The 140,281-nt window shown below is 37.0% G+C and overlaps 4 protein-coding genes across 4 annotated transcripts in view; 1 reads left to right on the plus strand and 3 right to left on the minus strand.

Annotated features, from left to right (window-relative positions):
- The first annotated feature begins 7,319 nt into the window (after positions 1–7,319).
- On the plus strand, positions 7,320–17,177 carry LOC100893879. Its single transcript, XM_030999870.1, has 3 exons — positions 7,320–8,608; positions 8,977–9,287; positions 13,840–17,177. The coding sequence occupies exons 1-3, from the start codon at positions 7,393–7,395 to the stop codon at positions 15,760–15,762; spliced, it is 3,450 nt and encodes a 1,149-aa protein (XP_030855730.1). The 5' UTR covers positions 7,320–7,392; the 3' UTR covers positions 15,763–17,177.
- A 2,022-nt stretch (positions 17,178–19,199) lies between these two features.
- LOC105441005 lies at positions 19,200–31,615 on the minus strand. Its single transcript, XM_030999165.1, has 10 exons — positions 31,444–31,615; positions 27,438–27,705; positions 26,099–26,239; positions 24,291–24,479; positions 23,342–23,375; positions 22,738–22,882; positions 21,598–21,770; positions 20,982–21,125; positions 20,265–20,375; positions 19,200–19,562 (listed from the first exon to the last, which is right to left on the minus strand). The coding sequence occupies exons 2-8, from the start codon at positions 27,589–27,591 to the stop codon at positions 21,113–21,115; spliced, it is 849 nt and encodes a 282-aa protein (XP_030855025.1). The 5' UTR covers positions 27,592–27,705; positions 31,444–31,615; the 3' UTR covers positions 19,200–19,562; positions 20,265–20,375; positions 20,982–21,112.
- A 2,523-nt stretch (positions 31,616–34,138) lies between these two features.
- Positions 34,139–83,597, minus strand: LOC115929615 (neurogenic locus notch homolog protein 2-like). Its single transcript, XM_030999173.1, has 49 exons — positions 83,110–83,597; positions 74,693–74,818; positions 74,045–74,172; positions 73,009–73,240; positions 72,354–72,431; positions 71,404–71,517; positions 70,669–70,782; positions 69,932–70,045; positions 69,245–69,358; positions 68,515–68,628; positions 67,933–68,046; positions 67,066–67,176; positions 66,198–66,323; positions 65,556–65,669; positions 65,016–65,129; positions 64,138–64,251; positions 63,535–63,648; positions 62,742–62,855; positions 62,137–62,253; positions 61,737–61,850; positions 60,837–60,950; positions 60,142–60,255; positions 59,538–59,651; positions 58,893–59,006; positions 58,277–58,504; positions 57,681–57,794; positions 57,104–57,217; positions 56,019–56,132; positions 55,303–55,416; positions 54,415–54,528; positions 53,798–53,911; positions 53,349–53,459; positions 50,028–50,141; positions 49,102–49,215; positions 48,430–48,543; positions 47,679–47,789; positions 46,901–47,014; positions 46,099–46,458; positions 45,169–45,291; positions 44,588–44,704; positions 43,245–43,367; positions 42,439–42,552; positions 41,828–41,956; positions 39,969–40,082; positions 39,366–39,482; positions 38,408–38,533; positions 37,710–37,829; positions 36,981–37,094; positions 34,139–36,301 (listed from the first exon to the last, which is right to left on the minus strand). The coding sequence occupies exons 1-49, from the start codon at positions 83,183–83,185 to the stop codon at positions 36,147–36,149; spliced, it is 6,120 nt and encodes a 2,039-aa protein (XP_030855033.1). The 5' UTR covers positions 83,186–83,597; the 3' UTR covers positions 34,139–36,146.
- Positions 83,598–88,251: 4,654 nt separating this feature from the next.
- The window catches only part of LOC105436743 (neurogenic locus notch homolog protein 1-like), a 52,454-nt gene continuing 424 nt past the window's right edge, over positions 88,252–140,281 (minus strand). Inside the window, exons 1-50 of the mRNA XM_030999180.1 lie at positions 140,178–140,281; positions 133,442–133,567; positions 132,518–132,729; positions 131,947–132,103; positions 130,769–130,852; positions 129,659–129,772; positions 128,363–128,482; positions 127,805–127,918; positions 126,760–126,873; positions 125,874–125,987; positions 125,042–125,155; positions 123,987–124,097; positions 123,517–123,627; positions 120,404–120,517; positions 119,807–119,920; positions 119,160–119,273; positions 117,879–117,992; positions 116,976–117,089; positions 116,196–116,309; positions 115,256–115,369; positions 113,571–113,684; positions 112,576–112,689; positions 111,771–111,884; positions 111,069–111,182; positions 110,065–110,178; positions 109,621–109,734; positions 108,803–108,916; positions 107,904–108,017; positions 106,458–106,571; positions 105,655–105,774; positions 104,252–104,365; positions 103,453–103,566; positions 102,399–102,518; positions 101,395–101,508; positions 100,141–100,257; positions 99,614–99,730; positions 98,908–99,021; positions 98,262–98,375; positions 97,421–97,801; positions 96,739–96,870; positions 96,148–96,264; positions 95,139–95,261; positions 94,572–94,688; positions 93,845–93,976; positions 92,884–92,994; positions 92,212–92,325; positions 91,434–91,559; positions 89,900–90,004; positions 89,248–89,361; positions 88,252–88,736 (exon numbers count right to left, since the gene is read on the minus strand). The exon at positions 140,178–140,281 is cut by the window's right edge and continues 424 nt beyond it. Coding sequence (XP_030855040.1) covers positions 88,585–88,736; positions 89,248–89,361; positions 89,900–90,004; positions 91,434–91,559; positions 92,212–92,325; positions 92,884–92,994; positions 93,845–93,976; positions 94,572–94,688; positions 95,139–95,261; positions 96,148–96,264; positions 96,739–96,870; positions 97,421–97,801; positions 98,262–98,375; positions 98,908–99,021; positions 99,614–99,730; positions 100,141–100,257; positions 101,395–101,508; positions 102,399–102,518; positions 103,453–103,566; positions 104,252–104,365; positions 105,655–105,774; positions 106,458–106,571; positions 107,904–108,017; positions 108,803–108,916; positions 109,621–109,734; positions 110,065–110,178; positions 111,069–111,182; positions 111,771–111,884; positions 112,576–112,689; positions 113,571–113,684; positions 115,256–115,369; positions 116,196–116,309; positions 116,976–117,089; positions 117,879–117,992; positions 119,160–119,273; positions 119,807–119,920; positions 120,404–120,517; positions 123,517–123,627; positions 123,987–124,097; positions 125,042–125,155; positions 125,874–125,987; positions 126,760–126,873; positions 127,805–127,918; positions 128,363–128,482; positions 129,659–129,772; positions 130,769–130,852; positions 131,947–132,103; positions 132,518–132,729; positions 133,442–133,567; positions 140,178–140,241 — 6,147 coding nt within the window. The 5' untranslated portion in view covers positions 140,242–140,281 and the 3' untranslated portion in view covers positions 88,252–88,584. The remainder of the gene's footprint in view (positions 88,737–89,247; positions 89,362–89,899; positions 90,005–91,433; positions 91,560–92,211; positions 92,326–92,883; positions 92,995–93,844; positions 93,977–94,571; positions 94,689–95,138; positions 95,262–96,147; positions 96,265–96,738; positions 96,871–97,420; positions 97,802–98,261; positions 98,376–98,907; positions 99,022–99,613; positions 99,731–100,140; positions 100,258–101,394; positions 101,509–102,398; positions 102,519–103,452; positions 103,567–104,251; positions 104,366–105,654; positions 105,775–106,457; positions 106,572–107,903; positions 108,018–108,802; positions 108,917–109,620; positions 109,735–110,064; positions 110,179–111,068; positions 111,183–111,770; positions 111,885–112,575; positions 112,690–113,570; positions 113,685–115,255; positions 115,370–116,195; positions 116,310–116,975; positions 117,090–117,878; positions 117,993–119,159; positions 119,274–119,806; positions 119,921–120,403; positions 120,518–123,516; positions 123,628–123,986; positions 124,098–125,041; positions 125,156–125,873; positions 125,988–126,759; positions 126,874–127,804; positions 127,919–128,362; positions 128,483–129,658; positions 129,773–130,768; positions 130,853–131,946; positions 132,104–132,517; positions 132,730–133,441; positions 133,568–140,177) is intronic.

The following is a 140,281-nucleotide window of genomic DNA, read 5'->3' on the forward strand; positions in this document are numbered from 1 at the left end:
TATCAAATGATTTGAACGATCATTTTATCTTAAACCATATACCTATAGCAGTTGTGGCGTATTCACAAATTGTTAACAGAGAGGGCCGGGCGGCATAATATTACATCCGCCCAAGACAGGGGTTCAGTAAATGTATCTTGGTAACCCCTTTCTGTTACCCCATAGCAAGTTTCACTGTCTTTCATGGCCCTCCAAGAAGGAGCTATACTTTAGCTTCACAAAATGCTTGATACGCCACTGCCAAATCACCCGACCCCCTCACTACCATCATCAGGCGCGACTCCAGGATTTCTTAGGGGGGGGGGGGGGGTAAGAGGACATATTTTTAAGGTCATCTATAAGGATTTTTTATTTTATTTTTCTTTAAAAAAAAAAAAAAAAAAGGGGGGGGTTTCCCCAAAACATGCACAAAACATACACATAACAAAACTCAAGGGGGGGGGGTTACCCCTCCCCCCACCCCCCATGCGTACGCGCCTGTGCGAGCCAAATATTGGTACGTAATGGTGACCAGTATTGACGTAATGGGGAGAAGGGGTGCAGGAAGGGGCGATTTTCCCCCTCCCTCCTCCGCAAAGCGCCGAAGCTCTGACGTTCCATTAAATTGATAGAGAAAGAAGACGTTTCATTGTACCGTTCTCGAAAATAATCCTCGTCTGAATACAGTTCCCTTCTCGCGCGAAGCGCGGAAGCTTTTACGTTTCATTAAATCATTAGAGAAAGAAGACGATTTGTTGTACCGTTCTCGGCTCTTATTCCTCGTCTGAATTCAGTTTTCCCCTCCCCCCCCTCCCACGCGAAGCGCGGAAGCTTTTACGTTTCATTAAATCATTGGAGAAAGAAGACGATTCGTTGTACCGTTTTCGACTCTTATTCCTCGTCTGAATTCAGTTTCCCCCCCCCCCCTCCCGCGCGAAGCGCCGAAGCTTTTACGTTTCATTAAAATCATTAGAGAAAGAAAACGATTCGTCGTACCGTTCTCGACTCTTAATCTTTTGAATTCAGTCCCCCCCCCCCCCTTCAGCGCGCGCGAAGCGCTGAAGCTTTTACGTTTAATTAAATCATAAGAGAAAAATGATGATTCGTTGTACCGTTCTCGACTCTTAATCCTTGTCTAAATTTAGTTCCCCCACCTCCTGCGCGAAGCGCGGAAGCTTTGACATTTTATTTAAATATTAGAGAAATAAGACGATTCGTTGTACCGTTCTCGAAAATAATCCTCGTCTTAATCCAGTTTACCCCCCTCCCCCTCTCCCGCGCGAAGCGCGGAAGCTATTACGTTTCATTAAATCATTAGAGAAAGAAGACGATTCGTTGTATACCGTTCTCGGCTCTTATTCCTCGTCTGAATTCAGTTTCCCCCTCTCGCGCAAAGCGCGGAAGCTTTTACGTTTCATTAAATCATTAGAGAAAGAAGACGATTCGATGTATACCGTTCTCGGCTCTTATTCCTCGTCTGAATTCAGTTTCCCCCCTCTCGCGCGAAGCGCGGAAGCTTTTACGTTTCATTAAATTATTAGAGAAAGAAGACGATTCGTATTACCATTCTCGACTCTTAACCCTTGTCTCAATTCAGTTCCCCCCCCCCTCCCGCGCGAAGCGCTAAAGCTTTGACGTTTCATTAAAATTATTTAAGAAAGAAGACGATTCGCTGTAATGTTCTCGTCTCTTAATCCTTGTCTCAGTTCAGTCCCCCCCCCCCTCCTGCGCGAAGGCTTTGATATTTCATTAAATTATTAGAGAAAGAAGACAATCGTTGTAGCGTTTTCGACTCTTAATTCTTGTCTGAATTTCAAAAATGTTTTTTGTCTGCTCCTTTTTCTTCCTACGTCCTCTTCCTTTTCTATCCTCTTTTTTTGGGGGGCCGGCTTTTTTGGGGGGCCGCCCCCACCGCCCCCTGGCTACGTGCCTGCGGTCAGATGAACTTATTTTGATACCTTGTCCGCCCCCGGAAACTCAGGGGTTTAAGGCAATAAACTACGGTCAGATAAGCATTCAGGTCCCGCTTTAGGGCCCCTGGTGGGGTCGAGGGTGCGGAAACCCCGGAATCTCAGGGGTTTTAGGCATTTGATTACGGTCAGATGAACATATTTTTATACCTTATTTGTGACACTGGCAGGACACTGATTTGCGTGAGGTCCAGCGGGCGGAGCCCCCAGAAGCTCAAGGGTTTTAGGCACTAAATTACGGTCAGATGAGTATCAAGGGGCCCGCCTTAGGGCCCTTAGTTGGGTCCCGGGGGCAGAGCCCCCGTAAGCTCAGGGGTTTTAGGCGTTTAATTACGGTCAGATGAGCATTTTTGATACCTTACATTGTTGTAACACTGGCAGTTAACTATTCTTTCTTTCTATTTCTCTTTAATATTCTTTTTCAATAAATTCGGGGGGGGGGGAGAGCTGGAAGCTCCCGATCCCCGCCGTTCCGCGGGCCCTGACATGTAGGCATCCCAAGAGGCATATTTCTTGCCTGGCTGTAAATTTAGGGATTTGTCATTTTACAACAAACGCATAAAAAAATAATTTACTAAAAAAATGAGAACAAATTTCGGAAAATTATTTCATTTCAGCATTATGTGTTAACCACCGTTATGGAATTAGAAATAAACCACGATTAAATTTATTTCCCCCGAGCCCCCACCCCCCCCCCCTCCCCCCGATCTATACTTTGTTGGCGGAAAAATCGCAACTGATCTCCCCTACCTTTCTTCGTTCTCTTGTCTTTCTCTCCTCTTTCCCTTTCCCTTCCTTCTCTCTCTTTTTAGGTTTGCTGGGGGAGGGGGGGGGGGGGGGGGGGGGGGGAGGCAAGATCCTTTCGGCCCCCCACCCTTTTACACATGTTGTTGGCTGGATTAACCGCAAATGATCTATTTCCCCTTCTTTTCACCCTTTTTTTTTTCTCTTCCTCTTTTTCGGTCCCTTTTAGCTCTCCTTTTTCCCTTTTCCTTCCTTCTCTCTTGTTTTTAGCGGGGGCGGGAGGAGGCAAGGGCCTTTTGCCCCACCCTATCCCGATCCACAACTTGTTGGCGGGAAAATTGCAACTAATACCCCCTTCTTTTCTTTTCTTCTTCCCCAATTTCCTTCCCTTTATCCCCTCTTTTTTCCTTTTTCCTTTCTTTCCATTTCCTTCCTTCTTTCTTATTTTTTTTTATTGGGGGGGGGGGGGGGGGGGGGAGGCGAGCCCCCCCCTCGATCTCGATCTCCTTCTTACCCCTTTTCTTTTCTTCTTCCTCTTCTTTCTTTCACTTTCTCTCCTCTTTCCCTTTTTTCTTCTCTCTCTCTCTCTCTCTCTCTCTCTCTTTTTCCCCTTTTTTTCCTGCTTTTTTTTTCCCTTTTTTTTCCTTCTTTTGTTTTCCTTCTTTGTTTTCCTTCTTTGTTTTCCTTCTTTTTCCCCCTTTTTTTCCCAGGGGGGCGGGCCCCCCCGGGCCCCAGGGCCTCCCCCCCCCCCCCCCCCTACACACACTGGATCCGCCACTGACCATCATTGCAGATGGGTTTTTTAAATTTTTATTCATGCGCATATTGATCGAGTTTCGAATTGAGAAGTGTTGCATCGAGCTCAAGAAAAGTGGATGCTGATTCAAACGATCAGAGAGAGACAGAAGAAATGGCTTGGACACATAATGCGGCCTGATGATGATTAGAGTCGTAGAAGAGGGGACGACCTCGTAAAGGCTTTCTACTGAGATGATTTAATCGCAGAATGTGGAGCAACAGGGTATGAAATGCTGAAACGGATGGCTCAAGACCGACTTACTTTGAGAGACACTGTCTTGATTTAGAATTCTGTTTGGGTCACTAAACCTGTAATACTGTGACAGATCTCTATAATTGATGGTATTGATCAGTGGCCACTTTTGTCTCGATATGATTGATGCAGGGAGAGAAAAATATCCTATCAGTTACCCATTTCTTCTTTAATTCTATAATTCTTCCTAAAAGTCACAAAACAAAAAATATAAGAATGGTGAATTGGACATTTAGGAACAGATGAAACCTATTTATCGACAATGTTATGAATGCTTTCTTTTCTTCGATTAAACATGGATGTGGCTTATCTTCATGCCTCAGACCAGCGTTTTTTTACGCCACCACCCTTTTTCAGAAATAAAAGTCACCGTAATCCCAAATTCATAACAAATATTACTTGTGCATCACTCTTAACTCGAAAGTGCCATATGTACACACCTACGGGCATAATTTTTCCCGAGCTAGAGACATCTTTAAATATTCAGGCGCGGATCCAGGATTTCTTAGGGGGGAGGCCCACATTTGAAATTATGCGAGCCAAATATTGGTACCTAATGGTGACCAGCATTGACGTAATGCGGGGAGGGGGTGTGTGCAGGGAGGGGCGAGTTCCCCCTCCCTCTTGACGTTTCATTTGAATTATTAGAGAAAAAAGACGATTCGTCGTACAGTTCTCGACTCTAAATCCTCGTCTGAATTCAGGCTCCCCCCTCCCGCGCGAAGCGCTGAAGCTTTTAAGTTTTATTAAAATCATTAGAGAAAGAAGACGATTCGTAATTGTACCTTTCTCGAAAATAATCCTCGTCTGAATTTATTTCACCCCCCTCCCGCGCGAAGCGCGGAAGCTTTTACGTTTCATAAAATTATTAGAGAAACAAGACGATTCGTATTACCTTTCTCGACTCTGAATCCTAGTCTGAATTCAATTTTTCCCGTACCGCGCGAAGCGCGGAAGCTTTTACGTTTCATTAAATCATTAGAGAAACAAGACGATTCGTTGTAGAGTTCTCGACTCTTAATCCTCGTCTGAATTCAGGCTCCCTACTCCCGCGCGAAGCGCGGAAGCTTTTACGTTTCATTAAATCATTAGAGAAACAAGACGATTCGTTGTAGAGTTCTCGACTCTTAATCCTCGTCTGAATTCAGGCTCCCTACTCCCGCGCGAAGCGCGGAAGCTTTCAAGTTTCATTAAATCACCAGAGAAAGAAGACGATTCGTTGTACCGTTCTCGACTCTTATTCCTTGTCTCAATTCGCCCCCCCCCCCTCCCGCGCGAAGCGCGGAAGCTTTTAAGTTTCATTAAAACCATCATAGAAAGAAGACAATTCGTCGTACAGTTCTCGAAAATAATCCTCGTCTGAATTTAGTTTCCCCCCTCCCGCGCGAAGCGCGGAAGCTTTTACGTTTCATAAAATCATTAGAGAAACAAGACGATTCGTATTACCTTTCTCGACTCTGAATCCTAGTCTGAATTCAGTTTTTCCCCAACCGTGCGAAGCGCGGAATTCTTGACGTTTCATAAGACTATGAGAGAAAGAAGATGATTCGCTGTACCGTTCTCGACTCTTAATCCTTGTCTGAATTTAGTTCCCCCCCTCCCCTCCTGCGCGAAGCGCGGAAGCTTTTACGTTTCATTAAATTATTAGAGAAAGAAGACGATTCGATGTACCGTTCTCGAAAATAATTCTCGTCTGAATTCAGTTTTTCCCCTACCGCGCAAAGCGCGGATTTTTGACGTTTCATAAGAGTGTGAGAGAAAGAAGACGATTCGCTGTACCATTCTCGACTCTTAATCCTTGTCTGAATTCAGTTCTGCCCCTCCCTCCTGCGCGAAGCGTGGAAGCTTTGATGTTTTATTAAATCATTAGAGAAAGAAGACGATGCGTTGTACCGTTCTCTACTCTTAATCCTTGTCTGAATTTCAAAGATGTTCTTTGCCTGCTCTTTTTTATTCCTACGTCCACTTTTTTTTTTCTCTCCTCTCTTTTTTATTTTGACGGCGATTTTCGGGGACCGCCCCAGCTCCCCCCCCCCACCCCTGGCTACGCGCCTGCGGTCAGCTAAACACATTTTGATAACTCGTCAGAGATTAAAGGCAATAATTACGGTCAGATAAGCATTCAGGGGCCCGCCTTAGGGCCCCTGGTGGGTCGAGGCGGTGGAGCCCCCGGAGGCTCAGGGGTTTAGACATTAAATTACCGTCAGATGAGCATCTAAGGGCCCGCCTTAGGGCCCTATGTGGAATCCAGGGGCCAGCAGAGCCCCCGGAAGCTTGGGGGCTTTAGGCATTTAATCACGGTCAGATGAACATAATTAATTTGATGCCTCATTATTTTTTGACACTGGCAGTTAACTAGTTTTTCTTTCTTGCTCTCTTTCTTTTTATTTTTCTTTAATATATCTTTTTTTTTTAATGGCGGGGGGGGGGCTCGAGGCTCTCGATCCCCGTCGTTCCTCGGGCCCTGACATGTAGGAATCTCAAGAATCACATTTCTTGCCTGGCTGTAAATTTAGGAATTTGTCGCATAAAACGTATAATTACTAAAAAGTGAGGAAAATGTTGGAAATTATGTCATTTCAGCATTATTTGTTATCCACCGTTATGGAATTAGAAATAAACCACGTTTAAATTTGATTTCCCCAAGCCCCCTACCCCCCTATCAGTTCACCAGTATCTCCCCTTTTCCCCTTTCCTTTCCCTTACCTTCCTTCTCTCTTATTTTTTTGATTGGGGGGGGGGGGGGGCAACAGCCTGGAAGGCAAGGCCCTTTCGCCCCCCCCCCCGATCTCCTTCTTCCCTTTTCTTTTCTTCTTCTCTTCTCTCTTTCCCTTTCTCTCCTCTTTCCCTTTCCCTTCTTTTCCTCTCTTTATTTCCCTTTTTTTTTGGCGGGGGGGGGGGGGGGGCAAGGCCCACTCGCCCCCCCCCCTTGGATCCGCGCCTGAATATTGATGGTTCAAATGAATTGTTGTTAACTGTAATTATTATTGATGTCTGGCATGCATTTTGCTTCAATTCAAGAATGAACATAGTTTGCGCAAACCATTATTTCGCAAGTTTTTTCGACATTGACCACTGTTCTCTCAAGCGTAAACTATTAGTCAACAGTTTTAGTGTAATCCGGTTGAATAGACCCTCACCCGTAATTCCTAAGAAATAATAATAAAAGCTAGCTATCGTGAAATCAAATTGTTAAAGTTATTCAAAATGTGTGTATTTTTTTGGTACACACTGTACATATTATAGCGATTCCACTCACGTCATTGCATACATTGTCTGTATTTTCAATACGCGTCTGCGCCATACCTTTGTATATTAATGTACATGCATTCTTTTTAATGCATAAGGATATCTGTATAGGCCTGCGTTTGAATTGCCATTGAGAGTACACAAGCATCAAGATATTTCAAGAAAAAAACCAAGATCCGTATAGTGTGACATTAAACTGTGCACAAGTTTGACATCCATTTGAAATCAAAACTTTGATTCAGCAGTTTGGACAATTTTCCTCGTTCATTATTGATATGGGCGGATCCATTCAATAACACACACTAGCTGTCGACTGTGCAGATGAAGTACTAGTTGCAAGTTTTGAATCTGACCGAACTATTAGACCTACGTTAGTGGGAATATTGATGAATCTGCGTCATGGCGGAAAAGGCAGAAGAGGCAGCTTCTCAAAATATATTGTGTCCTCTGTGCCTGGACGTGTTTGATAATGCTTCCATGTTGATATGTGGACATACGTTCTGCAAGCAGTGTTTAGAGAGGTATGATGCCGCCCATCGAGACCTAGATCACATGGTGTGTCCTCTCTGCAGGAAAGTCACTAAGTTGGATGAAAGTCGAGTCACTGGTCTACCCACAAACTTCACCGTCAAAGGCTTGGTAGACGAGTACCACGGCTCACATGGTGGGATAAATGCTGTTCTGGAGGGTCAACCGAAGTGCACTGCTTGCGATCTCCAGGGAGATGCTGTATCCTTCTGCTACGAGTGTGGCAATTACATGTGCACCAAGTGTGACCATTGTCACAGTCATCTGACATCGCTCTTCAAGGAACATCAGGTTGTGTCCATGAAAGACGTAGTGGAAGGAACTGCCAGTATCGGGCAAGTCACAGACAAGTGTTCGGTGCACAAGCCCGGCAAAAAGGAACTTTTTTGCGAAGATTGCAAAGTATATATATGTCTGATGTGCACGGTCCTTAATCATCGTGATCACAAAATCAAACATCAGGCCGACCTCGAGAAGGAGATACGGGAGAAAGTGGATGATGTCATCAAGCGCAGTAACGACAAAAAATCCGAGTTCGAGAAACATATCCAGGACATTGAATCCAAACGCAAAGAAATCGACACCGCTATCCAAAAGCTGGAAGGTAACATAAAAGAGGCGTTTACGGAAAAACTAGACAAACTGAAAGAGAATGAACGGTTGCTTATCACAGAAACACAGCTACTGCGAGAGAATTGTGACAAAGAACTGGATGCCCTGAAATCTGGTCATCGACAGAAGATCAAGGCTATTTCAAGCTCTGTGAGCCTCGTGGCCAAAGGAAGGTTGAGACATTTAGAGAAAGACAGTCTGACGGCGCACTCATTAATCTCCAACGACCTGGAAGGTCTCTTGGAGGAAGCTATTGATGAGGCACCTGTAACCGACTTAATGACACATATTACCTCGACACTGTTCATACCGGCAGGAGATACGCTACTTGATCTTGGTCGTGTGTCAATTGTTTCATTGGCAATAGGAAAAGTGGTTGACCTACCATATCCAATGAGTGGCTTAACACGATTATCTGAGGATTCGATGCTTGTTGGATATCAAAATGGCAGGTACGGCGCGCAGATAAAGTGGTAATCGATGGAAGCGTGCACTTTAGATATGTGAACCCAAATAGGTTTTTATACGACATCGCTCATCAAAGCAATTCGGAGATTGTAGTGTCAATAGGTCTTAAACAAATACAGTTTTACAGTGCTAAAAGCCTTTTGTTGGCATCAGACAAAACAATCTCAAATGAAACAGGATCTTCATTCCCATATTTAACTGTTAGCTCTGAGAATGAAATCATAGCGGCGAACAGAAATGATCGGATTCATATCTTTGATCCTACTGGAAGCACGAGAAAGCACTCAATTGCAACAGTGGAAAAACCATTCCAAGCCCTTGCAACCAAGACAGGTGTGATCGTCTCAAGTTCTTGCTCCATTACTCCCAGCACAGTACGAGTCTATGACAGAGATGGGAAATATGGTGATCCTATAGCAGCCAAAGAGGGGGAATACCTCTACCCAGCAGTAGATGGGGAAGACAGGGTGTTCATTGCGAGTGTCAATCAGCCAGCTGGTAGAATACATATCTCCCTTTACCGTCCCGAAGGTTTGAATCTCAGGAAAGCGATAGAGTTCGAGAAGCTTGAACTAGCACTGAGTAATACATGGTGTTACCTAATTTCTCTATCCCGCAATACACTTGCATTCGCTTGTGGTAAAAAGGTGTATTTCCTTACCATTCCATGGCTTGGAGCAGCCCCTGTGGCTGCAGAATAATCAGAAACCAAAAGCCAGAGTTGTCTTTAAGTTTGTCCCCCCCCCCCCATGGTAACATGGCGTCTGATAGTATTATTTTTCGTCTAGATGCTTGGTATAATAGACACGTGTAACACATTAGTACAAAATATTAAATTTGCGACCATTATGTTGACGTGTATTAGATTAGTTCTCCTAAGTACAAGAAAATACTTGATATCCCCTTTTAACGATTTAAAGGTCATTGCAATTTCAAGAAGTTTACATCTCTTTTGGACCCCCCCCCCTTAAATGGCCAAATTGAAAATATATTACAGCAGTTGTAGCAATATCAGTAAAATACCCTGCCTTCATATTGATGTCCCTGAAATGGGCATTAAACAAGTTAAAACCTGTTCGTCATCAAAAATAATATTAATCAATTATCTATGACATCTTAAGTCAGTGTCAGATCTTATGAATGTTATGACAGTTAATGGGTATACTCCATATTATCAGTATACCACACAATTCTGTGCCTGTCATTACTTGGAAATCATTTGGTGTTGTACTAGTTTGAGTTATATAATTATTTCTTGCATATTTTTGATAAGTTGTTTTACGTTAGTACAATCCAAACATATTACCTTTCTCTCTATGCACATTCTCCACTCCCTGAGGAGCATTCCGACCAGTCACCATTTTACAAGCGCACACTTGTCTAGTTGTTACGGAGAATAGAACTTTTTTTGAAAATGTTATAGGTCAATTAAAATAATGAATGAATGAAAATAGCATATACCATACACACAGACTGCAACTCGTGTTAAATACGTACGCTTCCACATTATGAGTGAATTTAAACGCTACTTGTTATTTGATTGTAAATAAAATTTCATTCCGTACAATATGAGATTTGAAAGCTACCAATGTTCAGATCTAAAGATAAAATGTCTATTGAATTATTAGAGTTGAGTAACTTGAGTTGTATTTCTTTAAACATCATGAAAAGTATTAATTCAGTTTTTAAATGTATGACTGCATCATAAAGAAAACACACGAATAGGATACTTTGCACATCTGAGCGTTGGCAAGCAATCACATTCATATTTTTTCTTTGCTTCAGTTAATTTTGTCGTACTTTCAGAGTTTTCAGAAAACATGTTTATAATGTACATTGTATGATTCAAGAGTATACTAACCAAAATAGAACAGAAAAGGGAGTTGAATGCTATTCAACAAGTAATTTGTGATGAGAATGATGCCTTAAATAGCAGCTGTGTTGTGTAAATCCATTATGTCATAGTTATTATTTTGCAGTCTTCCGAATTCCATTCTGCAGTGGTATTTCTAATTTGGTTTCTTTATCATTGATGGCTGTGTACATTGCATTTTAAAAGACTGAAATTGACTGTAGTCAATTTGAACTTAATGTGAAGCTCCAATTTACTGCTTTGAGAAGCTCACTTAAAAAAATAAAACTCTCATAATTATTATACTGTTTGGAACCAAGTAAAGATAACCAAAGATAAGTTCTAATCATAATTCTGTAGAGCTATAATTATTTTGAAATATTATGCATAAACTTGTTTTGTTTTCTTCAAAAAATGATGTCGACATGATTGAAGAGCTTTATAAAGCCATTGTTGGGTTGAACTTATGGTAATGACGAGCCAAATGTTTAAAGGTCATTTGCAGATTCGCAGATAAGATTACACATGGTCTGTTACAGGTGGTTTGAGTTGATGTTATGATATGTAATAAAGTAATAAATAAGAGGACATGAAGGGAGAACCGGTGCGAATCTGTTCAATAAGGATCAAAGTTTGTTATTCAAAGATCAACAAGTTTACATTATGATTACTTTTTTTGTGCCCACTTGTGTAAATGTTTGTCCATTTTCTTGACTTAAAAATAGTCAATGTTAGAAGATTCGTTGGTATGTTCATATACCCCCCCCCCCGGAAAACAAACAAACCCAAAAGCAGATATGGATGAAAGAGAAATTAAGGTAGAAGAAGCGATGGGAAAGGATTGCGGGGCAACGATAAGAAGGCAATTGAGGAGAGGGAGAGAGAGAGAGAGAGAGAGAGAGAGAGAGAGCGATAGAGCGATAGAGAGGGGTGGAGAGTGATTGGAAATAGTTTGAAAGGCAGATTATGAGAGAGAATGATGAGAACACTGGCGAAAGCGTCAGAGAGAACGAGAGAGAGAGAGAGGGGGGGGGGGGGGGGGGGGAGTGAGTGAAAGGAAATAGGTCTACTAGAGGAAGTTCACGTGTGTGAGAAAGAGAGGTAGAGAGATGGAGGTGGGTGGGGGGGGGGGGGGATAAGTGACTCTTTATATTCAAAGAGCGAGAGAGAAATAATCCATAGGGAAACTATCTTAATAATTTCTCATGAAAAGTAGATTTTTCAAACACACAAGAACACCGACTAATTGCTAGCTCATTATCTCTCATTGCTCCAAATTAGTAATGTCAACAGAAAAAAAAGTCCAGTCGGACTACAGTATATTTTCTTGCCTAATAAAATGAGAACCTATCATATATAAACTTTGCTGAAATTTAGTTTTGAAGGGCCTCTTTTATTGTTCTTAATCTATTCAGAATTGAAAACACTAAACACATCTGGAAGTGTTTTAAGAAGGCATACATGCATGTAAGCTTACCGTGAAAGAATTTTCGTCTTTGATCAGAATCTACTTTTGAATACTTTTTGATACACCGTACAATAATGTAAAAACTTAAGCATATACAAGCCCAGCTGCACCATGGTGCCAAGAAGCAGGCTGGAAATACTGATATACCTTAGGATTTGTTCACATTTCTGTAGTCAAAGAGTGTTTATTCTGAACAGGCGCGTACACAAGGGGGGGGGGGGGGGTTGGGGGGGGGGGGGGGGGGGGGGGGGTTAAACTGCCCCCCTTTGGTAATTTTTTGTGTGTAAACCCCCCCTAAATTTTTCTAAACCCCCCCCCCCCCTTTTGGATTTTTTATTTTTTTTATTTTTATATATATAAAAAAAAAGATAATAAAAAAAAAAAATATTCCCATGGTTGACCTAAAAAGCTGACCTTAACCCCCCCCCAACGGAGCAAAATGTCAAATTGTCAAATTTCGAGACCAAAAAAAAAAAGTGTCCCCCCACCCCCCCCCCCCCCCCCCCCCCCCCCCCCCCCCCCCCCCCCCCCCCCCCCCTTACACGGCTGGCTGAGTCGTTGCGAAATTTTCGGCCCGATTTATAACTTGAAAAAAATCCTGCGTACGCGCCTGATTCTGAATATATACTGCTATCCAGAGATGCATGCTTGTAAAAAAGATTCCTGGACCACATCACTGATAGTCACATCAAAATTAATGTGGATGAGCATTAATTATGATAATAATAATTATTATAATAATGATGATAATAATAATGATATAATAGTACTACTACTACTACTACTACTACTACTACTAATAATAATAATAATAACTTTTCTATGCGCTTCCAAAGGATTTTAGATATAATACCTAGGCGTTAGTTAGCTTAAGTATTATCAATAAAACTTATCACTTAACCCTATAACAACTTTGCTCTAGATCAGCCAATCAAGTGCAAGAATTTCAGTAGCTTATAACAGTTATTGTAACTTCCCATAATCTCATTGATAGGCGAGTTTTATGAAAAGCGACCCAGGTATACCTGGATCAAGCGTGGTAAATGTAGATTACTTTCTTGCCAAAGGACGTTAGTACTGTGGCATGGATTCGAACCTCATACCTTGTCGTTCACAGTCGGACAGTCCTGAGACCTTTCCTATTTCCTATTTTTTTTAAATTTATTTATTTATTTATTATTATTATTATTATTTTTTTTTTTTTTTTTTTTTTTTGGGGGGGGGGGGGGGGGGGGGGTTCCAAAATTTGAGAAATTGCCGTATCGACCTTTCGGTCGGTGGGGGGGGGGGGGGGGTAAGGTCACCTTTTGGTCACCCATTAGCATAACTTTTTAATTTTTCTATTAGATCTTTAATTTCAAAATGATGTCGGTCATTATTTAGTTAGACTGTCATACGATAGTTTAAAGAGCCTTTTAAAGACGAAAACGTATTTTAGCCAAATATTTTCTGCATTGTGCTGATAAGCCTTCCGATATGCCGGTTTAAGCCCTAAATTGAGTCTAACAATAAGACACAGACAAGTTGCAATAAGACACAGACAAGTTGCTTATCCCTTACAAAAATGTACCATGGTAACCATGGTACTTTTGTCCAAATTACCATCCACCATAGGCATGTGACATACATTATGAGGAAAAAAAAGTAAGATTTCACCTTTAAAATGGTGACGGACATTATTTAGTTTAGATTTAAAAATAGTTAAAAAAAAACATTCAAATCTAATCTCTCACTCTGACTGCGGCAGCCGTTATCGTCAGCCGAGACGCGCACACATTTCTTTTTCCTTTTCGATTGTACGATTTGGAGACGCTATAGCCTCAATTATTGGTGACTATCCTCCTCCGTTGGTCGCGCGCGGAGCTACAGTATAATTATATTCATTCACCATCATTAGCCTAGACCTAATGCAAGTTAGAGTGCACACGTACCCTCCGTCATGGCGGAAAAGGCAGAAGAAGCAGCTTCTCAAAATATATTGTGTCCTTTGTGCCTGGATGTGTTTGATAATGCTTCCATTTTGATATGTGGACATACGTTCTGCAAGCAGTGTTTAGAGAGGTATGATGACGCCCATCGAGACCTAGATCACATGGTGTGTCCTCTTTGCAGGAAAGTCACCAAGTTGGATGAAAGTCGAGTCACTGGTCTACCCGCAAACTTCACCGTTAAAGCCTTGGTAGACGAGTACCACGGCTCACATGGTGGGATAAATGCTGTTCTGGAGGATCAACCGAAGTGCACTGCTTGTGAGCTCAAGGGAGATGCTGTATCATTCTGCTATGAGTGTGGCACTTACATGTGCGCCAATTGTGACTATGGCCATAGTCATCTGACATTGTTCTTCAAGGGACATCAGGTTGTGTCCATGAAAGACGTCGTGGAAGGAACTGCACATATCGGGCAAGTCAGAAACAAGTGTTTGGTGCACAAGCACGAAAACAAGGATCTTTTCTGCGAAGATTGCAAAGTATATCTATGTCTGAAGTGCATGATTGTTAATCATCGTGATCACAATATAAAAAATCAGGCCGACTTCGAGAGGGAGATTCAGCAGAAAGTGGATGACATCGCCAAGCGCAGTAGCGACAGAAAAAAGGAGTTTGAGAAGCATATCCAGGACATTGAATCCAAACGCCAAGAGATCTACACCACTATCCAAAAGTTGCAAGGTAACATAAAAGAGGCATTCATGAGAAAACTTGACAAACTGAAAGAAAATGAGCGGTTGCTTATCGCTGAAACACAGCTACTGCAAGAGAATTGTGACAAAGAATTGGATGCCTTGAAGTCCGGTCATCGACATAAGATCAAGGCTATTTCAAGCTCTGTGAGCCTCGTGGCCAATGGAAGGTTAAGACATTTAGAGAAAGACAGTTTGACAGCGCACTCATTAATCTCCAATGAACTAGAAGGTCTCTTGGAGGAAGTTATTGATGAGAAACCTGTAGCCGACGTAATGACACATATTACCTCGACACTGTTCATACCGGCAGGAGATACGCTTCTTGATCTTGGTCGTATGTCGTATCCTCGTATGGCAATAGGAAAAGTGGTGGACCTACCATACCCAATGAGTGGCATAACACAACTATCTGAGGATTCGATTCTTGTTGGATATGGTAGTAGCAGGACCGATGCAGATAAAGTGGAAATCAATGGAAGCGTGCAAAAATGTACAAAAACAGGTTTTTATGTCTATGACATCGCCCATCAAAGCAATTCAACGATTGTGGTGTCAAGAGAGCAAAGAAAAATAAGATTTTCTAGTGCTAAAGACTGGTCCTCGACATCAGAAAGAACAATCTCAAATGATACAGGAAATTCATCCCCATATTTAACTGTTAGCTCTGAGAATGAAATCATAGCGGCGAACAGAAATGATCGGATTCATATCTTTGATCCTACTGGAAGCACAAGAAAGCACTCAATTGCTACATTGGAAAAACCATGCCAAGCCCTTGCAACCAAGACAGACGTTATCATCTCAAGTTCTTGCAACAATACTCCCAGCAGAGTACGAGTCTATGACAGAGATGGGAAATCGGGTGATCCTATATCAGCCAAAGAGGGGGAACATCTCTACCCAGCAGTAGATGGGGAAGACAGGGTGTTCATTGCGAGTGTCAATAAGCCAGCTGGTAGAATACAAATCACTCTCTACCGTCCCGAAGGTTTGAAGCTCAAGAGAGTGGTAGAGTTCGAGGAGCTTGAACTAACACTGAGTAATACATGGTGTTACCTAGTTTCTGTATCCTGCGATACACTTGCATTCGCTTGTGGTAAAAAGGTGTATTTCCTTTCTATTCCACCTGGAATAGTTCCTGTGGCTGCAGAATAACCAGAAACCAAAAGCCAGAGTTGTCTTTAATTTTTGTGTTCACATGATAACAGTTCTCATGGCGTCTGATAGTGTTATATCCCCTAAATGCTAGTTATAATATGGACAAGTGCTACATAATAACGTACATGTAACTAAGTACAAAATACTATATTCGTAAGCATTAAGTTTGAGTGTATTGGATTTGTTCTTGTAAGTACAAGAAAAATATATGTCAAAGGTCATTGTGATTTCAAGTAGTTTACATCTGTTATGTATCCCCCTAAGATGGCGCAATTGAAAATACATTACCGTAGTGGTAGCATTGTGCATAAATTCCCCTGACTTCAAACATTTTATATACCTGAAATGGACACTCAACAAGTTAAAGCTGTTCGATATCGAAAATAATCATGTCAAATCTTATGAATGTAATAATAGTCAATGGGTTCATGTGTACATGTGCTCCATACAATGTACTACCAGTATACTACACAATTATGTGCATGTCATTACTTGGAAACCATTTGTTGTTTGTGTAAGTTTGAGTAATTGAGTTATATGATTATTTCCTGTATATTTTTGATAAATACACAATCGTTCAACGTTAAAACAAACCAATTTGTTTCCCCTCTATTCAATGATTGTTATTAATGATTGATTTGTCATAGATTACCTTGGAAATTGAACGAGGTCGACCTTGGCTAGCTTTTACTATTTGTTGGCTCTATCTATTGACCCAAATGTCTTTAGTAGTTGTTAGTTGTTACAGAGAAATTCAACAAGTAGTTTGTGATGCGTGTGATGCCTTGATGTTTTGTTCAGCAGCTGCGTTTTGTAAATCCATGTACTATTATACACTGCAGCTATTGTTTTGCAGTTGTCCAAATTCTATTCTGTGTATTTTTCATTGATGGTTGTGTACATTGCATTTTAAAAGAATGGAATGGACTGTAGTCAATTTGAACTTATTTTGTAACCTCAATTTACTGCTTTGGGAAGCTCACTTTTAAAAACAGACCAAGGAAAGATAATCATGCACTCCCAATCATAATTTTGTAGAGCTGCAATTATTTGTAAATAATATGCATAAACCTACTCTGGTCTCTTCAAAAGATGATGTTGACATGATTGAACACCTTTACATGTATTAGCCAGTGTTGGGTTGAACTTGAGTGGTAATGAGGGGCCAAGTGTTTAAAGGTTAATTGGAGATTCGCAGATAGGATAAAACTGTCGGTTTGAGTTGATTTCAGATCATAGGATAGGAAGGGAGAATCCGTTCCTGTATGTTCAATTGCAATCAAAGTATGTTATTAAATGATCAACAAGTATACACTATAATAAGTAAATGTTGTGGCCGCTTGTGTAAATGTTAGTCCATTTTCTTCACTTACAAATAGTTAATGTTAGAAGATTCGTTTGTATACAAGTGTTCATATACCCCCCCCCCATCCAAAACAAATAGATAGAGAGAGAGAGGGGGGGGGGGGGGGGGGGGTGGTGAGAGAAATAGTTTCATAGTAAGATAATGAGAGAGAATGATGAGTTCACAGACAAGAGCGTCACAGAGAGAACGACAGAGAGAGTGAGAAAGAGAGAGGGGGGGGGGGGGGGGGGGGGGAGGGGGGGGAGTGAAAGGGTAATAGTAGGCCTACCGGTGGAAGATGATAATACGTGTGTGTGAGAGTAAAACAAAAAGGGGGGGGGGGGATGAGTTACAGGAATTACTAGAGGAGGATGATGTGTTTGAGAAAGAGAGATGACTGAAGACGATGATGAGAGAGAGGTGGGGAGGGGAGGAGGGGTGGGGAGGGGAGGAGGATAGGAAACGCGTGAGGGCCGACGCGACGTGGCCTCTCGCCCGAAAATATGCTATCCCGATCCGAAATGTCGTGAGCGAGCGAAACAATAGTATGGATGAATTAAGTCATCAATATACACTAGATTATAACAAAAATTATATTCGGTCATCTCGTTGCCAAAAATCATCCAGATGTATCAATTTTGCAAGAAGTGAAGCGAACGATAAGAAAGGTCTCTTTGTTGTGGTATAAATTTCATTTCGATAAAAAAAATTAAAAAAGGTAAGGATTTGGGCGCCATGCTCCGAATCATGACGACAACCGGTCAGCCAGGTGCCCGAATATCGTCATATCATCTATTCATGGACTGAAACTATCCCGTTTTTTAAATTTTCGAGCATCGAAGCGAGTGAAGAAAAAGACATAGGCCTATACAAAGTATTTATAAAATGTTATTTCTTCAGCAAAATAGCCAAAGTGATATATTTTGAGGCACTGTCGGTTTCTTTAAATGTCCGAGGTTTACAGACCTTTAAATTGCTCTTTTTAAACGTTTGACCTCGTATCTCAGCCCAGTAAAACGTGAGGTCAATTTCTGCAGTCTGGACCCCGTCTTATAAAGAGGCGGTTGATCCAAATCAATCGCAAGTTTGCAATCTCCTATATATTTGCGATTGATATCAACTCAGGGCCCTGGATGCGTCTTATTTGTGGTTGGCAACAGATGGCGCTATTACCAAAGTAGTCATATGAGCAGTTGAGTTGGCAGAAAGGGGCGGAACTAACTTTCTGAACACGATATAATCTCTAATCACCTCTTCTTCCAGTCATAGACAATCGACCACCCTGTCAAAATTCCACCATCCACCCCTCACCTTGACGTCATAATGTACTGTACTTAGGAGCACTCTTATCCCTCACCCCATCTCTCTCTCTCCCCTTCTCTTTCTCTTTCTCCTCTCTTTCTCTCTTCTCTCTGTTTCTTCCTGGAGAGTCTAAAAGTGAAAATTAAAATAATTTACGCATCACGTGTACGCAACATAAAAAGCAATTGCACAAAATGTTATTTGATAAGATTTATTTAATAAAATAGTTGTCTTCATCATATTTTCATTGCTGGACATTACTCTCTAAAAAACAAAAAAATAAAATAAAAGATGGAGTAAAAGAAAAAGAATGGGCAGTCACTTTCTTTTCCAGAAACCAGGCAGAAGAAAACGAAAACTAAAACAACTAATTTTAACGAAGAACCTTTATTTTACTTTCAAACATGAACAATTATTTGGCATATCGTATATGTAAGCCAAAACTTTTTAGATATTAAAAAAAGTGAATACCAAATGCCTCGATTACATTTGAAGCAAAAGAAGGGTCGCACATGTGAATTATCGTTAAGAATTTTAAAGGAATAGGCTTAATAATGATAATAATGCGGAAAATAAAATCCCCTGCAGAAACTAGTCTTATATCGGAGGAGATGAGATAATCACGAAACACTCCTTTAAAGGGCCACTGCACTACTTGTAGCTACTTGCGCCCTCTATATAACAACCAATGCCTAATCGGTGACCATTGGTCCCCCATGATCCTCTTTTTCTTATGTTAACTGAGAGCTGAGTTGATGAGATAACCACCTGTCCAGTGACCTTGCAGAGCGCTCTAATCCCTCCTGTAAACTATGGCAGATAAGCTTTAATATTTTGGCTTTGAGTTCGTTGCCATTCTTCTAGGGATATTTAAAAGTTACAGGTAATTGTTGACTGAATAGAGCAAGCTATTAAACGAATAATTTACATAATAGCTACGGAAAAAAGGTCGACATAAAGTCTACAGTTTTTGTTATAAAGTCTGTCTTGATCGAGCACTGGGGGTAGAGGGTGAAAGTTTCTTGCTGGGCGTGGCAGTGGAGAGGGATGTGGTACTTGGTGTATGGATGCAATTCGAATCTTGACCCTGCTCCTGGTGGTAGAAATACTCGGCTTTGCCAACCAGATGCCACAATGTACTCAGATTGACCTGGTTGATGGAGATGGTGAGAGGGAGAGAGACATACACAGAGAGATAAATAAAGAGAAAAAAGGGATAACAAATAGAAAAAAAGATGAGATGAGGAGAGAAGAGAGAGAGAGAGAGAGAGAGAGAAAGAAAGAAAGAAAGGGGAGGCAGAGGGTTAAGAACGATATGATATGCAAAAAAAAGAAAACAATGAAATAAAGAATTCAAATTTATGTCTTTATCTTAATATATTTGGAAAGTATTTTTTTCTTGTTCGTTATGGATATGGGAAACAAATACCACGAGTAAAATGTTTTGTGCTGAATCTATCAATTTTTTAATGTGATGTCGATTATTAGGAATATGAGTGGGCGTTGATAAGGATTGTGGTGGGGGGGGGGGGGGGAGCTGTAGGGGTGAAATACCCAATTTGCACAGAAAATTCAAATGAAAGATGTAATGACACTTTCCCTATTAAATGCCCATCCCTTGTTCAAAATTAAGTAACGACGCGCAGAAGAATCGCTCACTTTGGCGTCAAGCCTTAATTTATGTAGTAGGCTGTTTCACGACCGAGGTGAAATAGATACCCTCCCCCCCCCCCCAAAAAAAGGAAACAAAATGAGAAAAAAAAGAAGAAAGGAAAACATATAAGATTGAATTACAAATAGAAGTGTTGGTCCCCCCCCCCCCTTTTTTTTTCTTTCGAATGGTTCAACTCACCCTGAAGTAGCCGCTGAATGGATGATCAAGATCACCAATGACGTAACAAAGCAAACTAATTGAGAATACTGTTATGATACACATCATGAGGTCCATTTGACTTGACTCCGTCTATAAAATAAAATATTGAACGGGGGGAGTTGAAGATAGTAATCATAACTTACAAATAGTGATCTACAGAGCATGGATCTTAACATTATCATGATTTTAGGTGGTGGACATTCAACACATAGGGATGGTATTGCGAAGTCGACATGCGTCTGTCCCGTTTGAAGGCCTCCAAAAATGGTGGGAAACAATAATGAAAATCACCAAATTCTGAGCATGGGCTGAATTATTGCAGTGGCGTATCCCGCATAGGGTCAAATCGTGAGAGAGAGAGAGAGAGAGAGAGAGAGAGAGAGAGAGAGAGAGAGAGAGAGAGAGAGAGAGAGACAGAGAGAGAGAGAGGGTGGGTGAGGGATAAGAGTGCTCCTAAATATGACGTCAAGGCGAGGGGTGGATTGACTGGAAGAAGAGGTGATAAGAGATATATCGTGTTCAGAAGGTTCGTTCCGCCCCTCTCCGCCAATACAAATCAACTGCTCATATGACTACTTTAGTAATAGCGCCATCTGTTGCCAACCAAATGTACATGTACTGCATGTATACTAATTCATCCAGAGCTCTGAATTACAAAGAGTATAGTATAGTATTTATTTTCCGCATTTATCTTACCACAATAAGCATGACACCGAAGTAAGAGAAGAATCCCAGCACCTCTAAGAACGTCCACAGCAGAGGGTGTACCGTATAGTGCAGGGCCATGTTACGCTGTGTTGAACAGGTCGCCAACTCCTGAAGATTACTTATAATTTTCTCCTGCGAAAGGAAATATGACAATTTAACCCAATTAGATACAACACTGAATATTTTCATTTTTATTTATGTAAATGTGTGCAGGCTATAATTATTTTGCTTTTCATTTTAATGACATTATACCTTGCCTACTTTCATCAACCATGAACAAGATAACCAGTCGCATTTTTTTTAAAGTCTTGCTTAGGTGATGTAGTCATTATTCGCAAAGAAAACAAGTTAACGAGATAATATTTCTAACCTACGTTATTCTCAACATTACAACAGTTAATGAAAAATCGGTTGGATACCGGTATTACAAAATGTATAGGAGAAGCTAATTTGTGAAGTTCATGTTTTCATGCGAACAACTTTTTTTTTCTTAATGAACGAATGAAAGAGAGAGAGAGAGAGAGAGAGAGAGGGAGAGAGAATAGAGGGAGAGGGGTAAATGGGTGGGTCGGCTGGTAATGGGTGAACATGGGTAGAGACTTACGACGATGGTAGTATCACAGTGGTCTCTATCTGTGTCATCTTTCTGCAAGACATGGACGACGTCCCAGATCTGACCTGCAGAGTAGTCATGGTGGTAGTCCTTGAGCTCACACCCCGTCGACCAGTAATCTGCTGCATGATAGAAATGATCTCTGTCTTCACCAACCTGTAGATCTGGGAAGACGAGCAATTTGAATCGAGAAACAAAAATATGAATGATATCCAAGAAATCGAATTATATCATTTCATTGCTTCCTTTCATTTATTTTCATATTTCTCATGTTACATATACATTTCAAAATAAAGTACAAGTTGTTTTTTGCGTGGTAAGATAACAATCAATAATACATAATAAATAACATAAGGATAAGTGGTCAATATAGAGTACTGATTTAAATGAGAGAAATATAAAGGGACCTACATGAAAGCAAGCTTGTAAAGCTGAAGGCCCCGGTGAAATAGCTTGTGGTAAGGGATGGAGGACGGATATAAATAGTGACCAATCCAAATAAATAACAAAATAAAAAAGGGAGAGAATAAAGAAACATGCTGGGGTGGTGCTGTTTATATTGTCACTCCCTTTCTTAAAATGTAGACATAAGTATATGCCATTCTGCTACTCTGAGTTCCCGGTAGCTTTTATGATGTGGCCCGGTTACTCAGGTCAAACTGGGACCTGCACTCTATTAATTTAAATGCAAAATCACCAATTAAAATGGCCGAGGAGTGATCACTTTTTCACGTCTCCAGATTGATGTTTTTAACATGCTAGAATATACCTTTATAGCTTTGAATCCAGCAGGTCGAAAGTTTTCATCTACCATTTCGAAGGGGGAAAAGGTGATCAACATTTGTGTTGCCTTACGGTTAGTGTTCTTAACAAATCAAGGGCTATTCATTGTATCTTCTTTAAGTGCACGAAAAAAATCACATAACATTTTTGTGATAACATCACCGACCTGACACATTATGTTAGCTTTTGATTAATATTCCTTTTATAAACTAAATATAAATAGGTACGTGGCAGATTACGAAAGTGCTTTGCTGGGTTAATGTAAAATGACCAACTGCCAGTCTTTGGGAAATATTAGTATCCAGAACAAAAATGTTAAAGAAAAAAAAATAGATTAACTTTGCTTACTTTGAGTCTATCTTCTGTTGTCAGTGACGTCATCCTTGACGTCATTGCGAGAATCTGATCGAGGAATCCTACTTCGGTGGAGACTGTGGTTGTGATACCGCGTTGCTTGTCCAATACGGATTGAAAAGTAAAACCGAATGTGACTCTTTATTTAAAGAGCGAGAAAGAAAAGAAAATAAATAAATATATAACAATCCATAGGAATACTATAGTAATAATTTCTCATGAAAACTCGATTTCCAAACACACAAGAACACCGACTAATTGCCAGCTCATTATATCTCATTCCTCTAAATTATAATTTTCAATAGGAACAACAAAACAAAACAAAATCAGTCGGACGATATTATATTTCTTGCCTAAGAAGGTTTAGGTGAAATGAGAACCTATCAAATATAAACTTTGCTCACATCTGGTTTTGAAGGGAGCTCTTTTATTATTCTCAATCCATTCAGAATTTAAAAAAACAATAAACATATCTGGAAAGGTTTTAAGATTCTACATCGGACATGTAGGCTTACTGTGAAAGAATGTTCGTCTTTGATCAGACACATCTACTTTAAATACTTTATGATACACTTTATATAATAATGTAAAAACTTACGCATATACAAGCCCAGCTGGTGCCATGAAGCAGGCTGGAAAATAAGAAAGGTGAGTCATCAGCCATCATATTTAATTTCATTTCGGATGTTAGTACCTCGGCTTAATTAAGCTTACGTATTATCATTATCAATAACGCTTGTCAGAAATCTATAACAATTTTGTTCTCAGCCAATCAAATACAAGGATTTTTGTAGCTTATAACAGTTTTTGTAACGTTTCATTGTTAATATTAAGTTTTATGAAACATGACCAAGGTATACATTGTATACCTGGCTCAAGCGTGGCAAAAGTAGATTTATGTCTTGTCAAAGGACGTTAGTGCTGCGATATGGATCCGAACCCGATTCACAGTACTTTTACCAACTGGCGCTGATTTAAACAAGTTGTAACCAATATTTTTTTTGGCCAGACCTCTCTGATATCAATTTCACTTCAGCACTTGCGGATTTAGGGGATGGGATTAGAGATGGGGTACAGCCGACATGTATCCACACCCTTCTAATACCTACGTGGCATACCTTTAGTACACAAGCCCTTCCCAAATTATTGACCGACAATGGGATAAGTTTGTTTTTCTTGCTAGCTTGCTTGTTAGAATATTTTGAATTTTGGAATTGTACCGCACTTCAGGCGCGTACACAGGATTTTTTCAAGGGGGGGGGGGGGGGGGGGGTTTAACATTTATAAATCGGGCCGAAAATTTCGCAACGACTCAGCCAGCCGCTGAATAAGCGAGGGGGGGGGGGGAGGGTAAGGTCAGCTTTTTTAGGTCAGCCATGGGAATATTTTTTACTTAAAATCCAAGGGGGGGGGGTTTAGGGGGTTATGGGGGGGGGGGGGGGTTTAACCCCCCAAACACCCCCCCCCCCCCCCCCCCCCCCCCCCCCTGTGTACGCGCCTGCCGCACTTTATAACAAAAGAAATTCCTGGATCCGTCTCTGACTTACCCACACCATCATTGATATTGGGTAGACCATTGGGCCAGAAGGCGGCTATCAGAGGGGCTCTAAGTAGGAGTAGACATGGGCCGATAGATAGAGAGATGATGGCTGGCAAGGTGATGAGAAACAAAGACAGGGGTCTGTTGTAGTGTCGTCTTAGTGCCTCCATCGATTTGATTTCTCCGGAGGTTAAAACTGTCAGGAGAAAAAGCGAGTGTTTCGATAACGAATATAAGTATCAAAATCGAATAACCTTACAAGATTTTCTTTTTTACAGAAAGAGAAAGGGAAGAAGAAGAGAATGATGATGATGATGATGATAATGATGATGATGATGATGATGACAAGAATATTGCTTCTACTGATACTGCTACTACTGGTAATGATATTAGTAATAAAAATAAGAAGAATATTTTGATGATCAAGAAGAAGAAGAAGCAGCAAAAGAAGAAAGACAAAACTAAGGAGATGATGACGGTGGAGGTGATGATGAGGATGAAAAAGAAGAAGGAGAAGCAAAATAGAAGAAGGAGATGGTGTAGAAAGAAGAAGAAAAGAAGTTGAAAAAAAGGAAAAAGAAAATTAATTTAAAAAAATGGAAGAAGACAATGTATACAAAAAATGTCGGACACTGGTGGCATAGTTTTTCCTATTCATACATGTATTTGTGTTTTCACACCAATTACGATTATTACAATTCATTATCAAAGTTAATATGGATGAATATGCAACGTAGAGACTTTAATGGGCACACAATTTCTGCCAACCTAATATCTATATGCACATCTCTTCAATGTGATATCGGATTTACAGGTGTAGAAATTCGTCCTTTGTGTATTGCGTGGGATGCCATGGTTGCGACATACTTCTTTTAGTTATATAGTTTACAAACATCCTAGGCATATGAATTAAAGTGTTTACAGGCTTTGTTGATTCTCCAGTTACTACATATATTTAAATGTTTAATATAAGCTAATCAAGAAGCTTTACTCTTCAGACTGTTACAATCGTCCACAAATTGTTTGAATGTATAGCAGAATACATATGACGGACCTTACATGCCATTATTTGTACAACTTAACAACTATAAAGCCATCGAATGGATGTATAGTTGTTAAGTGTTACGAGTAATGGCCTGTAAGGCCCGTCATTAATTCCTGGCGAATACAATATATCGTTGAAAAAGAGGTCATTCATGCTGGGCAGCCATTTTTAATCGTGAGGTCATCATGGATATTATAACGTTGGTAAATTCTGCCCCAAGAAATGAAGAACAGCATGAATATTCTGCCATATTATGTCTTAGTACAAATTTAACGTGAAATATAGATAATATTAAAATGAAATAAGATTAAACCGCATGTTAAGTACAATAATATAATTATACTGATTATCGAAAGCTTATACTTTCACATGTTTCATGTCTTGCACAACTGATTTTGTTTCCTACGTTCTGTATAGCTACCACTGCACTGAATATTTGGCATCGGAACAAAGTCGCAGACACGGGATCGATAAGAACATGAAACTTAACAATTTCTGGTATCAATCTCCATGTTCTCGATGAAGATCATTATTGTTATTATTATTCATTATTATAATTATCATTATTATTATCATCATCATTATTATTATCATTTTTATTCTGATAATTATTTGTTGTAATAATTACTATTATTGTTATTGTTATTCTTCTTCTTCGTCTTCCAATTCTTCTTCTTCTTCTCCTTATCAATATTATTGTTATTATAATTATCATAATCATATTATTATTATAACTTTCATTATTATCTTATAATGATCAATATACTCACATTCCTCTGATTGCTCGCCGCATTGAGATTCGGTCATAGACCCAAGTAGAATAACCTCAACTTTGTCAGCAGTTTTGCTTCGGAATTGTGGCCTTTTTGCTCTCCTCTTCCAACACGTTGTAAACATGAGTATCATCATCCCTTAAACACGATTAACAGAATAAAGTAGTGCGTTACATTTCTTTGATGGAAGAAATCTCAGGATGATGCATTACAATGAGGCGTAGGGATATTGATCATTGTGCAATTTCAAAATGAATATATACAAACAATTGAAGTAACGAATGAATAATGAATATAACATTCAAAAGGTCGGAACTGGTTTCAAAGTTTAGCATGACTACCCCATCCTCGGGTTAAATTGCAGTGCAATTCTACCTCTCTTTACCAGGTTACGGAGACTAATTGTTTATCAAATCATCACGAAGAATTAATGTTAGGAAGTGTCAAGAATACAGTCAAGAGTACAATCAATACAGCTGTCATGAAACTAAATTTAATTTTCTCCAACCATGCAGGTCCTGCTCCTTCACCCCGCCCATTCTCCTTTACGTTATCCTGGTACCATCATTACCACCACTGTACTTCTACCACTACTACCAGTACTACTACTACTACTACTACTACTACAACTACAACTACAACAACTACTACTACTACAACAACTACTTTTACTACTACTACTACTACTACTAATTCATTTTCACTCTTATTCTTTACTTATTTTCTGTTAATATGTCGATGATGTTTATATTTCTCGAGTAGTTTGTATCTTCATATATATATATATATATATATATATATATATATATATATATATAACTATATATATATATATATATATGTTGCATTTGTTTACAGGGCTCCCTGGAACACAGTTCTTTGATTACTGACGGGGCTACCCTGTTTAAATAAAACGGAATAAATATACAAATAAACTACTACTACTACTACACATAATAACAGTTAAGGTGATGATAATAATAATTATAAATTAATGAAGATGATAATAATGATAATGATAATAACAACAACTACAACAATAATAATCATTATAACAATAATACAAACACAAATAAAAATAATAACAATAACATGACCATGATGATGATGATAATGATAATGATGATGATCATGATGGTTGTTATTTTTATTATGATTGTTATCATTATTATTATTATTGACAGTAGTAGTAGTAGTAGTAGTAGTAGTAGTAGTAGTAGAATAGTAGTGTGTCATTGTTGTTATTATTATTTTGTAATCATCATCATTATCAATATTATAATAATTATAATAATGCCCCCATAATTAATATTAAGCTTCTGAAGAAAATATTTACCAAATAATAACAAGCCGATCAATGCGAAGGGAGGAACCATCATTTCAGTGAGAGTCACACCATCCTGAGATGACATCCCTGGTGAAAGTTCGGGCTCCGACTCCGGCTCTGGCTCGGCCTCGGGCGTGGTTTCTGGTTCGGGCTCCGGTCCCATGTTTTAAAATATGGTAGAAAATTTCTCTCAAAACGAAATTGCAGCGGCTCAGTGAAGATATTTTTCCTGTAATGGAACTCGTGATTTATTCTGTTGAAGTCGTTGAAAGGATTCCTATCGGGAAAAATCACATTCAGAATCTAATTAAATATTTAATTAAACATGTATAACCTCTAAAAAAAAACAATGGCTTAAAGGTACTATGTCCCTTTTGCAGCCAACCTCAAAGTCTGTAGAACTTTGCAGGAATTATAAATATGTCATGTATGTCCTATCTGTGAAATTTAAATGTTAGCAGTGTCATCATATTCAAATTATGCAAGGAAACCCGTTTACTTGCTAGACTTCACTGTCAGACACTACTGAGTGACTGACTGGCTTTTTCCTTCTTTGGTAATAACATACATGAACAGAGTTGTAAAGGATACATGAGCATTTGTCTACATCAATAACCCACTTCTTGTGATGGCCAAGATTAAACTGATTGAATCTTTGCGCAGCATAAAACGTATGACCATTCGGTACAATTGTCTGAAAATCAAGACTATTACTTTTGGGCTCTATAGCCCTAAAGTCGATTTGACAACTAATAGTCGTAATTTTCCCACTTGTACAGTACTGAATAGTAAGACAGCTTAGTGTGCTTTTAAAAGAAAATAGAAAGGCGTGAAGAAGGGGAAGAAGAAGAAGAGAGAGAGGGGGTAACTATTAGTATTACGAGGGGAAAATAGAGAGGGGAAAGAGAGAGAAAGAAATAGAGAAAGATTAGATAGATTGTATTAGGAGAGAGAGAGAGAGAGAGAGAGAGAGAGAGGGGGGGGGGGGTAGGGGGTAGGCTATACATCGCCGAGGAGAGAGGGGGATGTAAGGAAGAAGGAAAAGCAGAAACCTGCAGTATTATGTACGAATGCATGCTATATGTCCTAACAAGCAACCCTCTTTTCAAATGAAGAAAAAGAAACCACACACACAGAGGAACGCAATACCATTCAAAGTTTTAAATTCAAAATGAATGCATTAATTAGAGATAATCACTGGTCATAGTCTACATAGCAATGTTCAATATTCAATCTATGGACATACAATATTTGCTAAATTCGATGTCGGACCCCATGGAAGAACAGGCGTATTTTGTTAATACGCCTGAAATGGGCTATCCGCCGTATATCTCATTTATGTATGTATTTGTATGTTGTGATGATTTTATACGGAAATAAAAACAAACAAACAAACAAACATGTTGGGATGGAAGATTCTTTGAGGACAATTAGACCTGTGGAAGAAGAACAAGAAATCAGAGCAGTCTATACAAACGTATCTAAAATTCAAATGTGATAGCGCCTTCCAACAGTAGTATCATGACCGAATAATATTGTTCATTCTAACATTATAACCCGCAGGCCTAATCTGAAATATATCTGGTATACAGAAGAGAATTACCAAAACGGATACAAGCGATTATGAGTCAATTATTAAAGCCTATTAAAATGACCTACATAATAATGAACTCTAATTGTCCAATCAATCGTCAAGACGATTCTGTACATCAGGCAGAGTGAGTGACCTATATTACTCCGTGATTGGTTGTTAAAACTGTCAAAATAAGCAAGGGCGGATCCAGGATTTTGTAAAAGAATCCAAACGCCACTCCAGCGTTGAGATAATGTGTAAACAGCAAACTTCCTTGAATATGGTTGCTTGTCAACGTTAATAGGAGGTGCCACAAAAGAGCAACAGAGGAGTCTGAGCCAAAAACTGACAGTCATAATTAGTGAATTGATGATGATAAAGTGAGCAAGAGGCCCAGCTGTCACCGTCATTATTGTCGAGTGAAAGTTGATATTGAAAAGTGGTTAGCGTGAAGTATGAGTTCTGTATTCACACATCGCTAGGCAACGAAAAAACGCAAAAAAATATTCCTAGAAAAATATTTTGTCATGCAGTGTGTGTAGCCTGAATCACTGTTCTATATGCCATATTTGTTTTGATAATACAAATAATAAATTATATTTCTAAATAATAGAAGCGTTTTAAATCAATTTGCCAAAACAATCAAATGTATCTTAAAGTATAAAGGATATTAACGACTTATAAATCAAATTTAAACAGGAAAAAGTAAGCAATGTCAGGAACAAAACAAATTAGTAATATGCAATGAGAAAGAAAATGAATTGTAATACATACTAAAACTATAATATAAAGACAAAAACGTAATGAAAGAAATCGATGAGGCATAGATAAGTTAACAATATAATATGAATCACATAATATGAAGTTGTCTTCAAGGTAATTACACAGAACAATTTATCAGAGAACAGTGTAGTTCTCATTTCATCGAATTCAGGAAATAATAATTTTGTTTCATGTATTTTTAGTTTTTAGTAAATTACAGTAAATTGAATCAAGGTCACATCAGGCTTACTTTTTTCCGACATGATCGTAACATTAAATACTCCAACAATATCCACCATGGGAGATGGGAGAGTGGGGGGAAAATGTCCTGCCCCCTTTTGGCAAAGATATGTTCAGGAAAACCTCATAAACAAAACAACCTTGTCCCTGTTGCATTTAACTTTTTATCAATAACAAGTTACAATAACTGTTATTAGCTACTGAAATCGTGACATTTGATTGGCTGAGAGCAAATTTGTCATAGAAATGTAGTATTTCTCTCCCCTTTCCTTTTCTTCTCTGCAAGTCACTCTTTTTTTAATTATTATTTGTATTGTTGTATCTAAGTTGAGGGCTGCGGGCAGGTCAAGCTACTATGCTTATTTCTGTAGCCCTCCTGCATCTAATGTATGTTAATTATGCATTCAATACATTTGTTTAAATTCAATTTAATTGTTTAATATCGTTTATTATCTGTATAAAATTATATACACTTGAAATATTGTATCAAGCCATATTATGTTCATGAAAATGTATGATGAAAAAAAGGAAAAAAGATGCAGAAACCAATAAATCAAATCAAATCAAATCAAATCAAATCAAATCAAATCAATTTGTCACTGATAACAAGTTTATGAAACAGGGCCCAGTGATTGTTTAAAATAGTCGTTATGTGAAGGGAAAATTCATTGGCGATGCGCTCAAAGACATCGTTGACGAAGCTGTTCATGATGGACATGGCAAGGGACACCGCAAGTTGGTCAACGAAAGTAAACGTTTCCTTTACCGGGGGTAATAATCCAGGGGTGATTTTCAGGGGATACGGCCCTTCCTCTGTGGCCCCTGTCTCGGGGACGCTGTAGAGGCCTATAATTCGTAGGGGCCGGCTTAGTATGTCTCGGCCTGTAAATATTACACGAGCTTCTTTATCATAATACTATTTAACCCTTGTATCACCTCTTGAGTTCGGCGCAAATATAGACCTTACGGGTGAATAGTTAAACTTTAGCTTCTTGAATATAACAACAAATATTTGTAAAGCACTTCCAGATCTATTTAAGCATAGCTGATACTGACATTATCAAATCTCCAGTGATTTTATAAAAATCTCCATTGAATCATTTCTGATCAATGGATTTGGAGAGGAAAACGGATTACTCTGACCTACTGTACATTATCCTTTCAGAAGTTCATCAATGTAGTAAAACACCAATTTGATATAGTAACAAAGAAAATCTTTTTTCGACAAAATCTATATAAGCTTGATTGACCAAAACTTACCGATTTTTAAAGAATATTAACAGTATTCCTTTCCCGATTGTTCTTGAAAACAGACAAAACATATAAAAATTGCGAACATACTGTATACAAAACCACAAAGCACCCAAAGATCTTGCGTTGTGGATCATGAAAACATGCTCTGTATCTAGATGGTTTAGCATAGCACTTATAACAGCTTACCCAGTATAATAAGTCAGCTATCACGAACAAAATCAGATCCTTGTAGTTGCGAGCTTCAACCGTTTCTATTTAAAAGGGAAATTTCAGTAAATGTTTGTAATCCTAGCTGTAATATGAGACACTCTCGTGTACTGTACGTCACCGCTACTGTATTGTACTGACTTTGGAATAACCACTCTGTGGAATAAGTAAGGGTGGTCTAGCTCGGTCGGCGCAGTCATGGCTCACGCGGATGTATAGAACGGTTGCGTGCAATTAATGTTGATGATAAATAATTCTCTAATAAAGGGCGCCTATTTTGTCCTATACACGAGACAACTTTTCCTGATATTACGTCATGTATCATTTTGAAACAAAAGAACACTTTATGAAAGAAAGAATCATACACTACCGGGTCTTTTATAATTAGATGTTTCAAACTTTCTTTTATGACTTCCAAATCTTCTTTTTTATTCCGTTCTTTTTTACTGAAACGTTTGCGCATTATTTTCTTCTTGCAATGTTCATCATTTTATCTTGTTCTGCATTAGATTGCTTTACCCCCTTCTTAATTAATGCGAATGTAAGAATACCAAGAACTATATGAAGAGGAGGAGGAGAGAGAGAGAGAGAGCGAGGTAGAGTGGGCGGGGGTAGTCTATAAATGGCCGAGGAGTGACTATTTCTTTTCTCAAAATGCCAAATTATTACTTTCAACATGCTACAAAGGTTCGAAATGTTTATAAAAATTGACAACAAATAGTAAATCCTCAGCTTTTTTTCTCCCTATAGGACAGAGGAACTGCATAGCTTTCTTGGGTTTTTGTGACGTCGATGAAACCATGATGAAACCAGTAAAAAAAAAAGTGTCAAATGCTACTGATTAATGCAAAGATTGACGTTACGAGGGAAGTACAGGGGCTGTGATTCAGTGTATGCTTACTCCTAAATACTGCTTATATAATAGCGTCGATTCCTCTGTTTTAGAGTACTCGCGGGCACTATAGATTACGTTCTGGCATGACACATTACTATTAGGCCAAGGTCTACGCCCCGTGGTTAACAACCACGTCAGCTTCTATCCCACGTAAGGATGTCCCTAATCATGGTTCACAATAAACAGACAAATTAACTAAACAGTAGTTCAACATGCGAATATGGATGAAGGAAACGTAAGATGACAAGGCACGCAACTGACATCGATTGCAGTAATTCAAGATATTGTTTTCCAAGGCAGAAAGTTTTAGGCTGAGCCAACATCTTACCAGAGATAGAAAGCATACAAATATAGTGTATTATAACAGACTAGAATATATATAATAATGAAAACACGGGCCCTGGCTACAATAACAAGTAAAACTAAATAAGAAATGCTCACTAAAACTATAAATGGGCTTTAAAATAACTCTTTCTGATTATTCATATTGGCTGCATATTATGTAATACATAAACGAACTGTTAATGGAATTGATCTTTTCTCGTAAAACTATATGTACGTTTTAGAAAAGAAATAAATGAACTAAACTGAATCAAAATCGGTAATGTTTAGAACATGGGAGAAGGGAACGAAGACCCAAACCATTGTGTTTCTATCATCGGAAAACAAACAAGCAAACAAAATGATGGAGGAAGCGTCAGTTTTTTTGTTGTTGAAAAAAAAACAAATGTTTATTCTTAACACATTACAAAAGACGTGAGGAGATTATTACTTTGTTAGGTAATGAAATTGAAAGACAATGGAGCAACGTTTCAAAAGGTGCAAATCACATGACTAATATCTTAAGCTGTAAACTCTGTATTGAACATTAATATCATATGCATCTTAAAACTAAGGCGCCTCAAAAGATAATACAGTAAATTTTCATTCTTGAAGGCATTCAAACAGTCCAGTCCGAGTAACAAAATACTAGTATAAACATGAAGAAAATCATTTGGACGTACCATTGCCATTCTTGTAATTTAGCGTTTACTCTTTAACCTGCGTCAAAAAGTGCATTGGACAAATTTCCCCTTTCTTTGAAAAATCATTGCATGATTACTCACGTAAAAAAGCTAATATAAATAGTTATGGTTTCCGCTAATTTTCATTTATTTCATTTGATTTCGACGAACGAACTTTTCAGAAATATTACCACGACACTTGCATAAATAAACTCACAACGAACACATAACTAGAAAGTATTCTAAATACCATGGTCCGTATTATAGTCAATTTAAACAAGGTCTAGTATAGTGCAAGTTTACTTTCCATTCTCTTCAACATGCTTTTATCCCTCATGATGGTTTTCACAGAAATTTGAAGAATACGGCACTTTGGGGGTAAATTATTTCAAATATACATATAAATAATGTTAATGCCTATGTCATGATGATTTCATGAGCTACAAGACAGCAATACAAGACATTCATACAAATGCGTTTGTGGATGTGTAGGTGTGGGTGAGTTGAACCTCCTATAGCACCGTGGGAACTGCATCTTTATAAAACAATAAATGTGATGTGACGGTGAGAGACAAACCAAATCAATTAACGTCAATACAAAAATATTGGCACGTGAATAAATACCGTTCTTGTGGGCCAATACTTTGAACTCGGGTTAAAATTGACAAAGTAAGAAAAGGAGAGTAAAAGCGGATATAATTTAATAAATGAATACAATTAGAAGATAAGTAGAAATCAACATGAATAAATAAATAAGATAAAATCATCCAAATTACCGATGAACATTTTTTATTTCCATACAAATGGAAAACATTAAAAAATTGTCTTAATTCATTTAAACTGATAGCAATTCCAATCATTCATCTACGACTTAGGATATTTCAGAAAGTATTCTATGAATATACTTCAAAATCAAACGTCCAGTACTATTTCTTTAATTTGTTAGTTACATTTGTCAAATAATCTTAACATTTCAAAATTGTTTCAAATCTCTCGTGTAGATTAAAGATGCAGACATTAAATCTAACAAAGGTGTTAGATACATGATCTACAGATCTAACCCTCCTTTCATATTCAACCCGAGTTCCGAATACGGCTATCGTGCAAATTTTGTTATTAACCAAACCTCCGTGTGATTTTGTGTGTTTGTGTAATTTGTGAACTCTTCAATATCGTGATAATGTGTGGTGGTCAAACAAATGAAATATGCAAAACACAAAATAATACATGGAACAGAGATACGAAATAAAACCGGGTTACGTTATAGATATTGAAAATTACACATGTCCTGAGAGAAAAAAAATGACATAATTATAGCTCTGTCGTAACTGTTCAAAATGTGCTGTCCGATTCCTGAATAATGTCTAGGACTCTGGGCCCCATCACACTTCTTAATCTTGATGTAATAGTTCCTGACCTCTCATGGAAGCATTCAATTAACTCATAACATTCCATTTCGTAGTGACCCTTACACATTATCGGAATGAGTGTCCTGGAGAATATATATGTATGCATTAGTCAGCTATGACAATTCCTAGCCGGACAGCTAACATCTGGGTGATTGTCCCACCCTGGCAATTGCCTAACTTGGGTAGTAAAATTTCCGGACAACAACAAATTTGACACAATCGTCGAGAGAGAGAGAATCATTATATAGACGACTAATACCAGGACAATGGTTGTCCTTTTATGACAATACCTCATAGACATATTGTCTTTAGTCATAAACATCCTTTAAAATATAAACTAGACGATACCCCACGGAGAGACGATTACTACACGAATACCCCGGAAGATTGCAGTTACTACAAGACACTTATCTTTCCGGAACTATCACCCTTCTAGTACGATATTTCTTTAAACAAAAAATTATCACTGTGATTGGTGATTGCCCTATGATTTAATTGTACGATGTATTTGCCAAGGCTGCACATGTCCGGGAAGATAACTTCTGGGATCAGTCGACCTAAAATCTCATTCCACTTTTCACAATGACTCTTGCAATATGATGAGATTATATTAAGTATATCTACCTTCTACGTTTAAAAAAGCATCACATGCATACAAATAGATCTTTGAACTGAAGCAGACGATATCTTATGTGAAAATATTTCAATATAGCCTTAACATAAAAAAACACAAAATCATTGTATTCAGTTGCAATATCAAAATCGTAAAAGAAAAAGGCAAACATTAATATATGAGATATATAACTAAATAACTGATTGCTATCGACAGACAAAAAAAAATATTTATACATGTTGATAATCAGTTTGCAGATCTAAACATTGTAGGAAAAAAACCTTTAAACTTCAAACTACTTGCACAGTGGTAGAAACACATTAAATGGAAGCTCATTGATTCGCAATTACGTCAACGATTATGGAATTGTCCACATTACGTAATTTTTAAAAGTGAAAAATAAAACCGGACAATCAGTGCGTGTGTGGGATAAACTTTGTTTTCTTCTCCAGTCTTGATCAATCAGATCTGACAATTTCAAATGGGAGCAACCTATGGCGTCTCTATCCAAAAATTATCATATTGGATTAGCACCTACCCATGTCGTTTATGCACGTTATGTGAAGACTCGAGAGCAGATCACTAGACCAACGCACATCTCTTCAAACTAGTGATTTAATCACTATAATGATGTTAATAATATGAACCCTTCCCATTCATCTGCTTCATTTGATGGTGGTGATATATTTTTTGTAGCATTGTAGCAATATAGCATTGGTACATTCCAATACATCAATGTATTAATATTAATGTTAAATTATCTATTCTGGTTTCTTCTCTCGCCGCCCACAGAAATGGCAGGCTGCTATTAAGAGTACGACGATGAGAATAAATGCTAATGATCCTAGGATAGCAATGATAATTATCCAGTTTTGCTCCAGGCTTGTCTGAGGTAATGCTGACGGCGCAACGATTTCTGCAAAGGAATATGCACACAAATTAACGGTTAATATCAGTGAAACTTAACTTTCCAAAATGAAATTCCCAATCCCACATTTGCATTTTTCAAAATACACTGTACTTTATTATTATGCAGGATTTTCGTACATGGTGAGAGCAAAAATAGTCCTAACCAAATGATCAACAAAACATTCAATCCTTGAGATTATAAAGTATATTGAATGCACTTTATTACTGCGTTTCTTTCAATATAAAGTTATCGTCTCCGATATTGTCTCGAGGGCATACTCCTAGATCACTTTCTATGAGTAAAAGAAAAGATTAAACACAACATCAACCCTTTCTGTACTTAATAAATAGATTGACCATTCACAGAGGCAAAGCCTTGGTCTATACATTGAGGGTGTATAGCACTTGGGAAAGGAAGATGAGGGCACTGATTTACTTCAACAGGGCCACAAAGGGGAAGTATTATCTTCTGTCAATGTTCCCTTTCCATCTTCCATTGAAAATCCCCCTTTTTCTCAATTCTATTTCGTTAACCTCTTTTCTTCCTTCAATTGGTGGTACGTGCTCCCATGTAGCCTTAAATCTACTCCAAAAGACCTGGTTCTAGAACATGTTCTTTCTTGTGGGGGGGGGGGGACGTGTCAAGTGAGGTTGTCTTCCTAGTTATTCTCAAAATGTTAACTTACTTGTTTCGCAGTAAAGATCAATCGTATCTGACGGACACGCACACACAAAGATTGATCGTAGATTCATACATGTTCCTCCATTCTGGCAAGGGTTGGAACGACAGTGGTCGATTTCTGTCAAATTGTGAGAAGATTAAAAACATATATTTAAAATAACGAAAAAAAAACCATTCAATTGGACTGAGTTACAATGTTAATTAAGAAATGAGAAGCCATGATAATTGCAATCAGAAGATTCTCGAGTAAAGTGCTAGAAGTGCCAATAATTCCATTTTGTTACTCGTAGACAGAAAGCATACAGTGTGTGTCTAACCTTGTTTTGCATAATTATGCAGTAAATATACATATCCTTTATGACAAACAATTATAATACTTCCGGTTTATTTTGGAATCAGACGGCTTTGGCATGGGATTACCAAGAACGTAATAGCATACAAAGTCAATAATGACTAGGAATAATAACAAATTGTAAGTGATCTGACTTATTTGATGGTCGTATGCCCACAATTATACAATTTCCACACAACTGCGCCAGCAGTGTCATTTTGACAGACATGGCGCATTATAAATGTGCACTATTATTATCATTGTTTTATTTAAAAAAACATTAAAAATAGCAGTCATATTGTTAAAGCGAACTGAATAACAAATTATTCAAAAGTAAGAACGTCCATGAAAGTAAAATTTTAAATTTTGATTGGAGGTATCATGTAATGCAATCGTAACTACCTTTCTCACAGTAGAGTCCTTCATATGAAGTGGGGTCACATTGACATTCATAAGCCTCGCTTGAAATGGCAACACACGTTCCATTGTTCATGCATTGGTGACCTTGGCATACGGTATCAGCTGTATCAAGAAAGTAATGTTTTTGTAAAATAAATGAACTTGAGTTGAAAGGGAGTTTGTACCCAATATGGAATCGTAGATAATTGAATAATGATATTGTACAACGGTAATCACGTCAAATATTAATTTTGTATAACGTTTATAATTTCCTCCAAACCAACATATAAACAGAATCTCTGTACACCAAGTATTTTTACCCGTTTACATGGCTTATAAACAAATAATTTAGATGCAATACATTGTTTCCTTAACACTAATCTTCAATGTGTTCACCATTCTCTTTCTTCGAACTGCAAACTGAGTAACATGCTCATTGACAAAAAAATGTTCGTTTGTGTTAAACGGTTAAATGCTATTAGTGCTTAGATTATTCAGATTATTTATTTTATAATTGAAAAAAGGGAGCTAAATTTGAGATTATCATTCTCCTTCCTCTTTCAAACTAATGTTTATCTCTTTATCGAAGTGATTAGATTTTGTTTCGTTTGTGTACCTTGTATGAAAAACCGTTTTTACTTTTTGAAAGATGTAATTCTTACAATTTTTCAGAAAATATGAAATCAAATTGAAGTACTTACATATAGAGCATATAGACCCCGAGAATCCTTTGGGACAGACACATTCCGCGATGCCGTTCTGTTTGATACATATACCATCATTCTGACAGATTGTAGTATCAGTACATACTATAGCTGTAGGATCAGCTGTATGGGAGAAATAAACACAATTCAGAGAGGCACATTAAATGATAAGTATTTTTCAGTGACAAATTTTATTTATGAAATCAAACTCAATACAAGCAACTCTATTGATTAAAAAATGACCTAGTGATAAAAGCAAACATGGTTAAAGAAGGTGTTCTTGTGTCGAATTATTTCCGAATGAAACTGACTTCAAAGAACAAGCTCAACCATATAAAAATACTTCAGAAAATCATTGAAAAGTCTAAAGATAAATTTGTAAATTCATTTGCTTATGAGAACATTGATGATAAGTTGGAGTAGACCAACTTGCATGAATTTCTATCATAATTTTAATGTTAATATTCTGAATTAAACAGCGATTTAGTATATATGCAGTTAATGATTACATAACAGCCTGGTCACTCCATTCAATTGCTATTCCATGCATAAAGTGTACTCCCCACCCATTAGGAGGCATTCCAGCCATGTAGGCAAGGCACTTTATACAGACACACACATGCTATGAAAACATAGATAATGTTCTCATCCTACTAGATCCCCATTTCTACTCCTGTGTATAGAGAAGCAAAATAGAGAAGAAACTATGAGAGGCTCGAACCCATGACCTTTGCAAGTCCAGTTAAGTGTTTCAACCACTCGACTGTGACACCTCTCCCATTTCCCATCATTGCTCAGATTTTGAGAGGCATATCTCAATCTTTTTATCAAGAGAAAGTTTAGCTAAAATTACAAGGAAGTATAGAAGAACAAAAGTATATTTTTATGATTGCATTTCATCACATTCCATTCCATTCCATTGCGAAATATGTCACTATAGTATTTTCTTCTATACCCGTTTTGCATTCGGCGCCAATCCAGCCCTCGGGGCAATTACAGATGAAGGTTCCCCGGGATGGTTCAATACAGGTACCACCATTCTGGCATGGGAAACTACGGCAGCCTTGGCGAGCTTGAAACAGGAAGATAATTGAAAATTAAACTCTAAACATTTTAAAATAAATCGTAACATAAGTAGGTAAGAGAAAAACGCTTGAAAAAGAAAATCTTAATTGCCCTCCTTTCAAACTGGACAATATGACACTTACTTTCTCTGAGATATTAAGACGATAGGGGTCAGCATTTACCTACAGATAGACCTTAAAGTGTGTTGAGATGTTATTTATGTATTAGAAAATGCCACCTGTTTAAGATTTCAGTTTTGTTTATATTGATATTTATTTGACACTATCGTCTGACGATGATCATGATAAACTATAAATACTGGTTTTAGAATCTACGCCAAAAAACACTCGAAAAGAGGACCTTGTGAATTTGTTGTGTTGCTTGTTTTGTTATTATCCCTGATGGTGATATAAACATACATTAATGTTGTGCTACATTTTTATGCTAAGCAGAAAAGAAAAAATGTTAATAACTTTAATCTTGTGGTACTTACTCCCCCGGCAGTTGGGTCCCATGGCAATTGTATCACAGTTACATTCATAGCCATTCACCTCATCTATGCAGTCATAGCCGTTCAGACAAGGGCTGCTAGCACATTCGTCGATTTCTGTAGATGATATTGAAATTGATAAGCAGCTACTGATTAGAACAGATGGTACAGAAACTTCTTAGAAAATGACATGACCACTTGCCTAATATCTTCACTGTGAACGTAAGCGACATTATATTATACGATCGGCGTCGCATAGGTTTAGACATTTTTGGGACACAGGTGTTGTTTGGGGGACATAGATCTAACAAGGTGGAAGAAATGCGAACGTACCAGGAGAGTCGGTAAAAGAAGAGGATGCATTATCTTGTGTTTACATTACCTTACAATTTCCCTTCCTGCTCATAATTTTCCATTACTATATGACATTCTTAGGAGGGATACAAGCAATTCGTTCCCGTAGCTATACAACTGACTGATAAAGGACAACTACTCCCTACATTACCACTCTCTGAACAACTGAGCCCGAACTATTATAGTAGAGATAGCTTGACTAGACAAGTAGCCCCTAGTAGGATAATATTAACACGAGGTTCGCAGAGAATGGGGGGGGGGGGGGGGGGGAGGGGTCATAAGCATACTTTAATAGTTTTTCATACTATACCTGTATTGATATTATTAAGTATTTAGCGTCACCTGTGCCTGGGAGGGGAAAAGAAAACTCGGGGTCTTTCTTCCAGTGTAACGTATTGAGGGTGTGCAAGTGGACCACGACACCAGGGTCCCCCTTAACCCTTACTGTATTGGGCTATTTCGAGCACTCTCTGACTGGGGGGGGGGGGGGGCCTGGGAGGCCCCCCCCCCTATGATCTCGGCCGTCGAAAGTCCGATGAACGCGAAAATTTGCATGATTGTAGATATTTACGTAAGGAACAAGATGGTATCATTAGTTTTTTCTGAATATGCAAATTTTTGTCGTTATAGCCTAATTAATTATGGAAAATGCTAATTTTATGCATTTTACAGGAAACTCTTCATATTTGTTTGTAGACTTGTGAAGAATGTTGAAAATGTATTGAATAAATGTTTCCTTCATCTCAAATTCATGAGGTTACATTATTTTTTTATATTTGAAAACTCATAGGTTAATTTGCATAAATTATGAATACGCATTCATGAATATCAAATCTAGAAATATACAGGGAACTAGAATCATTACAAAATCATTACTCCACTTTTTGAATGTTAATTGAAACCCATTATTCATATAAAACTTCTTTTCTAAAACAAAATAGTTATTTTGGTGTAATTAATAATGATAATTTATGCAAATTTGATTCGATTTTCAAACATTTATTTTCTTTTGTATTTTATTGTTTTTTATTTCTTATTATATCTATTGTTTTATTTCTAATGTATTTTTTTGTTCTGGAATACATTACTTTGAGAAACATATAAAAGCAATTTGATATCAATTCATAGTATTCACATTTCTGCTTGTACATGAATATATGCAATTATAGCATATTTTTGATGACATGCGCATACTAATTGTTACGTAACACCTTACAGGTATATCCGATTTCGACGAAAATGGTATCAAAATGTGCGTAAGACTTGAGGAAAAAAAAGTCATGAAACGACAATTCAAAATTCCAAGCGGTTGCGGCGCAATCTCCGAAAATTTCGAGGGGGGGCCTACCAGGCCCCCCCCCCCCAGTACAGTTAGGGTTAATTGTATACGGTTGGTGCAATGGGTTCTTAATATGAAAAGGTATTGAATCTTCTGTCATTATACTTTTGTACCTTCGCGGGACTGTATTTTATGTTTTATAGGGCAATGATAATTGAGAAATACTCACCTAATTCACAGTCTGCTCCGATGTAACCATCGGGACACACACATGTATACTGTATGTCATTAGCCTGAGGTGGAACACAGAGGGCGCCGTTCTGACATGGGTTGGGGTCGCAGATAGTGTCACCCACACCTGATTGATAAGAAACACAGTAGAGTAAAATAACATACTGTTTGAATAGCTTTGATAAATTTAAGTTGCAATTGCCTGATCACGATGTATTTTGGGAACACAAGGTCCATTTTTGTCCTGAGAAGATTAATCGTTGTTTATTGTTGTCTTTGTCATCGTGTTATATGTAATACTTTTTTTGAATCCATGCAAAGGTCAAAATGTAGAAACTTAATAATATTTCATCAGCATTGATTTTGATGCGAAGTCACAGCAAAGTTATGGTTATACGTTGAACCTGCAATACCATATGCATATCATAAACACGCACATGCATTTCGTTTCTTAGCAAGTAATTATGAAATGACATTATCATTGTTAAATTACAACATATGTATTTTTCAATTGTTATCTTATCAAATATCATCAGTGTCCGAATAAAAAAAGAAGTTCCGTTTACATGTGATAAATTTCTCTCAATCTTGATGGCAAGAACAACTCACTTATTTCACAGCGGTCACCTCTGAATATATCACAGCACAGGCAAGTAAACATGCCTAACCCATTGATGCAGGTTCCACCGTTCGCACATGGCTGACTGCTACATTCGTTGATATCTGACGATAGAATAAACGAAAGCGAGTCACATATAGGGAGATAGAGAAAGATAATAGACCAGAAATAAAAAAAAAAGGAGTGTAAGGGAAAATAATCGGATAGAGAGACAGAAAAGGAGAATGATAAATAAAGATAGAGATAGAGAGAAAATGAGAGAGAGAGAGAGAGAGAGAGAGAAGGGGAAAGGAAGGGAAAGGATGAAATAGAGAGGGTGAGAAGAATGGAGGGAGAGAGAGAGGGGGTAAGGGTAGAGAGAGAGAGAGAGAGAGAGAGAGTAGACACACAGAGAGAGACATACACACACACAGACAGAGGGGTAGCAAAGAGAGAGAGAGAGAGAGAGAGAGAGAGAGAGAGCAATAGAGAGAACAGGATGAACAACCTTAAAGAAATGCATAGATATATACTTGGCAAATGTTGCAATAAGCATTAATGCTTTAAATTACGATTATTACTGTGGCTTTGAGGGTTAAACAGCATTTTCCTATAAAAGGGGTTCACAAATATCACAATCAATGTCCTCGTAAACGTTTCCTCAAACCTCATGGACTACAAGCTTATTTTACATTCTAACACTGAATTGAGAAAAAGATGTTTGAAATAGGCATGATGGCAAAATGATGCTATCCTGTGACCAAGTTCAGTGGCTTTACTTCCCATGTTCTCAAGAGCAAAAGGTTTGTCAACATACCCATATTACAGCGTTCCCCAGTCCATCCAGTGATGCATATGCATTGAAACCCGTCACCATTCACCATGCACGTTGCACCATTAGCACAGGGATCCTCATCACATGGTCCCTGTTCAGTCATAGCTGCATACAAAGCACATAGTCAATAATGGAAGTCAAGTAATTGCAAACTGGATTCACTGTACTCGAAAACAAACTTGTGTGGCTAATACAAGTTTAAGATTGCATTTATACGTACGACTGATAATAGTTCTTGTGCATTGTAATCTTTCTATTTCAGCGTTTAACAACCGGTGTGCCGCAGGGCATGTCTTTGGGTACCGCGAGTGAAATTAGTTAAAGATCTATTTTTGATCCATCACAAAATTAACGTTAAAAACCGCTTGGATTTTCATAAAGACATAACATTTTAAAGAGAAGGTTGAGTTCTGGGAAGAGGTGAAAAATAATTTGTGAGCGTTATCATTCTTATTATGCAAATGTGGAAGAACATCACATGAGACATGTTCCCTGAAAAGCATGGCTCTTCAAATGCCTTCATTTTCTAAATATGTAATGTACATCGTAAAACTCGGGGGTGGGTTTTTACGCCACGTGTTCGTGTAGTCCCATATACATCTTTCTGTGTACAGTGTTTGTAACTTTACCAAGATTTGGCCAATTTCTTATAATTTTGACGGTTCCAGAACCTTGCAATTCACAAAAATTCTTATTTGCTAGATGATCAACCTTTTCTGGTCGATTCCTCAACGTTTCTTTCACAATGCAATCGCATGACCAGAACTCAACTTCATCTTTAAAGACAAATAGGAGACTTTCTTTCCTCGCTCGCAATATTAACATCAGTATAACAACGGCAGTGAAGGGCATGGATACCCACATAGGTAGTCAACAAGGTGCCAGCATATCTTCACATTTGTATATTTTTATAGTTTTATATCGAAATGACATGTTTAACCACGTTCGTTCGATTTACTCGCTCAAAACATTTAGAAGCATGATTCTGAACAACGAGATGCTTGAATATCAATATATGTGTGCATCGGGGTGACCGAATATATGACTTCTGTAGTTCATGAGCTAGGCAGCGAGGTGCCAGAATACAAAGTGTTAATATTAGCCTGACTTTAGCAAAGTTATATGCCCTAAGGCGGGAAATTTCAAAGCAAACCATTACAGAGTAATGTCTTTCAAACGAGAGAGAAAGATGAATATCGGGATAAACACTCGATCTGCTTTGATCATCTATTCCACCAAAATCACAATTTATTTAATATGATGCAAGTCCAGCTCTACCACTTGGCTCTTATTTTATTTCTCCATTTAGCAAATTGAATACTCACGTGCAATGAGGCAAGCATCATCTTCGAAATCACGGGGGCATAGACAGGAGTAGCCATCGACATCACTGTAACACTGGGTTCCTTCTGGACAGGGATCGCTTGCACATGCATTCACATCTGGACGAGGATGATAAATATATGATCCGACCGATTAATTATCTTTATCACTTCCCAATGACATGTCAGTGATTGATAGCAAGGCCCTGAAAGGGCAACCCCCTCCCCCGTAACGGTAACATGGGGAACTGGCAACTATCAATGCAAGTGTTGTCGTTTTATATAGCACTACAAAACATAAGAAGAGCATTAAATAGCCATGTTACAAGATGGCACTCTGGAAACGTCGTTAGTATGCTCAGCACGTCATTATCCAAAAACCATTCATTGTTCAATTATGAATATCTGCCAGAAATGAAATAGATGAATCAAATACTTGATACTTCAATACATGTTATACAGAGTATTAACTGCAGCACTCAGTAATAAAAAAAAAAATCAGACAAAGAAACGAGAACAGAAAAACAAGTTTGAGTTGATTAAGGAGTGGTTTCCAACTTGAAACTGGTTTGCACCAATCTTACCGATGTAGGTTCCACACAGAGTTCCAGTGTAGTAACGATCACAAATGCAGTCGAATCGGTTCTGGCCATTAACACATGAACCTCCATTTAGACATGGGCTACTTGTACATTCGTCGATCAGATCTAAACACAAAAGTAATGTTAAAAGTAGAAGGCTTACAACGTCACAATAGAAATATCGTCTTCAGAATAGCAGCAAAAACTTCTTTCGTTATAAAGTTTTATCTGCTAAATACGTTCTCTACATAATTTTCCTCTCTCCCTCGTGCACCCGCACCCTCTCAATACCTTTCTTATTTTCAGAGCAAATGTTTCTTTAATAATTTCATTGCCGCTCCGTCTTTCACTCTTTATTTCAACTATTTTAGGATATAATTTTTACCTCATTCTTCTCTTTGTCACTCTTTCATTCAGGGACTTCCTCCCACATAGGTAATGTTGTTTCCATTCATTAACCCAACCTTCCCCCACATCAATTATCCTGTTTCCGTTATATTTTGCAATAGCACATTATCAGTGACATGGAAATATCTTTTCACTTTTATAAGTCAAATCTCTAGCTGTAGGTAATATTTGTCAGCTGTACGAATCCTCTTAACAACAATCTCTCAATGTCTCAAAAAAGCATCTTCAAACTCAACTATTATGTTGATAATACCATTGTAAAATGGATTCGGACATGCCAATTAATACTTTTTTTCTTTCTTTTTTCAATGAAATGAATTTTAATTACTTAATCAAAATCAAAATAGCAATTCAATTATTTCAAACAAATATGTCATAGTGTTAAAAGTAAACATAACTACAGCAGTTGAACATGTGTCAAATTATCTACTGATAAAACATTACTAATTCTAATACCCTAATTATTTACTTTCTTTAAAATAGATATAGCTTTTTATTCATGATTTAAAATGTTCACAATCTTACCAGCATTGTTCACGGTGACATACGACACTCTGAACCCGCTCTCCGTCTTGCTCCCGTCCGAGGTGAATAGGGTCCAAACCAGATTATCCGTCGTCAAGAAAGATGGTGGAACATCCAAACCGGAAGCGAAGATGACACGGGAACCGAGGTCAGTGATGTCCTCGCCGTTGCCGATGGACACGGCATCGTAGTTGAGTTCGGTGGTCATGGCCATGAAGGAGACACGGATGTGAGTGCCGGGTGGTGTTTGGATTAGCCATAGGCAGTACTGGTTGTTCTCGTAGTTTGCAGGATAGCCAGGGGAGCTCAGGGTTAGGTCCCCGTCAGAGGGGATGGTGTAGTTCCGGTTGCAATCTCCCTCTGGATGATGATTAAATGACAATCACCGTCAATGACACTATATATTCGGGATGCTACACTATTCGGAGAGTTGGGGTTTATTTATGTATATTTCAACACACCCGATAGTGAAGTAAGACTTATAAAAAAAAGGCGAAAGAAAGAAAGAAAAAATAAAAAGAAGACAATTGCATGTCTTGCTCATTTTAGTGCCTGGATTACGGAAGATCTATAATAGGAACAGCTTTACTCATGATCTAACAGAGAATAAAGTGTCTATTTCGAAAACTATTTGTTAAAATGTGTATTAAAAGCATATTCATACTCATCAAAGTTAATTTTCCCAAGCACATCTGTGAACAGTAATCATCACTTCAGAGGAACTGAAAATTACACCCATTAACAAATCAAACGTCCTGAATGCATTGGATAGTCTACCATGTGTTCTTACACAAATACTTACTCAGTTCACATCTGTCGCCACCCCATTCGATAGGACACTGGCAGATAAAACCATTAACTTCATCGATACAGGATCCTCCATTCAGACAGGGACTACTCGCACACTCATCCACATCTGTAGAGAGTTGCAAAAAAACAAAACAAGCACCATTTTATACGTTAAAGGTACTGAACTGACGGTTGTATGGAATTGAAGAACAAAACATCACCATACTTTACATAATTTACAACATGATTTCCACCAATAATTGTCTTAAGTATGGATCCTTAGAAAAGTATTCGACACAAAGAGGCAATGAATTAAGACTTGTATTCAATACTACTGTTCTACCTTCAAGGGATGAAGTTCTCCAAATCAATCATAAATCATTAAAACAACTATAATCATAAACAGTAATTTCATGATAAGTAACAGTGCTACATTCTATATCGGAAAATCTGTCAATTCATGCACCTGACATACCTGTCAATTCTTGGTCCGCTCAAACTTTGTATATCTAAGAATTGCATGCATTCTGTATCCTTCATTTTAACCCTAACATTTGTCACTAAAATGTCGAATGCATTAACCTCTTCATTTTCTGTGTATGTTGGATAACTAGAATTTCCCATAAACAGAGTTGCCTACCCATATCTCTCATCCAAAATAATCATTCGAGTAATATTCCCATTAAGGGGAGATATTTCAATCTTTTAGAAAAGTGTAGAAGAGAATATTGAGTGGACAATCTTGAAAACATTCTGATATTTAAAATAAAATAGGCTTGTTAGTCACTTACTCTCATCGCATATAACGCCTCTGAAGCCTGGGTAGCACACACATGTATAAGCATTGACCATGTCAACGCACTGTCCATTCAGGCATGGACTGCTGGCACATTCATCAATATCTGAAATAAACAAGACACACATATAATCAAAACTATACCGTCCTTATCTTGCAAATGATATCAGGCCCCTTGTATCTTTCAAATAATGGAAACTACATCATGGTTCTATGTTGAGTGATGAGGTGACGATTCTTCAGTGCAGTCTTAGTGATTTGGTGGCTTTAAATAATATTTTGTTAGCATGATTTAACAATTGATTTAAAAAACCTCCGTAAAATAAATTCAAAGGCAATTTCAATACCCTATGGTACATTTTGTAGAAATCACGTTTGGATTACGTAATTTATTATTGTGATGTTCTCGCTTTTCGAAAGGTGAATGTACTTTGCTATTTAAATGGCCTTAGGTTGATTTTTCAGACGTATTTGCGATGGTGTTGATAAATAACTGTTAGACGTTGTAAAATAATCACAAATGACAATGTTCTGTTAGGCCTATACATTATGGTTCATGCCATTTTATTCAAAATGGACTTTGTATAAACCAGTTACAGGTCAAAAGACCTCTTTACACGTATATTATGTACAGTATTAAATATGACAGCGATTTCACAGTGCTTACGATAAAACATGAAAAGTACTTTCGTTGTAGTGGCACTTTTACACAGTATTACGGTGCTCAAATGATGATTCCAACTTACTACTATCGCAGATAGTTCCTGTCCATCCTGATATACATATGCATTCGAAAGCATTGACTTGATCCACACAAATTCCACCGTTCTGACAAGGATTTGTTTCACAGTCATTAATATCTAAGGTAAAGAGATGCAATATTAATAAAGACACTTTAAAATGATTTATGGAAATAATGTTCATATGATATCTATCCTCGGGAACCTACAAGAACAAGCTTTGCTTTCCAGTAGCTTCCTGTTTCATTTCATAATTTTGAACTTACTTTGTAAACTTTGTTCTTTATTGTGCAAACAACGAATCAATCAATCAATCAATATTCGATTAATTATTCATTTATTAGTCTTCTATTTACCAGGGTGGTTTCATCGGTGTTTTGCAACAAAAAAAAAACACTGTAAACTATCACAATATGAATAATACAGCGGAAAAAATAAATCTTTGTTTTGACCTTATTTTTTCCTGTCAGGAAAGAGGTTGCATTAAACTTTCTATAAACACAAAAACAAAAGGCGTCGTATCTTTTTTTACCAATTATATTTTTTATAAATCACATGCCGAACAATGACAACAAATTGATGTATCGATCGATGTAATCATACTTTACAACACTTTTGAGAGAATATTACAACTGCATTTTATCTATTCTCATTACACAAGAGTAAACTATGACTTACTTGTTTCACATCGCGTCCCTGTGAATCCCAACACACACTGGCATGTGAAAGTGTTATCACCATCAAAACACAAACCTCCGTTCAGACAAGGAACCCCAGAACAGTCATCACCCTCTGAAAGAATAGAAAGGATATTTGTTATCGCTATTACGCGTCCCTTCCAAGACCTTGAGGCGTATCAGGTATACACTATGATACATAGTATAACAAATGTTGGAAGATCTCTTCAAAGAAAATAGTCTAAATTCGCTATCAAAATCTATTATAACCATTTAATATTAACAGGTCTGAACATAATAAGCGAGTTCGAAATTAGGATTTGCGCATGGGCAGATAAAGGTCATTCGTACCCAAATTGTAAAACCATTGAGACGAATACTCGGATCGTGCTCATGAAAGTTATGTAATCAGTATTCATTCATGCAACAACAGTACATTTATCTGATACACAGGTGGAAGTATTCTTCTCATGAGGCAAAAAAAAGGTATTCATGAAGCACATTTAGGACTTTGGCAGTTATTATTCTAAGATGCTCAAAGTGGAACTTCTCCATGTGTAAAAGATCTGTGGATATTTGGGGTCATTCAGAAGACATTTAACATGGCCTCTTGTATTTCTGATGGCGTGGAAATGAGCGGACAATTACCCATGTAATAATGCCCTATGGATGATTATGGACAATCCGTGCGGACCGTCCGTTATGTCCTGTTGGAATATTACAGGGAAAAAGAAAGTGATACTGCATTGATTCTGCACACCTTGGTGAATTCCGATGGTTTAACAATTCAAGAGTTATAACAGAGATATATCTAAGAGGTTGTAAATCATATTTGCAAAAGTAAAGGGCACTAAACGAGTAGAAATTGCATTAAAACATCATCATGATACATTGTCTTTGAGGCTTACTGAATATCTCTACACTTACCGTTTTGACAGTTCTGTCCAGAGAATCCTGGAAGACATCTGCATTGGTATCTGTTCTCAAGGTTGTCACATGTCCCTCCATTCACACAGGGCTGACTGAAACATTCATCAATATCTGAAAAACAAAGGGTTCGTTTATACATTCTGGTGAAATGTTTAAGAGCCCATGATAGCGATGGATTAAAACTGATTAACTGACGCATACGCCAGAATAGGTAGGGACATTATTTGTATATATTTGTTTATTCATTTATTCAAGTTTTATTCAAAGTAGAGGGTAGGTACATTCAGTAAAATACTACTTCCCAAGGACACCCTCCTAGGAAGACATAACAAACATGTGATATACAAAAGTACAAGAAATACATGCAAATATAACATTCATAAAAAACCAACCATTGACATGTCTGGCAAATATATTATTATTAAGGACTCCGTCACAAATTGATTAATTTGAAAGATTTTTCCTGTTTTTCGGACTGCTTTTTACTGATTTCATCCTGGAACAGTTCCTCATCATGCCGAGCAATAAAGCCACAGAGCCTAATCTGACCAACAAGAAGTCAATGAGGATCCAAGAAAATAGTGTGTCGAGCCCAGCCTCTCTGACTTACGACAACGTGGCCACGATACCAGAATCACCTCTTCTATCTTCCGGAGATTGCAGCAGGGAAAATGGAAAAGAAGTAGAAATAGAGAGAGCACAAGATAGTCCGGCGGGAAGACTAGCGTAAGCCCAGAGAGGAACGACCCAAAGGAGCTGATACCAGTCAAGAAACATTATTAATCAACAATTTGAATAATCATAATAATTGTGTTGCATCCAAACCCTGTTTTGATAAATGCGTGCATGTTAAAAGTATAAACATACTTATACAATAAGGATGGGTTAATAATTCCATGTGATATATGGCTTGAAAGAGGAGTTACCCCGAATTTGTTATTGCTACGGAGGAGCATTGCTTATATCATACCTATAGTTTGGAAACAGAAACTTAGACAATGTTTTGATGGGAAGAAGTGTGTATCCAAGGTTTTTACCGTTATTGAAAACGACTCAGAAGTACCGCTAGAAAACCTAAAATCCAAGAAATTGTTACCGTACACTCTAAGAAAAAATGGTGCAAAGTGAACCCTATTGAAGGAAAAGGGGTTCAAAAAAGGGTGCAATGTAAGATTTTGCACCCTTCCAAAAAAATTAACCATATCGACTAAAAAAGGGTGCAAAATAAAAGTTTGCATATTGCATGCATATTTATGATTACTTTTTACGTGTTCACATACAAATACATTTATCATGATTTGTTAAGCAAATTATGACAATGCACATCAATTTTGTGATTTGTATTTTCCTTCGGTAATCATTAACCAATAGTTTATTTTGTCTGATCATGTTACAATTACATTCACGTTTTAGCAATAGATATATTGATTATATGATTACTCACCAAGAAACAACATGAATGTTTAATATGCATTTGTGTACGAGCAAATTTCACGAGTATTCCTCGAGTATGGGTACAGGATTGCACCTTTTAAAGGGTGCAGGATTGAACCCCTAAAGGTGCTGTTATTGCATTGGTTTTCACCCCTAATGGAGCAGGTGCTGATAGTGTTGCATCAGTTTGCACCCCTAGAGGTGCAGGATTGAACCATTAAGGGTACTAACATGTCCCCTAAAGGGTTCAATCTGGCACCTTTTTAAAGGGTGCAGGATTGCCAGTGTTGCATCGGTTTGCACCCCTATAGGTAAATACTTGCACCATTTGTTCTAAGTGTGTATTCCAATTAAAAGGATTGTTATACATCCTGCTTCTCAAAAGAAATTTACGAGAGAAATGGATATAACAGAGGAAGTTTGGAAATATATTTATATCTTACCTGTTCGACCAATTACTGAAGTTAAAACAAGATTTTTTCGATGCAAAATTAATACAAACTGTCTTCTAACTAATCATAAATTACATGAAATGAAATTGGTTGACTCAGAACTATGTACTTTTTTGTGGAAATTTCCCTGAGAAAATGGAGCATATTTCGGGAGTGTGAATATGTAAAGCCGCTATATTCTGAGTTTCAAACCTGATATAGAAATATTACTAGTACTTAAATAAGTTTCAATTTGACTCTGTATTATTTGGAAATAAAAGAAATAACCCGATGTTTGTTTACCCTTTGTTTAAAAAATGATACAGTGAAACCTGCTTTAGGTTATTATACTATAACGGAAACAGGAAATATAGACCATTGTTTATATGCTTCAAACATTTTATTAAATTTAATGTTTCCCTTGAAAAGCAAGCGGCTTTCAAAAATAATACACCGAGCAAATTCTTTACTAAATGGCATGCGTTAAATATTATTGCTTTAGAAAATTAATATACAATGTAACTGTTATGATATTTTTATATAATAATAATAATGATAATAATATATTACATTTATAAAGCACTTAATACAATGTTTCTGTGAGATTGTACAACTGTATGTTTCGTTTCTGTTTTGTTCAAAAAATGTATTAAATTTAATATACTCCGAAGTGAGGGGATAAATAAAGAACCTCCTATTTGTGACGATAAAATACAAAAACAAAACGATAATCTAGGTCTTCGAGAAGGTTGTAAATATTTAAAACTCAGCGAGAAGATAGAACAGTTCTAAATATGCGAATCTGTTGTAAAGAAAATTATTGAATAGTTTTAATTTTTGTATTCAAAGCTAAATATTTTGTACGTAAAAACTGATATGGTAAAGGTACTTAAAGTGTGTTTTCCATGAAGAAAAACGCATAACGATTAAAATGCCTATGTCGTCATAAAATGCTACAGGATGAGATTGTTATGAAAAAAGGCGACCTTTCACAGAGATGCACCGAACATTTTATTACAAATCGTATCGACAATTAAATATATATCATTTTCATATCCTTCCATCCATTTCAAACTATTAATCTAGATTACTACAGATTAAGGTATTCTTACTATAGCATAGATAGATAGATAGTTTATTGGTTTCCACAATATCTCACTTTACAAAGAGTGTAACGACATATTGAAAAATGATTAAAAAATACATGTACAATACCGGTACACACTTTTCAGAATATTGTCCATTAAGTTGAACTTAAGAAATATCATATATATAACAAAAAATGTTACAATATGGTTAAAAATTCGATTCATTTCAATTCAAAAGAACGTTTATTTTTTTCTATTCACTTTCACAACATATTTGACATCTGTTCAAACAATACAATTTATATGTAGGAACATAAATATAATTAAAGAACTTGTATTATAAGGAAAAAGGCGCGAATCATTACCTTCATCACAGAGTACACCAGTCCATCCGGGTCTGCAGAAACAGGTGTATCCGTCTATACCATCCACGCATTCTCCATTCACACAGGGACTGCTAGCACATTCGTCAATATCTAAATGGTTTACATAGAAAGATAGGTAAATAGTAAAACAATTGTAGAATAACGAAAACGGCAAACTGCCCTGAGTAGTACGAGTAATGCACCGCAAATGATGGGGAGTGGGTCATTGTTCGATCGTGTTTATTTTATAACTATCTTTATAGTGTTATCATTGGTTCAAGGAGGGTCCACATGCTGATCATGTGATTAAAAAATTGCACCTGCAATAATATTTTCTTCTTCAAGTCGACCTATCATTTCGTGCAGCAAAGCTTTGATAGTTATCCCATTTTATACATTGGTGAATGAAAACATGTTTGTTTTCTTTCTTCATTGAATGTGTTACTTACTGATTTGACAGAGAGTTCCCATAAACCCCGGTGTACAAATGCACCGATACATGTTGACTTGATCGTCACAAGTAGCTCCATTCATACAGGGGTTGCTGGCACACTCGTCAACATCTAGAGGGGAAACAAGAATATTTATTCCTTATGAAATATTCAAAAGAGATAACATAACAAGCAGACAGGATTATCATTATCATCATCATCACAATTAACGTCATCATCATCGTCGCCACCATCCTCAGTTATCCTCACCTGTAGTCGACATTGCCGTGTTCAATAGGTACAGCAACATCATCATCATCGCCATCAATACTGTCCTACGTATTATCGTCATCATCATAATTAAGATTGTCATCATCATTATCATCATAATCATCATTATCACCATAAATATCATGATTATTGATTATTTATCACTAAATATCACTAATTATCATGATTAATCATTATTACCAGCATCTTCATGTCCAATGCCACGACCATCATCATCGTCACCAATATCATTTCATCTTACCCACCACCGCCATTTATCATTATCCTCAACATCAACGCTATTATCAGTGTTATCATCATTGTTATCATCGTTGTTATCATCGTTGTCATCACAATCATCTTACCGATTTGACATTGAGATCCAGTCCATCCAGATGCACAGAAACAGGTGTATCCTCCTATAACGTCTTGACATGTTCCACCATTCTGACAAGGATCACTTTCACATTCATTGACCGCTGGAAGTTAAAATAAACAAAAAATGGCTTTTAATTTTTCTTGAAACATGACTTAGCAAATAAATAGACAACAAGTACATATTACATTACAAAGCATTTCGACAAACAAAATGTGCGATAAAGAGTTGGTATGGAATTTCTATTTTCTTAAGTAAGTGAACTTAGCAGATTGTACTCATTTACTTTCCTCACATTCTAGATGTCACAAAAGTCCTTGGCTCGAATCTTGATCATATTTAAGTTTAATTTAAAAGCGATGATGATAAACTCAGTCAAAATTAAATTGAACAAAACGAAAGACCGAGGTAAACGTTTTATCTCTGTAAAATTAGATAAACAGGATTAGCATGGGGTTTACCTGGATTTAGAACAAATAATGGTTTTTGCATTTACCATCAAGAAATGCGTAATATAATATGAACAATACGAAATTAGAATTCTGACGCCTACAGTTAAAAAAGGCATGAAAGGTTTCAATCATACCTTAGAATAAACTTAATGAATTATGCATCAGGAGCTTAAAGTCTGTCTGCACTACCTGTAGCTACTTGCGCCCTATTTATAGCAAACAATGCCTAAGCGGTATCCGTTGGTCCCAAATGATTCTTTTTTTCTTATGTTAATTGAGAGCTGATTTGGTGAGATAACCACCTGTCAGTGACTATGCAGGGAGGTCTAATCCCTCCTGACCAAACAGATGCAGCCAGGTTTTGAATATCTTATAATTACCAATGTTTTATGAAACATTGCTAATGATGCTGCTCCAAAACTTACACATTTCGCATCTGAGACCAGTCCAGATCGCGGTACAGTCGCAGGTGTATTCATTTTGTCCGTTGATGCATGTTGCACCGTTCTGGCATGGAGAACTGTGACACTCGTTGAAATCTGTACATTTCAAAGATTAAGAGCAATCATTACACCCATAAGTAAAACATGTACTTAATATATCTAAAAATGAAATAAAGATTGCCAAAATAAAAAGTACGAACAACTGATAACTAGTATTTTTGATATGGTAGCGTAAGTTATAGTATGTTCTTTAGGTTACACTGTTATTATCATAATCATATTTAAAACTAAGCGCTGTCTCAATGCCGATTGCATTAGATTAATCCTATTTTTATAAAAAATAAATGTGGTTCAGCTATTAAACTGGTGGAAGGAAGAAGTGACATTATATTTCACAGGAATACAACACAAGAATATCAAACATATTGTATAGTTTGCTACCATTATTATTTATAACAACGTGCTATTGGTACAGTGGATAGAGCGAAGAGCTAAGAACGGTATAATCTGGTTTCAAGCCAAAGTCAAGTTCCTTTACCCTTTGTGTATCATAAAGGCATTAACTCTCAAAATGCTGGTCCTACCGGTGTTACACATTACGGAAGTCCATCAAGGATGACCATTAATCATTTGGCTTTATATACAGTATAATGAATGATAAAACAAATAGGCAATTTAGAAGTTGTTGGTGCTTTTACCGATTTCACACGTTGCTCCCTCCCATCCGGGTCCACAGAGGCAGGAGAAGGCATTATCTCCCTCAATGCACGTGCCTCCATTCTCACACGGGTCACTAGCACATTCGCTCAAACCTTCGAGAAAAGGGATTTGATATAACATATTAAAGGTTAATCGCAGTACATTCAGTTCTTATTCGACAAAATCACATTGCAATCATATATCCCTAATCTAGTATGGACATCACGCTGAGAATAGAAACAAATAAATGATATTGTTTATGACTAAGGACCGTGGTATCAAATCAACACAGATCAAATCAAGAGATATTACAGTTGACAAGTTATGCCCAGTTTCAATTTTTTCGAGCGACTGAAGTATAATTGAGAAGACTAGTAGTTTGAAAAAATATTCATCTACACAGACCAAATAGAATATGAAATAAATCACTACAGATATAGATGTCACAAGCCAAAAAAGAACACATTGGGAAAAATAAGCACGGTGAGAGGGAGTGTATACTTTATAATTATTAAGGGCTTCTGTGTTTCATGGATATAAAAAGATATCATTATTGCCTTCGTTTGTCTGTATTGTATTGCATGAGCCAGGAAGCGTGGGGATTCATATATATATATATATATATATATATACACTCTTATTTCCACAGCGTCAAATTTCACTCTAAATGGCGTCAGCTGGGAGTCAACTCTATTCCTAGTTAAAGTGACACGGAAAAGGAGTCATCTTGACTCTGAATTGAGTCAATTCTCAGCTGATGCCACACAATCAGAGTCAAATTGATTCGGAATCCGTGTCACTTTAACTAGGAATAGAGTTGACTCCCAGCTGACGCCATTTAGAGTGAAATTTGACGCCGTGGAAATAAGAATGTATATATATATATATATATATATATATATAAGTGCGAGAATTCTCAACTCTGACATGACAGCGGGTGTTCCAGAATATGTAGGCGTACAGCTACGTCTCACGTTCCACCATTTTCTTCACGCCTATATATATATATAATATATATATATATATTTCTAGATAGGGCAGGGTATGCATGAAGTCAAATATCACAACCCCCATGGGAACTTACTTGTCTCACAGAGTGGTCCGGTCCAGTCAACAGTACATGTGCATTCAAACCCGTTGACCTCGTCATTGCATGTTCCGCCATTGAGGCACGGATCGCTGGCACACTCGTCGATTTCTGTAAATCGAAGTTAGACAAATCACACATCCAGATATCAAACAACATTAGCAACAAAATAAAACAAGATAAAACAAAAACAATCATAATCGTAAGCCTTTTTGTATACAACGTGGATGCTAAAAAGAACAAGTTGTTTTTGTTATTTGGTATCGATAGTACTGAACACGACTGTATATAGAATTTTAGACGAGGATTATCCATTTCGTTCTTGAATAGTTAAACATTAATTTTAGCATACTTCGCAATCACAATTTATTATTAACACGTTGACGGATACAATTGTGGTAAAAAGAATAATTGTTTTAAAGGAAGGCCACCACACAGTGGCAAAACAGTTTTGTAGTGTTACCATGTACCAAATAGGTGTGCATTCTGTCTCAAACTCATTTTTTTAACAAAATTATTTCTCCAGCTTCAGCTCAAAATTAAAATAAAAGTATAGAGGATTCACTTGACGTACCAGTTTGACAATGGTCTCCAATGAAACCTGGGAGGCACTGACATTGGTAACCGTTGACTTGGTCGAAACATCGTGCGTTGTTCTGACAAGGGTTGCTAAGGCACTCGTTGATATCTGAAAATCACAACCACGTGAAATGGAATAAAAAAATATGGTTTAACCATCATTATAATTCAGTATTTTTTAGCTTGTCGGACAACTTTGTACTCACTTTTAATAAACTTTAACTTGCTAATTTCTGTCGGCAAAGAAGCAACACGTAATAATATAATAGACATTGTGTTGCAAAATCATCATCTGAAAATATGTCCTTCCTCCAATATTTTAATTACTAAGAAAACATGGATAATGAAAACGCTCCGTAGCAAAACTTTAAAACAAACAAAAAGATTACCTATTCCGGAAAATTAATCCTTTGATACTTTTTTAAGCATACTCACATTCATGGTAATATAAAATACAAACAGAGGCATCGTTAGCTAGCATTTTTAAATATATATATCAGGTACATGAAAATTAGAAGGAGAATCTTGGGAAATAGGAATTTGCTGGTACCCTCTATTTGGCCCCCGTTTTTGTTTCCATTTATAGCTTACCTCCACTACATGTCTTTCCAGTGTATCCCGGTGTACAGATGCAGGTGAAGTTGGCCACGAGATCAATGCAGTTCCCACCATTCCGACACGGGGTATCTTTGCACTCGTCGATCTCTACACTGCAGTCAAACTCCGTATAACCAGGGGCACAGTCGCAGTTGAAGTATGTTGATCTGTTGATACAGTTCCCGCTGTTAACACACGGCTGCGGTGAGCATTGATCAATCACTGAAGAAGAACAACAAATCTGACTTTTAAAATTGAATTGATATTTTGTGAAGCCAATTAAATTTCAAATGTTACTATGTGAAAAGAGTTGTGAGCATAGGAACTGATCAAAAAGGGATTTAAAACATGAAATAAATGCAAGTTAGTTAAATGAGACCGACGAGATTTAATTCAAATTTTTAAAGGTTCGTTTTGACTTATACCCATGTGTGTGGCTTTTAAACTGCACAAGAATATGCAAACCGCATCAGATAAGTTCATGATATAAACAAAGGGATATATTGCCAAGCGAAAGAGTAAATAAAAAGGTGTTTTATGAATATGTCCCAAGGAACATTTTGCTACAGACATACGCAATACTTCTATCATCACTTGAAGATATACTCACATTGTTCGCAATTGACACCGGTGAAACCAGAGGGACATATGCATTCATATCGATTAACTCCATCAACACAGAATCCATTATTCTGACAAGGGAACGATGCACATTCGTTGATACCTAGGACGTAAAATATAAAATGCATGATTCCTTGACCACAAAAGAATATAGCCAACACAAAACAGCAGACCTATATAGGCTTTGAATATAAGTAGCATTTTAGCTAAATGAATACGCGCATTAGATTGAATCATTGGATTCTGCATTACAATTTTTCATGAGCAAAGTAAGACAAACTAAATTCTGCAAATATGAAAGAGGATAATTGATATTATGTTTTGGTGATTGATCATTTTCGAGGAAGTATACGACAGACAAGACTGAAATTGTCATAAATATTCAATTAATGGAGAATAAACCTGGGAATGCATACAGGAGTAAACCAATGTCTGACGGACATGAATATCATGATATTGTTGAAAATATGAAACATTTCTTCACTATGCAGTTCATCAAGGTCATTCTAGTACGAGGTTCTTTCATATATCTAAAAGACTTCCAAACATAGATATACATCAGACAAGTACAAAGGACTGGTCAATGATTATCATTTACACCTGAAATCCTTTGGTAAGAAACGGTAGTACTTACTGATATCGCATCGTTGCCCCGTCCATCCATCTGTACATGTACATGTGAATCCATTGACCTGATCGAAACAGGTTCCTCCATTGTTACACGGGCTTCCCAGACAGTCATTGGTGTCTGAAAATGGAAACAATCCAAGGTAAATAAATATACGTATGTTACAGGGGTCAAAACCTACCTTTTACTTCATCAAAGCTTCTAGCTTAATGATGTAAACATGTTTAATATAATTGTGCTACTATTTTTCGTTTCATGACTCAATACGTTAAGAGAAGTAGTATTGCCCTTATATTTAAATATTTACAAGGTATGCATTTCACATTGCTGGGAATACCATGCTAATGAGAAAACTTCTGAGGAAATGGAAACAAGATTAATTAGCATGTTGAACCTCTGCTTATATAATGATTCAGATCTACTTTTAAATGTTCGTGCAATCAAAGTCATGTAAAGGAACCAAGGAGCAAGGTCTAAAGAGCAATAAGTACACGAGGAATCAAGGGAGGAAGCCCTTCTGGTCACCCTAGCACATCAAAGGAAATGTAGTTTATAAACATTTATCATTATATCAAAGAACAAAACATACCCGGATGCGATGTATACTTACTAATATCACAGTTTTCTCCTTCCCAACCCACTACACACGTACATGTGTAGTACGTGAGGAAATTGTTGCAGATTCCAGAGTTTTGGCAGGGGTTGGGTGCGCATTTGTCCACCTCTGTAAAATGAAATGTTCCAGGTTTTTATTACGACAGTGATCAAGATCTTCTGAACAACATCCATGGTCTATTAATGAAACTGAATTAGATTAAAACATACTTAGGCCCACATGGTTTAATGTCGTTTGCTTGCAGGTTACCTTGTCTATCATTGTAGAAACGAAACTATGTTTATGCTAAGTATTGTGTATATTCTATTTTTAACAACTTTGCAACTGTGTTGTTGATATCTTTGGTGGTCTGTACAATGTTATTACCCTCTTTTCCACCAATCAAAAAATGGCATTTACCCATATGACCAAAATCCCATGTGACATATTCTATTCGACAAATGCAAAGCTACCGTTGTTAATTAATATGGTCGAACGAAAACAATAGCAGACTCCCGAAAGTCAACTTGAGTAAATCTAAATAGTCTTGTTTATCACCTTCCTGAAATGTGCGAACAGTCATTACAATAACTTACATGCATTTAGTAATTCAAACAGGATTTCATTGAGATAAACAATTAAAGAGCATTGAAATTTCCCGAGAGCTGGTTTTCGAAAGTAGCCGAGTACATTTCAAATTGGAACCTTACCATTTTCGCACTCCCTTCCTTCATATCCAGCTTCGCATGTACATGAGAAGTCATCTACCAGGTTGTTACAACGACCACGCCCACTGCATAATTGAGTGTTACATTCGTTGATGTCTGGAAGAAGAACAATGATATGAACATTCAATCAATAGAGTGAAAATCCCTGGGAAATAGCCCTTGACAGGCCTTTGGCCTTTACTATTTCCCTTAAATATACTCAATTACAAGATTAAGTATCTATCGTTATTACATGTGTTTGTGTTTATTGTAATATTTCGAATTGTGTCTGCATTGTTGTAAACATTTTACTGTTTCTATGAGTTTTGTGAAAAAAACGAATTGAATTAACAATTTCTTTTAATTCAAATCTCTAGTGACTCTGCGTCCGTAGGCAAGAATTTTGTCTCAAGATGTTTCTCCCGACCAAGGTGAGGTAAAGTGTTTCAACAAGTGATTTATTCCATAATGCATTTACTGCTTCCTGAAAGTGTCAAGTGCTTATGATGTAGGAACTAAATCATCTGTAATCATCGTAATATTCTTTCAAGCACATTTGAAGTACATACCGACTATATTTAAAATGTGATAAACCTGTACAACTATCTTCAAACACCGTAAATTATGATATGACATGAGACTGACAGGTTTTAGTAGATGTCACGTATGGTTTAGTGGTTTAGTATAGGTGTTAAAAACTTATTGTACATGTAGTCTGTGCCGTTCTCCTGTGATCAGTTGATCTACAGCTCCTTCTTCCTTCCATATTCCTATAAATGCAGATATTGGCGGCGATAGGCGCTATGAAAATCCCTAAAAATACAGTTCACCATTATCATTGTAAATGCAAATTATAGAATTAAATGAAACATGATAATTGTTTTAAAGACCTCACATACATACCCTCTGCACAGTTAGTCCCGGTGTATCCAGGAGCACATATACAGGCGTACATGTTAGCACCGTTAATACATGTACCATTATGCAAGCATGGCATCGATTGACACTCGTTCTCATCTGTTTTGAAAAGAAAAGAAAAAATAAAATCACGATAATTAAAATAAACCACCAGGGGCAATATTATGAAAACGATGTTAATTGTTATATATATATATATATATATATATATATATATATATAAGAAACCAAAACTGCTCGGAAATAACTCTTAAACCTACCATTAGTGATTTAGCCGATGTTCTATTTTAACATTATGCTAAAAATGTAGATGTAAAGCAACATATAAGGCAACAAACCTATCGACCAATAAATGAGAAATAGAGTGGGACCTCATTATTCTCACCAAGTTCGCAGAAGGTGCCGGCCCACCCAGGTTGGCAGAAACAATCGAAAGCAAAGTTAGGCCTGTCGATACATATTCCTCCATTCTGACACGGTGAGCTCGCACATTCGTCGAGATCTAGAAGGGATAAGAGAAAAACGTTTTCACTTTGTATCAGGGTTTATCTTTGTATGTTATGACATATTTAATGTTCAAACATGATCCATGAGAACACAGTATAAAAACAGAAATCGGTGCTTAGTATTGTATGTAGAATCAAACATCTTCATCACTTCTTATCCGCCAAAAAGAATTACTCAAGAGTACTGGCTGCTTCCAAGTACAATATTGTATTGGGAAGCAACCCATTTTCCTCCTCAAAATGTTGACATTAAAATCAATAAAGAATAAAGGCATTCATTATTCGACAACCTAACCGGCATCGAAAATACCCCATTTCTTTTTGTGTGTGTTACCTACAAAGTAGGATTCTAGTAAACACGAAAGGAAAACATATATCAATAAGGAGACAATACATTTATTGAAACTGTTACAAAGTGTAACGAATTATAACCTAAGAATGAAAATCTCCATTTAACTATATGTAAATGAATTTGTCGTCTTACCGACTTCACAAATGTCTCCAGCCCATCCTGGCATACAGTTACATGTAAACATGTTGATACCATCTACGCATGCGCCACCATTTAGACAAGGATCACTCTGGCATTCATTGATTTCTGTAAGGAATCAAGAAAAATATTATATATCAGTCATAGTCGTGTGGATAAACCGAATTGAAAAAAAGATGATACAGAACATACAATGAATGGGAGAGGTATTGGTAGAGAGAGAGAGAGAGAGAGAGAAAGAGAGATAGATAGAGAGACATAACAACACAAGGAAAAGAAGAGGATAGAGCAGTTAAGAAGGAGAAGAAGAAGAAGAAGAAGAAGAAAAAGAAGAAGAAGAGTGGTTAGACATACTGAAAACGGTCACGAGACAGAGATATTAGGGGGGGGGGGCAATCAATATAAAGTAAAACAGATACATAATATTGGAAAATAGAGAGAGAATTGACAGATTTAGAAGACAGAAATATTACATATTGAAATATAATTTTATGGTGAGTTAAAAGTGCCTCACGATCAATTTTCCATCAATTATGACAACGGTTCCTTTTTTGGAAAATAAGCCTCTTTATGCATGAAACTTTCCAAATTTTAATTTATAATGAAAAAAACGAGGCTGTAACTCTGTTTACTCATTTTTTTAATTTTTTGTTGATGAATAATTTTGTTTTTGTTGAAAAAATCTTTATTTAGATACAAAATCACGGATAACATCATACATAAATATTTATAAAAAGCACGTATTCACATGTTTAAATGAAATCTAATTATATATGTTCCCACATACCTTGTTCGCAGTTAGTGCCGATGTATCCCGCGCTACAGGCACAGAGATAACCTAGGTGTTGGTCCAGGCAAGATCCACCATTTTGGCAAGGACTCGACGCGCACTCATCGACCGCTAAAAGATCATGAATAGAAAAAAGCTATCAGTCAGTCACCTTTACCACATCATTCACTCCTTAGTTTTTCATATATGATACTATCAAAATATATGATGAAATCTCGGTAACGATTAACAAAGAGCTCAGCATGATTTCGGGTCCATATTTGGGGGAAGCTATCAAAGAAAACGTTATGACTTTTCCTATTTTCGTAGAAATCATCAAAGTATTAGATATCAGAGATACTATTTTTAATGGTGAAAGACTGTAGTTATAAAAAATCACAAAAGAAACATTTGGTAGCATAGGGCCATGTCCTCATTTTCGAGTTTATAATACAACCATGGATAGTAAAAGCAAAGTTATGTTTTGTTCGTAGTTAGGATGAAAGCACTTTCAAATATATGTCGAATTTGATGTGGATCTGAAAAGCTGATCGTACAGAATGATTTGATAGAGATGAAAAACACTTTATAGAGATTCTACATATACAAATTTAGACTTACATATCTCGCATCTTGTTCCAGTCCAACCAGGCAGGCAGATGCACTGGAATGCATTGGTGAGATCCTGACACACTCCATTATTTAAGCACGTATTTGGCTGGCAGTCAGGCGTATCTGAAATAAAGGATCACAGAGCCATAGTAAAACATTGATGCACACAACATATCTATACAACTATTCGGCCCGTATTCTACTAAGAGCTGAAGCTGAAGCTGGGCTTAAGTTTTTGTTAAAAATCTGGTTCAACAAAGTAGTTAGTCTGATCTTTAAGTATTTTCTCATTTAAAAATTATCTTATTAGACCAAGGTTTGAATTAGGAGAAATATGGATATCTTCACCTTGATTTTAAGGATAGTTTTAATGCTAGAATTATCAAGGCTCTAAATAACTTGAATCCTGCTGGAGCGGTGACAACCATAATCTAACCGAAAGCCCCATACTAAAAAAGACATCACATGGGCTTCCAATATTTGATTAAGACGTAAGCTAATTTAAATAGTAAAGAGGGGTCCAGGAACATGTTCACCCCCATTGGTAAAACACTTTTCACTGACATGTTTCACTGATTCTGAAAATGTACACTCCGCTGTATAAACAACGCATTTGGCAAGTATGCAGTTGCATCTGAAATAGAGTACCACACAGCCTAGAAGGCGAGGTGGCTAAGTGGAAGAGTAGAGGTCCCATAATCGGGATGTCCCGGGTTCAAAACCTATTCGATACACTAGAGCCATTTGGTTGGGCACTATACTCATTAACAAGTCCCTCAGAGAGGACGAAGTTACGTAAAATTCAACCCACCAACCAATCTCTCGCCATGTATCAATACATCTTATCTATCAGAACTGTACATAGGATATAATTATTGCTGACTTACCACTTTCGCACCTATCTCCTTGATACCCGACGGGGCACGTACATCTGAAACTATTCACTTCATCTGTGCAGATGCCTCCATTGAAGCAGGGGTTTGAAGCGCATTCGTTGATATCTACATAATTAGAACGAAAGAACATTCAAAATATTGTCAATGATGCTGTCAATCAGGGGATAACGTCAGACAAATCATGGTCTTCGTTTGACAACTTGGTAAATTTCTTGGATTGTTGGATTTTAAAACACAAAACCTGTTTTGGCATTCTCCAGAGAATATTCAACGTTCTCCCGATCAAAACATAGCACTGCGGTATCATGGATACTGTCATTAAATTTTAAAAAGTTGTAATTTAGGATCCCTAGGAAAAAATCTTTATGGTGAAATTCACTTCAAACAAAGAAAAGCTCAAACTCAATGGACAGTATGAAGACTTCGAGTAACTTTGTAGACGTGATTTCCTTACGACTTTAAATCGTAATTTGTTACTTTTTTAAAAATATGAATAGCACACCAGAGTAAAATATAAAACACATAATTTACCCGTTCCGCAGTTTGTTCCTTCGAATCCGGGCTGACAGTTACACGTGTAGAAGTTGACCCCATCGATACAGGTTCCGAGGTTGAAACAAGGATTGGAGGCACACTCGTTGATATCTACATTGTTGAAGACATAAAATATTCCGAAGTGACCATATTTTTAAAATTTGACACCGAAATATAAAGTACCTATAATATTTCATGTGTGCTTCAGTCTCGTAAAGGATATTAAAGTATAAAGTTTATTAAAGTATTAATTTCTTACACAGTAAGTTGTCTCTGTTCTTTAGGAAAAATTCAGGCGAGCTTTGTTTTGTCTAAGATGTATAATTTAAGGCGTACGTTACGACATATCTATGTTTGGATATAGGGCGAGGTATAGTGTCGAATTTCGACTAATTATAAATTTTCCACGGATCAATAATCATTTTGGTGCCCAAAGTCTGGACATTCACCTTCAACATGAATATTTTATTCCCTTATGCATACTTTTTAATTCTAAATCACTGCCATTAGTCTATGTTTATGGTTTTCATCATTCCCATAGTTTTATGGTGCTTAATGAAGTTTACAACCCAATGAGTGAACGAGTAAAGTGTTTTTATCACTTATGGATTAGAAGAAGTAAATACAAAAATCTCTTACCGACTTCACAGTTCACTCCTGTGTATCCTGGTCGACACATACACGTGTACGTATTCTGACCATTGATACAAGTTCCGCCATTTCGACATGGATTGGCGCCGCCATTTAGCAAACATTCGTTGATATCTGTACATGCGAAACAAATGAGAGATAAACAAGATATGTTACCAGTAGACGTATAATACAACAACGGATTAATGCAAGGAACGTAGAGGGGTCGAGTCATTGCCATAGAATCCGAGATATTTATGAAAGCAAACTGCACGTTATTTAGAGAAAACCAGAGAACAGCTTAACTTTTACCCAGGTAGCTTTTAAGTGTATCTAGACGTTTTATGAGATTGTAACGTGATAGCATGAAAGAGTGGGTCACAAGTTTATGCTAACCCCTCCTCATCGTGAATTGGGTTTTGGGTTTGGGATAATCTTGAGACTTCGTTTAGCAAAAAACTGATTTTTTTTGTTATGACTGCAGGGGATTCATTATTCAATTTTCTTTGATAATATTTGATATTTATATAGCGCATATATCGACCATGCATGGTGCTCAAGGTTTTCCAACTATCACCCCGGCTCTGCTAGGTAGCCGATTTCGGCGCTCACAGCATTCAGGAAATTCCTTCCTACCGGTAGCCATTTAACACCTACGTGGAGAGTGGCAAATGTAGATTAATATCTTGCCAAAGAACATTAGTGCCGTGACGGGACTCGAACCACGGACCCTGTGATCCACAGTCCAACGACTTATCCACTAGACCACAACACCTCTACAAATATTTTAATATAAATAAATATAAATAAATTTATAAATGATATCCAAAAGATTGAGACATTAATCTAGAGAGATTTAAATTCGATATCCTCATACCAATGTCACAGTTGATGCCAGTCCATCCTGGGGTACACACACATGAGTAACTATTGACTTCATCTAAACAGAGTCCGTTGAGACACGGGTCTGATGCACACTCGTTGATTTCTGCGATAAATGGTGACAAAAAGAAGACGAAAATGAAGCAGGTATTTTCCCACTGATGGTACTTTGAAACATCTTTACTTAAAAGTGAGTCAAAAAGCCTGTTCTCTTTGTGAAGAAAAACTAGAATGTTATCAAGGAAATTTATTTCTTTACTTTACCGTAATCAGCTTTTCAACTTTTCAATTCAATTCAAGTCATTTATTTGTTCAACCATCAAAATATATATACAATCAAAATAAGTTACATCAAGAATTTAGAAGAACACAATGTTGGTTTGGTGACCCCGGAGAAAGCAGGGCTTATAAAAAGGGGCCACCAAATTTAAATACATAACAGATCAACAATACTAATACAAAACAAATCACCATCGAACATTCATATTAACAACATTTTCTTAATCATGGGTAAGATGATAAGTGACGAATGTCTGAATCTTAAAAACACATGACGTTGCTGAGAAATTCCCGACATTTTGCATTTGAGTGTTGATATCAAAAGTAGAGAACACGACTTAAATAGTCAGGGCAGTATATTACAAACTACATTAAGGCGAGGATACGGATAATTCTCTACTCCTTTTTAATACAAAATGTCTTTAAATCATTTTTTTTTGTTACCAGCTCTTCAATGAAAAATCAACTGAAAAGAGAATTGTCAATTTCCGCATTAGATGTCTGCCGGCTTTAAAGGCTGACGAATACATCACATTTCCGCGTAAATTCATCCTTAAGGTAACATCATTGAGTAGCTACTTACCAGTACTGCAGATAGAATCGGTATACCCCGGTGGGCATGTGCAGACAAAATTGTTGATGCTATCAGTACATGTACCACTATTGAGACAAGGATTACTAGCACACTCGTCAATATCTGGAGAGAAAAATATCAAGAGAAATTTATTAAAACCATAAGCTAAATATAAGTGTAAGATCATATTATAATACCACACAGTGATGCTTTAAACATGAAATAATGGATTATTTTATCACAACTGAAAAGACTGTGACTCCTGTAGGAAATAATGTTTTGAATTACTTTCTTTGAAAAATTACTTCCTCAGTCATACTTCTATTATAACCACAAAACCTATTAACAACATTTCTCAGTATACCTAGACAAATACATTAACTCCGAATATATAGTGGATGTATAACGAGGCGAAACATGAGAACAATATTTGCATATAGATAGAATATGCACTTCCTATTTGTATTGCTTTAAACCTAAAAAGTGAGTATGATTAATGACAATAAACCATTTGACTTCAACGATTAAGAGATGCAGCAGTCAAACCATTGTTACGTCAGAGAAACAGTTTATCTAAGGTATCGGTCTTACTCTCTTCGCAGTGAACGCCTTGGTAGCCGGGAAGACAGGAGCAAATATACCGGTTGACATCATCAATACATCCACCACCATTCATACATGGTATGCTTGCACATTCATCGATATCTGGGTTGTGGAGAACCAAAACGAAAATCACAATCTCCAATCAACATAAATTATAGACAATGCATGTATATAGTTATTAAAATTGAAATATTTCATTTCTAGTTTTCTTTTGTGTAGTCCATTCCCCTAATCCCTGCCCTATAGAGAAGAAATCGATGGTTGATACGATATGAAGCTTAACAAATTTGATAATTAAACATTTAAATGACTCCGGCCCTCCCCCCCCCCCCCCCAACAAAAAAAAAGCCTGACCCAGAGCACTCCACTTTCAAATTTTGAGAAAGATGAATATAGAGAAAGTGAAGGGGATAAAGAAGGGGACATAGGTATAATATATGAGGAGAGATAGAGAGATAGACACAGAGAGAGAGAGGGAGAGAGGGGGAGGGGGGGGGGTGAGAGGAAAGGGTTGTACGGAGACAGAGACAGAGACAGATAGTGACAGCCAGACAGACAGGAAGAGGAAGGCACGCATCAATGGAAACGCATCCAGGGCTAGCTATCTATTTTTTTTTAGATTTCAGACTTTGCTTGGAATTACACAGTACTAGTTTGTAAAGTCCAAATGAAAGGACAATTTAAAGACGAAATATTAAGTTGGCATATGTTTACTTACTCATCTCACAGTTTACGCCTGTAAACCCAGGAACACAAAAACAGGCATACGCGTTGGTACCCTCGAAACACTGAGCACCATTCAGGCATGGGCCAGAAGAACATTCGAGAGTTTCTGTCAAAGGGAAAGATATTTGCAAATATATATTATACTTTGCCATCCAGCGTCATATAGGGGGAAAATTTATGTTACGAAAAATGCACAATTTCGAAATGTACAGTATCTAATGTTTCTAACTCGTTTTCCCCTAATTACATTTGTCTAAAATGCCCCACATCTCTTTCCCCTGTCTTTTCTCTCGATCGATGCTACTGATTGTTTCCCCTGTATCCCTTTCTCTCTTTTACATATAATTTATTTCCCTCCCTTCCTCCCTCTCTCTTTCTTTTATCTCCCCGATCTCTCTCCCTCTCTCTCTCTCTCTCTGTCCTCATACTTACACTAAGTCTATCTCTTTCTCATTCTCACACTTTTCTCACTTCTCCTCCCTCTCTATCTCTCTTTCTTCCCGTTTCATGATGTGGACCTACTAATACTGTGCGATCTATTTTAGACGTGGACTTATACTTGATTGGTGTAATAGAAAGCAGTTACCGTATTGACACAATAATATTGAATGATAAATAAATTAGGCACAGTCAAAATCAAAGATTCTAAGAAATAAGAGTATACAGTAGTCAGTCTTACCGGTATCACAGTCGGTCCCAGTCCACCCTGGTGCGCATGTGCACGTGTACATGTTACGACCATTGTTACAAGTGCCACCATTTTGACACGGGGCGCTCAGGCATTCATTCAAGTCTGAAAACATAGTCAATGAAAAGAAAGTTTAGTGAGAAACAAACAAATGACCGGTAATGGGCCAGGGCTCATATTCATTAAAAAAACTTACTAATCCTACTTGTCTACTATGTAACCTTTTAAATTATTTGACAAATAGCTTTAGTAATGTTTGATGAATATGGGCCTAGGAGAATAAGATGAATAAAATCTGAAGGGATACATGCAAAATGTCCCCGAATGCGATCAACACATTTTTGGGGGACATGCTAGTAGTGTAGCACTAATGTTTGGTCCAAATTTTTGACCTTTTCCTCGTCATATTTTACCATGAGGGCACCTATAAAGCAAACCTTTTGAGGGGACATTAGCATACAATAGACTGATAAACCTCAACAGCTATGCTAACCTTTATCATAATTTAGCCTTCTCTTGAATAACTAGAAAACATCTCCGGTAGTCTAAAAGAAAAATATGTCCCTTTCTGCCTCATTTATCTGTTCATGTTGATTTTTAGATGATGATTAAAAGACTGACAAAATGATTTTTTTCTGCAACAATTTTTCTCCCTCTATTTGGTTAGGTTTACCAATTAATTTCGCTAATAAACCTTTAATTACATATAATTGGGTTATGATCATTACCTTCTTCACACGTCGGTCCTGTCCATCCATTGATGCATGTACAAGTGAAGTCAAGGCGGGTTGACTGACATATTCCACCGTTGGAGCAGGGCAAAGTAAGGCACGGGTCAATGACTGGATACGAGTAGAAGGCAAACACGGGGACAAAGTCATATTTACATTCCATGCGAATTATATTTGCATACTGTCTGATGGGAATGCACACACTGTATTCCTTTGTTCTTGTTGTTGCCGTGAAACATAAGAACATATATCAACAGGAATGGCATGGGCAACTCTCTCTGAAACGAGGAGTGTGTGCGTGTTTTTGCGTGTGTACGGAGGCGGATAAGGCATCCGTGGGACATTTTTCAGTGCCGATAAATTTCCAGATCATGATGTAAAGTTGACAAATCATATGTTCTGTGTTGTCCAATTCCTTGATTTAGTAGGATAATGGTGAAATAATCTAAAATATACCATTAACATGCATTTAAATTCTGCTCCACCTGCCGTTGTTCTGAGGATTTTGTACACATCTGTTCTCTCCTTCTCTAAAATGCAGTTATGTAATGGTCATATTTAAAACGTCCATAATGAATCTTAGATTTTAGCCATCACAATTAATGTTGGCTATATCTCTGAATGAAATACCAATCGGTGAAAAAGCCTCTCATGAATTCATTCAATGTACTCTTTGTAAATAAAAAGTAAAATTATTGAGACTAAGGAAAGAAGAAGTATGACTTGACTTACTTTCTTCGCATCTGACACCCCTAAATCCTATGGGACAGAGGCAACTGAAGGAGTTATCACCATTCACACATGTACCACCATTCAAACAAGGATCGCTCGCACATTCGTTGATATCTGGAATAAAAAAAAAAAATGATGCGAAAATAGACACATATTAATTTATAGGGATAATCATAACATGTAGTTATTTTTCAAAAGGAACAATCGTTCTGTGAATAGGGACTCTGGTTTTTCAATATCACCAATCTTCCCTCCAGTGATCTCGAGGCAGCAGGTAGTAATAGTGATTGTGTGAAGAATCACGTGGCTCGAGAAAGTCTACAGGAGTGGATGGAAGCTTGCCTACTAGATTTTAAGTTTGGTAGAAGCCTAAACTACAGGTAATAATGAACAGCACGTACAACACGGACTACGAACAAATCAACCAGCACAACATGAGAATAGCTAAGTAATTATTCTGTCAATTTATCCACCGTTTTCCTAGGCAAGTGACTGATTGTCCAATCATCGAAAGGAAAACTAATCATGCTTATTACCCGGTCACTCAACCGGGACCGACAATATAAAGAAGAAGCAATTACATTACTCCAAATCGGTCGGTTAGGAAATCGTTGTGAAGTCGGTTCGGAGGTGTGATTGTGGGTTTACATTATTAATCGTAATATCAACCAAATTGGAATGTAACATGCATATAACAATCGCTCCGACAACGAAGTGATGGTACAAATCAAAAAGAAGTGGAGGGGGAGAGTGTCATCTTGGCACGAAATAAGTAGCACCACGTAAGAGGGAAATACTTGATGATGATGATGGTGATGATGATAATGAGCATTACGAAGAAGATGATGATGATGAGGAGGATGTCGAACATGTGTATGAGTTTTAATGTAGACAGGTTAAGTGGAGTAAATTGCATTTTCTTTCTTTTTAATAATGCATAATGTACTAACCAACGCAGGTAAAGCTAAATTCCAAATCGATGCAGGCTTGCCCCGGGTTGCATGGGTCACCAATACACTCATCCCCGTCTGTAAACAAACAAACAAACACACGTTACAAACAAGTGAATAAACAAATGAAGATCACAACAAATTACATTTCTGTAAACAAAAGTTTAGACATTATACAATCATTAAAATGGTTAAATGTTAATAATTGAAACAATTATACTAATTACGCTTAACATTCGTGGTATTCGGAACTAATCATATTTTATAGATTAATCTCTACATATTGCAAAACACAGACCTTAATAATAATAATAATAATAATAATAATAACGTTTTATTTACCCAGGGTAGCCACTTCAGTTATGAAACTGCTCTTCCAGCGGGCCCTGCATAACATAATTTGTTATTACTATCCTTCTCCAATATAATATGCTGAACGCCTAGCTAGAAGGCAGAAGGTCCCATTGTTATAAGTATTTGGTATGACTCGGCCGGGGTTCGAACCCATGACCTGCCGTTCATGAGGCGGGCGCTCTAACCATGCCCGGTGATACCTTAATGATGGCAAAAATAGCGAAATACACTAAAATAACCTCTGAAAATTGATCTGATGATTAAAAGTAAATTTGGAAAGATGACGGGAAGGGGACTTTACCAAAGAGCCAGGAAAAACTAAAGCCACTCCTCTCAATATTCCTGTCTGTGAAGAAGTTCACCCAGATGATGTCGGAGGTGAAATTTAGATCGGGCGGCGAGTCGATCCGGTCATTGCTGAATAGAACACTGAGAGAAGGGTCGATGTCGATGTTAATCAAAGGCCCTGGTGCGATCAGGAGCTCATCCTTGTTTGCCTCGATGTCCAAGTGCCCGTTGAAAGCGATTCGAACCTGGGCAGTTTGAAGAGTAAAGATGGTTTTAGATCTGAACCACGGATTAAATCCGCACTATGGGCGGCCAGAAGGGGTAACATTAAGATCAAGACTTGTTCTGACAATGATCAAAACAATGGTCTTAACCAGAAGGGGTAACATTAAGATCAAGACTTGTTCTGACAATGATCAAAACAATGGTCTCAACCCTTTCCTGGCTGCCCTTTTTTTAACCAATAAATATGTTAGTTTTAGCCCTTTTACTTAGATGTGCCCTGTCCTTTTTTTTCACAGACACCTAGATTGACCCCTGCACTGGATTTCAAGCCAGTACAACTTATATTTACCCTATCCATGAGTAGTCGATGGAAAGTATTCTAAGGAAGTGCATTTTGCTTGCTTGTATTTGCTTGCTTGTACCAATAACCGCGTGGCATAGGTGAAGTAGCAATAAGAATTGCCTTTTGTATTCCTAGAAAATAGTACCCTCTTCGATGCAATACATGTTAGATGGTTGTCATTCGTAGGGCTATGACGTATTGTTTGGGGTTTTTTGTAAGGGGGAGGGGGAGGGGGGAGGGGGGAAGGGGAGGGGGAGGTGGGGCACCTGTTTATTGAGCTCTGATCAATTGAGAAACCTTTAATATTTTGAGTACTCTATTCTTCAACTCAAGCTGCATTTATCACAAACAAATTTCGAAATACTGGAATGGGTTTGTTTAAACCAAGAAAGTACGACATCTGATTTGAAATTTTTCAAATATAGCGTGTATGATAAATTGCAAAGCTATATATAATGAGAACAAACCATGCAGTACTTACCTTCTTCCCTCCAGGATAACCAATAAGATGATTGCATTCCGTGCTGGACAAGTACAAACCCGGATAATTTGGGGATGTCAATGTTCCTGATTTCGTATAAAAGTGCTGTGAGCATCCATCGCCATTCCCTGTTAATGAGAGCAAGCAAAACATACATGTGATTCATCTAATACTATTATAAATAAGGAGAAGAAGAAGAAGAAGGAAGAAGAAGAAGAAGAAGAAGAAGAAGAACGAAGGAAGGAAGGAGAAGAAGAAAACGAAGAAAAAGATGGAAAAGTACTAACACTATTGTCATCATTATCATTATTATTACATGTATTAACGATGATAACACGCATTTCCATACGAATGTTCAAATGCGCTTTCTTTCGGAAAGTATTATCATTCAAGATATTTTACGCCGGTGAATTTCTTTGTAACTTAAGGGACACTGATTTATCGATTGTTTTAGATTGTGTAATAATGCCCCCCCCCCCTTTTTCTTGTTGTTGCAGTCTTAGGCATAATTATTATGTCATGGCATGAGCGAGAATATTCGATCATATGGACATGAAATTATATCGTGTTCCCTCTGTAGTTCAAACGCTGGGAACCCCTCCCTCCTTCCCTCCCTCCCAGAGGAGACGCCCCTGTGTGTATTCTTACCTAATCTTTCCTGGCAAAATTCACCATGGAACACATCGTTAGGCCCGTATGTACACTGGCAGAATGCTGATCCGTCGTCATTCTCAACGCAGAGGGCTCCATTCAAGCAAGGATTCGGGCTACACCCTGCATTGAAAGAAAACGGAAGAAAACAATTAATTGACGTCATTCAAAAGTATTTGGAAACGAAAATGTCGATATTACAAAGGAGAGATGTGCTACACAACCTCATATAGTTAAAGATAACATAAAAAACGGGCAAATATTTTAGACATTTAATCAAACTTTGCCCTTTCGGCAATACCACCAGAACTCGCTAATTAGCATTTTATGTAATTCGCCAGCGCATCATTGCATTATTCTATTTTCGCGCTACCAGGGTTCATTCCATAAGCTCGCTCAGCTCACATTGAAAGAGCACCCGTGTGTTAATCCTGGAAGCTAATATTGGTTATCCTTGAGTAAAGCCTGCCGGTGAGACTTTCATTGTAGGGTATACAATGCAAAGATCAGGGGTGAAAGGGAGTAGCTTTACAGATCTAAAAACAAATCCGTGTGCTAAGATGTAACAACAAATTGTATTCGTGTGATGCTGCGTGTGGTGTTTTATGCATGGTGTATTAACAGAGATGTTCAATTTATACTCAGATGGAGACATGTTTATACAAAACGAAAAGATTAATACACATATCATTATGGTGACTAGTTGTTCTGTACAAAGACATAAATGGCAGTTTAAAACAAACTTACTGTAACTGATAAGTGATAACTACTATACGTCGTTAAATGACACTAAAATGGTCTCTGAATTATACATTGTTGTCAATTATTTGTTTTCAAGCTAATGTCTCATTTGCATTTTTTCAAGTTTCGGTACTCAACGGTTTGTAATGAAGACTTTGAATTTGTCATTTTCTCTTTTATGTATGCAAAATATTTGACGTAAAATACATCCTAAAAATGAACCAGTTTCGTCATGTCACTCTTTCATTGTTGCATTAAGTCACTGGTTCATATTTTTGATTTTTACTACAAATGGTTTTAGATAAGTCCGTAGCGCCTGGAACCCGTGACAGATTATTATTATTATTTTTGAGGGGGGATTGCGTCTTGTACCAACCCTAATGCCTTAATAAATGTGTTATATCTCTCCGTCATGGATTTGTAAGAAAGAAAGAAATTTCATTACAAATAATTGTGATTACTATTATTATTCTCTTCAATTTGTGAAACATTAGCTCATGGTACTCCTGCATCTTCACGAACTTGTGTTACCAGTATTGGTATTGTTGAAAGGTTTACAATACAGGCATACTAAAAAAAAACACAACTGAAGAAATATACTTGTACATGCTGATTTAAATCGCAAAGGAAAACTTCTGTTTATTATGCGCTCAATAAATCTATCTTTATTATTATTATTATTATAGGTTGAAGTAGAAATTCTCTCAATCACCCTTCTCAACGGCACACAAAAGTAGAATTTAAACAAAATATATAGAACCATACTTATCAGAGGCCTTTCCACATTGCCTTCATTACTTATGTTATTTAACCTGTATTAGGCATGGTCGTGGTTTTGTAATGGCTTGAAACGAACTCATGAATATTCATGAATCATTCGAACGAGTAGTATCCGCTTCTTAACACGGGAGCATGGATCTATCAATCAATAAATTCGCCATATGCAGCGAAGCATGGATTCAGTATCTAAATCGCCTAAGACGGCGAAACGTATTAAAGCTTATCTGCCATAGTTTACAGGAGGGATTAGAGTGCCCTGCAAGGTCACTGGACAGGTGGTTATCTCATCAACTCAGCTCTCAGTTAACATAAGAAAAAAAGGATCATGGGGGACCAATGGTCACCGATTAGGCATAGTTTGTTATATAGAGGGCGCAAGTAGCTACAAGTAGTGCATTGGGCCTTTAAATGTGATGTAAAATCGTTAACCTTTATGTTATAGAAATGGTCCTCGGGTCAAGATGGCCGTGATTGTTATTAGGGACTTTTAGATTTGCGTGGACTAATACGTGTGACGTCCATTCAAGGCAGTGTTTTAAAAGGACGTCGAGCGTAGCATAGACCTATTGTCTTCGTGCGAATCTAAAAGTCCCTATTGAAGCCCAATGTTTCACTGGGATAGAGCAGGGTTATTTACAAGGGTTGGTTCACAACTCTTGAGCAAATCATTAAAGGGATCGTTTAACAATGTTATATCTGAGATACACGGCCCTACGTGCTATCAGTGCCTGTGATATGGTGTAATATTGAAGGCCCAAAAAAATCGCGCTTCAAAATGATCAAGAAGTGCCTCAACAAAGTAAAAATCTTTGAGTGACCGGTTTTACTATACTCGTTTTCCACAATAGACTGTAGTGTTATGAAAACCGTCAGGCGAACGGTTTTCAAAATTTGTAATTCCAATCATAAATATCTTGATAATCAGACAGGCAATCGGCTTGTAAAAGTCATGGGGTTCCTGACTAACCTAAAGGTTTATAATTATCATTGCATCATGAGCTAAATCCAGAATTTGTTTCAGAATCTGACACAAAGTTACCGGATCCCTTTAACAACAACAAAAACCAACAAACGAATAACATCAGCAAAAACAATAAATGATGACGTCAACAATAACGCATATTTAAATCCCTCGACTACAAATCAAATTCATGTACGTTTATTTCGATAAATTGAATTCGTTGACTCTGAAAAAAAATGTAAAGTTCATTGTTGCCAGACGTACCCTTTTGACAAATTTTTAACCATTGAAATGTTTACTTTGTCCCCCTTTTGCTAAAGAAAACTGAATAATGGCGTGTGTGTTATTCATTTGAACCTAGAGACATGGCAGTTACAATTCCAACTTCACATAATGGCGAACAGAAAATATGATCATGTTTCTAATAGGAGAAGGGGGAGGGAGGGGGGGGGGGTAAATTTATTTGTTTTCTGTATTGCAAATGGGCCTATTCCATTAAACGTCACAATCAACCTGATCAAAATATTCCAAAAGATACTTGATATTCATTTAATCAGAATTGTACATTTATGACTCAGGGTAAACGACAATCATTAGCTATATCCAGTACTTGACAAATAATGAATGAGCATAAGTTAAGCAATACCAAACTTGTTAGTTTGAATGGTTGATTATCCACATACGAACGGGTGTATAGTGTAAAATTCAGTGTAAAAAATTATAGAATTATTTCAACAGATTCATCAAATCCCCCCTCCCCCTGAAAGGAACTGTACCTTGGACTAATTACACAAGGTGCATCAACAACTGAGGGTCGAAATCTGTTAAATCTTATCAGTCATATCGAGATTTTGTCAAACTGTACATGTACACTGTTTTCGACATCATGAATCACGATGATGAGAATACTAACTCATAATCGTTTATTGTTCCCAGACTCACCCTTTTGACAAGTTTTTCAACATTGAAATGTTTACTTTGTCACCCTTCATTTTAATAAAGAAAACTAAATAATGGCGTGTGTGTTACTCATTGAAACCAAGAGACATGGCAGATACAATTCCAACTTCCCATAATGGCGAAAAATAATGAGCACGAGTCAAGCAAAACCAAACTTGTTGATTGTTGAATTGTTGATTATGTACATATGAACGACATCACGATGAAGAGAATACTAGCTCATAATCGTTTACATTTACTAGGATTCTACTTTCAATCTGAATTGAACCAAGAGGAGCGACTTAAAATTACGCATATTTGCTAACTTTATTTGTTATTTAGTTGATATGTCCTCGCTTATTTCATGGATGATCAGTTACCATATTATATGTAACATGTGTACCCGACAGTTTCACTGAACGAATCAATCATTCTCATTTGTAAGAATGCTTTGCCTTTTTCATCCATATTTTTCTTCCCCGAATAGATTTTCGTCATAAACTCCCTGACGACGGGGGTATATTGTGAAAACCGGAAAACTGGAACACATAACAACTTTATTGTTGTACATGTAATTGACATTTATTTTGAATGAGTGGATTCGTACGTCACATTTGATTTCATTTCGGTGGTGATGACCGAAAGCATAATAAACCACGTCTTATTCCGAGACCCAACCCTTCTGTTTGTAAGACACTATCATACATATGAAGATATCATAATTTCCTGATATCATGATTTGTGATATTATGATTTCATTCTCACTGCGGTATTATAAATGATGTTATCATGATTATAGGAGCAGTGTCACTCTGTTAAGGTCGTAAATATGAACCAAACATGTCAAACATAACGAAACAAATGGAGAAGTATTAAGCTGAGGAATACATCACTTTACTTTAAAGCCCGTCTGCACTAATTTGACCAGGGGGGAGTAGACCTACCTGCAAGGTTACTGACAAGCGGTTATCACATCAAATCAGCTCTCAATTAACATAAGAAAAAGAAAATCGTTGGGGACCAACAGGCACCGATTAGGCATTGTTTGCTATATAGAGGGCGCAAGTACTGTAGCTATAAGTAGTGCAGTTGGGATTTAAGTCCTAGACAGGACTCCTCTCTTTGTAGTTGCTAGTGGTTGCTTCACAATGTAAGTGAGGTAAAGCAGAGTTCTATTAGATGATGTTTTAGGTAAATAATAGTAATTTTGTCTTCACTGGGGAGTCTCATCAGCTTCAATGATTTTCCTCCTGAAGGCCCTGCAATTATGATTACCCAAGCGATTACCAGGTATCCATTTCCACCTGGGTGCAGAGTGGAAGATGTGGAGTAATGTCTTTCCAAAATCTTTAACGAATCTGTAACCCTTGGAGGGAGCCAAGTAAATGAAAGACTATACCTCGACACCTCCTCACCTCCAGGTTTGGAACTTTTTTCTTCAGTTTTTTTTTAAATACAGAAAAGCTAGCCATTGTTGATTTGTTTTATCACGGCAACACTTATTTCAAAATAAGAACACATAACTTCAGGGTGCACCATTTAAGCCGCAGCGGATGGGATTATGTTCCACCCCTCCGGAAAAAAGGGGCAATCTAATGACTTCTTTCCATGATCTTTGACTAATGACGGAATTGGACGTTATTCATGATTCTTTCACCCCATATCATGTATGGAAAGGTGTTGTTATAAGTACAATGTTGTACTTTCTGCAACGATACAGCAATAGCTACAAAATAGTTGTTGTTGTTGTTGTTGTTGCCACTGCCGTTATTGTTGTTGTTGCTGGCGGTGGTGGTGGCGGTGGTAGTGGTGGTGTTTCCATAGTTGCTGTTGTTGTTACGTTCATTTTACAGGCGGATCTCATTTATTTCTGAATTTATACGCAAAGATCCCTTAATCTGTTAACCATTCAACCCCCCTCTCTTCTCTCTCTCTCTCTCTCTCTCTCTCTCTCTCTCTCTCTCTGTCTGTCTGTCTGTTCGTGGTTTCGTTTGGTTTGTGTTATTATTCTGGAGAATCTGATTAAAGCTTTATGAATGACGTGTAGCAATGCTACAATAACATCTATCATAAAACAGCGATTGTACTGCGCATGTGCTTTTCTTTACACCATTTCAAAAAAAAATATACTGTTCTATCAGGTGCATCTTGTGTGATATCAGAAGTATGCATGCAACGACCAAATTACATAATTTATCATGCATTACAAGCCCATAGCGAGGCACGCATGAAACCAGCATAATAATGCTTATATATGACCCCCAAACCACTTACAATCGAACGTCGCATGTGTGGTTTCTATGGTAACGGGATGCTATCATGGTACCTGCCTCACCGCATCCTTTCAAACTCGGTACTCCCTGAGTAATAGGGCCATTGTTATTCACGTCGTGGGGTAGTGTTATTGGTGAATTATTGTTATTGATATGGGGAGTGGAACGGATGATACACGCAATGGATTGCTTCAGTTTTATTTATTCATTATTAGTAACTTTGATATAGATTGATAACAAAACGAGCACGCTACTTAATATGTCTCCGTCATGTTTCTAGCGATTAATATATATTTCTTTTTAAAATCAAACTATGTATTTATCTTATATAGAAAAATGAGAAAACGACGATGAAAAAAATGGTGTCGTGGAAAGTAATATACTTCGTTTCAGCAGTTTTTTTTTGCCTGGATCTTCATTATAAGCATCGTGAATTTCATTTTGCTACTGCTAATTATTAATTTTTAAATTTACCGTCAACATAGAGCAAGAAATTAATAGAGTTACATGTATATACACCATCCAACATGTTTATTGCTACCATTTTTAACACATTCACGCAAGTGAATTAAGTAATTACTAAACATTTTGGTTCCCTGCAGTGCGCTGTGTGAGGTTTCAGCCTAATGCGAACATATGGAATTATACAATGAGCTTATTTTAGATTTAAGATACCTATCTCCTGACTCAAAAAAATAATAAGCATATTCCGCGCGCCACACGCGCACAAAGGAATGAAAATCAACTGAAATTAATGTGTTCTGATAGGTGCAGTTAAAGCTAATTCCAGATAATTCATGTTTTTATTCCCTTTTCACGAATTTAATTTGCCATAATCTTCCCATTCTCTCTTATCCGACACCGTGTATAATGTTTCTCTACTTCTTACATATTCATTATCCTTTTTAATGCGTATGCACATTGTGCTCTAGAATATCCTGTTTTCTGCGTTGTATTCGATATGATGTGTTGGAGCAAATAAAAAGTACTTGATTCTGGGGTAAAATATCGACTTGTTTTGAATCACCTTTAGTTTTATTATGATTTGATGTGTTACACGGGATAATAAAGGTTTTAATTCAATTTTAACCCCCCCCCCTAACTAACAATAATCTATAAATATATCGGTAATAATGCAAATTGAATAAAACAATTGAAGAGTATTTCCCAAAATCATGGTGGAAAACGAACTGACTTATTAAGAGTAGAACAATTAGGAGCGAACCAAACCTAAAGTTAAGGCTCAAAGGGATAAAAAAAAAAAAACTCCTAAGGTATATCATGATCATAATCTTCATCTCTTTGTTGTGATTATTACATTGCCATTAGGACATCACCATCGTTTATATCGTAGTATTTTATATCTGAGTATTCATTATTGTATAGATGATCAATAGGTTTCTGTTTATTGTTATTCATTCATTTCTTAGGCTTAGTCGTTTGTAATATCATTGGAGTTGTAATAACATTGATGGCATTATAGGATCTATTGAAGGCATGTTATTATATGCAACGAACATCGAAATAAGGGCTTCAAATTGATTGTGACCAAATCAATAGTAGAAAAAACACATCTTTCCTATTGAATACAATTAAGGCTATTACTGTATAAACTAAGCAGATGAGTGATGTACATGTAGCTTGCGTCACAGTCAGGTTTTAAAAGCCGGATGAATCGTCAGTCAATATAATAAGTTACCCATTTGAATACCACATTATCTGAAAAACCTTGATAAATGTAATAAAACCATTGAATTATTCAAAGAGCCGACAAACTTATACACCATCCCATCATACTATAGCCAATTTCCCGAATGGTATTTATATGATGCAACTACAAAACAATCGACATTCGATTGTTCCATGATCAAACTTGGGAATCAATAGTCATTTTGCCTTGACGTATTCATTTCTGACCCCGATATTGGTCTTAGATGGGCAGGTAATTAAACCGCAAGCGCAGCGTCTTTTCTCTCATCTATTTGCATATTGATTCAGACTGGTGCATTGCATTGTGATGATTATTTAAAACGTCGATGGTGATGAACAACGCCACCAATACGTTCGCTGTTATAATTTATGACTAATGCACTTGTACTCAACGGGTTTATGAATGGTAGCGATGGTGATGGTTTAAATGTAATTCTTAGAAATGAAGGGAAAAGTGTTTCTTATATATCATCACTGTAGAGAATTCTAAATCGAATTTCAAAACAAAAATGAAATGCAAATGTATCTAAGATTCTGAGAAAGCATATGATTAATCATAGCACCACACCCATTTGTAGGTTTATAAAATCTTTATATCCAACTAAAATATAATAATACCAAAATAAACACACTCAATAATCAACATAATTAAAATGATAACTTCAAGTTTTCGATCCCACATCCAAAGTATACTGTACTGAAAACATCGAGAAAAAAATATGTACCAAAACATGAACACAATTCATGTAAGAATTGCACAAATTACGTACATGTATATGAAGAGTGCGGTATTAATCTTAGCTAACCATTAGTAGTTAAAAGAATATTAGATTATCACTCAATATGAAGAATATATCACTCTATCATATTCAGAACATTTCCTATCAGTTGGATCAATCAGTCAGTTAAAAACATTCAACATAAATGATAACAACTCGAATCATTGTTAACAATACGTTATGAAATGTGATGTAATGGAAAGCCATTGAAATAACAAGTATCCAACTTACCTTGTCCGAATACTATTCCACATGACACCATCCAAAGCAACACTCGTAAAGATAAATTGTTCCAACTACTCTCCATTGTAACTGTTCTGCTATTCTTGATATAGGAATGTTTTCAAAACCATCCGAACCGGCGTCAGTGTCTCAAAACCCTCAGGAAAAGCGATTTCTATTCCGCTACGTGAATCTCCTTGATTACACCACCGGTTTCATCGACGAGCACTTTCACTTTCACCCAAATCGGTGATTGTAGATGGCGGCTATGTCGTAATCATTGCCGTCGTCGATGAGAACAGTGGAGAAAGTTAAATTTAACCTCTTTCTGGTTGAAGTATTAACAAACGTTACACTGTTACGCACACAACGTATGATATATCTTGCAGTTATCCACCATTATGTAAGACGCTATTTGAAAGTTGAGTTCGTAGCTTGTCAGTGTGTTGTAGCGATGTACAGCACGTTTCGGTTTAGTCTGCAATAATAACGTCCTCGAAGCAATTGTTCACTGCGAGCCATTCAAGCTTACTGAAGCGATGGAAGCCCAACAAACCATCCCAAAGCTCGGTTGCAAATGGAAAGTAAAAGCTCCCTGGTAAAAATAATATTCATTGCGTATTATGACGTAAGACGTTTTCATTTCAAATTGAACTCTTACTCTTTTGTTTTATATTATAGAGATTAATTTTTTTCAAACGATTTTGTCTTTGTCTGAGATTTCTACCACTTTTTATTTTTTCTGTTGCTTTCGTTTTGTCGTCATTATAACATTCGCCCTTTCTGCAGGTGGGTGAATTTCTAACGTAGGTAAATGATAACAAATATACGGCATCCACTTCATTGCTTTCAATTTTTGTTTCCGCACAATACTTATCCCGCCTTCTCCCCGAATTTATCTTTCTTCATATCTTTCATTTTCCCTTAAAATTTAAATATGGCTCTCCGACACTCATGAAACTTAAATTTCACACCCCCTTCAAAAGAATAACAAAAATTAGCCTCCCCCTCTCTCTCCCTCTCCCTCTCTATCTCTCTCTCTCTCTATCTATCTCTCTATCTCCTTCTCTCTCTCTCTCTCTCTCTCTCTCTCTCTCTCTATATATATATATATATATATATATATATATATATATATATATATCTCTCTCTCTGTCCGAATCTCCCCAAGTCTCCCCAAGTCTCCCCAAGTCTCTGGAGTTTTTGAATGTATTTATCTATCGATCTCCGTCTCAATCTGTCATCGCCCCTTTAACTTTCTCTCTCTCTCTCTCTCCCTTTCTCTGGTATTATCTTTTATATTTTAAAGTATTTTTGTTAACGGTTATAAACACCGTACAATATTTGATTCCTCACACGCTCTTCGCTAATCCAAAGTGATCAATGCCCGCACCTCGTTGCATAAAAGAAATAGATTTCCTATTTTATTGATGTGCGCCGCTGATGAATCGGCTGAGCAAAAGGACTCCACCCATGAAGCCTGACGGTCCGATGGCGGTTCGGTCGCAGTTCAGCGCACAATACCAATGGACATACTTGCTTTATCCATTCATATTGTAATGAGCTCGGGGAGCGGATTGTTGTTCACAATAGGAAAGAAGGGTGTGTTAAGTTGCGAACAAGAATGCTGGAAGTTCGAGCCGAAGAGGTAATTGTTATGCGTCGGATTAGTAGGGCTGAGATCATCAGATAACAGCAAACACTAGCAGGCCTAAACGCAATACAGAATCGATAATTACATCATTGTTGTTTTCGTGTAAAAAGTAAAATAAGATAATGCTGATTTTATAAATCTTTGTTCGAATATGAGTTGGTCCTTTTCATCGCCTACAAACTGATTCTGATTGGACCCAGGTTCGAAACTGAGTCACGTCTTTCGGATGGTGACCTTAAAGGTCGGTTAATAATCGAATAATGAATGGAAGGCCAGATTGATAATACCTAGTGGTAACTATACATATACTACAAAGTCTCAGTGGACATACTCTATGGCTATTCAAACTGCCTCTTTTCTATTTCACGATCAAACATTTGGAATGAAGGGTACAATGCGTGTGATGTCATTCAGCGTAATAGACCAGTTCACGGTTAGCACATCACTGCAATGACCCCGAATATCCACAGATCTTCAAAACATGAAGACGTCCCACTTTGTACATTTTGAAATAATCACTCCTACAGCGATATATAGATAACCTTTGTTTCCCCTTTTCAAAGAATACTTCCACCTGTGTATCATGGAGTTCATTGATTGTGCATGAATGAATAATGATCACATAACTTTCATGAGCACGCATCCAGTATAACGTCTCAGTGTATTTCAAAATTTGTTCTGCAATGACCTTTATCTGCTCATGCTCAGACTGCAACCGTGAACTGGCTTATTCATAAGACAGAATCGATACCCCCTCCTGACGTGCATGCTTACGAAAGAATACTGCGTACAGAATGATTTCAATGGATTCGAGCGCGCATGAAATTAGCAAGGTCAGTGTACCTTTTCATGTTTTGATTCAGATATAATCTGCATCTACTATCATTATTTGTTATCTCTGGCTTCTTTCTTGTTTATTATTATCACCAAATCTCTCTATATACTTGTGATTATGTATTCATAATAGCTTTTCTTTTTAAAGAGTCTCAGTTTTCAATCTGATGAATACCCCTCCTCTCCTCCCGCTTCTCTGTTTATCTGTCTATTTACTTGCCTATCTCTCTCTCTCTCTCACTGGTACTTTCTCTATCTCTCAGCCTGTTTTTCGGTGAATAGGATTGAAATAAAAACTCATGACCCCATTTATCGCCTCACCCCTTTCCCCGTAACCGTCTATACTAGTTCTATAAAGGGACACTATAAAGGGACACTACTCTATACCCCCTCCACCTTTTCTGCAGTGCGCGTTTCTTTAAGAGTACCGTAGTGTGACGTCATACTGGCCAATTTACCAAGTTCCAAACAATTTTGTGCTAGACAATGGCGTGGGGATCACGCCAGTGATAGACACTGACTTTGCCCTGCTCCAGCCCATTGCCTAAATGATTTCGCGGTGAACCTCATGCGCAGGCTTTACTGTTTGGAACAAATAGCCTGAACAACGAGCGAATATGACGAAAATGCAAGTACCTCTTTGTTCTATTTGACCAAACCGAAATAAAAACATTTGAACAAGTCATGGTATCTTAAAATCCATAGAAATTTGTTTTATTTAAAGTAGATTTGTAGCTTTGAAACATTTACATCGTTTAGCATAATTTAGAAGACACTTTAAAATTAAGCTGTCTGTATATATTGAAATGATATTCAAGATTTGTAACGTACACCTTAGTATTTATAAAGAAGACTGATTAGAATGCACGTTTTTCAAAAACATATATTTAATATACATGAACGAAAGACTTCAAATTATTTTCACTTTATTTCTTACTTCAATTTTGCCAGCCAAATTATACACAAGGCATAGCCAACTTTGCAGAATATATTGAAAGACATTTCATATTTCAGTTTTAACAAAGACAAGATGAAATTGTTCAGCAACCTCTCAATCTAATTTTCGAATTAATCTAAATGATTCTATTTACCCACCAATAATTTTTTTAAGAAGAAGATAAAAAAATTCATTAACAAATCAATTTTAGTTCCCATATTACGGTTTTAGGTTAGCCATCATTATTTGATGTGCAATAGAGTATGTATCATATTAAATTTTTCACATTATTCAGTGAAAGTCCATTTTATTTACAAACGTACAGATTTAATTAAGCGAAGTGATAAAAATGCAGTGATTTCTCATTTGAGAAAGAGAAAACAGAAAAAGAAGAATTTGAATTCATCATAAAAACGAGAGATGCACATAATTGCCATTTTTTCCAGTTTCGTCGCAAATCAATATCCTGACTAACTATCCCCATACCATACTACGCAAAAAATATGATGAAAGCTTTTTCATCATAGGACAACTTAGACATAATGAAGCTATACATGAATTAAAATGCTGATTAATCTGATGGAAGAAAACAAATTATGCCGCACGGCATTTTGCATGGTGGTACTCATTTAAAAGAATAATTCCGCAGATAGGATTTAACTCTAATATTCCAAGTAGTATCTTCATTCTTATCTGACACGATCTGTTGTAGTACTTGCCATAATGAAACTATCAAGGAAGTAAATTCAAATAAGAGGATTTTTATTAGGCTGTAGCAACAAGTACATCATTACATTATTATTACTACTGAATAAAGCATGGTGTTAATGCTTAAATGAAAGTTCAAATTTCATCAAACAAATTAACAAATTGTACAATGTTTTAGGGGCATAAATCTACTTTCAGTTATGTATAAATGTTCTTATATCCTAATACACTTGCTTCTGAAATTAAGAATGTAAATGCGGTGTTATTTAAGTTCACGTTAAGCTTGTTATATATAAAATTAGACAAATAAGAAAGAAATATCATCAAAGTATCAAGGCTACTCAGCACTTAAAACAAATGTGCAAATGACAAACCCACCCTCCGTGCAGAATTTCTTTAACGTTGTGACTAAAAAATAGCACCCTATTATACTCTGCCATCAAAAAAATAATCTCAAATACAATGTGAACACAGTATCAAAAACACAGAGTGAAGTATGAACAAACTCCCACACATGGTGCAAGTAAAATAGCGTACTGTAAACACATTGTCACACAAAATTAACACACAACCAAACCTAATGTGACAACAAAGCGTCACACACGATATGTTCACATATATGATTTGGAACACCTCATGATGTTGACATTGCGAATACACCCTTCCCAAAGCGTGAACAAGTTTATGACCAAGAAAATTAGAGTGTTAACACATATAGGCCTGGTGTTCACACTATGAACAAATTGGAGCAGGTGACAAATGTGAGAATTCTGTTTTCACACATGTTCACACTGTATTCAGACTGTTTTCGTTGTATTTTAAACTGATGATCAAATCAAGACCAAAATCCACTAATTTATGGAGCACCAGAATTCAACATCATCATCTCATAAAATATCATACAATTACATTATTTTATATAATTGTATATATTGTACAGTACTCTACTAAGTGCTTTTTTTTTTGGGGGGGGGGGGTAATTTCATTATGAAATACAATCCCAATTATTATTTCATTCTAGAATTAATTTCGTGTATTCGTTTTATTACAAAATTACAGTGATTGTAAAGAATAAAGAAGATGACAAGAGGCGTTCCATAAATCATTAATCTACGATAAACCAGGGCCCTCTTGTCATTGATATTAAAACAAAAAAAATATCTACTGTTTTATTTAAAAAATACATATTCTCGCGGTCAATCTAATGCAATGATCTCAGGAGATTTAAACGGTTGATTTAAGCTTTGTTATTGATAACAAGCTGTATGTTACAGGGTATTGTTTAACTTACTCCGATTTTGCGTCTAAAAGCCTATGTGCTTACGGTAGTGTAAAATAAGTGATGATCGTCTTAATTTTTTTCGTCCTTTCCGGAGAAATAAACACATCCGATGATGAGGAGAACAAGAAGAATGAAAGCTAAGGTACCTGCTACGGCAAAAACAACTATCCATTGCTGCTCCAACTCTCCAGCAGAAGTTAGAGGTGCGCTCGTCACAAACTCTGTTTAACAAAAACACAAATGTAGAGAAAGATAGGGGAAATTAAAACAGTGAATATAAAACTACATTTTAAACATGGTAATTTGATATGGCACGGGTTTCAGAGTGAAAATGTTTTGAGTCTTATATACCTACTTTTTCGAATCGTCGAGATTCAAAATGTTCTCAAATACCATTTTAGTATAGTATCTTAGTTGATGTGCCCTCAGGAAAAGTTCTCCAATGTGAGGACTTGCCATCGGGGTAATCGTCCTTTATTATAATTTGGCCAGAAAGGGGCAGTTATTCTTAAGGATAAAGTGTATGATCAGTTTTCCTAATATGAATACCTTTATCTTTACGTCCCGCTTTTCATCACGTATTTAGACTGTGGAAAATTAACGCCACCTTCAGCAAAAATCCTATCAATATCAATTATCTCAAGAATACCGAAAACAGATTTGAATGGAACTTCTAACTATTACTTCATGAAAAAAGCTATTCAGATGGTTATTTATGATTCAAGAACTTACGTTGTCGACAAAGATCGCCAGTGAATCCGCTTTGACAGTCACATCTCACAAAGTTCAGGCGGTCGTAGCATGTACCTCCATTTTCACAAGGGTTGCTCAGGCAGTCATCGGTATCTGTGAAAATAGGTCAATTATAACATGAAAATAGGATATTTGAATATCTCTTATTGATACGGAAAATGATAGTTGAGACTTATGTGTTGTATCGGTAATATCAGGATACTACGGTTATAACAACAAAGGGTTTTATTCACTAAAACTAAAACTTATAGGTAGGTGTAGGCCTATATATTAAATGTAACCGGGGGGGGGGAGATAAATGTGAAAAGGATAAGAAGGATCCTTTGCATCTCTTGTTCAGTTAAAATTAATGAAAAAATACCTCATTGACGTCGAACATTCATTAGACCTCTTAACGTGGTCAATAAAAAATACAATAACATGATCGCAACTAATTTCGAAAAATCAAATCAAGGGCAGTTTCAACCCTTATTGTACATCCCATATAAATCATGTTCGGGGTACGTACGTAAAACTTTATTGTCAAGTTCGCACTTCTCAACCGGTGACACACAAGGCTATTGAAATTGCTTCAGGTTCATTTTTTGAAATTAGTTGCTTATGTGTTCCATGTACTTTGTAATGGGCTCACCTCTTTCGCAGTACATTCCCTCGTATCCAGCGTCGCAAATGCATTCTCCGTTGCTGCATCGTCCATTAGTACATGTTCGATCGCTACACATCTCTGTTACAATTGCTGTTAAAAAGAAATGAAAATTATGGTTAGATTTGAGTTATGCTACGGTCACAAAGGTTCATACGAACGATAATTTCGTACGAATCTCCCTGTTTTTCCATTGTCTGAAAAACGTTCGTACGGCGTTCGTAACAGTTCGTAATGGCATTTGTGACCGAGGCTTTAGTTAAGCGGTACGGTCAGCTCTCTATCTATACCGACTCTGACATGAAGCGGTTGAAAACGAAGTCGCTTCTTTCGGATGTTGGCGTTAAAGGCCAGACCCCTCTTACTATGGTAGCCCACGAACAAAAATCAGACAACATAGCCATTACTAACTGCCATAGTAACTGCTATGCATTTATCATCATTACTTCATCATTTTCATTTCCATTGCCCCCTATGCCTGTTAGGGTCTCTCTTTTTAAAACTGATTCATATGGTTCCTAACATTTGGTTTGTGTATAACCACCCATCCATGAGACCTACATATAACGTCATACCCGAGGGACAAGGTAACCTCACTTCATAGAAACAGGAGAGGAGTACCTTCACCCACATTAATGTCTCAATCCCTATGTACTCGTTCATATTGAATTACGAATAATCAAATGCGTAATTTCTCGATATTAGAGATAAGAGATGTTTGAATAATAGTTAGGAATTCGTTTCATTTTTTTGCAAAACTGTTCTTATATTTAGTTTAACTGTTTTCAATTTTGCCCATGAACTGTACTTTAATCAGACAAGTTAAGTTATTCTGATTCATAAATACGCTTGGTTATATTTTGAAATCTGAATTTCGAGTCACGAATATCACTCTTATGTCTAGGCAAAAAAGAGAAATCACATAAATATTTGTACTTAAGTGAAAATAATTTATGAGCTTTCATGTTCTTTGTTTTCCTTTGTGAAATCAATATTATATCAACGCTTTATGAAAAAGGGTTGATCTTGAAAGCTGGCATATACGAAATATAATTAATTACAATCTATATCATTGGACAGATTTTGATACCGCATGTAGTCTATGTGTAGTCACAAATATTATTATATTTTAGACATATGTGTTGCTTTTATCAAGATTGGGAAAATTCGTTATGATCTTTTTATTTCAAAATATCACAACGTAATACTTTTCTCACGCAATGCACAATCAACCTATTCCAACTAGTTTTGTTCAATCTCCTTTACAGTGCAATGATCACAAGATTATGCAATTTCATCTTTCATATGTTCTCTTTGAAAATCCCCTTTGGCGCCAGTATCCCCTGTAGCCCCATCTCAGGTCAGCTGTATCAGTATAGTGCCGTAACTCGCTGATTCCCTGTCTACGAAGTGGGAATTAGGTATTGGGTTACGCACTGTTCGTAAGTTAACCATGAGATGGCGCTGTGTGATAAAAAAAAGTTCATCGGTTCAGTCTCGCTCAAGTTGCTGAATCCCTTACCTTCAGTGCAAGTCCTGCCGGTATATTCAGGTGCGCAGACGCATTGGGTGTTCCCATTCTGTTTGATGCATGTTGCTCCATTTTCGCAGTTGTTGATTTCATTGGCACTACAGACAGTTCCGTCAACTGCAAAAAAAAAAAAAAAATATATATATATATATATATATTAGTTTGAACATTCATCGATCCTCAATATGCTCAGAGTGTGTCAATTTTCAACGGATAACATTACTGAACTCCAGAAAAAACATTGAGACATGATTCAGAAGCCTTGCTGTTAGCACTTTATTTCATGACCCTAGATTACAAGTGTTTCTCAAATGAACTATTTATACTTTATACATGATGTTCCATCTTTGATAATTAAACAAGGCCACTCGGAATGAAAGATGGGATCATAAAGATACAAATTCAGAAGTAGCATGCAAAAGCTTAAAATTTATGGAAGTGCTACTCCTCACTAGTGACCGTAGCACATTATTAAAAAGTCCGATATACATACTGGTCTAGGAATCGCGATTTACCCTAGGAGCTTCAACTGCTGCCGCTATGTCAGTAAAACCAAGATATTTTGGCCACAGCTTAATTATTTCGAAACGCTCTTTGATCATTTTTTGATCATCATTATACAAGTTGTCTGTAATGATGCTAGTTTAAAAGATGTCTCTATTAAACTTACATTATCAAGCCTGTTTAACCCTTATGAAAATAACACAGTAGCAATTTACAACACAAAACCTCACTCGCCGTGACAGACAGGTGGTCAGCTCATACTTACCAAGACTGCAAGTTTTTCCTGTCCATCCTTCGGGGCATTGACACTCAAAATCTCCGAGCACGAGTACCTCCCTACATGTTCCTCCGTTCTGGCATGGCAGAGGGAGACAATTACCTGTCATAAAAAGAGACAAAACGAAACAAGGTTTTAATAAGCATGGACCTATTGATGATGGTGATGATGATGGTGATGATGATGGTGATTATGATGATAATGATAACAGGTATCCAATTGTATATTGTATAATCCATGATAACATGTTGACTAACTTAAAAACGGGAAATACATTTATGTTATCATAATAATATGTACCGCTCGTATAACGCAACTCCCGTCCTAAGACATATCAATGCACTTTACATAAATTACATAATGATTACCCTATCTTCAGCTATATCAAAGGTTACCATGGTTACAGCTCATAATGTATAGTAATCTCTAACGTAGACACATAGGAATGTAAATATATAATACCTATTACATTGGCAACTATAAAATAAACTTAATTACGTTATGAATTTCTTGTATTGTTGTATTGTTTCAGGGCATACAATGGCCACCAACGCTACTTAATACAAAAATAAAAAAGATTGTGGCACCCCCCCCCCCCTCTATTCTAAATCCCTGATCTCCCCCTGAGATGTGATAATGACATGATCAGGGTAGACTTACTTCCACGGCATGTTATTCCCATGGAAACATCACAGTTACAGACGAAGCCATTCACGAGATCCTCACATGCATAACCATTGAGACATGGGTTGCTGGCGCACTCATCAATATCTAGAGAACACAATGGGAAACAAATAATTAACATTATTACTATACAGACTATGACAAATTAAATAAGAGAAGAGTATTTTAGTCTAAAACTAGTCGAAATATATTTGTAATACAGGAAATAACTATAAAGAAATAGATAAAGAATACGAGCGTTTTTTAAAACTATTTCAACTCTATTTATATATGAAATATACTTTTCATCTATTTTCTGTTCCAAATCCTTAACCTAAATGTAAAGGGTTTGGGGGTCTATTTCCTCTTTTTTCTTCCGTAAGAAAATAAAGGAAAAATAGTGTAGGTCTTGAGGAAATACTAAACAATTTGATAGAAACTAGGAAGAAAAGAGGAAGACATTCCTCGAATGTGATTCCAGTCATTTCACCCATATATTATGGGTCATTAGAACCTTGCGTAGATTCGAATATTGAAACAGAACTTGTAGCCATCCATTGCTCAAGCAGAGAGCTGTTTAAAAATTACTATCGAAGTCATCTGCAGCGCAGGAAAGTGGAAGATGTACCTCATGGCTGATGTATCACAAAATATGTTGGTTCGAGAGATTCTCGATCGTGCACATTAAAAAAATGAATGGATTATGATTAGGAAAAAAAACATAGTATGCCCAGTCCTTCCGCCTGGCTTGTTTTAAATAGCACACTATTTTCCTGATTTAACCTTCATGTAAACTGCTTTCTCATAATCGAAATGCTACGACACAAAATAGATTGAACATGATATTTCATGGTAGATACTTAATCAGGATAGAAGTATTTATGAATATGCACCAAGATAAGTATACAAATGGTTTTTATAAATATTTGATGGACATGATTTGAAGGTTTTGCCTTACCTTCCTCGCAATTGGCTCCGATGTAGCCCGGCCTACATTGGCATATGTACTGGCCTGATGTGTCTTGGTCATCGCGTATACATACTCCGCCATTAAAACACGGCTCAGCGTCACAGACACTGTCGGCTAATACTGTAAAAGAAAAAGGTTGATAGATCACTTTATAATTTATTATTGTGTTCATGCACACTTATGTTTCTATTCACAATAGGTATGAACTATTTTAAACCCCGGAAGCTACAAAGATAGAGGCAGTGCAAAATAATATCAGTCACTCCGCCAAACGACTCCGAACCGACAGATTTTTGACAAATGAGCACTGTTCATGGTGATGTAATATTCTACAACTAATATCTTATATGACTAAATAGGTTCATTTGCGAAAAACAGACTCGCGTATTTTTCAGCAAGGAAAAACTTGATGAGAGGGCCCACATGCAGCTGCAGCTTACCTCTGCCTTTGCTTCTCCTCTTAAGCTTCGCTTCTCTCTGCATCAGCACCGACTGTCACACGGTAAGATTCTCTAGGCATTCAGATAGACATATTCACCCCTTCAGTGAATTTTGTTTGTGCGTTTCTGATTGACTTTATTACCACAATGAATTTCTCCCGTTGCGGTTAACACATCACAACCTTAACAAAAATACACCAATCAGATGGACCCGTCCAGTATATTTCCGTGGCTATTTTTAGTTTTTCTACTTGTTTCTTGATTGTACGACTTACCGATCTCACATCGATCTCCTGAAAAGAGCGAATCACAGCACCTGCATTCAAATGCACCAAACCCGTTGACACAGGTACCTCCATTAAAACAGGGGGAACTACTGCATTCATCAACGTCTGGAATTAGAAAGACGAAAAGTGAAAATGTACGTTAAATGCACATGTTGTGACCAGTGAATACTTTATATACCCGTAGAAGTATCCACTACAATAATTTGTTCAATGGTAGGGGGAAAGAAGGCGTGGGTAATTTCACTGCGATATTTTTGCACCTACTTCTTGTATTCAGATAGTAACACAATATTGATGTTCTGGATTGGTTAAAACTTTACTATTTACAAGTTTTCGTTTTGCATTTTCATTCAAATTAATCTTATTTCTTTGAAGTTTGCTTTTTTTCAATAGGATAACAACAGATTCGCAATGATATAAAAGTTAACATTTAACAAAGGGTACATAACAACAACAAAAAACCTTGGAAGAAGAGACGGCTACAAAGAGAGTACAAGCAATGATTTGGATATTGAATAGAACAGATTTTATAATTACAAGTCTAGATGTTCTTACCAATGTTACAATAATCTCCAGTCCATTCAGGGGTGCATTCACATGTATAACCTGAGCCTGACTCCAAACATGTCCCTCCATTGGCGCACGGTGAGGAATCACATGGTTCTTCCTCATCAATAACTGTGGAATATAGCATACAAACAAATCATTACATGAAACGGCTATAAAGGCATTAGTCATCACAAATTATAACGTTCTATCACAGCAGACTTAACCAAGTACATTTAAAAACTTTGTGAAATATCAGTGGGGAAACTGAAAGACCACAAACAGGTTTCGGCGAATAGACCTGTCTACGAAATGTACGCATACTTTTAATCAACGGTTTCTCTTGACAACTGATAAGCTCCCTAGAGACTTGTCCGACATAAAAGTAACTAATATATTCAAAGCGAATTCCATCTATAGAGATGACATTACGCAAAGGATTCGAATGAGGAGTTGGTAAACAAGGGTTCAGGTGATAAACATGTTTATATTGGAATACAGGAGTTAACAGGTGTATTATCCAGAAAGTCCCATGTAGGGTTTTCCCCATCTAGGTGTTCACCAGCAGTGGAAAAAGAACGTGATAATTATGTACATTAACAGAATGACAAGAAAATTAGCCTGATTTGTAATGAAGTCTTATCCAACGCCAGCAAGAACTGAAATTCAAATAACCAAATAAAATATCCCTTGGTGAAATGTTACGTTATTTCTTTTACAACTTTAACCTCATAATATTGACAGTTTTAAAGACTGTAAAGAGCAATAACTGCAATGTTTATTAATTTAACTCATTTTCGTTTGGAGACTTAAATACTATTTTTCAATTGAATTGTTCTTTACATAAATTGTTTACTGAACTGCAACAGAAATAGACTAAAAACACATCTTTGGACTTCATCTCGCGTCTTCAAGTCATATTTGTGGTCAGAGAATTCTATATACAAGATATGCGGTAAAACATTTCTGAACAAAATTGCTACGGCTTAAAAATAACGTTATGAAATACTGTAATTACCTTTAATGACGCAACTTTCGTCCTCGAAATCGGATGGGCAGAGACAAATGAATGCACCGTCGCCACTTTCACAATGGGTTTCCGCTGGGCAGGGGTTGCTGGCACAAAGGTTAATTTCTGAAAGTTTGAAACCAATCGTAGGATAACCACGAGAAACAATTATGATAGGCTTTGAGAACTTGACATTATGAACAATGACTATTAAAGCAAGATAAAGTATTTTTGTCCTCGTAATTTAAATGATTATTACGACCTATTTTAGAACTTTGATCTGAAGGCAATGACAATGATTTCAAAATAGGGTGACAGTAATAATAATTAGTTTATCATAACATTATTATCATAAATTAATTGTCACATTTTCCTGTTTTGTGTGAAGCTAATCGGGGGGGGGGGGGGGGGAGGTACGTGACGGGCGCTATCATCTTTCTTTCTCATACTTTCCTCTTTATTCTTTATGTCCTCATTTTCAACTTTCGTTTTTGTTATTCAGAGAAGGAGGGGTAAGTGCCCCCGTGCCCCTTTGCTCCTATGCTCCTATGCTCCTATAGCTATGCCAGTAAGGGCTAACGTGTGTAGCCAGTATCTTACCGATTTCGGTTTCACAGTTGGTGCCGGTAAAGTAGCGTGTGCACTGGCACGTGCAGAATTCCAATGAATTGATGCAAGTACCACCGTTCTGACAGATGCATTCATCCATTGCTTGACACTCGTCTGTCACATCTTGATTTTCCAAAAAAAAGAAAAAATGAAAAGGTACTACTTATGAAACAGATTAACAAACCAACAAACAAACAAAACAAAGCAAATGATAAAACATTACAATAAATCAATAGTAGACATTACTAAAAAAAAACAGTCAAACACTTACCTATAGGGGTGAGAAATTTGTTCATAATTGTTCATTTCTTCATAATTGAACAATAAACAATATATATATATAATAACCCAGATGATAGGGAATTGAACACAAACAGAATAATAGAAGCAGATGTGAAGTTACATACAGTATACAGCTCCTCTAAACCATGACATATTATTTATTTCTATCCGGCCGTACACTAGTTAAAGGCAGTATTCAGTGTCCGAATGGTGAGACTAGACTCACCGCATATATAGGCTCTGTACTTAATCAGCTCCAGACACAGCCATAGACTGTCAGCGCTAGGTTCTGCTCAATGATTTATGAATTATTGTTGTAAGGTGTCAAATTAGAGCTTGTGTCTACAAACTAGCCCCCCTCCAACAACCGCACAAAAAAGGGAATATGTACCTGCGTCGTCTCGCGTAGAAAAGCGTATGGTGAAGCCATCTTCTGTCTTTGAACCGTCAGAGACAAACCGTGCCCAGACGATCTCCCCTGTCGACAGGAAAGCAGGGGGCCTCTCGGTGCCTGTCTGCTCCAAGTTCCCGGATGTAGAGATGGTTGCTGACCCGAGGTCATTGATGTTCAGAAGATTGCCGATGGTGACGAGGTCATAGAGCAGCTCGGTGTTGAAGTTGATTACCTCGACGTAGATGTGTTTGCCGTCGGGACCGCTTACGAACCAAATGCATTCCTCGTTGTTAGGGTAATTGGCGGGATAGTTGGTAGAGGTGATGTCGATTGTCGGATTGCTAGCGGTCAGGGTAAAATTACGGCTGCAAGGACCGGCTGGAAAATTTCACAATCACACATGAAACGGGTTAAAGGAATTAACAGTGGAAACCATAGATGGCGGTGTGAATACTAAATTATGCATATCCTTGTCAAGTTTTGTAATTTGTGTAAGCATGTGGAAATTTGATTTGTATGGACATATTTTTCTTGAGAATATGACATGTGAAAGCTAAAATTTAAAATATTAAACAATACCCTAATTCAAACAGTTCAACTTTAAATCTTGAGTTACGAAAACACAAAATACATTAAATTTACGATTGGTATAAATAATTCACTTGTTAACTGTAATTAACCTTCAAAACGCATTCCACTGAATGCTAAACTTTGCCACGTGACTAAACGTTATGTAGCTGAGATGCTACCTTTAATCTTCAGGTACACGTGGAATAGTCATCATTTGCGTATGCATTATTGTTAAGGAGAAAAGATAAATTCATTGGAAAATAATTACCAATGGCACACTGTGGTCCCGTCCAACCCGTGGTGCAGAAGCAACTGTACATGTTAACGCCATCAGTGCATATTCCTCCGTTTCTACAGGGGTTGCTTGCACACTCATCAATATCTAATTAACACAAATAATAAGGACGAAATAATATTAACAATTATTGTCATGATAACGATTATAATAACAATAATAATAATAAAGATTGTAATGATAAGAATAGTAATAATAATACTACTGCTGATAATAAGGATAATTAACAATAACAATACAATTTAAAATAATAATAATTACGATGATAAAAACGATAATAATAATCATAACAGCAACAAAAACAATAGTAATAACAATGCAGTTCTCAAAGAGAAAAGAAGAACAATCATTCTTTGAAATTAACAACTTCTACTAAGCTTTGCGTAGGAATTATCTTGTTTTGTATGATTTTATTGACACATTTAAAGGATGTAGAACAACTTTCATTTATTTAATGTATGCTTTAGACACCAAAGGGTGGATCATTTAGACATATCTAAATATCAGAAACAATTATTGAAGGAAATTGAGAGATAGGGAGGTACACCAGGGAAGCGAGGTGGGGCGGGATGGTGGGGGCAAGAGAGAAAGAAAAGAAATCTGCGACCTAAAAACTTACCTTCACCACACAGTGTTCCTCTGTATCCAGGTTGGCAGGTACATGAAAAAGCATTGATCTCTGAATTACAAACACCTCCATTCAGACAGGGATTTGTTTCACATAAATCGATGACTGTCAGGAAGAAAACGAGGGGGGAAATGCCTTTAATTAATGTCTTATCTGTTAAAATTCAAACATACGAGCAAAGAGACATTCACACTTATTACAATATTTTACCAGAAAATTGTTCAGCCTGATAATTGAATTCAATTGAATCAAGGGCAATCAATAAATTTTAAATGAATTTAGGGTAATCAGTTGATTTCAATATTCAATTGATTACACTTGATCAATGCAAGAACAGATATTATGTAGTAGGTCTACAATCAAGATATAATCATAAGCCAAGACTAAAAGTGAGTTTTAAAATTTGAGTTTAAAAAAAAGAACACGAAATAATCAATTTAATGGCGATTTTATGCCAATTCCCCTAAATGTATGTCAGATTAAATGTGCATTTTATTTTTCAATTAGTAAACAGAACTAATGATATATATTAATGTACGTATACAACGCATTACTATTCATCATTGTAAATTCGTGTACTAGGTTTGCTTGCAACATATCTGAAGCAAATGAAATAAGTGCAAATATTTCTGATGTGACTTTCGACCCCTAATATATTCATGACAATGTAAGGATAACCGCTTGGAAAAGGACTCACCGATGGCGCATAGTCTGCCGGTATAGCCACTAAGGCAAAGACAAGTAAAATCATTAACACCATCCTGACAGACTCCACCATTTTGGCATGGGTTGGGGCTGATACAGTCATTAATATCTGTTTAACAGAGAGAGAGAGAGAGAGAGATAGAGAAAGACAGAGAAAGACAGAGAAAGAGGGAGATAAGGATAGATAGAGAAGAAGAAGAGAGAAAAAAGGGAGAGAGAGAGAGAGAGAGTAGGAAAAATATAGAGGGTGGGAGAGAGAGTGAGGTAGAAGAGATATATTTGGGTGAAATAAGATATTATTATAATTACATCTAGAAAATGAAGTCCTGAATCATGGCAATTATTCAAAATAATAAGTTTATAGATCAGAGTTCAGTTTGGACAGGCAACACACTGAATGATATACGAAATTTACATGCATATATACATATACAAAATCATCATAGATCTACACGCAGGATTTCAATATTCAAAATTATTTTCCTACATTATTCCAAAGTGATTTTACTAAACGCTTACTCGTTGCACAGGTAGGGCCCTCAAATCCAGCGGCACATTGGCATGTGAAGGCATTTATTAGATCAGTACAGACTCCTCCATTCAGACAGGGATTGGTTGGTGCGCAGTCATCATTATCTAATGAACGAAGACATTACATGTTGGATTATCACTGTCTATTTTCTGGAAAAAAACATTTTGAAACTATTTTTCATTGAGCCCCCAAATCGATTTGCAAATAGAAAGTATCTGAAATAAATTATGTGTCTCTATAACATATCCTCAGTTTGGTTCTTTGTTTTTACAAGTATTACATTACGGAGATGTCAGGCTAACATTTTTATGGAAGAGATCATAGCTTCGGGGAGGGGGGGGGAGAATTATTAGCACAAATAAATGCAACAAAATTACGTTTAAAAAGGCCCCTATTGGCTGACAAGATGGAGAGTGTTAAAACGAAATCACAGTAAGAATGGATCAGATTCCTCCTGCCCCATATTTTTCTTGATGTATGTATTTACCATATTCAATCTACGACTTGAGAACGTTGGCAAAAATCACCCTATTAACAGCCTTCACTCTTTCTTTTTCTTGATGTAAGTGAAATCATTAGGTTACAAGTCCCTGGTAGTATTTGCTAACCTTTTTGTTTGTGGGGATGTGGGGGGGGGGGTAATAAGACAAATGCATAAAACAAACAACGAATAAATACATATTAATAATAGAAAATATCTAGGTTAGTTGGTCTAGTCGTAGTGTACACACTAACAAATAATGGTACAAATTTGCACCCTATAGAGTGCAGACCGCTGCTACAATAGCAGCCATGTATTGCAGACTTGCACCCTATAGGTGGCTGCTATTGTAGCAGCGATCTGCACCCCAAATGTACCTCTATTTCTTAGTGTGTGTGGAGGCCGGTGGAAGTATATATTTAAAACTTCGTGTGATAGATGCATCTCGTGAAACTTTAATGAAATAAATATAATTGAATCAGATAAACAGGAAGAAGATAATGCATTATTGCCAACAAATGAAATTAGACGTTTACTGTCAGAGTTTTCGGAACGCAATCTCGTTCTCTAAGCGACGAGGTTAGAGACTTTGCGGTCTCAAATTTCGGACATTAAACATTTTGATTTTACTCATTGGCAATAATGAATACGCACCTTCCTATCTTTTACATTTTATGTTGGACATTAACCGATAAATATGGACTGAATTGTACACAATTCATATATTATAAAACAAGATTCGACAGTATTTTGTTCTTACTTATCTCACAGAAGACACCAATAAAACCAGTGACACAAACGCATTGGAAGGAATTCTCCAAGTTTATGCATGCTCCACCGTTCTGACAAGGGTCACTCTCACACTCATCGATATCTAAAAAATAGTACAGACCAAGAAAAAGAAATCATGTATGTGTCCCTTAAACAAAGGGTCTAGTCCAGCGAAAGGTGAAAACATCAATGTGTGAGTTTTTTCATTATTTTAAGGTAAGCAGATTAGTGTGGGCGAATTTCCTATAATATAATGTCTCTTGAAAAGAATTGCTCTACAAATGCCTATAAATAAGACAAAACATACATGAAGTGTTTGCACCACAACCTTCATGCCATATGTAAGTGTAATATCATAAACATGTTTCTGCGTACGGGGCGTGTGACAGTCAGCAAGACACAGTCAATTTCTCGTCATGTTGGTAGTTTCAAAACCTCACAGTATACACCAATTAATATGTGCAACAATATTAACCCTTTCAAATGACATTAACTGTATTTTAAAACTGTATCGCTGTCTCATATTATTTACGTAACTAATCACAGTAACGATGATACTAAAATAGATTCATCGGTCAGATTAACGAACGGCAAAAAAATAAAAGCTGTGTGACATAGAGGGAGATGAGGAGGGACCGATGATGCAGAATGAACGGATAGAATATTCTTTGAAGTGAGCATTTGTTCATGAAGAAATAGCTGCACGCATTGTTGACTCTAGTAGTGATGTAAAGAGAGTGGGAACGAAAAGGAAAAGAAGAAAGGCAGAAAATGAGAGGGACAAAAGATAAGAGGGAGTGGATAGAGGGAAAATGAAAAATAGTAGATTAGAAGAGAGGGAAGGGTAATGGTTGGAAGGGACATAGAACAAGAGGAGAAAGCCATGGGAACGGGATGATCTGGGAGGGGGTATAGATAATGAGGGAGTGAAGGAGGGGAGAAAAAGAGGGAGAAAGAGAAGAAGAAGAAGGGTAAATCATTAAAATAACCTACCAATTTGGCAACGCTCCCCGGTCCACCCACTGTAGCACATGCACACGAAGCTATTCACCATATCAAGGCAGCCACCATTGGAGTTGCATGGGTTTGCGGTGGTTAAACATTCGTCAATTTCTGGAAGATACAAAATAAAAAATGTATCAGGACAAAGTTCAAGCTCACATTTTATTACTCATACAACATAAACTAGTCAGACCCATTGCATCATTTTTTGTTAAAGTGAGTCTGAAGTTCGGGTAATGACGACCCCCAAAAGAAGAAAGGAAACCACAGTAGCACTGAATGTAAACAATATAGTTTTGTCAAACATAATTAGAAAATTAGACAAGGTCCTCATCATAACTACAAAATATTATACTTTCTTTCTTTATCTGTTTCTTTATTTATTTCATAATCTATCAATTTGTTAATTATTCAGTATTCCTTTCGTTACTTATTTATTCATTTATTTTATTTTTATTATAATTATGTGCTGATCAACTGATCAAGTGCCCGATAAACAAAGCAGAATATTATTCTTAAACCTTTTAATTTCCTCGCCAAAACCAAAGATAATATAGGAGGTTACATTTAAAAGTTTAAAGGCATATACACAAGACATAAACGTAACATGAACTGTGAGATTAAACTACCACAGCCACATGCAAACTGCCGAAGACAGAGCCCATTATATTCTGCTTCAATTCTTTTCAATAAACTACCGCCAAATATCTGATCAGAGAAAAGCAGGGCGACATTTGTACGAAGTTTATACCTGTCCTATAGACCCAATTTTGTTTGTTACCGAGATAGTTTTCTAAACTAATTTATGTGTAATTTTCCTTTACTGTTTTTCATTTTTTTTTTTGCTTTTTATACGTTGTTACAATACATGTATTTGTTTCCTTTTATATTACGCTCCCCTTTCTGTTTGTTGGGGGGGGGGGGGGTGATCCTCAAATCATTTCCTGTGATTTCTTTTTTTAATGTTTACGGTGATAAATGAATGCAGTAATACAGTGCAATAAAATCATAACGTTTACAAAATGGCTGTTGAAGATTAGCTTACCAAGTTCGCACCGGTCACCTGTGTATCCTCCAGAACATGTACACAGATATCCATTTGTGTCATCGGTGCACGCGCCACCATTCTTACACGGGTTGCTGATACAGAACAGGACCTCTGCAATTTTCCAGAGCAAAGAGAACAATCATTATGTTACATTACCTGCTTCTTTTAACATAAAGATTTGCTGTCATCAGATCATCACTAATTACGAATCGTATCTTTATAATCAGTAGGGTTAAATTACAATGTAAAACCAATAATACATTACAAACCGCTTTATTTTACATTGGGATGCAAATCACATGGTTAAGGCACAATTATTGTAGCAACCGATAGGATACAATAAATCAACGAGATTGTTAGTTATGTTTGTCCCTCTTTAGAGTAACATGGCCCTGTAAGCATTTATAAAGTTCAATACAGATATTTAACTAACCGGTTTACGAAAATTATCATTCCTTCTTTAGTTGTGCAAAAGATTAAGCACACAAATAAGGGTATAGATTTTGGATTTTTTTATAAAGTTAAATATGCAACAATTATGTTTCTCATGAGATTATATCTCGTTCATTCATCACTTTCTTGCTGCTAATCGAAATGAACCTTACTATCTAATATGATTTAAAAGTATGTCTTACTATCGACGACCCCTCTATTAAATATGACAGGCAGAGTGTCACGTTGAGAATCCTTTATATATATTTGAGTTGTTTGAAAGATGGTTTCTCAGGAGGATGACCTGATCCTTTTGACAAAATACTTTTTTTTTATAGAGGAATTATTCTTTACAAGAACTTACCTTGTTGACAATGTGTCCCAGTCCATGCTGGTGGGCAGGCGCATGTATAACTATCAACCTGATCAAAGCAAGTTCCACCGTTTTGACACGGGCCGCTTAAACACTCGTTGACAGCTAGAATGAATAAATGAAATAACTAATTAGTAATACATAATTCAGTTTATCATAACATTTCACATCGCCATTTAAGTGATTTGGTTAGTAGTGTAAGAACTGTTTCAACAAATTTCATATGATACATAAATGAAACAAATAATGAAAAAGACATAATTCAGTTTGTCATATAATTTCAGATTGTCATTAACGTGAATTACCTAGTAATGCAGGCAACCTTTAGGACATAAATCATATGACATTAATTGTACCTTCATGATAACAAGACGTATATTTCCCTAGATCAATGACGTTTGAATTGCAAGAAAGATTGGAATATCTGACTGGAATTTTGAAAATGTTATGGTTTATGTTTTTGTTTTATTTTGTTTAATGGTTAGCCATCATATCAGTCAATTCTGTCCAGCTAGCCTTCATTGAACAAAAGTTCCACCGATCTCTTCCCTTGTTCATACAGCGTGTTTCCACAGAAAAAAAAGTGGAACCCGGATTATCTTTTCCGGATTGAAATACCGTGTCGCGGCGACACGGTATTAAACCAATCTGTTTCCACAGAGCACAGCATTCCGATTCGCCCCGATTCTGTGTTCCAAGTCAGGAAAATGCCGTGTCAATCGGAAGTCAAGATTTAACCTTTGACCTCGATGGTGGATTCAGATCTACACAGGATTCCACGCTATTCTATTGTGACGTACATTTGCCATTGTTACGTACAGCGCGTATATAAACATATTATTGTATACGCGTATTTCAGAGTATTTTTCAACCAATCACGCTGCAGTGGTGATGCTCCGCCAGACACGGTTTGTCGCTGTGTGTTTCCACAGAGATTTTACAGGGAGTTCGTGGGGGTCGACACGTCAAGATCCACCTCCCAGAGGTGGATCTGATAATCCGCATCTCGGTCGACTCGACCCGACACGCTTGTGTTTCCACAGGAAAACTGACCCGGTATGACACGGTATGACACGGTATGACACGGAAAATACCGTGTTGATGTTTTCTGTGGAAACACGCTGAAAGTTAAGCCATATTCCAAGTTCATAACTTTGCAGCCAGAAAAAAGGGGTTGTACAGTGTATTTTACTTTAATATGAAAGTGAAATTGCTCCGGTGAAAATTGCCACCGATTTTATTTCACCTAAGCATAGGGTAAGTTTTAATTGGGTCAAAGGCGAGGTTTAGGGTTAGGGTTAGGTATTGTGGTGAGGCTAGGGTTCAACGCGGGAGGTCGGTAATCATAACGATTATATCGCAGGAGAATATGTCGTAGGACCCAGAATACATACGTTCAGTACACTTGTTGCCCATCCAGGCGGAAGTACAGATGCACGTGAACTGGTTAACTTCCGCTTCATTCACGCAAGTTCCACCATTCTGGCACGGTGAGCTTTGACATTCGTTGACATCTGTAAAATGGGGAAAATATGAATGACACATTTTTTTTTTTGTTGCTTTACTCAAGGGTTTTCACATTATTAGCTGTATGTTCAAAATGTATTATCGACAGACACACAATATCATTGTAGATTTTGCTAATTTTGCAGTGCAAAGTTGAAACTTTGAGCAAACTATTAGCCTCAAAACTGGCTAAGTCATGTTAAAAACAATATGGCCTATTGACCTATCTGTTAACCTCATTCGATAAACTCAACTAGCATCTGGAGATTGTGAATTGACTAAATTTCTTATCGGTTGACAATGAAATTGTATGATTATTAAAACTTGTCATTGTCCTTCTTCTAGATCGTGTCATATAACAAATAAAAATAGAGATGATTATAAATCTCACTGTAATCTTAGTTTGCATTTTCATTATACGTTGAAAGATGTTCTCAATACTCTGAGGTTGGTTAGACAATCGAATTTTGTCAAGATCATGTCGAAATAATAAATAGTAACTACACTCTAGGGACTAGAATGTATTGAATTCAAATCACTCAATTTCAATACAATTCAATTATATTCAATACAATTCAATTATATTCCATACAATTCAGTGTCAGTAATAAGTTGAAACAGAGATTGAAAATCAGGAAAAAGGCCTCGGCATTGCAATATTTTTTTCTAATTATTTTCTTTCAAAGCCTACCTAGGGTACAGATGTCTCCAGTCCATCCCTGCACACAGATACAGCTAAAGCCCGCTTCACCATCCACGCAAGTTCCTTCATTCTGGCAGGGTGAGCTTCCACAGGGGCGCGCACCTGTTCAAGGGAAAAAAAAACCCCAATGTTGATTATACTACACTATGTCTTAGCTACGGGGGTGCATGTTCCTCCTAATCACATGTAAGGGCGAAACAAAAATTAAATGGTAAAAATAGGGTGAAGGAATTTTACGAAAAACTAAATAATTTAATGCCAGTTGTAATTGGGATGTAGTCGGTATTTATATTCGGTATTCTTTTTCAGTTGGTTCTTTCAATCCAGATTTATTCCCAGCATCTTTAATGACAACATTCTTGATACATCCTAGAATCATAAAGATACTAAATTCATCAGGTTTCACAATAAGATTTAGATTAATGCTTTGATTAAATGATGTTGTCCTTTGTGATTGCGGATAGTCTTCAACCCTTTAATTCATGACGTTCGTGTCGTACATTTCTCTATCATCAAACCTTGACGTATCGAAGTATCCTCCTCTTAAGCACTTTGGAAATTAACTAATGGCCCCTATCTAACCTTCAATTTTCTGATTAGAAAGAGATTAATATAATGTTGAGCCTGACTGGCTAAATGTCAAGTTGGGTTTCACAATAAGATTTAGATTAATGCTTTGATTAAATGATGTTGTCCTTTGTGATTGCGGATAGTCTTCAACCCTTTAATTCATGACGTTCGTGTCGTACATTTCTCTATCATCAAACCTTGACGTATCGAAGTATCCTCCTCTTAAGCACTTTGGAAATTAACTAATGGCCCCTATCTAACCTTCAATTTTCTGATTAGAAAGAGATTAATATAATGTTGAGCCTGACTGGCTAAAAGTCAAGTTGGGTTTCACAATAAGATTTAGATTAATGCTTTGATTAAATGATGTTGTCCTTTGTGATTGCGGATAGTCTTCAACCCTTTAATTCATGACGTTCGTGTCGTACATTTCTCTATCATCAAACCTTGACGTATCGAAGTATCCTCCTCTTAAGCACTTTGGAAATTAACTAATGGCCCCTATCTAACCTTCAATTTTCTGATTAGAAAGAGATTAATATAATGTTGAGCCTGACTGGCTAAAAGTCAAGTTGGGTTTCATCTTGCAAAGAAAGTTGACTTTAAACATCGCGCCCTATACAAGAGGCGTAAGAGCCGTGAGAATCGGCATTTACACAAACATGGGAAAAGGGCATTAACTCTACGACCTGTATTTTACTTATTTAAACCCTACACTGGATATAAGCTTTGTACAAAATTGGGTTAATAGAAAAAAGTCACACTGAGAGCTTAACGTTATTCAATTTAATAAACATGATTATAAACCCTGGTTCGGGTGAAACTAAATTAGTACAATACGAAGAGTTTTGTTGTTATACTTACTTATTCGACAGCGAAGGCCTGTCCATTCCACAGGGCAGTCACAGACATATTTATCGATCTGATCTCGGCAGACACCACCATTTTCACAAGGATTGCTGGCACATTCATCAATATCTGTAATTAAGAAACAACGTTTAGATCAACGTCACCCTAATCTTCGTTATTGTTATTTAAAAAAATACAAGCGCAGAATAAAGTCAGACAAGCCTAAGCTATCAAAGTCCAATGCAATTCGGTCTCGTTGTCCAGGAAAACTCAGGGCTCAGCTTTGAATATTTTACAGCTACCTCGAAACCCACTAGTCTTACTGATTACATGATGAAAATGGTCATTGCCCTATTCTTTTAAGAAGGACAAACGGCATCTAACACCTTTAGTTGTGTTATCAATCTCAGTATGAACAATCCATATCATTCTACAAACGATCTAATAGTAAAACGTGTTAACGTACCATGGAGTAAGCACTTTCATCAAAGACTATTTCAACAGTTTTTAATAATTTTGCTTGGATAAAATTAATAAGAATACATTATATTTTCAAGAAATTGATATCAGATACTTTAATGGTTAATAACCTACTTAAATATTGTTATCGTAATATACATTAATTGTATTAGGGTAGGTTTAATCTGGATCTTTGAACAATATTGACTATCATAGTCTAATATGTTAAAATGAAGCTCTACAATACTTCAAGTTCAAATAGTGGCGCAGTTCCTCCCAATAATGATCAGGCCCTTTGACTTCGTATAACACTATTTGACTTGTATTACATTGACAATTTGTGATTTAAAAAATCTTCACAGAATTTATACAAATGATGATTATCATTCCGATAAATTATAAGTCAGCCAGGGCAAAGTAAGGCTCAATCGAGATATGTGAAGGTGTGTTCTTACTTGTGGCACAGTTAGTACCAGTAAAGCCAGAACGGCAGCGACATACGTAGGAATTGACTCCATCTATACATTGACCTCCATTCAGGCAGGGGGCGGTCAAACATTCGTTGATATCTAATGGAAGAAAATAAACATAAGCATATTAGGTGATGTGAAACATTAGCATGATTTAGTTATATAGTTGCTTTCATCACGTTCTGAAATGGTTTGATGGTCAAAGATTTTCGCAATGGAACTAAAGAGTTTCGCAAGGGAATTAATATGTTACTTATTTAGAGGAGTCCTACGACTTTTCAAACGCGAATAACTATCATGGCAATGTGTAGCATTTCACTTCTGTTTGGCGTGTGCGCTAAGATTCCCCGTCTTTACTTAATTTACAATGTATGTGTGTCTGCATGCATGTGATGCAATTCTTTAAACATTTTCAAACCATGGGTGAAGAAAATAAATCGATATCTTTGGATTTCACTTGACTTATATGGAGCATTGTAATGTAGACTACGGGAATAAATCAGACGGTGGCGAAGAAAAAGATTTTATTTTTTCCATTTGATTTGAAGAACGGGTATTATATCGAATAAACTGGTAAAATATCTCCTTTTGTTAACGCTTATATCATGGTGTATAAAGAACAAAAACAAACAATCCATGATATGGTACATATGTATTTAGACTGTGTTCAATTTCCTCAGTAATCTATATTTTGTAGAGGCCCTTTCAGGAAATCAGTTTTAATACTGAGAGAGTGAGCCTGTTTGAATAAAGCGAATGAAATTAAAAAACAATGATATCGAAGAAGAGTTTGTTTTACTTACTCTCTCCGCAGTCTTTCCCTCTGTACCCGGGGAGGCAGTTACACTGGTAGTCAGCTATTAGATCGTCACAAGGAGCGCCGTTCCTGCATGGACCACTAGCACACTCATTGATATCTATGGACACAAATGAGAGTTACAGAACATCCGAGAGAAGGTTGAGTTCTGGTAAGGTGAAAACTAATTTGTGAGCTTCCTCGCTCATTTTTTTTATTAATGCGTTTTTTCTTTTCACTTTAAAGTTGTACTCGATAGTCGATCAGTAATGATATAGTTACAATCAATTTTGAACCTGATTTTACACCAAAACAGGGTCATATTTTGCAGAAAATGTTCTTGACAGTAACTAATCATCATCATCATCATGATGCTGGATGGGATTATCATTTCAAGGTTTCAAAATAATAATGAAACAGTGTCGAATAAATTGCATGTACATGAACTTACTTATTCCGCAGTCAAAATCAGCAAAGCCTCGCAGACAATCACACGTAAAGTAAGTGTCGAAGTCGTTGCAGTTTCCGCCATTTTGGCATGGGGAAGAGGAGCATGGGTCCACAGCTAAAGAGTACACAGATTTCGAAAACATCAGGTAATCATATTCAAATAAATGCACAAGGTTTCACATCTCTATTTGCCTATGATATGAGTCTACGTCTCCTACTATTTGAATAGGTATACACTATGTACCATGTTCTGACGGTTTAATGTACACGAAGCAAGTACAGTTTAATCCTACTTTTTCACATAATTATTTAAAAAAGTGCATTGTTACATATAGTCCAAATAACGGGTGCGGCTCATTACAAATTGCATGAACCCTCAAGGAACCGTAACTATTTAAAGGTAAAGACCAGTATTGGAAACGCCCCAATTTCAAAAAATGAAATGGAAGCTCTCATTACCAATCATGTGAAAGAATATGTTTTGACTAATACATGATGACAAAAAAAATTGCCGGGAAACCGCCTACTAATTCATATATTTGGTAAATTTGTTTCTCTCATGGTCTGTGAGAGATATAGGGTAGTCCCATATACATCTTTCTGTGTATAGTGCTTGTAACTTTACGAAGAATGGGCCAACTTTCTTATCATTTTGATGATTCCAGAACCTTGCAGATGCTAGATGCTAGATGATCAACCTCTTCTGATCGATTCCACAACGTTTCTTTCACAATGCAATCGCATGACCATAACTGGTCTTTACCTTTAAATGTCGGTAAATAATTCCTTTTTACATCTATTTAAAGATTTACATACCAATTCAATACAATTTGTATCTTTGTCGTTAACAAAATCATGCATCTCTAAGTACAATGCAGAAGTAAGGTTCAATAGTTATAATTACGTGATAAGAACTCATTGGTTTTACGTTCATTTATTTGCAATACAAATTTCTCACTGCTCTAATAGTAAAACTAATAAATAACAAGTTATATAGTGACTTACGGATTTCGCAGATAACGCCTGAAAATGCACTGGTACAGATACATTCATATCCATTGACTTTATCTCTGCATATGCCTTGATTTAGGCACGGTCCACTGGCACATTCGTCGATATCTGTAGATAACAAACAAAATAATCGTTTTTTAATATTTAAAACAAATCCGCAGTTAACCTCTCAATAGATGAAAGATTGTCATGCTTTCATGATTTTCAGTGATTGCGTCACTAATAAGTCTATATCATGGTCTGTTTATTAAAACACATCGCACACTGCGTCATTGCATTACGTTAAAGACCTTACTATTTCAATTAATTATTGTTCCCGATTCAAATGAAGAAAGACAATCATTCAATATTGATCAACATATTGTGCCTTTAACCCTTTGGCCGTTTTGGTTGTCACATAGAACAAACAATGGATTGCTGGAGCGGATCATTGTCACATCTACAATGTGGATGAAACATTATAGTCCTATAACAGCGTCGTAGTCAAGGATCTACGGAAGAGTCAGACATGGTTTCATGCTGTGAACTACATGTATTATCAGCAGACAGCAGCAGCATCAAGATCGTCATTGTCATCATCGTCATCATTATAATCTTACTGACTAGATCTTTGACTGACTAGATCTATGAATAGTTCAGATCAAAAGAAATATCTTATAATTTGTTACGTGTGAGACTATATGATATGATACTTACTTATTTCACAGTTTCTGCCTGTCCAGCCAGCTGTGCAAGTGCACATATAGTCATTAACCTGATCCGAACACACCCCGCCGTTATTACACGGTTGCCCGATGCAGTCATCAGTATCTATGCATTTAGGTAGAAACAGAGAGAGCGAGAGGGAGAGAGAGGGAGGGGAGAGGGAGAGAGAGGGGGGGGGAGGGAGGAAGAATGGGGAGTGAGATGGAGAGAGGGGGGATAGAGAGAGAGAGGGAGAGAGAGAGAGAGGGGAGAGGGAGAGAGAGAGAGAGAGAGGGGAGGAAGAATGGGGAGGGAAAGAGAGATAGAGAGAGAGAGAGATTATGGGATAGGTTGAGGAGACGGATGGAGTGGAAATGGGAGGTATGGAGACATCGAGAAAGAGAATGAGAGAGACAGGCTATTTTCTCGACGCCACAGTACAAGTTTGGTCTAATTTCAAAGATGAGGGTATCATTTCCTTCTTTATTTCTGGGGCGTTTATATACAATTGTTTATTCTTAATCCGTTAAACAATATAATAAATATGACTGCGACGATACGATGTACATCGAAAGACTGTACGAAGATTTCTTTTGTTTTTAAAGCTCAGGTGCAAGTAACATAGTCACGCTGAGATTGTGGGCTGAGATTGTGGTGAGGGGTATGATCAGAGAGGCAATGAATTCAATACAAATATAAAAGACCAGGGGACGGATCCTTCGGTCACACCAAACAATTTTCTAAATTGAATTATATTTTTTTTTAATGAACAGGTCATAGCCATGAAGATCGTATCATGATGCAAGAAATTTCATACCTATATTGCAGTTGGGTCCTTCGAAACCGGCTGCACAATCGCAGGTGTAGTAGACCCTAAAGTTATTACACGTTGCCATATTGGAGCACGGGTTGTTCTGGCAAAGATCGATTTCTGTATGAAGGAGACAAGTTAGCACAGTATTGAGAATAGATAATAGAAACCCACGTCTTTAACCTGACATTTAACTTTAAAAACTTACGTTCTGCGAAACCCCACCAGAACTGATAGTATCACACGATAATGTGAACACTACGTGTGGAGTGAATATGTCATGTAAGAGATTAGTGTTAACTTCGCGTATTGATTGCAGATACTATGGAAGTGTTTCAAATCTTCACTAGACAATAGAATCAATCCTTTTTGTTAAACAGATTTTGTCGCACAGATCAAGGGAAATTACATGTAATATTGAAAAACTACATCTATTATTTCCTTTATTTCTTTGGAAAAACAACAATTATACGTTTATAACCCAACGTCTTTATTCATTTCGTTTTCACTACAACCGTAACAATGCTAGTTTCATTATGACCTTTGATCTAGGAAAACTAACCAGGCTTCGACTGTTTCATTCATACATATATCTGATTTAGCATGCTCCCTCCAATCAATACACAGTTCATGCTTCATTTAACACGACCGCAAAGATTTCAATATATCAGCCTAAAGCAATTTCAATACCTTTGTGCGTCCCCTATTGAATTTTCCGAAGTTGACACTGACATAGGAATGCGAACACTTTTTCTATGCAGGCTATCGAATAGGGTATTAAAATTACATATACAGTGTACATAAAGCGTATTGAAATTACATATGATGAAATTACATACTATATATCATCCAGCCCTTAAGTACATTTATTCAAAGTCTTTTTAATTGTGTTTATTGAACTATATTAAAATAACAAAAGTTAGATGTCTTATTATTGTAAAAGTAACTCAAGGTTTAAGTTGTTAAAATGCTAAGAGCAAAAAGAAAACGTATATCATTACCAGTGTTACAGGTAAGGCCGGTGTATCCGGGGAAACAAGTACAGGTGTAGAGGTTCTTCCCGTTGTTACATATTCCATTTGCACCACATGGACTACTCACACATTCGTCGATATCTAAAACAAAAATGAAAAAAGAGTGAAAACATTATTGTCTCGAGGGGGGAAAACCAAGATTTTCACCAATCATGAACGTAATATATCTATATGTGATTCCAATTAGTGGTATTATTATCATTCACCTTTTTGAGGTGGTTGCAGCGATCAAGTCACGCTACCAGAGGTAACATAGTCTTTAATGCAATTTCATCAACATTTAAATTGGGTTAGATAGCTATTTTAACTAGCTCTATTTGCACATTTCCTTTTCCAAGGTTATCATACTAAACATACTACCGGGTACTCATTTAAAACCCTATGGACAGTTCTCTAAGACAGTTCATCTTGGCTTCTCTGTGCCCCAGGGATCGGTACTTGGGCCACAACTCTTCAACATTTACACTCTTCCCCTTCATGATATCATCAAGAGGCATAATCTCAAGCACCATATGTATGCTGATGATACGCAGATATACTGTTCTCCCACATAAGGGGAAGTTGATGCCTGGATTACTCGTGTTGAAGCCTGTATAAGTGACATTAGGAATTGGATGAAGGAGAATTACTTGAAGCTCAATGACGACAAATCTCAGTTTGTTATGCTGGGTTCCAAGCAGCAACTCGTCAAGTCGGTAACCCCCAATCTGAATATTGGTTCGTCATCAATTACTCCAGTAAAGAAAGTTCGAAATCTTGGAGTTATTTTTGACTCCAATATGACCATGGAGTCGCAAGTATCATCAAGTGTTAAACTTGCGATCCACAGTCTCCGCAATCTTCGTGCTATTCGCAAGTATCTCACCACAAAGGCGGCTGAGCAGCTTGTGCATGCATTTGTTACATCCCGCATCGATTGTTGTAACTCTTTACTCTATGGCATCCCTATGTCTCAAGTTAAGAGGCTCCAGCTTGTTCAGAATGCTGCTGCCCGTCTAGTGACATATACACGCAAGTTGGCCCACATCACTCCAGTCTTTAAATCCCTGCATTGGCTTCCTGTTGAACATCGTCTCACCTACAAAATCCTTCTGATCACATACCGTGCCTTGAAGTTCTCCTCGCCACAGTACATCTCTTCTCTACTCAACTTTCGCAAGCCTGGTCGTTCTGTTCTGCGTTCTGCCAATACATCAACTCTGATCACCTCTAAGACCAGACGATCATGGGGAGATCGAGCATTTGCCTCAGCAGCTCCCCGATTGTGGAACAGTCTCCCTAACACACTTAAGGACTGTAAATCAGTAGATAGTTTCAAGGCCAGCCTGAAAACTTATCCAATGGCCAACTTTAACTAATATCATCTTCTTCTTTTTTATAACCATGTGTAATGTAATGTAAGCAAAATTATATCTAAGTATATTATGTAGCTCATTGTAAGCGCCTTGAGCACCCTCTGGGTGGATATGTTGCGCGTTATAAATGTCTGTATTATTATTATTATTATTATGGGGAGAGTAGCGAATGTAGATTAATGTCTTGCCAAAAGACATTAGTGCCGCGGTGGGACTCGATCCGCAAACCATGTGATCCATCGTCCGGCGACGGATCCAATAGACCACTTCACCTCTAGATAAGGCATTCGTCCTTACCTGTAGCACAAGTAATGCCTGTGAATCCAGCCGCGCACACACAGGTGAACATGTTTTGTTCATTCCGGCAGGTGGCACCGTTCAGGCAGGGACTGGACAAACATTCGTCAATATCTAGAAAATAAAAATCATAATCACGGTATCTCAAAAAGACAAATCATGCATCTAAAGAAAAACAAAATGAATACGAATCAAAGGTACATCTATGTGAATTTTTAAAAGTACCAGCTAGAGATTGTCAAACATGAGACAAGCATGGTGTCCGATTTAACCATTGGAGATTGAATGCCCAAGATCGGTACTGTCCTTATTACCAGCCGTGCGGGTAATACAAATTGAGCATAAAATGAACCGCGTTTGGGCACAAGATATATGTGCCCAAATGTATTTTTACCAAATAGTTTTCGAAAGTGTATGTAGGCGTTGGAAAGTCGTAAAGCTTCCCTCTGAATTTTCTTTTAAAAACAATAGCAGTTACAACTTCTTAAAGAATCAGAGACATACCATTATTAAAAAAGCATAAGATAATCCTAAGTGAAATCATTAAAGTAGCTTCGAATTCATGTTTGTTTTAACTTCCCCCCTCTCCCTCCCCTCTCTCGTTACTACTTTCTTTAAAGAAACGGTGCATTACGATATCATTTTTGTTCAGACTTTAATTGAGAAGAAAAGGAAGAGAAAGAGGAAAGCAAAGAAAAAGAAGAAACAGAATGAGATGAAGAAGAAGAAAATAAAGAAAAAGAAGAGGAATGAAGAGAAGAAAAAGAAAAGAAAGAAAAGAAGAGGAAGAAGAAGAAGGCAAATAACTAGTTGGAGAAGAAAGAGAACAAAACAATAAGATGAATAAAAAGAAAAGACAAGACATAAAAGAAGATAGGGAAAAAAGAAGACGAAGAAGAAAAAAAGAAAAAGAAGAGGAAGAAGAAGGAAATATTCTTACCCTCGTTACACACTACACCAGTCCACCCTGCGGCGCATGAGCACCTGAAACCGTTAACTTCATCAATACAGTTGCCCACATTCCTGCAAGGCGAGGATCCACACTCGTCGATATCTGTGGATTGGGATAAGAATCTCTGTTATACTACTATTACTATTACTACTACTACTACTACTACTACTACTACTACACTGCTGCTGCTACTTCTAATATTATAACTACTACTACTTCTACTACTACTTCTACTACTACTACTACTACTACTACTACTACTACTACTACTACTACCACCACTACTACTACTTCCACTACTACTACTACCACTACTACTACTACTACTACTACTACTACTACAACTACTACTACTATTATTCTACTATTATACTATTGATAATGCTACTACTAATATTAATTCTGTTTACACAGGTAAGCTTCTATTTCAGTTACACATTATTTAGCTACAATCGGATGATATTATACAGGGTGGTCCAAGTTCTTAAAAATTATTTATTTATGTTCAGGCAAAAAAGCAATTTCATAGACATTGAACAAATTTTAAACTCCTTCTTTGCGGCAAAAATAAATGCTTCCTTAAACAAAACCCTCTCTTTCAAACTTATCAATCTTGGTATTACTGGTATTCTTTTTTGTGAACACAGATTTTCATTACCGGTACCGGGGATTTTGACTCTACACTACAGGAAGTATGTATTTTTTTTAATGATTGGGGTTAGAGGGCGGGGGGTGCACCCTGTATAGCTAGCGTTACATTGTACTCACTGGTTTGACAAATAACGCCAGTCCAACCAGCTGGGCAGGTACAAGTGTAAGAGTTGATAGCATCCGTACAAGCTCCGTTGTTTCGGCACGGAGTACTGGCACACTCGTTGTTATCTACACAGAAGAGAAAAAAAGAAGAACAAAAAATGCAAAATAATTTACTATAGTGAGAATCAAATTTACTGAGAAAGAAAATATCTCAAACTTCTTACTGCATGTCTTTGGTAATTAGATACTGAGGGGTACTATTACCAGCACAAGTGGTTTTCCCTTAACGATAATGCTCATGCAGCAGAGAAAGCGAATAACTGTGTATATTCACTTCGTCATCTCCAGCGCGCGCGGAAACGGAAATTTGAATGGTCTAACAAGCTATAGAGGGAAAATTACTGGAGGGCGATATTCCTTGGTAGGTCCAGAAAGATATTAATTCTTATTTTAAATCATAAGGTAAGTCTGACACAATTATGTGCTATGCTACGATGTCGTAGGATATGGAACAGGGGTTGAATTCCCGAAAGTTCGTTACTCCGAAATGTTATAGAATATTGGCATGATTGTGGCGTTTGTAGGGCTTTTAAGAATAACGTATCCTATTTTAGTCGGGAATTATGAACCCTAATTTATTTTTGGACTTACGAACCTCTCAAATAATTACCCTTTTTAATTTTTGAAGTTATGAGCCTTTGGATAAACGAACCTCAGGAATAATGCACAAAAATTAGCAAAATAATAAATTTCACTATCTGGATTATTACAGCAATGTTCAGAATACCACCCCTGGTGTAGGAAATTAGTGTTTCGAAATTGCAAACCTGTCGGTAAAATAATTAAACAAATGAAATAAATTTGTAAATACTAACTAAAAGTTAATAAACCAGATGCCTCTCACAACAGACTTACCTATTTCACAAAGGGTTCCACTGTAGCCGGGTTGGCAGTTACATGTGAATGATTGATGTCCATCTACACAATTCCCTCCATTCAAGCACGGCTGCGGGTTACAATCATCGACGGCTGCAGGCAGAATGGGTTTTAAAAAAAAGGGCCATACGTTCATTTAATAGGATTTGTATTTCGAGATTTCGAGCTCCTCCAGAAATACTCGTCTTGTGGATAATGACAAGTAGAATATCAAAGACTCGTACAAATGTCAAGACGTTGGTCTAATCGTTCAGATATATTCACTAGTTCTACCCACTGGACAACCACCCTGTGGGACGACTACCCCTGGGACAATTACCCTCTAGGATGATTACCCCGGCTAACTACCCCCCCCCCCCACCGATTGATAATTACTCTAAGCGGCTATTGTCTGGGGTAGTTGGATGGTAGTTACAATAGGTGGTAGATGTATATGAGGTATGTGTCCTAGAGGGCAGTTGCCCTAGGGGTAGTTGTCTGGGGGAAGTTGTCCGGGGGTAGTTGAACTAGAGGGTGGTTGTCCTAGGGGGTATTCGTCCTACAGGGTGGTTGCCCTAGGGGGTAGTTATCCTAGGGGGTATTTGTCCTAGAGGGTGGTTTTCCTAGGGGTGATTATCCGGGGGTGGTTGCCCAGGGGGTAGGTGTCCGGATACGATAATTATTTACCTCTATGTCTGGGAATTTTTTCTATGATTGTGATTTACAGCAGGTTCAATCGGTTTGTTACACCTTGGATTATTTCGAATCGTCGGATACCTTGGAAAATAGTGATTACATGTTTGCCAATATTTGTAATAATTGGAACATGGTAATTTGGTAACATTTTTGCTCAACTTGGGGTCCATCTTACGGAATAGCGGATTTACTTCTAGAGTACAATTATACATGTTCCCTTTTTTTTTAACCCAATATGGGTAAAATTGTACCAACATTATTTTAGACTGACGGTACACAATAACTAGTTGTTCTGAGAATTAAGTGAACATTACTACATGAAGCAATTTACCCATCAGTACTCAATTTCAGTTTTACTTGTTATTGTCTTTTTAATATTTTTGTTCTATGGAGGTTTTCTTTTTTGTTGCTTTTTACTCCCTTAGAGCAGGATTTTTAATAATATAAATCACTTTTTCTTCAAACTTCAATCTGGAAACAAAACCATTTCCATCTTATTGCATTGGTAATTCCCCTGACCTCCTTCTTACAATCATGTGTCCGCCATCTCAGGTAATGTACAAACGAAGTTCCGATGGTACTTACATATTCTGCAGAAGCCTCCAGTCCAACCAGGATAGCAGTTACATGTAAATCCGTTGAGCTGGTCAACACAGTCACCTTGCAAGCTGCAACTATCGGTCTGACAGTCGTCAACATCTGTAAACAATGACACATTAACAACAACAAAATGATTGACTCATACAAGACATTTTTTGGAAGATTAGTGACTTCAGTTGAATTTACTTTAGACCCGAATAATGTCGTGCGCAAATGCGTCAAATATCAGTAGATACTATACTTTACTTTACTACTGATCTAAATGGTTTATCGTATATTTAAATCTAGATCGGACTAACACATACAAGGTAAAATGCCTAAACAATGTGATGGATGGCAGCAAAACATATAGTTTCTGTTAAGAGAATTTTTGTCTATAATCCCGGCTACTTGTGTCTTTATTCGGTTTATAATCTACATTCAAAACCATAACAAAGCAATTTCGACCATGAATCAACTTATTCGACAGTTGTATCGCTTTTTTAGAAATATGTATGCGTCGGTCCCCTGGTTGCTTGCTTACACGCATAAACGTGCTTTCTTAGAAGTCAGAGAAAACAAATCATCAAACAAGCAATCATCAAAAACAGTTCTTTGAATTAAAACGCAGAATCTATAACTGAAAAACTTACTCTCTCCGCAAGTCAGTCCCTGGAATCCTGTAGCGCAATTACAGATGTACCCGTTGATTTGATCCACGCAGGTGGCTCCATTCAAGCAAGGTCCACTCGCACATTCATCAATATCTGTTCAATAAACATGATACATTGGCAAAATTAAACATCAACATTATCACCACCACCAGTATTTTTTCTAATTTTGTTGAATCAATTAATTTTGACAACTACATCCACGCGATCTCCTCCCACTTTTTGTAAGCTGCCGGATATCGCGAGGTACCCGATTGTGTAAGCCAGGCGAAAAATCACTTTGTAGGCTTGTCGTACGGATCAGACCCTTCTAAATACAGATTTTGGCCAACATGGTTTCACTTGGTCTGAACATAGCGTATATTCTTTTGTTGTGTGCTTGCCCACCAAAGCAGTATACCCCATGCTATGCCCAACTCGAACTGGGTTGGCCAAACTCTACTAATCAATGTCACGTGTACATATTCGTTGATCACAACATCTTCGGCCATAGGAATGATCGCGATCGTGAAATAAAATAAAATTAAAAAAAGTACAGATTCTAGATTAAATGTGAGGTGGCAATGATGCACTACTTACTATTCCCACAGTTGACACCATCAAAACCATCTAAGCAGTTACATTGATACATGTTCTCCTGGTTCACACAAAACCCGCCATTTACACATGGACTCGACTGACATTCGTTGATATCTGAAATAAACAACAAGAAACCCTCTTGAAATTGCTCGATTTACTTGATTGTACGACGCATGTTCCTGCAACAGTTATTATTACGCGGTCAATTTCCTAATATAACCGAATTCTATACTTTAAACTTGGACCAAACACGATATGTTACCATTAAGATGACCTAACCATACTCAAAACCCTATACTTTTGACGAAATCATTATAACCGGATCAAATGCTGTATCACTGCTTACTTTAGATATAACATGAATGTAAATGAGCTGGTTAGCTACAAAGAATAACATATATCAGAGTTAGAAAGTAATGTCAGCAAGTCCATCATATTTATTATTATTATTATTATTATTACTACTATAATCATTATTTTTATTATTATATTCATTATTATCATAATTGTCATTATATTACTATTTCTATTTTCATCATAATCATAATCATTATAAGTACCTCTACCATCTATAATAATAATACGAGAAGGCTCCGCGGGGGGGCATGACGTCTCCGCCGGCCTTTGTATTCTATTGTTTTTTAATAAGATCGCCGACCGAAGTTGGTGCAGCTATCTCCTCCTGAACCCTCCCCTCGGGGTCCCGGTGCCCGGTGCCATCGTCCGCGGGAGAGTCTACTCTGTGGAATTGGCTATACTCCGCCCGAGGTCCTCCTCCGTGTCGACGTCCAGGGCGAAAACAGATGCGATATGCATAATGCAGGATATGCGTGACGACAGAGATACCTCATGCATATTCAACATTACATCCGTATCAAAGAGAGACACGACAGACGACGAGCAATTCACATTATGTTGCGTATGAAATGCTCTATGCAAAGGGCGGGATTACCCCCCGAGTAAGCCCTCTTGCTATAGGGTCTGCCTTGTACGAGCTACACAAGCCAGAGAGATACACGGGGCTAATTCCCGTCGACGTCCAAACTTATATTAGAGACCTATTTCCATCATGATTGCCGCGATTTTTATATAGTTTTCGTGAATGGAGGTATGAAATCAAAGCTTATTTTGTGATTACTACGGCCATGTATACTGAATTTTGATTATCATTTTCTAAAGGAAAGTTTTCACAAGAAAACCATTGGACTGAAAGTTCAGTCGCAAGCTGCCTTCAGTCAAGTACAGTACACACAGTGCAGCGTAACTCTGGGAAGCTCCTTCACCGGCACCCCGCACCGCAGGCGTCCGACGCCTGCGGCGCCGGTGTTCGAGCTTCCTGGAGTTACGCTGTAGAGTGTGTGAGTTCAGCTGAGCTGAGCTCGAGTCGAAGAGATTTGACACTTTGAAATTGTTATCTGTTGGTTTGCATGATTATCGCCGCGATTTCAATATAGTTTCGTGAATAGATTAACGAAACCTGAGCTTAGAATTAGTAAAAGTATTACTAATGTCTACGTTTTTAAACGACTGTCTGATTTTCTTGTGAAAATTTTACTTTGAAAAATGATTATCGAAATTCATGGTCAGAAATAATCACAATCTAAGGTCTATTATGTTACAGTTCTTGCATCAAATCAATGCATGAAAACTTAGTTATTGAACTAGAAAAATGTTGTTTTTTTTTAAATAGTCTAGGCAATTATGAAGAAGGAAGCCTGAAACCTTAGCCTACTAAACAAATCTCAACAAAGTGTAGACTCTAGGCCTATCCTTTATGAATTAATGAAAAAGTAGCCCCAGAAAAAAAAGCCCCCGAAAGTTGAAAAAAGTAGCCCACAAAAATTTCCCAAAAATTTGAAATAGAGCCCCCGAATTGAAAAACTTAATTTTTTGCCTGCGCCCCCCTCTAGAATCCCGCGATTTCCGCGGGTCCTGAGTTGAGTGTATATATAATATAGGCGTGGGGTCCACGGGTTTCAAGGGGCCATAAACCCCCAAAAGCTCGGGGGTGACGTTCTTCAAATTGGGGGTGGGGGGGGGGAGAGAGATCAGATCGAGTTGAGTGTATATGTAATATAGGCGTGGGGTCCACGTGTTTCAAGGGGCCATAACCCCCGAAAGCTCGGGGGTTTTAGGCATTTAATTAGGGTCAGATGAGCATATTTTTAATACTTTATTTGTGACACTTGCGGGTCACTAATTGGCGTGGGGTCAATACGTAGAGTTGCGTAGTGTTGCGTACCAACTACGCTTGCCTACGTTACTATATGCTGAGGGACGGAAAAGGGGTACGCAAGATGAACGAAAACAATTCAACATGTTTATTTTTTTTCGCGTACTTTCGGCGTAGAAACTTTACGCAGAAAGTACGCCTTTTTACGCAACACTACGCTACATGCCTACGCAACAGTACGCTACCTTACGCCAGATCGACAAAGCAGTAAAAGCTTTCCACACAGTAAGCAACCATAAGCAAACCTGTACGCCAGCCTACGCATAACCTACGCAGGGACTATTTTCCCATTAATACGCAGCCTAATTTCTGCGTAGTCGGTACGCCACACTACGGAACTCTACGCAGTTCCAGTGGCTTAAAGAATAACTGCCGGTACAGTTGGATCGTTTTTTTAATTTTTATATAAGGCCAAATAAAATAAAAAAACATGTTTAGCGTCCTGTTTTTTCGAAAAATGGGTAGGAGGAGGCCCTTTTTTTTTTTTTCTTTCTTTCAAAATGGCCGCTCCGTACATTTTCCCTGACTTTCGGGCTATTTTTCAAGATGGCGGCCGACAATTTTTTTTTTCTTTTTTAAAATCAGAAATACATTTTAGCAGTGCTTTGCATGTTTTTTTTCTTTCAAAAAATTAAAAAAATTAAAAAATAGGAGGCGGCCCCCAAAAAGGAAGCGGGCGGGGACGCTAAACATGTATATTTTGTTAATGGCCTGAATGGCAAATAAAGTTCTTGGTGGTTTTAATTTAGACACTCTCTATATATCTATTTACACCCCCGCCCCCTCTAGAATCCCGCGGATTTCCGCGTGTCCTGCTAGTTATCAATAATATTGGTAGTAGCTGTAGTTTTACTTGTCATACTGAGAACAACGTCCTTACCTAATTCACAATTACGTCCTGTATAACCCGGGTTGCATGCACATGTGTATCCATTGACTAAATCTGTGCAGTCACCATTTACGCAAGGATCTGGCGTGCACTCGTTGATATCTAATCGAAGGTAAGTGATACGAGAAAAAACAGACAAAATGTGTATTGTTAAACATGTATATTGCCTGTATTGGACCTGGTGTGAAAACACACACACAGAGTGTTACAGAGAAGGGGAAAAGATGGAGAGAAAAAAGAGAGAAGTGGAGAGAGAGAGACAGAGAGAAAGATATTTACTATTCAACTTACTTTTTGAAAAAAGAAAGAAAAAATCCAATTAAAAATTCGAATGAAAGGGCATCCTTTAATACAGCAGATATGGGATCGATGCTATATGCAAATTGCATGTTCAATATTATTAATTATTGTTCGTTATTAATCATGAAACAAGTACATATACTGCTAGTTAAGGTACTTACTAATGTTGCAGTTAGTACCAGTATACCCTGGATCACATGTACACATGTACATGTTAATAAGGTCCGTGCACTGTCCAAAAACACAAGGATCCGGATCGCATTCGTTGATATCTATAAACAGATGCATAGGCAATATTTATTTGTATACACTAATGATACATATAATATCCACCAATATAGCGCAGGTCATTTATATCTTCTCTTCTACACTTAACAGTGTATGATAAGTATTCCCGCCGTCTTTGATGAAGCTACTATGATTAGTTGTTCACTTAATGTTGTTCCTACTGGTAACCTATATATTTTCCTTCTTGAAAAGCCACTAAGCTCTTAGACTTTTGTGGAAGTTGAGGCATGGGCTGTTTACAATAAAGCAAACATTTAAGATCCTGAAAGTTTTCCAGATAAGAAACATTGATTTACTATAATCATGATTATTGCACTGCGATGTTCTAATTATTTTGCATGCACTTTTATCCCCTTTCTTTGGCAAAAGCCTAACATCAAACATTGTATCCTGGAAAATTGGAAACGCAATAGAAATGAGGATGTTTTATGCTCAATGATTGGTTCTTTATGCTCATGAACCTTTTGCATTATTAAGTTAATGAACCAAAACCACCGATAAATTGAATAAATTATTAATAAAACAACTAACAAAGTGTAAACTTATTGTTCCAAAACCCAGACTCTCTTCAACTGAAAACCATAAATCGAAATTGTGGTGCAACACCTACAACCACTTCTACTATTACTACTACTACTACTACTACTACTACTACTACTACTACTACTACTGCCACTACCACTACTACGACTACTACTAATACTACCTACTACAACTACTACTACTACTACTACTACTGCTGCTACTTCTACTTCTACTACTACTACTACTACTACTGCTGCTACTTCTACTACTACTTCTACTACTACTACTATTACTACTACTACTACCTACTAATACTACTACTACTACTACTACTATTATTACTACTACTACTTCTACTGTTGATATCTATATGAGCTTATGAGGGATGATGAGATTTCCTTACTTATTCCGCACAAGACCCCTGCAAATCCAGCCGGGCAGTCACAATCGAAGCCGTTTACACGATCAATACAGGTGCCCGCATTTTGACAAGGTGAGCTCTCACACTCGTCAATATCTGTATTCAGAACAAACCATTTAAAAAATGTATTTAAATGTATACACAATTACCTAGTGACGAGCTATTACATTACATTCACTTTTTTATTTCATTGTATCTCAATAGTCAAAATGCAAATTGATTACAAGAGTTGTTGCTCGGTTAGACAAACATTATGACTAGCCCTACCTAACAACAGTTACCGTAATTTAATGTATGCAATGTGCATTCTGACAATTGAAATAGAATTGTTCGTACCGAGTAAATTACATAATTCATAACAAGGAATTCAACAAAGACGTACGCATTAAATTTGATTACATCGAATAACTGAATAATTTAAATTCGGAAATCATTATATACATATATATAATATATAGTTATACTTTCATTAAGAACAGAATTAATGACACGAAAGCGTCGTTCATGTGTTTTGTGGATCTGGGGATAGCATTTAATCAAGTACCTAGACCTGTTATAGAATGGGCAATCCACAAAAGAATGGTGCCGGGAGGTCTGGTTAGGGCTGTAATGGCTAGAAGTGGGTGCTCATGTTAGAGTCTCCATGTTGGGGTAGGTGTATATCAAGAATCAGTCTTGCATCCACTGTTTGCTACTACGATGTATGCCTAATTAGAATCAGTAAAGAAATATGTGTTATGGAACATGTTATATGCTGATGATTTAATTCTAAAGGTTAAAGCAATGCAGCACATGGAGAGTTCGGTTTACTTACTTTCAGCGCACGTGGTTCCGGTATATCCAGGGAGACAGGTACATTGAAATCCATTGACTAAATCCGTACAGACTGCTCCATTTTGACAGGGGTTTGAGACGCATTCATTGATATCTACAATTCAATCCAAATCAAACCAGACATGAATAGATGATAATCATTCAAGATAAAATAAACAGAAAACAGAATTAGGCTGATTAAGACATGTAGTCGGATTTCCATGTAGATTTTGGTTGGTTAAAGTAATTCCAGGAAACAAGGCTACTTGTGGTCAGAATATCTATGTAGATTCGAAATAATGGTTTGTTCCCAGATGCATGCAACAAACGGCCATTCCTAGTTTAATTTTTTTTTCTTCAATTAAATGTACGATCAAAGTGATTCTTTCTTTTCATCATAAATGAGAGGAATGTTTTTGTCAGGTCTGTTTTATTGTAGTGAACAGAAACACGGACATTTGCAAAGAATACGGAATATAAAAACACATCTTTTGATATGTGGCTGTACAAGTGAATGATGAGAATATCATTAAAAGATTTGAAAAGTAACAAAATAATATTCCATTTGGCAAGTCTTAAATAAAAACATTCTTATAGGAATATGTAAAGAAAGAATGGTGAACTATTTAGATCATATTACATTAAAATACATCAGAGTTTCTTGTTGAAATATTTGCTCGAAGGAAAAGTAGAAGGTACTAGACCTAGAGGGAAGCCGGAAACCAACTGGGAGGAGAACATAAAGACCTATTATTGGAATGACACTGCAAGGGTGTACTAGAATGGCAAATAGCAGATACACTATGTGGGGGAAATGTTGCAATCAACCTCTGAGCTCGGAGAAGATTTCCAAGAAATATAGAAATTCAATATGGCCCCAAACATACTTGTTGTACAGTCTGTTCCCTCAAATCCGGCAGCACATTGGCAGGTGTAGCTATTGACCATATCCGTACAAAACCCACCGTTGGCACACGGATTGGGACTACAGTCGTTGATATCTAGGGATAAATGAAGATTAAAATGGAAAAGTCATAAAACTACAATTATTAAAAATAACCGCAAGGCCGATGAATAAAATACAAGTCAGGTAAAGACACTAGCTTATCCATGCGGAGAGTTGTACATGAAGTTAAAATTATAATCGCAATACGAAGGGTCGTTTATACTGAGCTATATGACAAAAAGGACCATAGCGCTTACAATGTTTAAACAAAAATTGAAAAGACACAACAACTTTTGTTTAAGTTGACATATTTTCTATTGTTTCATACTCTAGAATCAGCTACACCAAATCGTATTTCGGCAGCGTAAACAGTTGATGTTGGAATTACGAGTCTTTAAGTGTCATTTATGGAACGAAAAGTACGTGTAGATAAGTACAGAACAATCATGTCAGGAAGGTAACAGGAGCAGTCCATTTCGCAACTTTTCTCTTTTGACCTTTTGACATTGAATAATTGAATATCAGTGGGGTATCATTTTAAAGAAGAATAAACACACGTTCTAAAGATAACAAACTCAGCGGTGATTATGCCATAACAAGAGAGATATAATCAATTAAACTTGAGTTTCCAAACTTTTTTGAAGGGTTTATTAATTTCCTTTGGAATCGAATTCAATCCAAATCATCAGGTAAAATTCGCGGAAGATAATTTTCTTTTTCAGCGTGGGTTTAAAATATCAAGTGGATTACCAATATATCGATTTTCATTAATTTTTACTTTATTGATCATACTTTCCCTCAAAATGAGACATAATAGGCCAGGACTAAACCAAATGCAGGATATATTGTTACCTCAGTGAAATATAGATTCACAGTCTTCTGCTAATGACTATTGCATGATTGGATGACACTATGTCCAAAACTAAGGGACTGCATTTATGACAAACATACCCGAACCTGAAACCTGGTTTGCAAATAACACATACCTGTTCGACAGAGCGGCCCGGTGTATCCAGCAACACATGTACATCTATACGAATTGATGAGATCAGTGCAAGTGCCACCATTCCTGCATGGATCGGAAGTGCATTCGTTGATTTCTGTAAAGCAAATTGTCAAAATGACCGTTGGTCATGAAGTCGTTCTTTACCAAATTTCCAAAAAAAATTTAACATGAGGCTTGTTTAATACGGACTTGTGGTAAACTATTCTTTGAATTCAACCTTGTGGAATCCATTACACATACTACATTTCTGTTCAACTGGTACAAAATACATTATACGCAGATGTTTAAACGTCTTTCTCTATATTTCGTGTCTCATGTGGAGTTTCTTTTGGTGTCGCGAGAGGGGGGGGGGGTAACACCCATGATTCGAAAATAAAATTAAAGCTGTTGCTGATTTTGAGATCATGATGTAAGGCTACTTGGCTCATTCAGCTATTATGTGATGCTCTGTAGTTGTAAAACACAATATTACTAAAGATTAAAGACGCATAGTAATCGGCTCTCATGTGGAATCCGACACCATCCCCTTTTAACTTACCGTTTTGACACATGACACCGTTATAACCAGGGACACAAACGCACTGGTATGATGTAACGTCGTTAACACAATTCCGTGTATTGGCAGCAACACAAGGCCCGCTGATACAAGGATTAATCACTGTTGTTAAAAAAAGCGAAAAAAAAGACATCAATGGTAGTTGTGATGATATTAATAATAGCAATGATGATGATGATCGTAACAAGAATACCATACCACCACTACTACTACTACTACTACTACTAACCATAATAATAATAATAACAACAATAATGATAACTACACTAATAGCAATAATCATAATAATAATGATATTAACAATAAAAATAACGATACAAATATTAATAACTACAATAATAATAACTATAATATAAAATAATAGCTAAAATAATATCCATATGGCTCCGTTTAGTCTCATTTCACAACGCCCCCTATCGTCAGAGCATGGTCAGATTCAGCAGCCTAACATGTTAGCCTATGGACTTTTTTTTTTTAAAATCGTTAAAAATTCATTTTTTGTTTAAACGAAAAGCACATCCACCCCGACGTACGTTATCACTAGCTCTTTCATTGGAGCCCTCATGTCTCATTGACTTTTGAAAGTTCACCCTCCGTAATTTTTCAAAATAGGTTGCAAGCTCGTCATTGCCTATAATACACATGTGAAACAAGTCTAACTTTGGACTCAGTTTACCAAGCGATTTGAAGATTATAGGTCGAGCACACGAAACATAAAAAGCATGAATTATCATAGATCACTTCTGCCTATTTCATTATGTCCATTTCATCCAACCCCCCACCGTAATTTTTCCATTTAGTAAAAGCAAACATTTCGCCGAGTTTAGCAAAAACATGAATATTCATGAACGGTCAGACAATACAGCCTTTTAGTACGTAACGTATAGTGAATGGGAATGGGCGATGATCCGTTCAGGAGGTAGAGGTCAGTGGTTTGTGCTGGCAATGTTCACGCGAGCGAAAATGAGACAATCGGAGCAATATGAATTATAATATTAATGATAATATTAATAATTACAATAATAATGGTAATCTTGATAACAACCTTAGTATCACCCATAATAACCAAGGAAACAAATTATACATGTTCTACTAGAATGATTAAACGAAAGATTAATCCCCCCAGACGATAGCTGCTTAAAAGGCGTAGGCAAGCTTTCTCCAAACTACGACAGAACTCCCTCCTTTAAGAAATGTATGGCCACGACCCTGATTGTAAAGCTGAAAGTCACGATTTAAACTTAAAAGTTAACAGACTGTAGCTAACTATATACGTACGTATTTCACATCGGTCACCGGCGTAGCTTGAAGGACAACTACAACTGTAGGCGTTAACAAGATCTGTGCAAGAGCCACCATTTATACAGGGATCACTCATACATTCGTCGATTTCTGTCAAGAAGAAAAGTAAAACCAGATTAATTTCAATACTTCTTAACGGATTTTAGGAATCGTTCTATGATCATGTCTGTTTCTATATAACATAATCCGAGTAGAAAAAAACACATATTGATTTATGTTTTTGAAAACCATTTCATGGTACAAAGATTCAAGTATTGTGGTTCAAGGGCGATCTACATGTAGTCTTGTGAATTGTGTGAAAGATGGAAAATTACGGCTTTATGTTGCCAACAATTTGTATTTTAATTGTAAATAATACGTGCTTGGAAATTAAAATGATGAAAGCTATGAGAATTTCAAATCAACTGTCACTAGACAAAAATCAACTTTACACTAAAATGTAATAATGTTTCATATTTCTTTTTTCAAGGACAATGAAATAGGAGTATCCTTGATAAAGGAAAACAATCTTCTCGGTACGAAAATGTAAAAAAGACATTCATAGCATGTTTTAAAACAAACGGGGGATTTACAAGAATTTACATTACAATAACATTACCTACTCGTTAAGTAATATGAATACTTTCAGGTGTAATAGTCTAAAAATCAAACAATCGTATCCGACCCTCCGTATGATCCGAGTCTCATTCTCCGTATTACTGTTAATAATACACAGTGACCACATATACAATTCTCTGCTAATTAAATCCCATATGCATATTAATTGCCCGATTAAATCATCAATATTCAAATTATGCACTCAGTGCTTTGCTTCACAAAACCGTCTCAAATACAAGTTCTCCAACATCCAGCTGAAACGCGTGTTAACTTTCATACACGGGTTGTCGGTGAACTTGTACTTAAAACCATTATGACAGTTTCGTGAAACACTGCCTTGGTGATTAGCTAGGTCCCATCTATCTGACGTTGTCAGCTATGTTGTATAGAAACTGAGGATTATCATTCGTTTAGATCAGCACTAGCTATATATGGGCAATATAAGAAGCTATTACATTTTCGTTTAATCTAATTCAACAGTTTACTAACCTTGGCAAGCATAATCGAAATCCAAATCCACACATGAAAAGCCAGCTGGACAGGGATTGCTGTTAAGCACACATTCATTACCATCTATGAATTAGAAGCAAAGGTAATGACAGGAAATAACATTTCACAAATTCAAGAGAAACCTACGATAAATGTAAATAATGCCAGATGTATACAATGCGAAAGGGTTCGAGAGACTGGTGGTTGTGCAGCTCAATCACTTTCCAAATTGCTGTCCTCTATGGGTGATTTTCGCAAAAGTTTACTTGGGGATAAAAAGAGGTGCTTTCGTCGGGAATCCAAGGCATGCCCCTAGCTCCAAACGTCTTATCCACCAGGCCATGGGGCGAACCCTACTTAAGATTTTCGGAGACACCTGATTCAATCGACCAACAGATTGACAGAAAGAATAATTTGAATTATGTTTGAAGTCAAATGAGCAATGGAGCCATGTCTCAAGTCTACTTGCTACATCGGCTACTTGTTGATCAGGGGTTCAAGTCCAGCCGCGCCCAGGCTAAGGATTAAAGCCGAAAGTGTTTGATAACAGTTACAGGTTACTTTTGAAATCACCCCGTCCCTAGGATAAGACGTAAGATGAAGGGTTTGTGCTTAGGGGAATCCCTAGGTTAAGAGCGTAGAGCACCCCATGTTTTCCATAGCAGTTCACATTATTATTCTCCATGTCCTATCCGTTTTGTCTTCTCAAATTGGCACCAATTATTCTTCTTGTCAGTTTAACAATTTACCAATGTTGATAAAAAAAAATTAAAAAATTGGCATTTTATAGACAAAAGGGGAAAACCCAAGTGCATGATACACTTGCACATCCCAGTTGGTTATACTTGGAGAGTTTTAGTGATTAATTTCACCATTTTTCTTCGAGGCTTCCTGGTAACGAGGGAAACACCCCAAAAAGGGTTATTATAATTAAAACAACAACAAGAAAAACAAGACAAAAATGTTGCATGTCTTATACCTCAGTCTCAAAGCAAAACTGATATAACCCTGAGTCCAACCAGACCGATATTTTTGCCACTCGGGGTAATATATTCCTTTGGCCAGTCTGGTTTGCGTGAATGGGCTACTACGCTCTTTCACTGCAATGCAGACAACTTAGACAACATTACTTGTAGAATAAGATGAAATAAATCCCCCAAAGAGGCCTTGATACTCACCAACCATGAAGGTGATATTGAATCCAGCAAAAGGCCCATTAGGATCATTTTTGTCGGTAATGAACGAAATCCACACGATATCATTTGAAACATCCAGAGGAGGAGGAAGAGGATTAACGATGGTGCCGTACAAGCCATTGTAAGACGCCAAAGATGTCTAGAGAAAATGATTGACACAGTTTGAATTAATAAATGCCAATAGTTTCAATTTCATGAACAGTGGAGGGTTCAGGATATCGGTTTGGATGCCTTCCCCGGCCGAATTCTCCCATGATTAATTTTAAAGAAAAAAAAAGAAAAAAGAAATATACCCCGGACAAATTGTAGGTCCGCCTTTTTTTCTTCTGTTACCTGGGATAGTTTTTGGTCGCATGTATTCCTATATACAATGAATTCATGTTATGAAGTCCTTCTTTATGATATTAAAACAGTTGCAATATTTTTGTAGTAATTGTTGGGAGGTTAATACTAATGGCTGTACTACTTCATGTCTACATAATTATCATTCAACGAACTTACCCCCCCCCCCCCACCCCCATCCAAATTTACCATTGACGTCATTTTGTCTTACCGCTTCGTCGATACTAGCGGTTGGGCCACCTCCTATGTAAATATCGTCCTTCTGTGGTTCGATATCTATAACGTTGTAAACAAGGCGGATCTTCTGGGCTCCAGGAAAGTAGACAAAATAATAACAGGCTCGCCGTGATGGATACTGATCCGGGTGGTCTGGTGAGAGAAGATCTCCTCTAGTCTCGTTGAAAAAATCCTCACCGCAGTTTGCTGTGTAAAATGTTCAAAGGATAATCGTGAAAATCCAAACGTAGGCCTATATAATATATCAGCTTTTCTCTGTATACTATGCAACTAAAGTTATTATAAGGCTTTATTGACAAGAATATAGCGTAAATTAAAACTTGTTGTCTCTTTGTAACATTTATCGGCATCAATAACAACTACTGTAACTAAGGCTATGGGCCTTTACCAAGTAAATCCAAGGATTATCAGGATGAGCCTTGGTAAACCTTGTAAAAGTTTTTCGGTACTGTATATATGAGGGGTTATCCCCCAAATGACTCATTTTGGGAATACGACTATTTCATGCTTTTTCTGACTCTCCATCCTGCTAACTATAAAGTTATTAAACAAATAAGTTGCTGCACTTTTTTTTCTTGATTGGAAATCTGCCAGGTCGGGGCAAATTGCCATCCTTGCCCCTCCTTTAAATGCGGTAGCGTCTCTCAGTATACATTTTCAACCACTCCAAATTGCAATTTGCAAACCAGGGGTTCTGGAGAGAGTTATGCACAAATTGAAATACTTGTTAACAGGTCAATAATGATTTTAACGGCTTTGCATGTGCCCTTTTCCTCTCTGAATCTGCCCATATGAATGTCTATGACTAAATAGGAATACAACCAAAGTATGCATATCTTCCATTGATTTTGGTTTGTCGATTATAATGAAAATAAATATGAGTAATATTTAGTTTTACCTCCTAGATCATATAGTTCACCACAGGTTTCGCCGTGATAACTAAAAGTGCATAAGCACATCGGAACGCCCCCAGATGGTCTTGGTACACAAGTCCCTCCATTTTCACAAGTAGTTGGCGTACAATCTGACAAACAAAAACAAATATAAATTAATTCACGATTATAAACATAACGATTAGCAATGTCTAAATTAATGTAATAATAGTGAACATGAACATTAAATTAACTATCAAACTTGTCTTAAATGAACTGCTCTCAACATGACATACCATTGTAACTAGATGTATTACTAAAGAGGATGTACAGTCGACTGGATACGCGAACTGAGGGTGAACTTAGCAAAGAATTAGTTCAGGAGCAGCTTTGCATACGTTCCACAACGTAACTCGATCTTGAAATATATTCGGACACGATCCACATTTATATGCAGTTTGATTATCTTTTGAATTTCATTGACCTGTCGGCATCGGATTTGATCAAGCTTGTCGTATACAAAGACGCAACTATTTAAACACCCAGTTGCAGAGGTTTTAATATGTTAATTTATTATAACTTGCATATTTGTTTGTAAATTATATTTTCATTGTTTTATATTCCATTCGATTTTTATGTAATCACGGCCTCGCTGAAAACAGCTTTTGTTGAATGCGGGCACACTTATTGTATTTGTTTTTAACCGTGAATAAATAACATAATGATACCATACTATACCATCATTTTGTTGTTGTTATTATATACACAGCAAGATGTTTTTCACAGAAACGCGAAGAGATTTTTAATGTGTCGCTTATAAGATTCATATATAGGTTATGGATATAGACGTATGTTTCACGTCGACGCCAACACATCCAATCTAACTACTACAAGTAATCTGTTCGTCAGTTTATCAAATTGGTCAATTTGCTCATCTTTCCCTTTTTTCCTTTTTCTTTTATTCTTTTCTTTCTCCCTTTTTCTAAACAATACAACTTAACATTTTAAACTACACACATTTTCTTTTCTCTCGGATAGTGTCGTCTCTAAGCCTGCGTTAAATTACTTATTGTAAATTGTGTTAGGTTATAGGAGATTTTGATTTTCAACAGTCTGAGAACGAATAACTACAAAATGGTAGAAGACGCTAGCATTTTTTTTCAACCAACAATTTATAATATGATTACATACACGTCCACCTTATAGTGGATGCAGTTAAACTTTAAGTGTCCTTCAATGAAATCAAACAAAAAATAACAATAGTGCCCTCAAAACTTATCTTTACAAACATTCTGTCTAGTAGATCTACTTGTATTTTCTAACTTATCTTACTAGTGTGTATTTTTATGTACCCACTTTTCGTTTAGGCCTCTCGCACTTTGTTCATGTGGAGTTGGTGCATTAAAAATACTCTATATTAGTGTCGTAATTAATACAAATCTATTACATCTATAAAGGGCCAAAAAACTTGAATTCCCAGGCGCACTAGTGCAAAGGATACCATCACATTAAAGCGTCTGCATTGTACACAATCGAACTACAGGAGTATTAAGATACAACGCACAATATGAAATATAACAATTATTGTATAAGCAGGGAGTTGACCTTGAATTAAATTTGAAATGACTTTGACCCTAAAGTGGGCGACTCTTTAAAAAGAGAAACATTTCGGGTCACTTAACCGTAGGAATGCGACAGTATTTTTGGTATTGCTTTATAATTAAGCTTGTGGCTCAGAACCGAAATAGTGGACTCTGAACAAAGGTGCAAAGAGTGGCACCACAGCTGAGCACTGCACTTGTGTGCTGATAAATACTTCGCAACAATGACACAAATTCAGACAAAAGATTAAATTTTAAATGTCTATTTAATATGAGATCCCACACAATCGCGCCAAAATCCCACGTTTAATTTCATTTGTTTCGCTTTACACACGGTATGGGATACCGTAGTTTGTTATTTACGGGTGAGATCTAACACTTGGCATTCGCGCGACGGCTTGTTTTTTTTACAGCGGTTTACCGCACTTTATATGAACCTGAAAAAGGCATGAAGATTGTTTCTATAACCAATACAAATTTCCCTACGTCATTACGATTCATTCAATTATCTATTTCATTTTCGATAGAAAATGGAATGGGGAACTACATCAATAAAGCCCCAAGGCATTGTACTCGTAGATCCGGTGGGGCATCATGGGGGGGGGGGGGACCGATCTTTTGCGCTATTATCAAAGACTTTCAAGAAAGCACTTCATATTAATTTAAAGAGCGGTGAACGTCACCTTTTGAAATAAGAGATTGAAATTGCCCTATAATTGATTTTCTGAAAGTCTTTGTAATCTCATTTACTGTGATTGAAGTTTAATGTCGCACCTGTTAAAGAAAGTTCCGACATGATAGGTGAACTGTTAAATTTCAAAAAGTGTTTTCAACTTTAAAAGATCATGTTTTTTCTTCTGGTTCTTCAATTGCTTCCTCCTTTCGGTTTTTAAAGAAGAAACAAATTGTTTTTCTGATAAATTGATCGGCTACTAACTAAAAGCACAAGTTTTCAGTTGTATTGAGTACAATTATAACATTTATTGTCAACAGATCAAATTTTCGTACGGGATCTGTTATCAATGGAAACGAACGTGTTACTAACATTGGCTTTAAAGAGATTTGGTATCTTTGTTTCAGATTATAAACACACTCCTGTATATAGCTCATACTGCAATCATAATTATAAACCTTTAGGTCAGTCAGGAATCCCACAACCCTTTACAAGCCGATCGCTTGTCTGATTATCAAGATATTTATGATTGGAATTCAAAATGTCAAAAACCGTTTTCCCAACAGTTGTTGTAACACTACAGTATATTGGGGAAAATAAGTTTGATAAAACCTGTCACTCAAAGATGTTTTTAACGGCACTTCATGATCGTTTAAAGCACAATTTTTAGGGCTTCTATATTACACAATAACACATATACTGATAACACGTAAGGCCATGCATCTCAGATTTGTAAAACTGGAAACATTGTTAAACAATGCCTTTAAAATGATTAAACAAAATATTCTAGTAATTATAAACTATTACCTTTCTCCTTTCAACTGTTAACATAATATTATTATGTTTAAGGGATAATAATGATGCATTCATTATGGTCTAATTTTAATTCTACGTTTGGGAGGGGTAAACCTATTTCTAAAATAGGCTTGTAAAGATGCGATAAAATCTACCAACGTAAATATTACATTATTAGCAAAATGAGAAAATCTAGAAATCTAGAAACAATTACTAATACGTTTATCCCAGACACATGTTTACAAGTAGAATCAACTCAGACCTAAACAATGACAAGATTCATTCAAGCAAAGATATATAAACCATACTAATGTTTATGTAGTATATATAAGGGCAGGTGTGTTAGCAATTTTAATATGAAATCTGATGTTAGGGTGCACCTTAATGTCTACCCTAATGAGGAGGCCTCAATAAGTTAAACAAGACATGTCTGGCCATACATTTACGCAGAACAATCACCTTAAATCAAAGCAGTGCGTCTTTGGTTGATTCGCTCTTTTCCACAATTGGATGTAAATTATAAAAAAAATGACGTAGGCCACAATTTTCGTCCCGCCCTTCCCCAAGAATGCTTAACCTGGTTCATCTTCACCCCTTATTTACTTCTTGTAACCCTCCGCCAACAATGGACGCAAGAGAAAAGGATTAAATGTACATATTTCCTTTTCGTCATGTCTGAATTCCATTGCTGGAGTCTAAGCATTGTTCATATCGCTTCTCACACATCTTAACTATATGTAGAAGGCGCAGGACACACAGCCATTTCGCTGGGTAAATATTGAATATTTGCTAAGATGAATAGGAGTGGTGCCATAACATTGACATGATATATCTCTATTGCCTCACTCGAACATCTCGGAGTCATCTTGAATCTAGATCTATATTTCTAATATGCCTTATTGCATAGAGCCACTTTGGGTGGTATGGACGATTATGAAATAATTGCATTCTATATTTACTCATACATCATATGAAGTTCTATGTTCTATATACACAGATTCGAAGAGCTGAACATGACATTGTCTGCCGCCAATATTAGGGCCCATCTAGAATGTTATGGAATTGGCGTGTAGTACCCCACCCACACCACCATAAAGAAAACATGAACAATGATTCGGGGCTGATGTATACTTCAAAGGTTTTGAATTTCATTCCTCGTCCAAAGCCGGGCCTGCGGCTTGATATTGTTCATATCATCAGAGTTTTATAGCAAACCATAGACCTTTTACAAAGGTATTTATAATGAATCTCTGTAACAACGGCTCTTCAGCTACTCATAATAATGTTGAGCGTAACAATAAAGACAAAAAAAATCTTTATTGATAAGGAAATGATTAACATGCAAACGTCAAATCCCATTACCCCTGGTAACAAAGGGGTAGGATCGAAGACGGAAGCAAAACCAAAAATAAGAAAGCCCCAATGCGATGTAAGTTCAGATTTTAAAGTCATAGTGTAGGCCTACCACTGAGGTTACACATGTTCCTAGTTGTGCCAATATGCTTACTAATTTTGTTTTTATTGTGTTTATATGCATTTAAATGAATCTTTAATTGCAGGTGTATTTTTTTATCAGGGCTTTGGTGGACCACATTTGTGTGTTCTGAACAGGACACTCCGACTTAAGATGCTAAATAAACCAATAAATAAAAAGAAGTATTAGTCAATGGATCTGATGATAATTGTTTCACATTTGTATTTAAGGGGGTTGAACCGTATTATGAATTGGCCGACGTTTGAGATAAGGCGTTTTTAGAAGAATAGAAGATTTATCCTTTAAATCCACTTTTTTAATAAAATAAAGCATGACACTTCTCTTCTTCAGGACTTTTGCGTCATCTTATGGCAACACGTGGATTTAGTATTGGAAATATATATATATATATGTACAGTATATAACCTTTGTCACTGTTTTTGTTTCTAGAGTAATTTAGTTTGAGAGTATTTAGAGTATTTATTTTATTAAGAGTATGCTATTTAAGTAACTCTCTATATCTTTTGACAATTATATGAATTGATTAGATCACGTTTAAAGCACTACGAATATGTTTTCATTTAAGCTATTTCCAGATAACCTACAGTTTAAAGTCCCAACCACAGGATGCGAGTTGACCATTTCTCCCTGTATTCATGTTTTTACCCGGGGCACACTTTTCCGAAAAAAAAATGCTCCATCTACTGAGCCACAAATCTTCCCGCCATTAAATATCAATAATGTATTATCGGGAAATACATTGCGGTCTTTTCTTCTGTTTCTCTTTTCTTTCACATTTTCATTGTTTGACATTCCTGAAGAAAATAACAAAGGCCCCAGGAAAATGAAAAAGCATAAAAATAGGGAACCTATTTTGAAACCAAAAAATAAGCTTTCACTGTTCACTGCCTGCCCCATTGGTATAAATCGGCGGATGTGGCTTAGACTGCTTGATATGTTTTTTAATTATTTCAGAGAGATGAGGTGTGATCAGACCGTGAAGGGTGCCATATCCAGTCACTATCTACCTTTATTTCACCTTTTCTGTCTGCCCCCTCTCTCTCTGTCTGTCCTTTAGCTACGTGTGTTTTTACTACCAGTCTCTTTTCGGCGCTCTGTATCTCCCTCTCTCTTTCTCTCTCTCTCTCTCTCTCTCTCTCTCTCTCTCTCTCTCTATCACTTAACACATAATTGGGCACAACTTTGCTCAACTCGATGTTGGTTACGTATCCAGCCAACTTTGAGCTATCTTTTCACCCAAATTGTGTAAGATATTTTGCAATCAGGGTCAACATGTAAACAAATTGCTTCCAAATGGGCAATTTATTAACCATGTTAAGTAAAAGATAACATAAAAAATAAAAAAAAAGGAAAAATTTAGGTGGATACATAATTCCCCCTCATGGCACATTTTCTGCCCTATGTTTATAAGAGTCTCTCTCTCTCTCTCTCTCTCTCTCCCCGCCTCTCTCTGTTTCTCGCTATATCTACTCTCATTATCCACACATCCCTATCCCAGCCCCTCTCCCTTTCCCTTTCTCTCTCTCTCCCTGCCCACCTTCACATTCTCCCCCCTCTCTCTCTCTCTCTCTCTCTCTCTCTCTCTCTCTCTTCTCCTTCTCCTCCTCCTCCTCCTCCTCCTCCTCCTCCTCCTCCTCCTCCTCCTCCTCCTCCTCCCCTCCTCATCTGTCATAATTTTAGCTTTCTAAAATCGGCTTTGCGTCATATATTGGAACCACCTGTTTACAATGTTTTCCCTGAAGTCGGAGTTTGTGAATTTTCTGGTATTACATTCATCCACCTCTCATGAAAGTCATGCATAACCCAATCAGTAAACCTATCTCAGAATTCTACTAAGCGATTAGATAACGTATAAATCCTAAACTTTTCAACAAGCATTGTATTCCCTTTAAAGGTAACGTATTAACACAATTATTGCATATATGCATGGCTTATATTTGCAAACGGTTGATAATACATATGACTGTCGGAATGAAATGAAATTCAGTTACCTTAGAACAATATATATATGCCCATCGTAAGTAATACGAACGTAAAAACAGAAACATAGTGACGAGAGCTTACATTTGAAACATCCTCAACCGCTACATACATAATAGCACAGGCTATCTTTAGCCGTTCTTTTACTCGTACACGTTGGAATCCTAGTTGTGCGAATATATCAATGAGCTGCCAAGCAGCTACAATAACATTCTCACCTTGTGAAACAACCAATGGCACCAGAAAGCAGAAAATCACTAAAATCAATCTCATCTCAGCCATTTTGGTGTCCTGTGTTGATGATATCTCCTACAAGAGTCCC

Source organism: Strongylocentrotus purpuratus, unplaced genomic scaffold (genome assembly GCF_000002235.5).
Source record: "Strongylocentrotus purpuratus isolate Spur 01 unplaced genomic scaffold, Spur_5.0 spur5_contig_861, whole genome shotgun sequence".
NCBI classification, from domain to species: Eukaryota; Metazoa; Echinodermata; class Echinoidea; order Camarodonta; family Strongylocentrotidae; genus Strongylocentrotus; species Strongylocentrotus purpuratus.

What these genes read in the sequence shown, in the direction of transcription:
- LOC100893879 (XM_030999870.1), top strand. Translation starts at nt 7,393, where the DNA reads ATGGCGGAAAAGGCAGAAGAGGCAGCTTCTCAAAATATATTGTGTCCT. An exon ending in CGGCGCGCAGATAAAGTGGT is followed by an intron (nt 8,609 to 8,976) that starts AATCGATGGAAG and finishes CTCCCAGCACAG; the next exon opens with TACGAGTCTATGACAGAGAT. An exon ending in CATGGCTTGGAGCAGCCCCT is followed by an intron (nt 9,288 to 13,839) that starts GTGGCTGCAGAA and finishes AATGCAAGTTAG; the next exon opens with AGTGCACACGTACCCTCCGT.
- LOC105441005 (XM_030999165.1), bottom strand. Translation starts at nt 27,591, where the DNA reads ATGGGACCGGAGCCCGAACCAGAAACCACGCCCGAGGCCGAGCCAGAG. An exon ending in CAATATCAATGATGGTGTGG is followed by an intron (nt 23,376 to 24,290) that starts GTAAGTCAGAGA and finishes CTTATTTTCCAG; the next exon opens with CCTGCTTCATGGCACCAGCT. An exon ending in CCAGCTGGGCTTGTATATGC is followed by an intron (nt 22,883 to 23,341) that starts GTAAGTTTTTAC and finishes CTTTAAATAAAG; the next exon opens with AGTCACATTCGGTTTTACTT.
- LOC115929615 (XM_030999173.1), bottom strand. Translation starts at nt 83,185, where the DNA reads ATGGAGAGTAGTTGGAACAATTTATCTTTACGAGTGTTGCTTTGGATG. An exon ending in CGATTCTATCTGCAGTACTG is followed by an intron (nt 67,177 to 67,932) that starts GTAAGTAGCTAC and finishes CATTTATCGCAG; the next exon opens with AAATCAACGAGTGTGCATCA. An exon ending in CGGTGTCAATTGCGAACAAT is followed by an intron (nt 58,505 to 58,892) that starts GTGAGTATATCT and finishes GTTCTTCTTCAG; the next exon opens with TGATTGATCAATGCTCACCG.